At 50.6% G+C, this 144,179-nt stretch overlaps 1 protein-coding gene across 3 annotated transcripts; it reads left to right on the top strand.

Annotated features, from left to right (window-relative positions):
- The first annotated feature begins 82,396 nt into the window (after positions 1 to 82,396).
- LOC147673044 (duodenase-1-like) lies at positions 82,397 to 143,321 on the top strand. Of its 3 annotated transcripts, none has more exons than XR_015302593.1 (6): positions 82,397 to 82,513; positions 94,030 to 94,186; positions 120,005 to 120,155; positions 120,375 to 120,644; positions 140,270 to 142,095; positions 142,402 to 143,321. XR_015302593.1 is itself a non-coding variant. In XM_086946723.1 (6 exons), exons 1-5 carry the CDS (start codon positions 82,468 to 82,470, stop codon positions 131,705 to 131,707), a joined length of 672 nt encoding a protein of 223 aa, XP_086802849.1. In that variant the 5' UTR covers positions 82,418 to 82,467; the 3' UTR covers positions 131,708 to 131,742; positions 140,270 to 140,385. The 3 variants fall into 3 exon arrangements, 2 of the variants coding, with proteins under 2 accessions (XP_086802848.1, XP_086802849.1); XM_086946723.1 differs by lacking the exon at positions 142,402 to 143,321 and adding an exon at positions 131,660 to 131,742 and having other exon boundaries at positions 82,418 to 82,513; positions 140,270 to 140,385; XM_086946722.1 differs by having other exon boundaries at positions 140,270 to 143,314.
- The last annotated feature ends 858 nt before the right edge of the window (positions 143,322 to 144,179 follow it).

Genomic DNA, 144,179 nt, shown 5'->3' with positions numbered 1-144,179 from the left:
TTACAAAATAGGCGGCACAATTACAGCAGGAGCAGCAGCAATACAAACGTTCATCACACACCAAACTGGTACAGAACAGGCCGTGGTGTAAGCTTTCCTAACATAGTGAAGAGTTGCAGCAGAGGCAGCTGCAGAGCAAGCTTCTCTCGCATACGTATAAAGGTTACTACAAAGGCAGCACAATTACCACACAGTAGGCACCAGTACAAGCTTCCCATCCACAAAACAGGTACAGCACACGAAGATGTGCAAGCGTCACCGACATACAAAAATGGTACAGCCTAGTGTCAGTGACTGGACGCAGAAAAGTCTTGCTTGGTTCCCTCTTGAACGCATGAGGATAGGACAGCTCCTCCCAGGAGGCACGGAACCTCCTGCACTTAAATATACACATGAGAGGTGTCAAGAATCTCCTTAAAAGCGGCTTAGGTAGGGGTGGGGGGTGTATGGGGAGAGCAACATGGGTAGCAAAGCTCCTTATCATCCTCGTAGCTCTTGACTGAAGATTACGACTAATGCAAAAGCAGACACGCAGGCCCCAAACCCTCTCCGGCATCTGGGAAGAGGAAAAAGCCACACAAGAAATCTGGAATAAAACCCAAAGAAGCTCCACCGGCAAGAAGCAAAAATCAAGGACAAAAAAAGTTAACAAAAGTGTGATGAACGCGACAAGAAATAAGTGCAGGAACGCTTTGTCGAGAAACCATTGCTCGCAATTGACTCCTTCATATACGATATAAACAGGAACTGACAAAACAGGAAAAGTCTCAACTTCATCTTGCATTGGGAACCTCAGACACAATTGTCTGATCAGACCGCCATCTTGGAAAGGGCAATTCATAAGGCTTGCCGACGCCCCATGCCACTAACTCATGGCGCTGGCTTAGTACTTGAAGAAGCTTCGATCTGACACCATTTACCAAATGCAGACCTCTGCTTCCTGACCACTGCCCTTCCCGATGGACACTCCCTGCCAGTCTTGCAAAACCCCTCAGTGTGATCTCATGGCAGCACAGTACAGACCATGGAAACACCCAGCCACACACCGAGCAGGACGCACTACTAGATGTTGCGTGGTTCAGGGCCGGACTGGGAACCGAAACCGACACTGGCAAACTGCTCGTCCGCCCTTTGGGGGAGCAGGGGCAAGTGTTAGGGGTGCGGCCAAGCTGTTTGCTAGGGCCAGTTTCGGCTGATTTTGTTTTACAGGGGGGCGATATTGCCGGCCCCGGTAACAAAAACGGCCCCCCAGGGGCCCAAAACCGGCTCCCACCCTGGCAGCCCACCGGGAAAACGCCCAGTGCTTGCTATGGCCAGTCCGGCCCTGGCCTGGCTGCATAGTAAGCACAATGCCTTCCTCTCAGCACTCACAGCCTCTTCTAAGCCGTCCCATTTGCTGATGAAGATAGTGTCAGTTCTGTGTTTTTAGGCAAAAACCTAACTACTAGTTTGAGAAGCCGCCTTGAGCCCTGTGATAGACAAAGGTCCTGTTGCTACTACTGGGTCCCGGGGACAAGAATACTACTGCAATCCGAGTGCATGGCCATGTTACCCCCGTTAGGTACTTAAGGCTCTAGGTAGGAAGAGAGAGCAATCACGATTTATTCTAGAAGTTGGGAGAGAGGAGAGATTCAGCACAGGTTGACATAGTAAATAGCACTTGCTATGTTCACGGTCAGTGCTACAAATTCAAAGAAAAAGATGATTTTTTATTGACAGGTATCAAAAGAAAAGCAGTAAAAATATGGTTGTAGGAAAGTGGGGTATAATGTGGTGAGGCTGGTTAGGCTTCACTATGTAATAATCTCACAATACCCCAGATAGTGCCTTTGGATGCACACTGATAAATCCTAGCTCACCCGTGGTAGTGTCGGAGAGAGCAGTCAGGCGTTACTAGAGGAACATGCGTTACGCATTACAGAGTACCAACATGGACGATAAGTTATTGACAAAACTTGAAGGAAAGATGACACCAATTTATAAACATAAAGCAGATTGTTATATAAATGTAGACACCAAAATGAATGTAATCGGATGCGTTTAACCAGAGTTATAGATTTTATAAAAAGAAAAATAAATCAGTGCATTTCACTCCTGCACAACATTCATGTTGCGGTCAAGGAAAAAATGGACTAGTGACAAACGGTCACTTGCTGGTCCAGTTCTGTGGAACCCACTGAAGGGAGTTGGGGGGGGTAACGTGAAATGGGTCCCAGGACCAGGCAGGACAGTCATTTGTTTTTTACCTGGCTCGTATGGCTGGGTGCAGAGCAGTCCTGGCTGACTTTGTTGCAGAAGACGGGAGTTGTGGGTGCTGACTTTGCTGTTTAGACGGTGCTGGTGATGAAGGGGACGCAAACTCACAACAACAAGACCACGAGGTGTTGAGTTGTTGAGTAGAAGATGCTGCAGGAGTCCCTCAAGACAAAAGATTAAAGAAAAGTAGTGGTAGCCCTGCTGGGCACCAACAAGCTTTGGTAGCAGCAAATTCAGCCTTTGGTCGCTTCAACGTCCGGGAGTCTGGGGGGAAACTGTCCGGGGGAAAATGGTAGCCACCTTGAAACTTGCTGGAGGTCAGGACTAAGTTTTCCACAATGCACTAAGCTATTTACTCTTGGGTGATTCCCTGTGAGGGCCCGATGACCAGTGATTCTTTCGATCCAGGAGTAAAGTTCTTGCCTGCAGGCTACAGAGGACTAGTATCTCTAGTCCAAGGCAGTCTGGAGTTGCCTTTGGCTTGCAAAGGGGTTCCGCCCTCCATTGGACCCGGTCTCTATGCCAGGACGAGTCGCAGTCGTGCAGTTGCAGGGTAGTTGCTACAGGTGCAGTCTTTGGCACCTCTTCTTAGTGCAGGTTGTGACATTGCAGACTTAAGTCTCTTCTTTCTCCTTTGTTACAAGTCGATAAGATCTGAGATTCAGGTGGCAAGGGAGAACATTAAATCCTAGATTTAAGGGTTTTAAGAGTGTGTGGTCTAGTAGCCGATTGGCTACTAGCCCCAGGAGCTAATATGACCCTGAGGTGACCATTTTGGGGGAGTGTTTCGCCTTTTCTACCTAGAAGGCTCTATTCTGCCACTTTAAAAAATGGCAGAACCCTTCTTCTGCTGCACAGACCAGGTAGCCCACTCTAGGGGACTGGCTAGACTTCTGGGGGTGACTATCTAATTTTCTCACCTGCCCAGTTTGTAGATGTGCCTGGGGGTTGACTTTTTCTCCTCTGAGAGGAAGTCGACTTGCATATCAGAGGCGGGGAGAGCTTTGAAGCTCACCGCTCTGATGTGCCACTTCACTAACCATCTTGTCAGGGAGGGAGGTGACACCTCCCTCCCAGGCAGGCCTTTGTTTCTGACTCTTGGGAATGCTCACACCTCCTAGCAGAGTCTCAGATTACTGTCTTGGCATCAGCAGCTGCAGGCTGACAGCCTGGGCACAGGAAAGGCTGGGGCAACAAGGTGGGCAACCTCTAAGGTAGCCGCCTGGGTGCATGCCACATTAAATCCGCCTTTGGGAAAACATTGAGTTTGATGAGACAAGTTGTTTGATACCAAACATGACTATTGTCAGTTGGACCATGATGGAGCTGGCAACCTCTGGATACCCGGGCGCCAGCCCCTGTTATCCTATGGCCCCGGAGCACTTACATGGAAAGAGGCTACTATAGGGACATCAAAGTTTGCTCTTCTATGTCCACACCTTTTATATAGTGCACACTGCCCCTGGGCTCATGAGGCCTACCTTAGGGGTGACTGGCATATATCGCAGACAGTGCTGGGAACTTGCCGCTTATGGTGAGGGCAAAGTCGAGTTGGAGCAGTTTGTACCGCTCCTGCAGTCTGCAGGGGCAGGACTGCTGTTGTCTTTTTACTTGGGTCGCTCAGGGTGGCACAAACAGTGCTTCAGGCCCTGGTGACCCCATTAACTCCCATGCCCTGGGCACTACTGGTACCACTTACCAGGGACGCATAAGGGGGTTAAAGTCCTTGTCAATTGGGGTCACCAAATCACAGGCATCATATTTTATGGAGCGAGCCCTGGCACTGGAGCCTGGTTAGCAGGCTCCAGGGCAAAACCATCAGCAATCAATCAATCAATCAATCAATCAATCAATCAATCGGGGTTGGTAAAGCGCAACTGTTCTGCTCACCCGTGAGGGTCTCAAGGAGTGGGGGTGTTCCATTGAATGCTGGGGTCATCCAAAGAGCCAGGTCTTGAGGTCCTTTCTGAACTGGAGCAGTGTGGGGGCTTGCCGGAGGTGGAGGGGGAGGTCCTTCCAGGTTTTGGCTGCGAGGTAGGAGAAGGACTTTCCTCCCGTTCTGGTCTTGTAGATGCGTGGGACGGTGACCAGAGCGAGGTCTGCTAATCCGAGGTGTCTTTTGGGTGCATGGAAGGAGAGGCGGCTGTTCAGGTATGTTGGCTTAGTGTTGTGGAGGCTGACACAATGGCAAAAGGACAAGTCAGCCCTATTAATATATAAAGGAATACTGGTTACTGGCGAGGACTCGGTACTAGAGGGAAGTCCTAACTGGATTATCGAACCTGAGAATTCTGAAGACCTGCATCTTTGCGGGGACACCCCAGCTGACTCCCCCGACCGAGTACCTGGAATCGTGATAACACACCGTGTCCTTTGTTGCACGACGAGTTGATGCTTAGCCGTCCGTTGTAAGAAGTGGTGACTCCATCGATGCGAGTAAAGTTATTCTTCACCAAAGAATGTTATTAGGGAATCCAATTTGACGAGTACATGCTCCGGAGCCATCTTCCTTGGGCCAGTGATTGCGATCCTTGAGTCCTTTGAGAGTATTTTGGACTCTCCAACTCGTGACATAGATTGGTCACAGGTGTGGTTCAAATGTACTGTGTTTTCCCCACTCCCTCGGCGTGAGAGCCCTGATGAAGGTGTGGCCGTAGATCTGGGCCTAGCACCGAAATGCGCTGGCGTTACCTCTTGGGGTCCTGCTACAACGATCTGAACTCTCAGGCTAATTGCTGAGAAGTGTCCGCAGGATCCTATTCATGCGTCACTCTGGGGATTAAGCTGAGGACTGTATATATAGTGTCTTATGTTGAAGTGGATGCTTGAGTGTGATTGTGTGAGAAGATGAATGTGTATGATGAGAGGTTAATGTGAGGTTTTTATATAAAATGTATTTATTGATTTATGTACTGCTCTAATGATCTGACGAACCTCTGGGTCACGTTATTAAGTACCTTGGATTTAATGTATGTTTAAAAAAAATTGAGAAAAGAAAATAAAGATTTTGTACACTTATTATGTGGAATTGAATCTACCCTTTGGCCTACCCGTCGCATGTTGGTGAGCTAAATGTTGCGTATTTGAATCTGCGGACCCTCCATGGGCCATTCCTTTATATATTAATAGGGCTGACTTGTCCTCTTGCCATTGTGTCATTTTCCCCTCTAGTCTGCCCTACATTCTTTTCAGGGGGCCCCTTCTGTATTGGTCAGTGTTGTGGAGGGCCTTGTATGCGTGGGTGTGGAGGTTGAAGTTTATTCTTTCGATAGGGAGCCAGTGGAGATCGCAGAGGTGTTGGGTAATATGGCCATGATGGGGGATGTCACGGATCAGTCTGGCTGGGGCATTCTGGACAGTCTGGAGTTTGCGAAGTAGTTTCTTCTTGATTCCGGTGTAGAGAGCGTTGCCGTACTCCAGTCTGCTCCTGATGAGAGCGTGCGTGACAGTTTTAATGGATTTGGATGGGATCCATCTGAATGTCTTTCAGAGTAAGTGGAGGGTGTTCAAGCAGGCCAAGGAAACAGCGTTGATCTGGCGGTTCATTGTGAGAAGATGAGTCTAGTATGATGCTGAGCTTTCGTGCATGGTCCGTCAGGGTGGTGGGGGGTTCCGAGGCGGGGGCCATCAGGAATCGTTCCAAGCCAAGGGGGTGAAGCCGATATATGAGGATTCCTGTTTTCTCTGAGTTGAGTTTCATGCAGCTCTTCTTCATCGAGGTGGCGAGGTCTTTCATACCTTCTTGGAAGTTGTGCCTGGGGATATCGGGTTCCTTGGTGAGGGAGAGGATGAGCTGGGTGTCCTCAGCATTGGAGACAATGTTGAGCCCATGGTTTCTATTGATGGTTGCGAGGGGGCCATGTAGATTTGTAAGAGGGTGGGGTTAAGGGAGGATCCCTGGGGCACACCACATCTGGTCTTAGTTGGTTCTGAGAGGTAGGGTGGGAGTCCGACTCACTGTGTTCTGCCGGTGAGAAATGAGCATATCCAGTCAAGGGCCTTTCAGCGGGTGCTGACGTTGTGGAGTCTGGTGGCTAGTGTGCAGTGGGAGATGGTGTTGAAGGCAGCTGAGAAATCCAGGAGGATGAGGGTTGCCATTTGGCCCTGGTCAAGGAGGGAGCGTACATCATCGGTGGCGGTGGGTAGGTTGGTCTCGGTACTGTGGCTGCTGCAGATGCTGGATTGGGAGATGTCAAGGACGTTGTTAGCTTCGATGAAGTTTGCTAGCTGGGTGTTGACAGCCTTTTCCATGACTTTGGCTGCGAATGGAACCGGGGAGATTTGCCTGAAGTCTTTGAGGTCCGTCGGGTCTGCGGAAGGTTTCTTCAGGAGGGGGTTGACTTTGGGGTGTTTCCAGTCGTCTGGGAATGTGGAGGTCTAGAGGGAGCAGTTGATGGTCCGGCGTAGTTTGGGTGAGATGTCCGTGGAGGCTCTGTGGAAGATGAGAGGTGAGCAGGGGTCTGAGGGTGCTCCTGAGTGGATGCTCTTCGTGATCTTTAAGGTGTCTTCTGCCGTACGTGAGGTCCAATTGAGCAGAGTCTGTTGTGTGGCATTGCTAGGGGTGGGAGCTGGAGAGGTACAGAGGTCTTGGTTATCGAAGTTGTTGCAGATCATCTTAATCTTGATGCAGTGGTGGTCTGTCCAGAAGAGTTTCATGGTGTGGCTGTAGCAGGGTTTCCGTTCTCCCACAGAACTATGCACAGAGATCTAGAACCTGGGTGAGTTAGGGTGACCCAAAACTCACCTTAGTATCAGAAATCCCCTTACCAAGCTAGCTACAGTGTCTCATTGGTACTAACAACTTCCCAATGACTTAGACAATCCAGAACATGAACTTAGGGTACCTCAGGTATCGTGGAACACATGAACACTCTTTCGCTATATAATCATTTCAAACAAAAACTGGGAGTCAAAGAACACACGTGCAAGTTTGAAATATTTATTTTTCAATGCAAGGTTCTCAAACGCATAATATAATATCCACATACATATTATAAAAGTCAGAGTTAGCAGCATAGTCACTAGTCCATAGTAAGCGAACGTTGATAGCATATTATAATGCAAAATCTATATAAAGTTTGTATCACCTATTCTTTCGCGCACCGTATTTAGCATACTATATTATATCTAAGAAGGTCTCATTTGGGTTTTTAGCAGGGCGGGCCCATACCTCTAATGGTCAGTAGGAGCAGATCACATCAACAGCTACCAGCTCTCTGCATGCGAAGCATCAAGTGTGTTGATTCATTCCCTGTAACTCTATCTTAAACCCGCGTAGAGCCCAATGTTGGCAGCAACATTATTTGTGTTATGTCTAATGTGGTGCGAGGATCAGGCCTCCAGCAACCTTGTGTTAGGTTATTCTTAGAGGGTGCAGTTCTCAGTGTGCAGACAGTTGTACCAAGTGTACCAAGCACAACTGATATCAGAGCAAAAACATATTATTCTCAAATAAATCACATCTTTCGTCTAGGTTGAAAGCTACAATAACAATTAGGTGTCGTGTGCAAACTGAAGCCGAAGGAAAATATGTCGTTTAAACATTTAATAAACTCATGCTAACTTAACACAATATATAGAAACGCAGTAACCATATGACACCCCCCCAATGATCCGAGGACGGTTAAAAAAGGGAAAAAAAAACAAGCCAATACTATAAGAAAGGCAAAACATGAAAGCAGAGTTCAACAATATTGAGCCACGCTAAATGTATGTAAATGTATATAAGAATTAATAATACAAAATATGTATAAATGCCTATAGTGGCCACACAAAAATATAAAAAAACTTGAACTTGAGGCCATTTATAAAAATCATAGGCCCAGAACAAAAAGTCGAATGTTCGTAACAGAACAGGCACCATTCAGAATTACTAAAAAGTCACGTGCCATAATAGTGAAAGTCTCCAAAGCCACTCATGGGTGGATAGAATATGCAAAATAGGTAGCCACAGCTTCCAACATGAAATCACTGTCATCATCCGAAAACAGTTCAGCCATCCAATTAAGCAATGGGAAAGAACATACGTGCTCCTCCAGCACCGAATCCTCTAGCAACATCAGAGGACAACTCAGTGGGTTCTCGAGAACGCTATGTGCCAGAAAGTCATGCGCCGCTGCGGATATGTCCCACTGACCCATTAGTCCATGCATCGCTGCCACGGCCATAACCCTTTCGCCAGAACAAACCAACTCGTGAGCAACTACGGGGCTCATCAGCTGATCAAAATCGACGTCAGGAGAAGTCGTCAAGCAGAGACACAAATCAATGGCCCAGTCGAAATCACAGCTCAGGCAATGAAACACAGGCTGGACACATGTGAAATAGGAAAATCGAAACGACAATCCAAAAGCCGTGCTTAAAGTCGCAAGCGGCAAGGTTCCATAGCAATCAAGCATCCGGTTGCGAAACAGTGTTAGAAGGGGCTGAGCGGCTCCTTGCGCAGGATGGGCATCCATGTTTTATAAAGCAAAATATCACCAAAACGCCTGCAGCCAAAGCCAGCAAAACAGGGAATCCGCCAAACAAACTTGCGAATATAGAATGAAAGAACGCAGGGATAATACCAAATACTTTTTCAAACGTAGTCACGAGACCACTGCTAACCAATTTAAAAAAATGTGCGAGTCCAGACGTAGAGGAGGCATGAAAGATTTGATGAACCAGCTCGCAGAAATGAAACGGTAAGTCAGTATTTAAAAGTGCCTGCACCTCTGTGCGTGTGTTAGCTATGTGAAGGACATAAGTTTCACGGGCCGAGCTCAGGGCCACTTCCTTCTGAGACAAAAGGGCTCTTATTCGGCTCAAACCGTTGAACTCCGCTCTCAAGGTTGGGATTCGCGGCCAAGTGGAAACATCTGAATTCCCATGCGTGGGTGGATATAACACGTTCTTGCAACACACCACACGTTCTGATACAGTAACCACATAGGCGATACCGACCATTAACCAACAACACACCTCGTTATTCAAAAGTAAATAACTACCGTTAGACAATAAAGTGAATGTGGGAACTATTGCAGGACCCGGTGTGCCTTTTAAAACACAGGCTAAATTTGGCCTGTCCTGATTACAAGAACCATGCAATTGGATGTGCCTGCATATCAGTGAACGGTCAGGCGACTGTGTGCATTCTTCACCATTCAGATTCACTTCCTTCCCCTCCTTTAGACATCTGTATGTGTATGGTAAAGACCATGTCTCATGGAGGAAAGCACTGCCTAGTGGTTCATATCGCCCTATAGCAATATATCGCATACAATTTGTAAATTTATACAGAGCAAATGGTAAAGTAATAATACCATGAATAAGCCATGTAGCAGCAGCTGCCTCAGCCACAGAAAAGGGCAAAGATTCTAACTTTTCAATGTGTAACATAGAAAATTATGCATCTCGCATGGAAAGCATGCGCTGCTTGTCAGTCAAATTAAATGGGGCAAATAGTGATGAGACGTTCATATAACTCCAAGGCACTCAACCAGCCTTCAGAGTCTGTAGTGTCCAAGCAAACTACATGACAGAACGCAATTGATTTTGACCATGATATAATACGGACACTTCATCATGCACAATGTCAACAACAGAAGATCAATATTGTTGAATGTGTAAATCCGGGAAGAAAGCGTGTTAATACTGTTATCGACCACTGCAAGTACTTTTTCCAAATTCGCTTGGTCAATTGCCCTTAGGCGCTTAGCAGCCTCAATTTGAGACACTTTCCAAATTTCATTGTAAACAGCATAAATCCACCGTTTAGATCTACCCTTAGCCGGGCCTTTAATAAAATCCTTTAAATCCACATTTTCAGTTAACTGAGACAGATGGAGTTTAACTGCAGCTAACGTGGAATGTTGTAACCAATTCTGACACAGTTTCCCCACAGAGTAAGTGGTGACAGTATAATCAGTTTCAAAACGGGGGTCTGGTCGTACTTGTGTGAACCCTTCTGTCAACCCCAGAAATCGACGTTGGCAAGAATCAGAACTCTTTTGCCACAACAGCCAACCCTTTGGATCCAAACTGGATACATTAAAGGACGAATTGTGTATTAGAGACTGTATCTCACTAATAGACAATTCAGAAAAATTACCCCAACCTGAATATTCTTTTAATTCGGGGATAATGGGTGTATTTAATTTTTTAGAAGTAGCCAATCCAAAGCATGTTGTTTGGGAAATAGTAGAATTTAGAAACAACATGTGATTCGGGATGAGACATGCACGGTGCAAAGCCTCAGTGCCTTGTACCTGCCAATCTTTGGTACCCCAAACCGATTTAAGGTCACTTATTCCCTTCCAGAACTCGTAGCCATCTACAGCCAACTTGTCTAGAAAGGACTTCGAATACAGCAACTTTGTATCGGTAAGTCTAACTTTGGACATGGACTTTTGTGTCATTCTGAAGTAAAATGACTCAGGATTCGATTGATTAAAATCTGTAAAATAACTGTACTTTTTCAGAAATGTACTGGAGCTTCCTATTAATGGAGCTGGGCAGTGTTCCCACTGTGTGTAATTAACAGCAACCCTCCTGGAGTTTGTCTTATGTAAAAAATGATTACCATAATGTTGAAAACAAAACAAATCACCATAATTAATAGAATCTAAATACAGATCCTCAGCATCAAAGGCAGCATAATATTTCAAATCAGAGAACAATGTTTCTACGGCCTGAATATCCCAATCATCAGAACGTATATTTTGTTTAATCACATCCCCCATGTTTACTCTAAGCACATTCGGAACATTAATCACTTCAGTGGGGCCATGTATTTGAAATCTAACCGCATCCCACACAATACCATCAAGGACAGGCCAAGCAGTAATGTTGACTGTATTCAAGTTTCGTTTCAGTCTGTGTGCTGAATGTGAAGAGGAAAGAGGGGCCAATGTTCCATTAAGGTACCGAATTCCTGTTCTTTCTTTAACATAGTGACCATCGATCAGGCGGAAAAAAATAAAACACAAAACCAATTGACATAAAAAGGTAAAATGAAAATAGGATCAACCAAATGTATGTCCAAGGGGGAATAAAAAAATGTTTTTTAAATAAGGTAGCATATTTTGCAATAGTTGAGGGTTTCTTTGAAAGTTCCGAAACAGAGTCAAAAGAGAATCTGGACTGGTCGGCCAAACGAGTCTGCAAATCTGGCATAGATAAGTCAGCAGGATAGGTGTAGTTCAGCTCATCAATGTTAGTAACAGGAATAGTATTTAATAAAGGACTGGATATGGCAGGCATCTCGAGGGACACCTCCTGTTCTGCACCAGAAGTTATTGCCAGCACAGAATGCCTCACCATGGTAGGACAGGAAACAGCCGGTGTCATGCTATGAAGAATCGGCCACCCTGTGTGTCTTGACATTGTCAATAGAAATAAATCTGTTTTCCTTACGACCTGGAAGTGGTGGTAAAATTACTGTTCTTGTGCCCTTCACTCCAAGAACTCGAACCGGTGCACGATATGAGGGACCAAATTCTTTCTTGTTATCGATCTTCTCTCGAACCAGTTCTCCAACTTGGGGTAGCCAGCCAACTACCGGGATCTGCAACGCATCATCCGATGTGGAGGGCAAATGTTCCTTTGCTAGACTGTCTCTGGTCTTTTGTAGATCCTGTAAAACATTGCAATGTTCATCTACGTCAAAGGCCGAGGCCTGGGCCTTGCAGTCTAGACCGTCGAGGTCAGGGACGTACATCTTGATACCAAAGCATTTCGTACGGGGTCCGCCCACCCAGAGACCTTCTAGGGAGATTATTAAGCGCACGCTGCACGCCATTGAGGTGGGCTAACCAGTTTCTGCCAGTGCCTATAACTCGGGCTGTCAAAGATTGCTTTAAGTCACGGTTCATTCGTTCCACTACACTGTTACCCTCGGGTCTGTACGGACTCGAAAACTTGACTTGAACCCCCAACGAAACCATAGCATCCTTATACGCCTTAGAGGCGAAAGCCGGACCCTGATCCGAATGGAAGGTACCACAGGCAAAAATCCCTATAAAAACTCGCAAATCCTTGATGACAGTCCGTGAATCAGCGCTCCGATGTGGCCATATTCACACAAAGCGTGTGCATGAATCAACTGCTACTAAGATGTACTTGTATGCAGTATCAGAAGAAAATGGACCGCAGTGATCCAAATAAACGCATCCAAGCGGTTTATTAGAGATGTACAACTGTGTCTGAGGCGGACGCGCAGCAGTTGAAGGTTTAATCTGCTGGCAAATGTCACATTGAAGGACATAATCACGCGTCTGTTTGTATAGACCCCGCCACCAGAACCTTTGTTGTAGCTGAGTTACAGTGGCTGAGACGCCCGCATGCGCAGACGCCACACCTTCATGCGCCGCTGTAATCAAAGCAGCCCTGCGATCCGAGTTGGGAACCAGACGTTCGCCAACATCAGGAATTTTCACATAAGGAACCTTATCGGGACTTAAGTGGTATGTGTATTTAGAAGGGAACCCCGCAGGCTATTTACCTAACTTCTCGGTCGCAGCAACAGCTGCCAAGATGTCATCATCTATTTTGCTTTTGGACCTCGTGACTGCTGCAACTAAGTATTTCGATACCGCTGACTTCGCTGCTTCATCAGCAAGCGAATTACCAACAGCGTGGACCCCCACGCGCTGATGACCGAGAGTATGAATCACAAACACGAGTGGCAACTTCTCTTTAAGTTCCGCCACTCGGACCCAGATCATTTTATGTTTTATTGTGCTACCTTTGGAATCACGAAATTCATTCTGAATCCAAAAGAACAAGGTTTCATTGTAAGACTGGCCACAGTAGTAAGAGTCACTAACGATCAAAGTCGTCACACTAGGATCTGCGTACTCCAATGCAAGCAGCAGAGCACGAGGCTCTGCTAATTGTGCGGTGCAGTCTCCAAGCGTCTGCGTGTGCACGACACTGGACTTGAACTCATCGTTCACCATGGCACCGACCACAATGGCGCATGCGGAAACGTAGGCATGTTTAGAGCCATGCGCAACCTGCGCCGAACCATCAGTGTAAATGATGCAATGGAAATCCTCCAACGGCCGCATTGCTAAAGGAGCAGGATGAACAAATTCATACTGTAAATACTCCTGCGACCGTAAAGTGGCGTCAAAAATAAACGTGACATCCTGGGACGTCAAGGATGCAGCCCACTGAATCCACCTAGGGTGCAAAGCTTTGGAATTAGGTACACTGGCTTTCGTAACTGCCTCCAAGGCAGGACACGGGGTAACAACCAACATGCGTTTTCCTTGTGACAGGGCACGTTCCTTAAGAATTGCCATCTGTACAGCCGTTAAAACTTTCTCCACAGTGGAAAAACGCAGTTCAGCCGAAGTGTACAAGTGTGACTTGTAAGCAATAGGTACTGTATCTTCTTCATTAAAAGTCAAGCTACGTGAAACCCACCGCCCCAGGGATAATTCTTATCACCAGGTTGGGCTGGTTATCACAAGTCTGTAAATATTCAGAAGCGAGCAAATCAGCCTGCAAAGACTGCAGAACGGCTGAATGCTCAGGCAGCCAGCATGATTTGGAAAAAGATGGTTGTATCAAAGCATACAATGGCTTGATACGCTGGGCATATTCCGGAATGTAAGTCCTCCCGAAATTAAAAAAACCCAGCAAAGATTGTAATTTTTTCAGTGTTGTCGGAGAGCGCAACTGTGCGCATTTCTCCAGGAAGTGAGGTGCCAACCCCTTTCCCTCGTTGTTAAGCTCGTATCTGAGAAACAACACTGTATACTCTGCAATGTGCGACTTTGCATAGTTAAACTTGTAACCAATGTCTGCAAAGTTACAAATTATGCTATTTACTCAACACAGATGCTCCCAAAGATCGTCGTCTGTGAGATAAATGTCATCCACATACGAACAAGCAACTGGGTCGAAGCCCTCCAAAAGAGAGACTATGCGGGCGGAGAATACTCCAGGACTATTCTTATAGCCCATTGGGAGACGCCGAAACATTTTTTGCACACCGCCGCATGTAAAGCTGGTCCATTGGGAACTTAGACCGTCTAATCTATGGGCATAAAAACCATTGGAAATGTCAAGCGTGGTTTTGAACCTTTTACGCTCAAGACTATTCACTAAAGCAGAGCCATAAGTATTCTGTACTGCGCAGTTACGTCAATGCGAGTTTAAATGCCTATAATCCAAAACCAAACGATATGAGCCGTCCGGCTTGTTTACAGTAAAAAGGGGGTTATTCATCGGTGACACACACGTTTCAATTACACCTTGATATTCCAATTGTTCAAGGATAGCTGCGAATGAAGCTTTGGCTTCACGCCGTATGGGATATTGAGGTTGAGGCTGCGGCTGAGACCGTAACGGAATATCATGGCTTGGAGACAATTTATCCCAGCCACACTGATTGCGGTACACAGCCGGCGCAAGCGCCAGAGCCCACTCTTCTGCAAAATGCAGCGCCTCCACTCTCGATACAGTGTGCGCGAAACTGGGGAGGATCACCTCCTCCCCTAGCGGAGCTGCGAGAACAAAAGGTGGGGGCCAGTCAGCCTCCGAAAGCAAAATGTCATACGTAGACGAAAGATTTTCCCAAAATACCCCTTTTACAGTTCGCTGCATGTCACCTTCGATTAACAGGACAATTTCAAAAAGACGTTCAGGGGGAGCAACATGCGTATCAGCAGTTTCAATTACAACATAAGTGTCAGTCGCTGTCACCTTCAACAGTGGACGGGGGGCCTCTCTCACTATGGTAATCTCTGCCGCGCTGTCCACCAAGGTCAGAGCCCACGTCAGATTCCGAAGCCGCGTTCTCACTATCTGGGGCATATCGATGCGCTGTCAGGGCGGTGACTTTCTTCGTGGCAAACTGTGGTCTCTTGGGCGTAGCGCCTTCCTGCTGCTCTCCACAGTTACGCGGGCGGGGCTGACCACGTCCTTGCTGGCCACCCCGGCCCCTGCCGCCCCCTGCCGCCCCCTCCACCACCGGTTGACGGAGCCGATGAGTCCTGAAAGGAACGAGGAGAGCGTTGGTCAGAAGCCTGAAACCTTTCAGGTGATTTAATCATCACGCGGTCGCGCAAATCATAAACACGATCCGACTGCGCAGGCAACGGAGACGCAGGAGCAGAAACCTGTGTTTGTTGTTGTTGTTGCTTACCCTGATTCTGCTTTTTAGGCCAATTCTGTTTCCTGGACTTAGGTTGACCACTAGTTTCCGAAGACTGACCCTGGGGCTGCTTTTTCTCTTTATCAGGAAAAGCCTTAAGACCCTTTGCATTGCGGCCAACCGTATTATAAGCAGCCACAATTATCCTTGCCAACTGACGGGGTTTCTCGGCCTCGGGAATTAACGCTAAAGCGTTAGCAACCTGAAAGTTCACTGCATCCCCCTTGACATTTGCAAGGATCAGATCGCAAACTACATCAAAGGTGCCACACAGGCGCATACCCAATTCAACCGCCGATTCCGGTCCGTGGTCGTCTTGAAAACGTTTAAGGACCGCACCCAGATTGGTTACAGACGGGGTGCCATAGCACCTCGAATAGACCGCTGCAAAAGTCTTACCCCAGGTCTCACAGTCAACAAGTTCAGGGGCCAAATCTTTCTGTAAACTTAGCGTAAGAATCTGGTGTTTGTCACCAGGATTCGTATTAGGAAACACAGCTTCCAGCTGGCTGAATTTCTCGGCGAGCCAGAAAGGAAAATCATCCTTGTCCTGGGGCTTCTTGCCCATCACGGAATTCACCATGACAGGATTGATTTTCAAACCAGCCTGTTCTGCTCGAAGTTGCGCACCCCTAGGGGCCGCGTCTTGAACATTACGGCTTGTGTAATGAACAAGCGCTCTAATCACTGCCACTGCGACTTCATGAAGCTGCTGCAGATCAGCCACGTTACAAGTGGCGCGATTAGGGTGAGGAGTGAATCCAGCCAAAGCGGGCCAATTTGTGCCCGGAATGGACAAAGGACCTAACCTCGGAGCGGTTAAAGCGTGTGGTAGGGCGCCACCAAACCAAACTCCATGCTGCCAAGCATCAATAGGAACCTCCAGTGCCCTGTACAGAGCATACGCAGCCGGTACAGCTGAAGAGGTGTATGAATGGAACACTCCACAATTGGTGTCCACCGCCGGCAATGTCACCCACGAATAAAATAGTTCGTACGGGTAAGCATGTTCCGCACTCACCACCAGAACCACAGCCAAGCCTTCCACAGGGACATTAAAAGCCCGCAAATGGTCACGCACCGCAATGCGACTATGCTGCGGGATGTCCACGGCTTGTGCCATGGTAGCACAGGAACTCGAAAAAACAAAGAATACTTTGTAGCACAACTGGGTAGTAATTCAAAGAAACCGTTTTAGATAAATTCAAGCTTGAAAAAGACCTATGTCAAAAATAGGTAGGTTGTCCGACACCACCGTTTTCCGGAAACGGGAATGAAGGTGTTAAGGTTTGAATGATATACTACTCGAGTGTCATGATATAAGGCCAACAACGTATGGGCGCCATGTAGCAGGGTTTCCGTTCTCCCACACAACTGTGCACAGAGATCTAGAACCTGGGTGAGTTAGGGTGACCCAAAACTCACCTTAGTATCAGAAATCCCCTTACCAAGCTAGCTACAGTGTCTCATTGGTACTAACAACTTCCCAATGACTTAGACAATCCAGAACATGAACTTAGGGTACCTCAGGTATCGTGGAACACATGAACACTCTTTCGCTATATAATCATTTCAAACAAAAACTGGGAGTCAAAGAACACACGTGCAAGTTTGAAATATTTATTTTTCAATGCAAGGTTCTCAAAAGCAGTATCTTATATAATATCCACATACATATTATAAAAGTCAGAGTTAGCAGCATAGTCACTAGTCCATAGTAAGCGAACGGTGATAGCATATTATAATGCAAAATCTATATAAAGTTTGTATCACCTATTCTTTCGCGTACCCTATTTAGTATACTATATTATATCTAAGAAGGTCTCATTTGGGTTTTTAGCAGGGCGGGCCCATACCTCTAATGGTCAGTAGGAGCAGATCACATCAACAGCTACCAGCTCTCTGCATGCGAAGCATCAAGTGTGTTGATTCATTCCCTGTAACTCTATCTTAAACCCGCGTAGAGCCCAATGTTGGCAGCAACATTATTTGTGTTATGTCTAATGTGGTGCGAGGATCAGGCCTCCAGCAACCTTGTGTTAGGTTATTCTTAGAGGGTGCAGTTCTCAGTGTGCAGGCAGTTGTACCAAGTGTACCAAGCACAACTGATATCAGAGCAATAACATATTATTCTCAAATAAATCACATCTTTCGTCTAGGTTGAAAGCTACAATAACAATTAGGTGTCGTGTGCAAACTGAAGCCGAAGGAAAATATGTTGTTTAAACATTTAATAAACTCATGCTAACTTAACACAATATATAGAAACGCAGTAACCATATGACATTTGAGGTCCGTCGGGTCTGCGGAAGGTTTCTTCAGGAGGGGGTTGACTTTGGGGTGTTTCCAGTCGTCTGGGAATGTGGAGGTCTAGAGGGAGCAGTTGATGGTCCGGCGTAGTTTGGGTGAGATGTCCGTGGAGGCTCTGTGGAAGATGAGAGGTGAGCAGGGGTCTGAGGGTGCTCCTGAGTGGATGCTCTTCATGATCTTTAAGGTGTCTTCTGTCGTACGTGGGGTCCAATTGAGCAGAGTCTGTTGTGTGGCATTGCTAGGGGTGGGAGCTGGAGAGGTGCAGAGGTCTTGGTTATCGAAGTTGTCGCAGATCATCTTAATCTTGATGCAGTGGTGGTCTGTCCAGAAGAGTTTCATGGTGTGGCTGTAGCAGGGTTTCCGTTCTCCCACAGAACTGTGCACAGAGATCTAGAACCTGGGTGAGTTAGGGTGACCCAAAACTCACCTTAGTATCAGAAATCCCCTTACCAAGCTAGCTACAGTGTCTCATTGGTACTAACAACTTCCCAATGACTTAGACAATCCAGAACATGAACTTAGGGTACCTCAGGTATCGTGGAACACATGAACACTCTTTCGCTATATAATCATTTCAAACAAAAACTGGGAGTCAAAGAACACACGTGCAAGTTTGAAATATTTATTTTTCAATGCAAGGTTCTCAAACGCAGTATCTTATATAATATCCACATACATATTATAAAAGTCAGAGTTAGCAGCATAGTCACTAGTCCATAGTAAGCGAACGGTGATAGCATATTATAATGCAAAATCTATATAAAGTTTGTATCACCTATTCTTTTGTGCACCCTATTTAGCATACTATATTATATCTAAGAAGGTCTCATTTGGGTTTTTAACAGGGCGGGCCCATACCTCTAATGGTCAGTAGGAGCAGATCACATCAACAGCTACCAGCTCTCTGCATGCGAAGCATCAAGTGTGATGATTCATTCCCTGTAACTCTATCTTAAACCCGCGTAGAGCCCAATGTTGGCAGCAACATTATTTGTGTTATGTCTAATGCGGTGCGAGGATCAGGCCTCCAGCAACCTTGTGTTAGGTTATTCTTAGAGGGTGCAGTTCTCAGTGTGCAGACAGTTGTACCAAGTGTACCAAGCACAACTGATATCAGAGCAATAACATATTATTCTCAAATAAATCACATCTTTCGTCTAGGTTGAAAGCTACAATAACAATTAGGTGTCGTGTGCAAACTGAAGCCGAAGGAAAATATGTCGTTTAAACATTTAATAAACTCATGCTAACTTAACACAATATATAGAAACGCAGTAACCATATGACATTTGAGGTCCGTCGGGTCTGCGGAAGGTTTCTTCAGGAGGGGGTTGACTTTGGGGTGTTTCCAGTCGTCTGGGAATGTGGAGGTCTAGAGGGAGCAGTTGATGGTCCGGCGTAGTTTGGGTGAGATGTCCGTGGAGGCTCTGTGGAAGATGAGAGGTGAGCAGGGGTCTGAGGGTGCTCCTGAGTGGATGCTCTTCATGATCTTTAAGGTGTCTTCTGTCGTACGTGGGGTCCAATTGAGCAGAGTCTGTTGTGTGGCATTGCTAGGGGTGGGAGCTGGAGAGGTGCAGAGGTCTTGGTTATCGAAGTTGTCGCAGATCATCTTAATCTTGATGCAGTGGTGGTCTGTCCAGAAGAGTTTCATGGTGTGGCTGTAGGAGATGCTGTTTCCTTCTGCGAAGACAGGGTCGAGTGTGTGTCCCGTTGTGTGCGTGGGAGCAGTGACTAGTTGCTTCAGTCCTATGTTGGCGAGGTTCTCTAGGAGTGAGGTGGTGTTTGGGTCGTTATGGTAGTCCAGTTGGAAGTTTAGGTCTCCGAGTAGGTTGTAGTCTTTGGAGGTGAGGGCTTGGGGTGCGATGAGGTTGGTGATGGTGTCGGTGAAATGAGTGCATAGGTCGGGCAGCCTGTAGATGAGGGTTATGCAGAGAGTTGTTTGAGGGTTGTTCTGGATCTGTAAGTGAAGGTGCTCCATGAGGATCGTAGTGTTGTCCGGGCCGGTGGTCGTCATGCAGAGAATATTTTTGTGGATGATGGTGATGCCTTCTCCTGGGCCGATGGGGTGGCCTTTCTGCAGGATCTTGTATCTGTCGGGAATGGGGGTGGTCCAGGTTTCTGTGAGGAAGGCGATGTCGGATGCGTAGGTGTTGAGGAGGTCCCAGGTTTCTATTGCGTGTTTGTGTATGGAGTGTACGTTGAGGAGGATGCAGTTGAGTGGATTGTGAGCGGTGAAGTCTGTAAGGCTGGGGCTGAGTCTGGGGTGCCGAGGTGGGTGAAGGTGCAGCATCAGTGTAGACATAAGAGCGGGCCTTGGGTGTTGCTCTGCGTCAAAAGCTGGCAGTTGTTGCATTGGAGAAAAAAGTGTTGGGGTGACCATACAAAAAAATAATTTTCCTACAATGGTACACAAATAAAACTAGAAGGTGCCTATCACAGTCAGTGGCCGAGATACAACCACTAACTCTATTATAGCTCCTAACTGGTAAGCAATAGATTTTCTGTAAGATTGACCCTACAGACTATGTAAATTTATTGGGCATTGCTAATGAACAGAAACCAGTTCAGGGCTCAAATCTTGTTTTTTTTTTATCTGCTCATTGGAATCAGACCTACTGGTGGACCTGTGTCTACTACAAGGTTCCGGGTGTTTCTAAACTTCAGAGCCTCAGATCTTAAAATATAAGGGGGTCTGGTTTATGAAGCATTTGTATCTACACTAGATAAAGGAAGAGGTGAGAACACACCCTCAACCAGGGTCACAGATTTAGGGCACAGCCTGGGGAGGTAGGATACAGATGGGGTACCAGGTTATCATTGTCCAAATATTTCATATAAATATCATGTCCTGAGTCATTTACAAAAGTATCACCACATTGAGTTTAATAATAGAAAATGAGTAGTTTCTGTCCTGTAACTCCAGTTCTGTAGTAGGGGTATCTCTGTTATAGTCATAATCTAGTGAATAGTCCCGCCCATGTGCGTGGACCACGGCAATCAAAAATAATCTCTTAAGTTGTCAAATCATGCAGAACTGCAAAGACACTTAAGAGAGAATTTAAAGACAAATAATGCAGCCTATATCCACAGGCTACACTGTCCAGTACTTCAACTAGAAATTCCACCAAACAAAACCACACACAACACAGCCTGCCCAGTTTCTTCCATGGAAAAACGTGCCTCTACCAGTAAAAGACTCTGGAATGATAGAGAGGAAGGCATGGGCAGACAAGCCCCATAGGCTGCCATTATGTGGCTTAAATAGGATACTGTGCCTTTAAGAGAACTTTCCAGAACTTCTCCCAGTATCCCAGAATGCACAGCAGGTCCCTTTTACTTTCAGTTCTTTTTGAAGGCGTAACACACCAGACCTGTAGCATTCATTACATGAATATCTTTCTCCACCGGGGAGGAGGGCGGGCACTTATGGCTATAACAGTGATATCCTTACTACAGAACTGGAGTTACAGGACAGAAACTACTCCTTCTGTAGTAGGGGATCTCTGTGTATAGTCATAATCTAGTGAATAGAATGGCAAGCCGATCCCCACACCAAAGCGGCGGTGGAGAGAAGAAAATGAACACCACTAGTGTGCGAACAAATTCCGCAGCGAAGCCTGCCCAACCTGAGCATCTGCCCTGGCATCAGCGTCCAGACAGTAATGCTTAGCAAAGGTATGAACCAACTTCCAAGTGGCCGCCTTGCAGATTTCTGCAATCGGAACATTACGGAGCAAAGCTGTCGTGGCAGCTTTTCCCCTGGTGGAATGAGCCTTAGGTTTACCCCCTAAGGTCTTATTAGCTTTTTGGTAACACAGTTGTATGCAGGACACAATCCACCTAGAGATGGACTGCCTAGAGGTAGCAAGACCCGTCCTGACCGATCCATAATGGACAAATAATTGGTCTGACCTACGAATATCTTTGGTTTTATCCAGATAAAATGTCAACACCCACCAAACATCCAGGGAATGTAAGGACCTTTCCGCTGGAGATGAAGGATTCTGAAAAAACGTAGGCAACGTTATGATCTGGTTGACATGAAAATCAGAAATAACCTTGGGAAGAAATTTAGGGTGAGTACGCATAACAACCTTAGCAGCATGAAATACAGTATAAGGTTCTTGACAACACAACGCCTGCATTTCACTCACCCTGCGTGCCGATGTAATCGCCACGAGGAACGCCGCCTTCCAGGACAGGTGCTGCAACAAAGCCTTATGAATAGGTTCAAAAGGCTCCTTCATCAATCTGGACAGCTCCACATTCAATTCCCATGAAGGCGAAGGAAGCCGGACAGGAGGGAACACTTTCTTCAAGCCTTCCAAAAAATCTTTGATCACAGGGATCTGAAAGAAGGAAGTCTGTGAAGGGCATTTCCTGTAGGCAGTCAGTGCAGCGAGATGAACCTTAATGGAATGAACATTAAGTCCAGACTGCGCCAAATGTAGAAGGTAAGGAAGGATGACATCTTCCTTGCACGTCGTCGGGTCATAGTTCTTGGACTTGCACCAGATACAGAACCTCTTCCACTTGTAAGCATAGGAGGTCCGAGTGGAAGGTCTCTTAGACTCCTTCAGTATGTCCATACAATCTTCGGGCAGATTCAAAAGGCCATATTGCAGTATCTCAGGAGCCATGCCGCCAAACTCAAAGACGAGAGATTGGGGTGCAACATCTGCCCCCAGAACTTCGTGAGAAGGTCCGGCCTGCACGGCAGCCGTATGTGAGGAAGGAGAGACCGGTGAAGCAGGTCCGTGAACCACCACTGTCTGGGCCATTCCGGGGCAATGAGTATCATCCGAGCCCTGGACTGGGCCAGCTTGATGAGTACCGCCGGAATCAGAGGAATGGGTGGAAAAGCGTACAGAAAGCTGTTCGACCAGTTGATCCATAACGCATTCCCTAGCGTCCCCTGCTGGTAGTACCTGGAGGCGAAGTCTCGGCATTTGCTGTTTTCGGCGGTGGCGAACAGATCTACGTCTGGAGTCCCCCACCTTGCAAAGACTTCTCCTAGTACTTCGTCGTTTATGACCCATTCGTGGTTTTCCTGAATCAGTCTGCTCAGTGCGTCCGCCTGAACATTCTGCACACCTGGCAGATGGGTAGCCGTTATCGTCAGTCCTCTGGCCAGAAGCCAGTGCCAGATCGCCTGCGCCTCCTGCGACAGAGTGCGCTATCTCGAGCCCCCCTGCTTGTTGAGGTAATACATCGTGGTCGTATTGTCCGTCTGTACAAGCAGAGAGTTGGTCTGAAAGGACGGAAGAAAAGCCTTCAGTGCCAAGTGAACAGCTCTGAGTTCCAGGAAATTGATGTGATACGTGGCCTCCATCAGGGACCACGTTCCTTGAATCTGTACGTCTCTGGAGTGCACCCCCCAACCGTGGAGAGAAGCATCCGTCACAACAGTCTGCGTGGGAATGTCCTTGTGGAAGGGAACCCCTCTGAGGAGATTCTCCGCTGAACACCACCACTTCAGAGACTGAAGAGCATGCAGAGACAGTCGTATCGTGTCGTCCCAAGATCCTTTCCTCTGATCCCACTGGTCCTCCAAGCACTCTTGCAACGGTCTCATGTGCAGTCGTGCGTGTGGCGTTAGGAAGATACAAGAGGCCATCGATCCCAGTAGAGAAGACACCGTCCTCACTGTTGAAGATGGAGTGGTCATAAGAGCCTGAGCCTTCCGAAGGAGTGATAATCTTCGCTCCTCCAAAGGAGACACGCTTGCTGACAGCGTATTGATGGAGGCTCCCAAGTACTGTATGCATTGGACTGGAGTCGGGACAGACTTGGAAATGTTGATGTGCAACCCCAGCTTGTTCAAGAGAACGCATGTCTTCTGGAAGTGTGCTCGAGCTTCCGAGAAGGAGGAGGCCTTGATCAACCAATCATCCAGGTACGGGTAGACGAACGCCTTGTTCTTCCTCAGGTGTGCTGCTACCAACACCATGCACTTCAAGAATGTTCTTGGCGCAGGCTTTAGTCCGAATGGGAGTACTGTGTATTGATAATGATTGGTGCCGACTTGGAATCGCAGGAACTTCCTGTGTTTGTGTGCAATGGGCACATGGAAGTACGCATCCTGTAGGTCTATAGCACATAGCCAGTCTCCCTGTTGCAACTGAGGATAAATCTGATGCAACGACAGCATGCAAAACTTCTCCCTGCGAATCCACTTGTTTGCTTGTCGCAAGTCCAGAATGGGCCTGAACTCGTTCTTGTCCTTCTTGCGCACCAGAAAGAACCGTGAGTACAGACCTCTTCCTCTCTGAGACAGAGGTACGTCTTCTATCGGCCTTTTCCTTAACAGGATATCGGCCTACGCTTGAAGCTCGCGCAGCTGAAACTGCGAGCTGACCGGTGGAATCGCTGGAGGCGGGCTGGTGAACCGGAGACTGTATCCATTGCAAACAATACTTAGCACCCACTTGTCCTGAGTCATTTTTCTCCACTCTGCCACAAAAAATGTAATGCTTCCCCCTACCGGAGTGGGTAACGGATCCGGGGGAAGTAAGCGCTCAGGGCCTAGACCCGGCCGGGCCTTTGGTCGCTGGTGCCGACTGTTGGCCGCCTCTGTCGTTCGGGCGCTTCTGGAACGGCCTTCGGAACTGCTGTTGTTGCTGTTGCTGTCCCGAAGCTTGGCCACGCCCTCTGCCCTGTCCACCGAACCATCTTTGGAACGGGCGGTACGATTTCTTTGTCTCTTTGGGCTTTTCCAGACCCACAGCCGTGAGTGTTTCGGCCTCCGCCTTCATGCGGGCCATTTCGTCATCCGCATGGTTCCCAAATAGGGTTTCACCAGAGAATGGAAGATTGGCAACCGTTTGCTGTGCCTAAGGCTTCAGTTACGTAAGGCGGAGCCAGGCGTGTCATCGCTGGTTAATCCCATGGTAAAAGCCATGCGCCGCCAAGAGGGACGAATCGGCTGCAGCGCTGATGATCTGATTCGCCACCAGCATCCCCTCATTTAGCACCTCCTGGAAATCTTCCCTCTTGTCACGAGGCAGGTGTTCCACTAACTGCTGGAGGGAGTCCCAGAGGGCACGGTCATAGCGTCCCAACAAAGCTGTGGCACTCGCAGCCTTCATGGAGGTCGCCGACGTTCCACACACCTTCCTTCTAGCCGAATCCATCCATCTAGACTCTTTGTCTGGGGGGACTGTGGATGACGGGGTAGTAGCATGCTGCTTGCGAGCTGTCGTCACTATCACAGAATCTGGAGGAGGTTCCACCTTTAGAAAAGCCGGATCAGAATCGGGAGCCCGCTATTTTTTCTGTAGTCTCGAGGGGCCGCCTTAGTCACCGCCGGGGTGAGAAAAAGGTCCATGGCCAGTTCCTCCAGGCCCGGCACCAGTGGCAATAATGGACGAGACCGGTGTTTCTGGTGCAGCATCTCAAAAATTACCGATGTCTTGGGCGTGGGCACCGTCAACGAGATGCCCAATTTTGCTGCACCTCTTAACAGGACATCGTGAAAAGCCACCAGATCATCAACCGGTGACACCCTTGTGTCCGGTAACCCCGACAAAGTCGGAGAGTAGTTCCTGGTCCCTGATAACCTCGTATGGGAGCGAGACCTGTGCCTCCTGTGGCAGCGTCTCGACCGCGTGGATGACCTGTTACGTGACCGTTCCCTCCTCCTGGAGCGAGAGCGCGACCTCCCAGTTCGTGGGCACTCCACAGGTTTCCGTGGAGGTGTCTTCCGTGGCCTATCCTAGGGTCTTGGTCTAGGCGTCCCCTTAGGCGGTGTAGGAAGAGGAGGCAGTGACGCGGACCTTGGTGGAGGAACAGGAGGTATCTCTGACCGAGGGGCGGGCCCATGCGGCGGAAGCATTGGTGGTGGTTGTCCTGAGGGAGGAAGTGGTGGAAGCGGAGGGTTGACGGGAGGTTCCTCCTTAGGTACAGGGGGAGGGGGAGTTTCGGCCGAGGTGGTGTATATACCAACGAGCCCGGTGACTTCTTCGGAGGGGACTGCAAACCAGCACCTCCAGTAGGTGATCGCCGTCTCCGGCGCCCTCCACCAGACTCCGCGTGACTTCTGGCTCCAGAACTCCTTCTGCGCCGCTTAGGAGAGTAGGAACAACTGCGAGACGCCAATCTCTTCCTTCTCAACGCTGAGCATCGCTTTTCCGGCGTCGAATGTCGCCTCCGCGACTCCGGCGTCAAACGTCGCCATCGCGACATCGACCTCTTCTTCGTCGACGCCGAACGCCGCCTCCGCAACGACGACCGTTCCATTCTCGACGACGAGCGTCGACTCCTCCTTGACGCCGACCGCTTTCTCGAGGTCTTCGACGTCGAGGATCCCCTCAACGCCGACCGTCTTCTCGACGGCAACCGGCGGTGTCGCCTCGATGGCGAGCGCTGACGCCTGTCGCTCCTCCTACGACGCCGATAGCTCAACACTGACGTTAACGTCGACGACGAAGACACCGTCGACGGTGTTTTCGACGGCGGCCTACCTAGGGCCTTCAACGTCGAATCTTCACGCTGTCTCGACCCGGAGCCCCGGGGGGATGGGGAACACACCGCCGTCATCCCTCTCGACGTCGTCGTCGATGCAATCGACGCCGATGGAGACCGGGACCGTTTGCTGGTCTTCCTGCCTCTGGGGAGCCCCCCAGAGTCCTCAGCAGAGGCAGAGGGAACCTTCCCAGCCTGCCCAGACCCACCTGCAGCCTGCAGTCGTCTCTCCTCCAGGCCTTGAAGCCTAATCTTCAGCCTTTCCCTCAGGGTCCGTGCTGAAAAGTGCTGGCAGATGTCACATTCTTCAGGGACATGTGCTTCAGGGAGACATATAATGCAGACGTCGTGTGGATCAGTCTTCGACTTCTTCCTTCCACATGCTGGGCATTTGTCGAAAAGAGCAGGCATTTTAGAGCCCTAAAAAGCCTGAACAAACACACAGGAGTGAAGGGAAACACCAAGAAATATAAACTGCAAACACTTTTATCAAAAAAGCGAACAAAATCCACTAAACCCTTGAAAAAGGGAGAGCTCAATGCCAGGGTCCTGTTAGCAGAAGCCGTAAAAAAGATCTGAAAGTAAAAGGGAACTGCTGTGCATTCTGGGATACTGGGAGAAGTTCTGGAAAGTTCTCTTAAAGCCACAGTATCCTTTTTAAGCCACATAGTGGCAGCCTATGGGGCTTGTCTGTCCATGCTTTCCTCTCTATCATTCCAGAGTCTTTTACTGGTAGAGGCAAGTTTTTCCATGGAAGAAACTGGGCAGGCTGTGTTGTGTGTGGTTTTGTTTGGTGGAATTTCTAGTTGAAGTACTGGACAGTGTAGCCTGTGGATATAGGCTGCATTATTTGTCTTAAGTTCTCTCTTAAGTGTCTTTGCAGTTCTGCATGATTTGACAACTTAATAGATTATTTTTGATTGCCGGGGTCCACGCACATGGGCGGGACTATTCCACTAGATTATGACTATACACAGAGATCCCCTACTACAGAACCTACACCCAATAGGAGGATATTGTTTATTTATAACATGATATTCAGGTCAGATGATATTTCTGTCTGTGGTATTCTGACATATAACCTGGAACACAAAGGCTGTCATGTCCACTGTGATAATAAAAAGACAGCCCACCTGGAAACCCCTTAATGTAGGCAACCAAGAACACAGTGCCTCTAGGAACAGAGCACCAGCCAAGTCTCCCACAGCGAAGCTCACATATTTCCCCCCACAGGAGGATAGTCGAGAGAGACCATTTATTGAGACCCAGCGAGCCTATAACAGTGAGAGACGGTAGTCGGCCGCCCGCAGCACTTCAAGATGAAAGGCATGATGATATTTCCAGAGACTGCTGAGTGAGAGGTTAGAGCCTTAGTTTAGATGTGGGTCCCTCCTAGTGAGCTGTGGACGTCCTCAGGGCTCAGCCGCGTCACCCATTCAATGTCCAGAGTATTCCTCTTGTTCCCTGATCAGGGGTCTTGGACTTGGATACAATATTTGAGACAATGTCACTCAAACCATTGCATATTTACAGGAGAAGACATCAGATATACCAGAAACATGATTATGTTTGAAAAATATTTAACATTGGGTGTCGGACAGCCATTTAAGCTTGATTGCAAACAAAATATAAACCTTTGATAGAAAAACCTGAGAACCCTTTTGCCAGAAGTAGTTGGGGCTCCCCAGGAGCTGGTTCAAGCTGTAAGAAGCTTTGGGTTAATAGATTAGTTGCTTCCTTTTGGTAACACCTCATCTAGTAGAGACTCTATCTAGCAGCAATTCCTTCCCTTGGAATATTCCCCAGGTGTCACAACTTGATCTGGAAGCTTTTGAGCAGTACCCCTGCACTCCAGTAGTTGGCATTGTTCGGCTCTGCGTCATGCATGCCGAAAAAGACGTCCGCAGTAACTTTATAGGCACCACCCGGCATGCTGATATCAGTTACTATTGAATTGAATATAGTATTTATAGAGGCAACTTTCACTTCCTTAGGTGCATCTTGACGCTATGCGGGTGAGAGCAGGGTTACACGACACCAGGGGGGAGAAAGGATGCTGACCTTATCGAATAAATGCTACGCACATTACGTCAGTGGATAAAACTATCTACGTTTTAAGATTTTTCTTAAACAGAGGATCAGAGTCGATAAATCTCATCTGTGTATGGAGTTGATTCCAAGCCTGTGTTCCTAAGACTGCAAAGTATTTCCCGCCTTTGGTCTTACAGTGAAATGTAGAAGGTTTAAGAAGATTAACTGAGGAGGATCTCAGCGTGCGGGAGAGGATATGGAGAGTGTACTGAGGGCAGCTGAGGTGGAGGAGCAATGCAGTAGTTTCAGGACAAGCCTAGCGGGTGCACGTGGCACAACCTGCAGTTTTTGAAGAGTTGGTTGTGCCTGCATACAGACTGTTACAGCAGTCCTGTTTGGAAGTAATTAGTGCAACAGCTATTGTCTTTTTGGCTATGAGTAGGGGGTAATCAAGTAATTTTTTAATGATTTTATCAAGTTGAAACATGTGCTTACCACTTCAAGAGCTTGTGGGTTAAAGGGTAGAGCAGCATCAAATTTTACCCCTAGATTTCATTTTACTGTAACAGTGTTTGGCGGAGGGGTCTGGACACTGAGCACCATGTTATTGGGTCGAAGGCATTGGTCTTACCAAACAGCATGATCTCGGTTTTCTCCATGTTGCATTTGAGGTGGTTAGATTGCATCCACTGAATTACCTCAGTTGAGACTTTCTACACCAGGAGCGCCGAGCCACAGTAGGAACTGAGCACTGGTGTGAAATTCTAAGGCCCTGAGAAGGTTGACCCTCACACTGCAATCGGCTCGCAGAACGGGGAGGATCAGTAGGGAATCTGCATCTAGATAGAATCTCGACTAGATAAGGTGTTACAGAAGGCAAGTAACTTGTTTATCTGATAGAGACTTCAAGCCACAGATTTCTTACCTTAGAATAAATACCCAAACAACACCTCCCTGGAGGTGGGTCTGCAAAATAATTTTATATGAAAAAGTCCAGCAGACCTAAATGGGCAAAGTCCCGACAGACCTGACTATCCAGGTAGTAATTATTTCTGAACGTGTGCAAGAAAGCCCGATTTGCTGCCTGGCAGACGTCCAGGACAGGGACTCCATGTGCTAATGCAGTGGTCGCAGCCTTGGCTCTGGTGTAAAGAGCATGCCAAACCTCTTGGGGTTATGTTTTGGCCAATGCATACCAGATCTTGATGCAAATTTCGATCCACCTTGAGATGGTCCATTTCTGCACTGCCTTCCCTTTCTGGGCCCCAAAAGCTCAACCCCCACCGCGCTGGGTCTGGAGTCGGACACACCTCTCCTCAGGGGTCTGTAGGTGGCACAAACCTCTATAAACACATTATCCTTACATGGGACAACTCGGGCTCTGCCCTCGATAAGAAAAGGGAGTAACTTGGCGCCGCAGGGTAAACCCTCTAACAAAAGGCCGCCTCAGATTCCCCATATTCGGTAGTACCCCAGCGCCTACGACATCTGCACCAGGCACACCAATGACGGCTCTCTCATGGAGAGGAGGAAACTGGGCACCTACCTTTGGACGCGGGCGATGCTTCCATTCATAGAGCGGTCTCCTATGCCATGGCTCCCTATGAGAAGGCCTTACAATGGTTAGAGTAAAGCTGCCATGGACCCATCCCAACAAGGGAAGACTGGGATGGCCTGTCGGCCCCAGTACCTCGGGGGCAGCCAGGAGTTACACATGCAAAGGCTAAAGCCAAGAGCAAACATGAGCAGGCCATCCACCTGGATGCATTCCACTGGCTTAAAAAGGCTTTCCTTTTCTGCTGCGCCTCCTCTACTACTGCCACCTCCCTAACCCCTCTGGGGCCCCAAGACCTGGGTACACATGGCATCGACCCTACTAACTATCCTATCCTGGACACAAAACCAGATGATTCCCAAGGGGATTCAGACGGAGAACCCTAAAAGTCCTGGCGCCCCTATACCCAGGGTTCACTCATCCCCGCCCTGTCCAACCCCCTACTGAAGGTCCGACAGGGGACATGCTGGCTCTGGAGGCCTTACTCCACCCACGATCATCAGAGAGGCCGCTGGCCTCCAAAGTAGCCGCCTACTTGGTGGGCAGACTTAGAAACCCCCTGGATCAGGAAGTCCAGAACCGCCAGGGGGCGGTATGTCTCCACCCTTTACTAGAAGGCAAGGTTGCTCTCACCCCGGAGTTTGACTCCAAAATGGCTAAATCCCTGGCCAAGTATATGCACGATCCAAAGAGGGGCAAAGACCGCTCCTGGTGATCGTGATAGGACAAACTTCTGGATGTCACAGGACCCCAACAAATATATTGGATATGGTGGAGAAGGCAAAGGAATCAGGGTGCCTCCCTCCCCCTGACGTACTCTCTGGCTGGGCCCAACAGGCCATTATCCTACTGAGTAACGCCCAAGTACGCTCTGTCAACGAAGCACCGTAGACCCTCCCTCGTTAAGGTCTACCCCAAAATGGAGGCACCTGGCGACCTTGGAAGAAGGGGCGGTTGCACCAGGGGGGTTTTCAGAGACCTATTGATAAGAGAACTCAGGAAATGTGTAGCCCCCTTCAACTCCCTTGGCAAGGCTCAAGCAACGCTCAAAAGGATCTCTAACCCTGAGGCTTTTGCTGGGTCTGGTTGTGGCAGGGGGCGCTCGCCTGCCGCCTGGCGTTCCTGCCCCTCTCCCTTGAAGGCCAGGGCACCAGGAGGGGACAGTGGCAGAATGGGACATGCTTCGGTGGGTTCTTCACCTCCAGGAGATGGCGATGTTAGCGCAGATCCAGAGGCAACAACAGAGGGCAGAATGCCCAGAGACAAAACAAAGGTTGGGGGCAGGTTGGTGCATGTTTGAAGCAACTGGTGACAGATCGCATCCAATGCTTGGGAGCTACAGAGAAACCAGGGCTTTTTTTACGGCTTCCATTTTCAACGCAGCCGTCCTCAATCCATCGGCTTTTTACAACCCAACACTTCTATGATAGACTAAGATGTATCAGAACTCCTGGAGAAAAGGGCTATTTCTCCGACCGCTCTGCACCCCACCAGATTCTTCAGCAACTTATTTCTAGTGGAGTAGCGAGACATAGGTCAGCGCCCGGTCATCAACCTCTGGGATTTCAATGAGTGGATGCTGTTTCGCCTCTTCAAGATGGAGGGGATCCACCTCCTTGGGGGCCGGCTGCGTCCACAATACTGGATGACACGTCTGGACCTTAAGGACATGCATCTCTCAGCGGAGGGGCCAAGTGTTTGAATTCACGACTCTCCCCCTTGACCTGTGTGAGCCCTGGTGCTTCACCAAGGTGCTCAAACCGGCGATGGAATATCTGAGGGCCGGAGGCATCCGACTTAAAGTCTAACTCCACGACATCCTTTGATGGTCCAATGCCTCTCGGATATTGTCAGACCACCTACAACTTGCAGTCTCTCTCCTAGAATCCTTGGGGTTCGTCATCAACATGGAGAAATCCCATCTAGCACCGACTCTGAGAATGAAATTCCGAGGATTTTTCATGGATTCCAAGGAGACCACCTTGAGCCTCCCGCTCAGGAAGAGAGCGAAAACCTGGCAGACTTCACGCAAGACACTGTTGAAGCCAAACACATTACTCCACCAGATCAAAAGACTAGTTGGACTCCTTTCATCCTCCATCCAGGCCTTTTCCCTGGTTCCCTGTGTAAGAAAGTGCCCTCTGGCATGCAACCCCCTCACTATTTGACTGATTTCTGATACACTTTGACTGAATGTCAACTGGGTTTCCTGCTAATCAGGTTTACAGTGCATGTGTTCTTTCACAAAACAGTACCTTTGATCCCACAATTTGCGCCCGTCTGGCCCACACATAAGTCCCTTGTAAAAGTTACCAGTGGTACCAAGGGACTTGTGGCCAGAGAGGGTCTCTGAGGGCTGCAGCATATATTGTGCTACCCTGAGAGACCCCTCACCTAACACATACACACTGCCACTCAGCCTGCGTATTATGGTGCAGATAAAAGTGAAGAGTGGACCTGGCACACATCCCTGTGTGCCAGGCAAATCAGCACTGCAAGAGGCATAGGTAAGCCAACTCTACAGCAGGCCTTACAGCCCTAAGGCAGTGTGCACTATACCTCATGTGAGTGCATCATGAGTAGATACGCCCCATTAGTGTCTAAGCCCATTCTGAGACAATATAAGTGCACAGTGAATCCATACTGGGTACATGGGCTGGGAGCTTATACGAGTTCCATAGCTCCGTGATGGCTTCACTGAATTCCCAGATGTTTGGCACCAAACATCTCAGATTAATGAGCTCACACTGATGCCAGTGCTGGATTCATTAATAAATCCATGCAGAGGGCACCTCATAGGTGCCACCAGAAAACCTACAGACCTACTAATGTGTGCCTGACTGGTCCGCACCAGCCTGCCACTTCTAGACCTGTTTCTGACCCTCTCAGGTGGGAGCCGTGTGCTCTCGTGGGTCCCAAACAAAGCCTGCTCTGGGTGGAGGTGCTTCACACCCACCCCCCAGCAGAAACAGCATTGAAGGGGAACATCCTTTACAATGCAACTTTTACCACGCAGAGCCTTTACGACGCAACTATTACAACGCATGCCATTACAACGCATTGCGCTGGGGGGCGCTCTAGGATAGGGAATAGATTTAATTTACTATCCAACACCTTCCCTACTATCCACAGGGACTGGAGTTGGAATAGTAAATTAAACTATTCACTATCCAGCACCCCTCAACACTATGCGTTGTAAAGGCATGCGTTGTAAAACTTGCGATGTAAAGGCATGCGTGGTAAAAGCATGCGTTGTAATGTCATACATCCAGCATTGAAGGGCGGTGAGCCTCAAAGGCTTCCTGCCCTTTGTTATGCTAGCCATGGCCTCTCTAGCTAGTGGAGATGCCCGTTAAGTATGGGCGGAAAATCCGTTACGCTCGCGGGTTTTGCGGATTTTCGGTAAATTCGCAATCCGCGAGATTTGCGAATTTCCCGCAAAATCCGCAAATTCGCACGCAGCGGATTTTTTTTGCGGCGCGCGGCGTTGGTGATACAATTTTTGCGGCGCGCGGCGTTTATCATCGTTTGCCGAGTTGTTTTTCTCGATATTTTGCGAGTGCTGCGCCATTTTGGATCTTGCTGTGTGATCCCGCGGGAATTTGGCGAGCGCGATTACGTCATCGCGGCTTGCCAACTTGCACAGCGAGAGTTTGTCAACGCGAGTACGGCGAGATCACGTCTCGCGGTACTTCGCAATTGCGAGATTTGAGATGCGGCGAGCAGCAACAATCTCGCACAAGCGAAAATATAAAATTTGCAATTCTGCACAAGAAATCCACCAGCAAGCAGCATAAACCTTCTTGAAATGATGATTTTTATCTGAATAACTCCTTAGGTTGACATTTGCCTGCACTTTTTTAGCGAGGAGTCCATTTTGGGGAGGGGGGGAGGGGGGTGGGAGGAAGGAAGTGCCCCACAGTCTTCAACTTCCTGTTCCTGTCCAGCAGGCTCCTCCCAGTGCTTTGTCCATCTCCTGGTCACTTTTCATTTGGATCTGGAGCTGGAAGGATTACTTTTTGTGGATGCTGCTGGATATTTGGATTTGAGGCCTTTTTGACTTTCTTTGGATCACTGTTGGATTAGAAATTTTACAAGTAAGTTTGTTTGGGGCATTACAGTTGCTGCAACTAAAATTTTGGAATTTTCGATTTTTGGGCTGTTTTGGGGCCTTTTGCCCAGGGGTACTCAGTGGTGGGTGGACTGAGTCTTTCTGTGGGTTGTCTTGAACTTAAACATCATGGAGGGCATGGATGGATTGGGATTGTGCTGATTTTTCAGTGATTTTCGTTTTTGGGGCTGTACTTGTGGCCTTTTCACCAGGGGTATTTGAGTCTAGCATGGGCCTAGTCTTTCTGTGGGGTGTCTTGAACTTAAACATCATGGAGGGCATGGATGGAATGGGATTGTGCTGATTTTTCAGTGATTTTCGTTTTTTGGGGCTGTACTTGTGGCCTTTTCACCAGGGGTATTTGAGTCTAGCATGGGCATAGTCTTTCTGTGGGGTGTCTTGAACTTAAACATCATGGAGGGCATGGATGGAATGGGATTGTGCTGATTTTTCAGTGATTTTCGTTTTTTGGGACTGTACTTGTGGCCTTTTCACCAGGGGTATTTGAGTCTAGCATGGGCCTAGTCTTTCTGTGGGGTGTCTTGAACTTAAACATCATGGAGGGCATGGATGGAATGGGATTGTGCTGATTTTGCAGTGTTTTTCGATTTTTGGGGGTGTTCTTGGGGAGGGACAGGCCATGTGGCTGGGGGCCATTTTGAGTGCTGCTACAGGCCCTGGCCATGTGCTGGGAGGCAAGTGGCCATTTTGAATGCAGGCATTGTTGTTAGGCCTGCAACCATTTTGCCTACTTTTCAACCTTTATGCCCAGGGGTAGTGAGTCTTGCATGGGCCTAGTCTTTCTGTGGGTTGTCTTGAATTTAAATATCATGGAGGGCATGGATGGAATGGGATTGTGCTGATTTTTCAGTGATTTTCGTTTTTTGGGGCTGTACTTGTGGCCTTTTCACCAGGGGTATTTGAGTCTAGCATGGGCCTAGTCTTTCTGTGGGCTGTCTTGAACTTAAACATCATGGAGGGCATGGATGGAATGGGATTGTGCTGATTTTTCAGTGATTTTCGTTTTTTGGGGCTGTACTTGTGGCCTTTTCACCAGGGGTATTTGAGTCTAGCATGGGCCTAGTCTTTCTGTGGGGTGTCTTCAACTTAAACATCATGGAGGGCATGGATGGAATGGGATTGTGCTGATTTTGCAGTGTTTTTCGATTTTTGGGGGTGTTCATGGGGAGGGACAGGCCATGTGGCTGGGGGCCATTTTGAGTGCTGCTACAGGCCCTGGCCATGTGCTGGGAGGCAAGTGGCCATTTTGAATGCAGGCATTGTTGTTAGGCCTGCAACCATTTTGCCTACTTTTCAACCTTTATGCCCAGGGGTAGTGAGTCTTGCATGGGCCTAGTCTTTCTGTGGGTTGTCTTGAATTTAAACATCATGGAGGGCATGGATGGAATGGGATTGTGCTGATTTTTCTGTGATTTTCGTTTTTTTGGGGCTGTACTTGTGGCCTTTTCACCAGGGGTATTTGAGTCTAGCATGGGCCTAGTCTTTCTGTGGGCTGTCTTGAACTTAAACAATATGGAGGGCATGGATGGAATGGAATTGTGCTGATTTTTCAGTGATTTTCGTTTTTTGGGGCTGTACTTGTGGCCTTTTCACCAGGGGTATTTGAGTCTAGCATGGGCCTAGTCTTTCTGTGGGGTGTCTTGAACTTAAACATCATGGAGGGCATGGATGGAATGGGATTGTGCTGATTTTGCAGTGTTTTTCGATTTTTGGGGGTGTTCATGGGGAAGGACAGGCCATGTGGCTGGGGGCCATTTTGAGTGCTGCTACAGGCCCTGGCCATGTGCTGGGAGGCAAGTGGCCATTTTGAATGCAGGCATTGTTGTTAGGCCTGCAACCATTTTGCCTACTTTTCAACCTTTATGCCCAGGGGTAGTGAGTCTTGCATGGGCCTAGTCTTTCTGTGGGTTGTCTTGAATTTAAACATCATGGAGGGCATGGATGGAATGGGATTGTGCTGATTTTTCAGTGATTTTCGTTTTTTGGGGCTGTACTTGTGGCCTTTTCACCAGGGGTATTTGAGTCTAGCATGGGCCTAGTCTTTCTGTGGGCTGTCTTGAACTTAAACATCATGGAGGGCATGGATGGAATGGGATTGTGCTGATTTTTCAGTGATTTTCGTTTTTTGGGGCTGTACTTGTGGCCTTTTCACCAGGGGTATTTGAGTCTAGCATGGGCCTAGTCTTTCTGTGGGGTGTCTTGAACTTAAACATCATGGAGGGCATGGATGGAATGGGATTGTGCTGATTTTGCAGTGTTTTTCGATTTTTGGGGGTGTTCATGGGGAGGGACAGGCCATGTGGCTGGGGGCCATTTTGAGTGCTGCTACAGGCCCTGGCCATGTGCTGGGAGGCAAGTGGCCATTTTGAATGCAGGCATTGTTGTTAGGCCTGCAACCATTTTGCCTACTTTTCAACCTTTATGCCCAGGGGTAGTGAGTCTTGCATGGGCCTAGTCTTTCTGTGGGTTGTCTTGAATTTAAACACCATGGAGGGCATGGATGGAATGGGATTGTGCTGATTTTTAAGTGATTTTCGTTTTTTGGGGCTGTACTTGTGGCCTTTTCACCAGGGGTATTTGAGTCTAGCATGGGTCTAGTCTTTCTGTGGGCTGTCTTGAACTTAAACATCATGGAGGGCATGGATGGAATGGGATTGTGCTGATTTTTCAGTGATTTTCGTTTTTTGGGGCTGTACTTGTGGCCTTTTCACCAGGGGTATTTGAGTCTAGCATGGGCCTAGTCTTTCTGTGGGCTGTCTTGAACTTAAACATCATGGAGGGCATGGATGGAATGGGATTGTGCTGATTTTGCAGTGTTTTTTGATTTTTGGGGGTGTTCATGGGGAGGGACAGGCCATGTGGCTGGGGGCCATTTTGAGTGCTGCTACAGGCCCTGGCCATGTGCTGGGAGGCAAGTGGCCATTTTGAATGCAGGCATTGTTGTTAGGCCTGCAACCATTTTGCCTACTTTTCAACCTTTATGCCCAGGGGTAGTGAGTCTTGCATGGGCCTAGTCTTTCTGTGGGTTGTCTTGAATTTAAACATCATGGAGGGCATGGATGGAATGGGATTGTGCTGATTTTTCAGTGATTTTCGTTTTTTGGGGCTGTACTTGTGGCCTTTTCACCAGGGGTATTTGAGTCTAGCATGGGCCTAGTCTTTCTGTGGGCTGTCTTGAACTTAAACATCATGGAGGGCATGGATGGAATGGGATTGTGCTGATTTTTCAGTGATTTTCGTTTTTTGGGGCTGTACTTGTGGCCTTTTCACCAGGGGTATTTGAGTCTTGCATGGGCCTAGTCTTTCTGTGGGGTGTCTTGAACTTAAACATCATGGAGGGCATGGATGGAATGGGATTGTCCTGATTTTGTAGTGTTTTTCGATTTTTGGGGGTGTTCATGGGGAGGGACAGGCCATGTGGCTGGGGGCCATTTTGAGTGCTGCTACAGGCCCTGGCCATGTGCTGGGAGGCAAGTGGCCATTTTGAATGCAGGCATTGTTGTTAGGCCTGCAACCATTTTGCATACTTTTCAACCTTTATGCCCAGGGGTAGTGAGTCTTGCATGGGCCTAGTCTTTCTGTGGGTTGTCTTGAATTTAAACATCATGGAGGGCATGGATGGAATGGGATTGTGCTGATTTTTCAGTGATTTTCGTTTTTTGGGGCTGTACTTGTGGCCTTTTCACCAGGGGTATTTGAGTCTAGCATGGGCCTAGTCTTTCTGTGGGCTGTCTTGAACTTAAACATCATGGAGGGCATGGATGGAATGGGATTGTGCTGATTTTTCAGTGATTTTCGTTTTTTGGGGCTGTACTTGTGGCCTTTTCACCAGGGGTATTTGAGTCTAGCATGGGCCTAGTCTTTCTGTGGGGTGTCTTGAACTTAAACATCATGGAGGGCATGGATGGAATGGGATTGCGCTGATTTTGCAGTGTTTTTCGATTTTTGGGGGTGTTCATGGGGAGGGACAGGCCATGTGGCTGGGGGCCATTTTGAGTGCTGCTACAGGCCCTGGCCATGTGCTGGGAGGCAAGTGGCCATTTTGAATGCAGGCATTGTTGTTAGGCCTGCAACCATTTTGCATACTTTTCAACCTTTATGCCCAGGGGTAGTGAGTCTTGCATGGGCCTAGTTTTTCTGTGGGTTGTCTTGAATTTAAACATCATGGAGGGCATGGATGGAATTGGATTGTGCTGATTTTTCAGTGATTTTCGTTTTTTGGGGCTGTACTTGTGGCCTTTTCACCAGGGGTATTTGAGTCTAGCATGGGCCTAGTCTTTCTGTGGGCTGTCTTGAACTTAAACATCATGGAGGACATGGATGGAATGGGATGGGATTGTGCTGATTTTTCAGTGATTTTCGTTTTTTGGGGCTGTACTTGTGGCCTTTTCACCAGGGGTATTTGAGTCTAGCATGGGCCTAGTCTTTCTGTGGGGTGTCTTGAACTTAAACATCATGGAGGGCATGGATGGAATGGGATTGTGCTGATTTTGCAGTGTTTTTCGATTTTTGGGGGTGTTCATGGGGAGGGACAGGCCATGTGGCTGGGGGCCATTTTGAGTGCTGCTACAGGCCCTGGCCATGTGCTGGGAGGCAAGTGGCCATTTTGAATGCAGGCATTGTTGTTAGGCCTGCAACCATTTTGCCTACTTTTCAACCTTTATGCCCAGGGGTAGTGAGTCTTGCATGGGCCTAGTCTTTCTGTGGGTTGTCTTGAATTTAAACATCATGGAGGGCATGGATGGAATGGGATTGTGCTGATCTTTCAGTGATTTTCGTTTTTTGGGGCTGTACTTGTGGCCTTTTCACGAGGGGTATTTGAGTCTAGCATGGGCCTAGTCTTTCTGTGGGGTGTCTTGAACTTAAACATCATGGAGGGCATGGATGGAATGGGATTGTGCTGATTTTTCAGTGATTTTCGTTTTTTGGGGCTGTACTTGTGGCCTTTTCACCAGGGGTATTTGAGTCTAGCATGGGCCTAGTCTTTCTGTGGGCTGTCTTGAACTTAAACATCATGGAGGGCATAGATGGAATGGGATTGTGCTGATTTTTTAGTGATTTTCGTTTTTTGGGCTGTACTTGTGGCCTTTTCACCAGGGGTATTTGAGTCTAGCATGGGCCTAGTCTTTCTGTGGGGTGTCTTGAACTTAAACATCATGGAGGGCATGGATGGAATGGGATTGTGCTGATTTTGCAGTGTTTTTCGATTTTTGGGGGTGTTCATGGGGAGGGACAGGCCATGTGGCTGGGGGCCATTTTGAGTGCTGCTACAGGCCCTGGCCATGTGCTGGGAGGCAAGTGGCCATTTTGAATGCAGGCATTGTTGTTAGGCCTGCAACCATTTTGCCTACTTTTCAACCTTTATGCCCAGGGGTAGTGAGTCTTGCATGGGCCTAGTCTTTCTGTGGGTTGTCTTGAATTTAAACATCATGGAGGGCATGGATGGAATGGGATTGTGCTGATTTTTCAGTGATTTTCTCTTTTTGGGGCTGTACTTGTGGCCTTTTCACCAGGGGTATTGAGTCTTGCATGGGCCTAGTCTTTCTGTGGGGTGTCCTGAACTTAAACATCATGGAGGGCATGGATGGAATGGGATTGTGCTGATTTTTCTGGGGGGTTTTTCGATTTTTTTGGGGTGTATAACTGAACTGATGTTCCTCTGTCTTCCATTGTTTTTAGGTGCACAAGACTCAACAGAACCACCAGTGCCAGGAAGAAGTCCTGCAGCGGTGTGTGTGTGCAGCATAACGTCACGCAACGTCACGTCTGGCCTCAGACAACTCTACAATTCATGCAACTGCGGCCTGCTGTCTGACCAGCTCTGAAGAAGATGGCCCCAAAAAAAGGTGTCCGTAGCTCCGCTAGCAAGAAAGTTGCTAGTAAGGAGCAGAAGAAGCAAGTTACCAAGGAGGCTGGTGTGCCAACCGCCACGTTTTTTGGGAGCAAAAAAAAAAAGTACGCCTGCAGCAGCAGGATCTGCTGGGGACCAAGCTGGGAGCAGCACCCCCGCTCCATTGGGTTCAGTGCCTCCACCACCACGCCAACTTAAGTCAAAGCCCTTGAGTGCTTCAGAGGCAGTCAGTGTACTTCTCCAATCACCATTGACCAGTGATGTTGGCTCATCGCAAGAAAGTAGCAGCAATGTCCCTGAATCAACACAGGTTGTTTTAACTCATCTGACAAGTGTTGAACAACCACAGCCGCAACAACAACATGTGCAAGTACTACAAGCCCAAGTACATGTGGAAGGAGAGGCAGCGCAAGGAGATGCGCAAGTAGAGGTGCATGGAGGGTCACAACAAGTTCCCACAATAGTTGTCCCTCCCGAAGTAGGGGCACATCAGGAAATCGACAATCAAGCCGAGGTATCATTGGAAGCCACTCCTCCTGATGATTATTCATTGTCTTCCACATCCCTAGCAAGGAAAAGATCAAGGGGGGTGTCTACATCTTCTTCAAGCCCACCTCCTTCTGATGATCTGGATGAAACTTGGAAACCACCACGGCCGTCTGAGAGTGAGGCACACCATGATCTGACAAAGATACCTAAGCGTAAAAGGAAGGTCGTCGAAAAACTCATACCTATGGAGTGTGATGAGGCTCAACAAGAAGTGACGCATACTGCTGCTGATGAAGCCCTTCACGACGACGATCCAGTCATCATAAATGTCACTGCAGTCCCAGCGGGCATGCAGCAAAGAGACATTTTGACCCTATCCCGAGAAGCTGCTGAGCGTGATGATGATGTCGACGAGGAGGCAATGGAAATGGAAACACAACAATCATTAGTTAACTAGTACACCAACACCTACCGCTTCCATATTTCTTCCTCGCAAGAAGGGACCTCCATCCACCTCGACCTCAATTCGTGGTGGTGAAAGTGCAAAACGTACTGAAGTTCGGCAATCCACATCCTCCACTCCATCTGGCATTAGCAGCAGGACCACCACCACCAGTATCGCCGCCTCCTCCGGCCCCCAAAGACATTTCAAGTCTCCAGTTTGGGACTTCTTTAGTGTTTGCCCAAGAATGGAAAACGTAGCCATTTGTAGCATTTGTAAGCTTCGAGTTAGTCGTGGTAAGTTTGGTACCAACTATGGTACCGGAGGCCAGAGAGGTCATCTTAAGAGAGCGCACCCTGTCCAATGGTTTCCGCACCTAGAGGCGGTCAAGGAAGTCCGAATTGCACGTAATGAAAACGTTGATTTTTCATCTGATTATGACGAAATGGAAGAAGACGATTCAAACACTTCACTTACACCCAGTACCCCAGTCAGAAGCACACCCCATGTGAGGCACACTAAGAGTGTGGGAGAGAGTGAGACATCAATGCAGAAAAGTTCATCAGCGAGCGTAACTGGGTCGAAGATATCATCATCATCCCGTAAATCCTTGGTCCAGGGCAACATTAAAAAGATGTTGTTTACAGAAGCGCAATATGAACGCAACCACCCACTGACGCGTCTGTATAACACTAAGCTGGCTAAAATGCTAGCTCTGGACCTTCTCCCTTTTTCTTTTGTAGAAGGGGTTGGTTTTCTAGAATTAGTGGCAGCGCTCTGCCCTAAATGGAAGGTTCCTAGCCGGTTCTATTTTGCCCGAGTTGCGGTTCCAGCACTACATGAAGATGTTCTGAAGGTGATTGGGGCAGCTTTGCAGAAGAGTGCTGTTCACACTATACATATGACAACAGACATGTGGACCAGTGGCGCAGGCGCTGATTACATGTGCATCACTGCACACAGGGTCTCTTTTTCAGGGGCTAAAGCAAAGCTAAATACAGGTGTTGACACGGACATTGTTTTTAAGGCTGCTCGGAAACATGCAACACTAGCCATGTTTGGTTTGGAGAAACGTCACACAGCAGAAAACATTTTGGATGTCTTTAACACAAAGGTCCTTAACTGGCTGTCCCCACTAAAACGCCAGGTTGGTTATGTTTCCACGGACAATGGCGCCAATATAGTTAAGGCCATGAGGGAGGGTAACTATTTCAGAGTGCCGTGTTTGGCGCACTGTATAAACCTGGTTGTCCAAAAATTCTTGGGTAATAAAGGCAGTGCAGCGTACAGAGTATTGGACACCTGCCGAAAAATGTGCAACCATTTCAGCCATTCTTTTAAGGCCCGGAAGCAGCTGAGGAGCCTGCTATATCAACGTAAAATGCCAGTGAAAGCACTCATCCAGGATGTGGTAACACGTTGGAACTCAACCTTCTACATGCTTGAGCGTCTGTATGAGCAGTATACGGTACTCGATCAATATTTCCTTACAGAGGGTACAGAGGACCTGAGGATGGGTGCGGCGCAATGGAACATAGTTCAAAGCCTGACACGCATGCTTCGTCCTTTTGAGTTCTTCACGCGTGCAGTCAGCAAGGAGGACTGTAATTTGGGAAAAGCTATCCCATTGTTGTACATGCTGGAGGACCAACTGAAGGAGGTGTGTTCTGTGTTTGAAAAAGATGTAAAAAACCAAGACTCTTTTGTTCTGGCTGAGAAATTATTAGAGCTCCTACAAGGTGATGAACGTCTTAAAAAGATCCACTCAGAAGAGCATTACATTTGTGCTACTATTCTGGATCCACGCTACAAAAAGGCGCTGGCAGGCCAAGCATTCTTTCCTTTTGATGATGAACATGTTCCAAAGTACAAACATTGGCTAGCCTTGTCAGCCAAGAGGTTTGAAAGAGAACGGCTGAAAATTGAAGGAAATGGCAGTACATCAGCAGGCCATCCCCAGTCAAAACAATCCACTTCTGCACCAGTGGCTGTGGCACAAGTGACCTCTCAGCCGTTAAAGACACCGGCAACCGGATCATCTGCACCAGACACAACAGAAACATTGGAGGCTGAAGAGGATTGGCTAGCTCTGCGTGGGTTTGGTTCTCAAAAGGTCAGAGGCACAGCAAGAGCTAAGCAAAGTGGAGGAACCTTGGATGAGGACCTTGAGTCGATGGTGAAGGACTATCTGAATGACTCAACAGAGGTCTATGTTAATTCTGACCCATTGGCGTATTGGCATGGGAAAAAAGAATTGTGGCCACAGCTCACCAACCTGGCTTTAAACTACTTGTCTTGCCCACTCGCAAGCGTGTCTTCTGAACGTGTTTTCAGTGCTGCTGGTGGCATTGCAACTCCCAAACGGAGCCGCCTCTCGCCCAAAAATGTGGAGAGGTTAACAATGATCAAGATGAATCAGCACCTCATACCACCAGATTTCAGAGTACGAGAAAGCGCGCCGGATGAAGATGAGGTGGCCAGCAACATAGATGAGGGAATTTCTACTCTGTCAGGTGACACTGAGCTCACCCTGCCTGAATTCGCAGAGTATGATGACGAAGCCTTATTCTCATTCCTGGACCGTGATACCGAGCCCTGAAAATGAGACAACGAATCAATAAGTTTCTTTTTCGTCCTTATTCACTTTTATTCCTGTGTGTCTGTCTTTCTTTGTTGTGCAGAGTTAATATATTTCAAACTTTAATCAGATAATCACAAAAACAAGCCCATCAGCAGAACTGTCTTCACTGGTTTGCTAATTGATTTGAAGTTGCCGCAGTCTGCATTCCTCAGGTTCACAAGTTCAGAAGAACATGCTCCTCTATCCTCCTCCTTCAGACTCCTATTTCCATCAAACCAGAGGGCTGGTTTACGCCCAATGAAGAAAGACTCAGCACTTGTGGGGGTGTTGTTCTACCTCTTTGCAGGTGAGTTGACGGCTCTGGGACCATTGTTGGGAAGCTCTAATACCGGATAAAAGTGGTTTGGACCAAATCCGAGGCGCAAATTTTTTAGTGTTTTTGCTGACTTGCTTGCCTTTGAGGTGCTCTTAGGGGGGCTTCCTGGTGTTTGTGGGTGAGTTTCTGCGTCTGGGAGCACTGCTGGGACACTCTAATCTTGATTGCATTTGCTTTTCAGGAAATCCGTGGTGGCAACCCCGACTTATGGCCTAGCTACGCAGCGTGTTTGGACCGAAGGCCGAGAAATATTGCAAGTATGAGATTTTGCTTTTGGCCTGTTTGGGGGTGTTATGCTTCTTGGCGGGTGGGTTGGCGGGTCTTGGGGCATTCCTGGGAAGGTCTAATACCGGGTAGAAGTGGTTGGGACAAAATCCAGGCCGATTTTTTGTGTGCTATTTCTGACATTTTGCTCAATGTAGCGTTTTCGGGGGCCTGTTTGGGGGGCTTCCTGGTGTTTGTGGGTGAGTTTCGGGGTCTGGGAGCACTGCTGGGACACTCTAATCTTGATTGCATTTGCTTTTCAGGAAATCCGTGGTGGCATCCCCGACTTATGGCCTAGCTACGCAGCGCGTTTGGACCGAAGGCCGAATAATATTGCAAGTATGAGATTTTGCTTTTGGCCTGTTTGGGGGTGTTATGCTTCTTGACGGGTGGGTTGGCGGGTCTTGGGGCATTCCTGGAAAGGTCTAATACCGGGTAGAAGTGGTTGGGACAAAATCCAGGCCGATTTTTTTTGTGCTATTTCTGACATTTTGCTCAATGTAGCGTTTTCGGGGGCCTGTTTGGGGGGCTTCCTGGTGTTTGTGGGTGAGTTTCGGGGTCTGGGAGCACTGCTGGGACACTCTAATCTTGATTGCATTTGCTTTTCAGGAAATCCGTGGTGGCAACCCCGACTTATGGCCTAGCTACGCAGCGCGTTTGGACCGAAGGCCGAGAAATATTGCAAGTATGAGATTTTGCTTTTGGCCTGTTTGGGGGTGTTATGCTTCTTGGCGGGTGGGTTGGCGGGTCTTGGGGCATTCCTGGGAAGGTCTAATACCGGGTAGAAGTGGTTGGGACAAAATCCAGGCCGATTTTTTGTTGTTGCTATTTCTGACATTTTGCTCAATGTAGCGTTTTCGGGGGCCTGTTTGGGGGGCTTCCTGGTGTTTGTGGGTGAGTTTCGGGGTCTGGGAGCACTGCTGGGACACTCTAATCTTGATTGCATTTGCTTTTCAGGAAATCCGTGGTGGCAACCCCGACTTATGGCCTAGCTACGCAGCGCGTTTGGACCGAAGGCCGAGAAATATTGCAAGTATGAGATTTTGCTTTTGGCCTGTTTGGGGGTGTTATGCTTCTTGGCGGGTGGTTTGGCGGGTCTTGGGGCATTCCTGGGAAGGTCTAATACCGGGTAGAAGTGGTTGGGACAAAATCCAGGCCGATTTTTTTTGTTGCTATTTCTGACATTTTGCTCAATGTAGCGTTTTCGGGGGCCTGTTTGGGGGGCTTCCTGGTGCTTGTGGGTGAGTTTCGGGGTCTGGGAGCACTGCTGGGACACTCTAATCTTGATTGCATTTGCTTTTCAGGAAATCCGTGGTGGCAACCCCGACTTATGGCCTAGCTACGCAGCGCGTTTGGACCGAAGGCCGAGAAATATTGCAAGTATGAGATTTTGCTTTTGGCCTGTTTGGGGGTGTTATGCTTCTTGGCGGGTGGGTTGGCGGGTCTTGGGGCATTCCTGGGAAGGTCTAATACCAGGTAGAAGTGGTTGGGACAAAATCCAGGCCGATATTTTGTTGTTGCTATTTCTGACATTTTGCTCAATGTAGCGTTTTCGGGGGCCTGTTTGGGGGGCTTCCTGGTGTTTGTGGGTGGGTTTCGGGGTCTGGGCGCACTGCTGGCTATATATACTTTACTTTGCAAGAGATTTGAAGCAAATCCCTGGTGGCAGAGGGGAGTTATGGCCTAGCTGCAGAGCGCGCACGGAGTGATTTGGGAAATTTGGAAAAAAATGACAAAGTCCCCATTTTTGTACTTTTGCTCTTTGGCTGTTTGGGGGTCTTCTACTCGTTTTCTCCTGGGTTGACGGCTCTGGGGCCATTGCTGGGAAGCTCTAATACCGGATAAAAGTGGTTGGGACAAAATCCACGTCGATTTTTTGTTGTTGCTATTTCTGACATTTTGCTCAATGTAGCGTTTTCGGGGGCCTGTTTGTGGGGCTTCCTGGTGTTTGTGGGTGAGTTTCGGGGTCTGGGAGCACTGCTGGGACACTCTAATCTTGATTGCATTTGCTTTTCAGGAAATCCGTGGTGGCAACCCCGACTTATGGCCTAGCTACGCAGCGCGTTTGGACCGAAGGCCGAGAAATATTGCAAGTATGAGATTTTGCTTTTGGCCTGTTTGGGGGTGTTATGCTTCTTGGCGGGTGGGTTGGCGGGTCTTGGGCATTCCTGGGAAGGTCTAATACCGGGTAGAAGTGGTTGGGACAAAATCCTCGCGGAAAAGCCTTTTGGCACTTTTTGTAACTTAGGGTTTGTTAGGGTTAGCCCTAGCAGCAGGATTGCATGTGTTTCGGGGTGTTCTATATTTTTGCAACTGAGTTCTGGGGTCTTAGAGCACTCGTGAGAATGTGTAATTTTGGTTGCAAGTCATTTGAAGAAAATCCATGGTGGGAAAGGGGGGATTTGGCATAGTTAAAGAAAGCCTTTGCCACTATTCTTAACTTAGGGTTCGTTAGGGTTAGCAGTATTTCTATTGCATGTGTTTGGGTGGGGGGGTTTTCGAGTCTTGGAGCGATGCTGGCTATGGATACTTTTGCTTGGTTGCTTGCAAGTGGTTTGAATGCAATCCACGGTGGGTAAGGGGGTACTTGGGCCTACTTTTACTTTCAAAGTACGTTTTGTCACCAGTTTTCTGCTAGGCCTAGTTTTTTGAGATTTGATTGGGGGTCTTCTACATTTTTGCGACTGGCTTTAGTAAGGGTCTGGGTGGGAGCACTGCTGGGAAGATCTAATTTTGTTCTAAAACACAGTTTACAGGACACCTAGCTTGAGGGGAAAGATCCGCTACATTAATTTGCCAATACTTATTTATCCTTCAAAAGGTGACTCTGACAGAGTACGCACTTTCAAAAATATTGTACTGTCTACTAGGAAAATCAAAGTGTGACTTTTTGCACTCCACAGCCTACATACCTTATATTTATTTATCAGTGGTGTTGTAATATTATATCACTTCCTGTTTTTCGTTGAATAATTACAGGCCGGGTTTCAGTCTGTGCAATGGGGAAAAAAGGATGGAGTCAGGCTTCACATTAGCGAGCCACAATTCAGCATCAGGCAGGCAGTGGACAGGGTGTCTTCTGGTCACCAACATCGATGGACGAAGCGTCAGCTGCAATGGAGGAGTGCCGCTAATAAGAGGATTTTTTTTTCTGCAGGCAACTTACTTACCAAATTCAACAGGACAACTACAACAACATACAGATACAGTATCCTTTGTCTTTTTCTCTGACTGTGACTGCATTTCTTGGATCTCTCTCTGCTTCTAAATTGATCCCTTAACACATCACTTAGTCCACTCCACTATCACATCTGCACCACACTTTGGGCCCGATGTAGGTAAAAGGGATTTTCCGAATTCAAAATACCGAGGCGGGCCGAATCGGTATTCTGAAATCGGAAAACGAGATGTAGCAAACCAACAGCGAAATAATACCGAATCGGTCGGCATCGGTAATGTGAATCGCTACGTACCGAATCGGCACGGACCGATTCGGAAAGTACCGAATCGGCTACCACCGATTCGGAAATAGCCGAATCGGCTACCACCGAATCGGAAATAGCCGAGTCGGTAAAATCCGATTCGGCAATTACCGAATCGGAGGTATGAAAACACACCCATGGGCAAAAAGCCCATAGGAATGCATTGAAGAAACCGAATCGGTAAAATCCGAATCGGATTTTACCGATTCGTGAAAATCCGAATCGGTAAAATCCGATTCCGTAAAAGCCGATTCGGTAAAAGCCGATTCAGCCAATGAGGTGGATCCCCCCTCCCCCACCCAAACAGGGAGTGGCAACTCTGGCAGGTGCAGCTAATTAAGAACTTTCTGGAGAGCCAGCCTGAGCTGAACACTCACAGTTAGCAGCAGTGGGAGTAGGAGGTAGAGAACTGTTGAGAGCAAGATGGCAAACCAGAGTGAGAGCCAGAAGTCCAGCCAGAAGAGGAAGCCAAAGTTCAGCAGCATCGAGCTGCAGGTGTTGGTTGAGGAGGTGGTGAGGGTGCACAGGCAGCTATTCGGGAAGCTGTCCCTCAATGTGCCGGACAGCACCAAGAGGAGGCTCTGGAGTGAAATCGCCCAAAAGGTCAATGCTGTAGGTGTCACCCCCAGGTCCCTTGATGAGCTGAAGAAGCGCTTCTATGATATCCGCAGCCTGACCAAACGGAAGATGGCTGAGATCCAGAGGCAGGCTGGACTGACAGGTGGGGGCAGGAACCCGGCGCCACCCCTCACAGAGCTGGAGGAACTGGTCTCCAGCACCATTGAGAGGGAGAGCGTGACCGGAATTGGGACCCTGGACAGCTCAGCCAGAGCTACAGCTACAGGTAAGAAGCATGCGCATCATGACACACCCTACCAGACACCTCCCCATTAGACACAATGCACAGGCAAACCCCAGCACAGTACTGTCACCAACATACAAGAGACAAGCATCATGGTACATGTAGTCAGCAGAAGTTAGCAAAATATGGCAGTGCAGAATCACAAGACAGGAAACAGTGGAACACATTCTAAGGAGATGCAAGGACATGTGGAATGCTTTAATTGTACTGACTGTAATACATCGGCACACAATTTACAAATGCTTCTTTGTACCTAGGGGCACCATCAGGCGGAGAACCACAGACAACAGAGGCAGCAGCACCAACTACCAGTGCAGTCGCAGGGCTGAGCACGAGTCAGGCTGCCGAGGAGGAGGAGGAGAACACCATTGGGCTGGGTATTGAGGGAGACCTGGCAATTGACTATATTTACTTCACTCCCCACAAATGCCGAGCACACCCCCCTTGCTGTTCTCCCCAGAGAACTCCCCGACAAGGGACCTCCATTCACCTACACCAGCTCCTGCCACGATCATGGCTGTGGCTCCAGTAAACCCTGTCCTGGGAGCAGGGGCTCAGGCCCCGGCCAGCACCACACCCCTACCAGTGGCACCCCAGCCCACTCAGCAGGCCGGCAGCAGCAGTACCCGGCGCCGTGCCATTCCCAGCACTGCAGCGCCAGCACCGGAGGGCAGTGTCTTCCTGGGCCTTGAAGGGAATATGGTGAAAATCCAAAGGCAGCAGGCGAAGTCCATCATGGCCTGCCAACGCCAGCTCCTGCAGCACAACCTGCAGATGGGGGAGATGGTGAAAGGTTTCAAGGCCTTTGTAGATACCAACAAGGAGGTAGCAGCAGGTCTAGGCAGGCTAACCACTGCCATTACCCAGTTATGCGGCCGACTAGAGGAGCATGAGGTCACGCGCAGGCGGGATGCCCGCGCACAAAACCGCTCCATAAGCCGCCTTGCTGCTGCAACGGCGCAACTCTGTCAGCGCGGTGCCAACATGGAGTCAAGTCTCACCCAAAATACCGCCGAGATAACAAGGGGAATGGCCCGCATCACTACAGCAATGGAGGCCATGATTATCTCAAACACTGCCGCAAATCCTGCCCTGGACCTGGGGGATGCTGGGGACAGCAGCAGCCGCAGCAGCCCGGCCAGCGCTGCGTCAGAGCCACGCAGGAGCACCAGGCGCTCCGCAGAGGCCGCAGGACATTCTGAAGGGGGTGAGGGACACCCCAGTGGGGCTGCCAAGCGCTCAAAGAAGTAGGCTTGCAAGGGCGGGTGAGGCAACCTGGACCTTAGACTTTTGTTTTCTTAGCTTTTACACTTTTTTTTTGTTGCACATCAGTGCAGTAACTGTGTTGCAACAGTATTAAAAATTTGCTTTTCACCACAACCATTTACCTGTCTGTGCATCTGTACTCACTCAGAAATAGTTTTCTGTAATCTCCTCACGTCTGTATCTGCCATCACTTGGCATAGACACCCCAGCTGGCTGTGTTAGTGGCACAGCTTCGTCGTCGTCATGGTCCTCGTAGTCAGACAACTCCACCTCAGTGCCCTTCTTCACCGCAAGGTTGTGTAACATTGCACATACAGCTATGATCTGTCAGCAGGTGATGGGGGTATACTGCCTTGCAACTCCACTCTTGTGCAGGCATCTGAATCTACTTTTCCAGATGCCAAAGGTCCGTTCGACGACATTCCTTGTGCTTTTGTGGGCCCGGTTATACCTCCTTTGGCTGGGTGTGGAGGGGTTGAGGTAGGGGGTGAGTATGAATGAGCGGAGGGCATATGCACTGTCGCCTGGAAGGGAAATGGGTAACATTACACACATGCATACATGTATTACACCTAGCTACTTTGTGTTATGGGGGTCTGATGATGTGTCTCACCTAGGAGGTATCCTTCACCAAATTCGCCAGCCATAAGCCGTGCATAGATGCCGCTCTGTTGGAAAATATAGGAGTCGTGGGTACTCCCTGGGAATTTTGCTACCAGGTCTGTGATGGTGCACTTCGCATTGCAGATCACCTGCACGTTGATGGTGTGCGTAGACTTCCGATTGCGGTATATGTATTCTGTGTCCGCTGGTGGGCAAATCGGAATGTGCGTGCCATCTATGCAGCCAATGATTTGGGGAAATTGTGCCATCTGGTAGAAGTCAGCTTTAGTTTGTAGCAGTTCTGCGTTGGTTGCAGGGAAAGAGATGTATTGGTCCATCCTGTGTATCATGGCATCAAGGAATGTGTGGAAGAACCTTGACAGGCTGCTCTGGGTCACCCCTCCTGCCGCTGCAACTCCACTTTGATAGCTGCCAGACGCAAGCAGGTGTAGGCTGCATAGCACCTGGACGTGTGCTGGGATGGCGTGTGCCCTTGGGGTGTGGTGGTCCAACAATGGTTTGAGGTCCCTGATGAGCTCAAGAATGGTGTCAGAGTCCAGCCTGTATCTCTGTAGGATCTCTGCCTCTGTGAGCATGAACAGGGTTATCCTCTGTCTGTAGACCTGTTCATTTCTTTGCCATTCCCTCTGTCCTTCCTGCTGTAGCCGTAGCCGCCTCGCAATGACATAAAAAGCTGCCATCCTGCAAGTTGCAATGCATTTTGGGGCTGTTTTTATGGGTTGGAGTTGGTTACCACCTGATTGTAATCCATGGTAAATACCGAGTGAATTCTACCGATTTTGAGCCGAATTCGGTGTTTCTGTGCCTCCCTACATCTCCCCATCTGTCCGATTCGGGGAATTTCCCGATCGGTGATTCAAACGAATCGGTAGGTTCTCCGAATCGGCTCATGTCCGAATCGGTGTATCTACCGATTCGGTACATGGACCGAATCGGCTTTATTCCGATTCGGTGTATCTACCGATTCGGTACATGGACCGATTCGGATAATTTCCGATTCGGTGTCAGTACCGATTCGGTACATGGACCGAATCGTTTATTTTCCGAATCGGTGTCACTACCGATTCGGTACATGGACCGAATCAGTTATTTTCCGATTCGGTGTCACTACCGATTCGGTACATGGACCGATTCGGTGTTTGCATCCGATTCGGTGTGTTACCGATTCGTTACATATCCGATTTTCGGTATGTACGTATCGGATTCTTTTCCATTCGGTACTCATTCCGAATCTGTTTTCGCTCCGATTTTGACTTTTTTCTTTGCCCTACATCTCGATGGCTGTATACCGATCGGTAAGGGCACAAAATCGGTATTTTCGGCCGTTACCGATCGGTAACGGCCTACCTACATCTGGCCCCATAGTCATTTGTAAGTGCTCCTACGTAATTCGCAAGTGGCAGCACGCCCCAGCCCGTAGAGGACTGGGATGGCCCCAATGATGAAGCATGTCACCAAGGGGCAACCCTGGTGAGTGAGGGGACACCTAGAAAAAGAGCAATTTCTCCTTTTCTATCTACTATACCTTCCAGACCAACCCCATTGAGTGTTGTGAATGGATTTATAGAGACCAGCAAGGCTCTCAGGTATCTGGCAACAGAGACCTTATGTTGAAGATAGTTATCAATAATTCCACACACGCCCTGTACTGTCGCATTCTTTCTTCCACAGTTGTCGAAAGCACTACTTACTTTTCACTGACATACATCCAGTAGTGCATGCACTTTCAAAGATTGATGGATAGGTTTGTACCCAAAGATTTCTTTATGTTCACAATTGTTTGTCCATGCTGTGCTATTTTTTCTTGTCTCCCAAAACCTTTCCCAAAAACCCCCGTACCCATCCATTTTTCAAACCCTAACCCTCTTCCCCCGGGCTGTGTGGTTTTCATTGATGTGTGACTAAATTACAGCAATAAATCCACACACTTGCTGGGGAGGATAAGGTGATAGCAACAGGCTGGTGAAGAAATCCGAGGATATATTCTTACTCTGATTGACAAAGACCCATGGCTAATGTCAAAGAACTTCAACCGAATTAGTTATACTTTAACATTTGTTAGGCTACAATGTGGCACTGTTCTAGTGTACTTCTGTCACCTGCTATATTCTCTATTGTACCGTTGTATTGCTCAGGAGGACAAACCAGATTTCATTTTCTTTTTTTTCATAGGCATGCAACTGCCACTGTGTCACACCACTAGTACCACCGCTATGAGGAAATTTTATCCGCCCAGGATTGCCAACCTTATTCGCTGTTTCCCGTGGAGCCAGCCCGGGGCCTAGCCCTACTTGCAAACAGAAATTACAGGTAAGATAGGCGTTTGGTTGGAGGTAGTATAATGGAGTATTAGGAGAGACGAGAGATTGGATTGACGGTAGTACTACTAAAGTCCTAGGACTATTCAGGAAAACAAACTTACTGTTAAACCCCCACCCACCAGACTCAAAAGCAGTAAAAAACAGGTATGGTCAGATAAAGTTTCAAAAAGTATATTTTTATAGCCCTAACAAAAGAATCTCCCGCAAGACCCTCCTTAACCCCAGCGATTGTCCTTCAAAAGTCTCCAAAAATCCCAACTCCCAATTCCCACCCCCCAAAAGTCTCTAAAAAAGGGGCAAGGGACACTATGGCAGGGTGCTGTTGGAATTAGCAGCCAGGGCATCATGCTCCTTGCGGAGGGTGGCAAGTTCGAAGCGGAGGCCCTCCACCACGTTCTTATAGTTATGGACCTCCTGCTCCAGGTAGGACAGTCTGAGGGATAAGCGGCGCCGGTGTGCCTTGCAAATCCTGTGAGGGGCAGCTGCTTTCTTTGCTGCTCGGCGGTGGCGTTTGGCTTTGGTAGCCCGGCTCCGTACCACTGGAGCACTGCGCTGGCTGGCAGCCGCACGGAGGAGGATGCAGCTGTCCCAGTGGACGTTGTTGTTGTACCAGACTGCGTCTCCTCCTCCTCCAGGGCCACCAGCCGCCGATATTCAGCGACAGTGGCATCCAGCCTCCGTTGCCGGGCCATTCGAGCCAGCTCCTTCCTCCTTGATGGTCTCTTGGATTTGGAAGGAGCAACTACATGAAAAAAGAAAAAGACATAGTCTGTAACCAATGCTCCTTAAGATTAACACAAAATGATTGAGCAGAAAGTTGTCACAGTACAAGTAGCAAATTGAAAGCACAGTACATAACTATTGAGGACAGTATCTATGTAACCTCCGACTTCTTCATCCTTGCTCTAACATTAGTGGGAGTTTCAGGAACAAATTCTACGAGCACTATGGACTTCCATTACAGTCGACTATGACAGTACACCACTCTTATTCTTCTTCTTCTCTCTTGTTTAGGAAAATTGGTACGTTATCTTATGCAAACCGGCATAATGCCAGCGCAGTGAACTTGCACCCGAGAAAAACAGACGCACACCATGGTGAGTGAGACAGACTTGCGTTACTGTACCGGTCCAGTACATGCAGGTGGTGAAGCTCTTACTTTTCTATTACGGGTGGCACTGAGAATACTCTGTTAAAAGGGCTACTGCTTAATTAATTTAGCTTTCACCCTACAGTGCAAATGAGTATTAGAAAAGGAAAATGAAGAAGCTAAATTATCTGATTATCTATCACTTCACATGGGGTGTATTTGATGACATATGGGATGATTTTAGGTGCTTTGCTTATTATTGAGTGAACAGTGATACCCCCACACATGAATGACGTACTACTACTAAACTAAAGTTATTAAGAGAGGTAGGGAGTGTCAACCGTAATAACCGGATATATGCTGTGCTTGCAGTTGCAATACAAACTACTGCTACTATTCATGGTAGTATTTGGACAACGTTACAACTTCTTTTCCTTGCCTTTCCTACACTGGAACGGACGTGCGGGTGCGGTGTTACATGCTCTTCAAAGTAACACTTAGTTCATCCAGTGACCGTCTACTCTCTCTAGATACACATATGCTATCTAAGAGTCAGATAGTACCATGAATGATCCAGGCATCCATCCATTCAAAGTATATGCACACATACAGTTTCTGTCCCACCCACCCAGGCTGTTCTCCTTCCACCCATCCTTGCTTCATAATTCACCCAGCCATGCACCATACCATTTTCTTACCTTCCCAGCCACCTCGGGGACCAAGCAAACACATATCATTCTTCTTTGCCAGTCATCATTACATTTCTCGTGCAGCAACACACTTACTTACACCCTTCTTTCGCTTTTGGTTCATCCCATCCATCAAGTTCACCTCAGATCTGATTGGGATTCTTCTCGCCAAAAACTTCACAGCTAAGTCGAAGTACATTTAGAGGAGGCTACTACCTGTTTTTTTTATAATACACCCGTGCAGAAAGCACACTCTGCAGTCTTCAATCTCAATGACTAAGGAATGTATAGCTTACCTCTGCCCGCCACCACCGTGTGAACCCTCACAGGCATGTCCTTGTCCGGCACTTGCACCGCCTCCTCCCCAGAGTTGTCCTCCTCGTCCAATGCCACCACTACCTCTGCGCTGGCCCCGTCTCCAGATGTTCCACCTACAAAGTGCATTTAATAATGTTAGAATACACCACTCACTACTATATAATATTTGGTCTAGGAGGAAGAAAGAAATGTGAAAAAAACAGTATACAATTTAATAATTTATGACTGTGTACTCTAGAGTAAAAATGTCCCTTTTTCCAGGGAAGGCTCTGTCTTGCTGCACTTTTTGGCACAACTGATGAATGTTTGCTTTTTACTTTTTAACACGCACCACTTTTTCTCCTAACAGACAGAAGCTTGACTTCTAAGAACACGAGCAGGATCAAGTTCAAACCAGGTGAGAGCTCGGCTCGACCACAAGAAATGTGTCCAATTAATCGTCAGCACTAAGCACTTTTCCATTTTCAGTTACACGTTCACTTTTATGACAAACTTGAATTTAATAAATGTGTTTACTTTTAATAAAGCTTATAAACTTAAATAGACTCTGTGGTTTTTGGTCCTCCAGACTAGAGTGGATGAGCTAAAGGTTTTCGAATTTTTGCAAGCATGAGTCCGTGCCTCTGCCATCGGTGACTTTGGGAGCTAAATGACTCTGCCACACTATCTAGTCAGTAAGGAGATTGGGGGTTCAACTACAAAGTCTGTTATCACTGAGGTATGTGGAAAGTCTAACAGTTACAGCACCTATTATAATTGATAAGCTAAGAAGCGATGCATTATTTAGTGTCCATAGTTCTGTTTGTGCAGATTTGTCCCTGCAACAGTAGTAGAATGGATTGTCCTCCTATCCAAACCAAAAGTAAAGTAGTATCTTATTCTTTCTTGGTGGTCATTCACCTTTTTATTGTTGGCAATGGTCAAAGCATAAACATTTAGAATACTTGAAAAGACATTATGGACAATCCCAGAGGACTGCACTCAGTGCATAGAGCTATTGCTGACTAGAATGGGAGTCCAATGGAAATGCCAAATGTGCAATCTTAGTTAGCTACACAGACAGACTAATAAGAATAATCTAGTAATACCACACGGAGTCATAGTCGAGGCAGGATAAGAATTTAGATCCTGTCTACAAGAAGATCAAAGACGATTTTGAAAAAATCGAATGAGGAACGCTAGGAAAAAATAAGTACTCTATATTAAAATTAAAACTTACTGGGGCCAGCAAAGGAGCCCTCGCCTGCCCGGTCCTGGCCTGCATCGTCAACAGCACCCTCCTCCTCCTCCTCCTGTGTCCTCCTCTTGCCCCTGGGGGAAGCTGATGTACAACATGAAAGAAAGAAAAACAGAAAACATGGATGATATTTCTCAACCAAATCAAACATTTCAAAAGAACTAACAAAGTAACAAAATATTTTTGCGAAATAGCAAATAGGGAACGACTCCACTGGATTTATTATTGACCAATCTCATGTGGTCGACTACGTCATTACTTTAGTATTGCTTGATTTGCGGACCGTCGAATTGGAAACTACCCTATGTAACTCACTAAACAAAGTACTAAAAAGGTTTGCCTAGGATTGGCAGGCAGCAGTCCGCAGCACGCAAAGTGACAGCCAAAGTCCATCGTGATTGAAGATCAGCGACAACACTAAAGTTTCCTACTACATTAATCAGTCATTAAAATACTCAAACTATTAATCCACCACCACTATTTCTTCTTATCGCCATGTGTACAAAGGAAGGACTGGACTTGAGTCTGTAGGGGCTGATTTAGAAGGCCTTTGCGGCTCTTTTGCTCCATTGTTGTGTGACTTTTGTGACGCAGCGACAGCACAAAAGAGGCGCAATGGTGCGGCGTATATTAACAACGTGACGCATATGGGGGATGCATCACGTTGTAAAGCCCTGCGCCAATAGGGGGCGTTCCGGCGCAAGGGAGGGCGTTCCTGCGCAGGAACGCATCCTAAAAGTGGCTGAGGGAAATCTACAAGATTTCAATCAGTCACTTTGAGGACAATGATGCGTGACTCAAACCCTGCGCCTGCTTGAAGCACACGCACGGCTTGACGCAGCATTGGGGAGATAGGGCACCCCAGAGCATTGATGGAGCTGCACCATCGTTGCGACGCAACTCCAGCAATGCGCCGCCTTTACGGCACAGATGCGTAACGCTTTGGTGACGTTTTGGGCCCATAGTGCGCCGCATTGTAAATACGGCGCACCATGGGTGATGGTGGCGTGACGCACAATTACTGGCGCATCCCTGCTACTTTGCAGGGATGCGCCGGTAATTAAAAATCTGAACCTTAGTGTGTAGCATTACGCAGTTCTTTAAACTACACTCATACATAATTTCACAGGCCAATGAAATGAACACAAAATCTAAAACAAATAAGCATAGTAGCAACACTACTGAGAAGAAGGAGAGCAGTGTACCTGAAATGCACAGAAGATTTTTAAATATAATTTACCTACAATGTAATGAGCAGCATTATTGCTCTTGGTAAAAAACAAAAATTTGCAATATAATAACACAGCAGGAGAAAACATAGTAGTAAAGACATAGCTACTACTACTCACCAAGCCCGGGGATCTCAAGGCCAAGGAGGTCGAGCAGATCTCGCTCACAGGTCAGGACATCCGTCCAGCGGTGGGTGGCCTGGTTGTAGGTGCGCCAGACCCGAGAGTGGTGGTAAATGGCCTGGCACACCTTCTCCCACCGCTTCCGGCGTTCCCGGGCCCCGTACCCGGCACTGATCTTGCCGCCTCCCATGATGGTCCTGGGGAAGCGGCGCTGAACATAAAAAACGAGTTGGCCCACCTCCTCCGGGGTAAAGATCTCCCGTGGCATCACTAGCTCCCCCCTCAAACGCCCGCACGGGAGCCGGACACGGGGTGCGGGACCCTTCCCCTTCTCGGGATGCTTCCCGGCTCCCTTCACCATGGTCTGGGCGGAAAGGAATAAAGAAAATAGAATAGGGAAGAGAAGAAAAGAAAAGAGTTTACAAAAGTAGTTTAAAATTAACCAAAAGTAGCAGTAAACACAAAAATATAGGGCTAGAAAAATAGAGGGATAGATAATAAGTAAAATAGATCAAAAAAAACTTCAAACAAGCAAAGGATGGCAGAGATTGACAGAGGATACAAAGACCATGCCCAGAACCATAGCAATGAATGAGAAACAAGATGGCCGCGCCCTTTCACGACCGCGCGGGTAAGTTCGCGCGAGATTTTCCTTGCGAACACGCGCGAAACTGTACTGGCAAGCTGCAGACTTTGCGAGTTTACACTTCGCGCCCGGAAACGGAAATACGTCAGGCAAACAAGATGGCTGCGCCCTTGAACGACCGCGAGGGTAACTTCGCGCCTTGCGCTACGAGCGGCTCGCAAAAATGCACAAAACCTTGCCAACTAACACGCCACAAAAAAAACAAATTGCTTATTCGCACGAATTTGCGGCTTCCGAATCCGATCTCGCGCGTGTTCGCGCCCCGCGAACCCCGCGAAATTGCAGAAAAACGAGTTTTTCAAAACTGAAAGCACTCGGCAGGGGCAAGAGTTCAAACTCATCATTAGTAACAATTCCCTGTAGTGCTTCCTGACTGGGGCCCCTCCAGAATTCAGTTGCTAGTTGCAACAATTGTATGACCCTGCTCTGACCCTCACAGCAGGCTCATAGAATAGCTACAAGTAGGCCACAAAGGTCCTGGGGAAAAAAAATGCACTGCAACAGAAAGCAAAATTACAGCTAAGGAAGCAGGTGCAAGACTGGAATTTTAAAACAGTGACACATTAATAAACTAACCCCAAATTAATTCATCTCAGTTGAAGCAGGGCTGGTGTGCTTGCTTTCCCCCCCCCCCATAATCTACAGTAATGATGAACCAGAGGGTGGCATTGATGTAACAGAGGGTTGCAGTGGTGAAACAGAGGGTGCTGGGAACCTGTGATGATGAACCAGACGTAGAAACAACATAATCGCGACCGTTGCGCGCCGAATGTAAGTTCGCAATTGCGAACTGGTACGAAACCCTCGCGAACTGGCAGAAATCCTTGCGAACACAAAAAAAAAAGCCGCAAATTCGCAATAATTCGCGGATTTTGCGGATTGCGAGTTCGCAAATCCGCAAAATTCCCGAACGCGAGATTCGCAAAATTCGCCCATACTTAATGCCCGTCCCCCCTGACCAAGCCCCACGTTTAGCAGCAAGGTCGGAGGGAAAATTAGTAAGCAGAGGTGCGTCCCCTCCCAGCCAGGATCACCCCTAATGTGTCCTAAGCTGAAGGGACCCCCTCCTTTGAAACTATTTTTGTTTGGAGGATTTTTAGCCAATAGGATTAGGGGTCTGCCCCCTCCCAAGAGGGAGTGGATATACAAGCGGTGTAGTCACCCTGAATGTAAGTAGCCCATTGGCTAACACCTTCTGACTCCTGTAACACCCCCAAAACTAGTATTTAGGGACACTTCTAAATCCTAATCCTTAGTTCCTGCCGGCTTAAGAAGAGCTAGGCCAAGGAAGTGCTGGCTGGTCTGTGCTGGCTGGTCTGTGCTGGCTGGTCTGTGGTGCTGGTCTGTGGTGATGGTCTGTGGTTCTGGTCTGTGGTGCTGGTCTGTGGTGGCTGATCAGTGGTGCTGGTCTGTAGTGCTGGTCTGTGGTGGCTGGTCTGTGGTGCTGGTCTGTGGTGGCTGGTCTGTGGTGGCTGGTCTGTGGTACTGGTCTGTGCTGGCTGGTCTGTGGTGCTGGTCTGTGGTGCTGGTCTGTGCTGGCTGGTCTGTGGTGCTGATCTGTGGTGGTGGTCTGTGCTGGCTGGCGGTCTGTGGTGCTGGTCTGTGCTGGCTGGTCTGTAGTGCTGGTCTGTGGTGCTAGTCTGTGCTGGCTGGCGGTCTGTGGTGCTGGTCTGTGGTGCTGGTCTGTGGTGGCTGGTCTGTGGTGCTGGTCTGTGGTGCTGGTCTGTGCTGGCTGGTCTGTGGTGCTGGTCTGTGCTGGCTGGTCTGTGCTGGCTGGTCTGTCCTGGCTGGTCTGTGCTGGCTGGTCTGTGCTGGCTTGTCTGTGGTGCTGGTCTGTAGTGCTGGTCTGTGCTGGCTGGTCTGAGCTGCTGGTCTGTGGTGCTGGTATGTGCTGGCTGGACTGTGGTGCTGGTCTGTACTGGGTGGTCTATGGTGCTGGTCTGTGGTGCTGGTCTGTGGTGCTGGTCTGTACTGAGTGGTCTATGGTGCTGGTCTGTGGTGGCTGGCTTGTGGTGCTGGTCTGTGGTGCTGGTCTGTGGTGCTGGTCTGTGCTGGCTGGTCTGTGGTGCTGGTCTGTGGTGCTGGTCTGTGCTGGCTAGTCTATGGTGCTGGTCTGTGGTGCTGGTCTGTGGTGCTGGTCTGTGGTGCTGGTCTGAGCTGCTGGTCTGTGGTGCTGGTCTGTGGTGCTGGTCTGTGGTGCTGGTCTGTGGTGGCCTGTCTGTGGTGCTGGTCTGTGGTGCTGGTCTGTGGTGGCTGGTCTGTGGAGCTGGTCTGTGGAGCTGGTCTGTGGTGCTGGTCTGTGGTGCTGGTCTGTACTGAGTGGTCTATGGTGCTGTCTGTGGTGCTGGTCTGTGCTGGTTGGTCTGTGGTGCTGGTCTGTGGTGCTGGTCTGTACTGAGTGGTCTATGGTGCTGGTCTGTGGTGCTGGTCTGTGGTGCTGGTCTGTGCTGGCTGGTCTGTGGTGCTGGTCTGTGGTGCTGGTCTGTGGTGGCTTGTCTGTGGTGCTGGTCTGTGGTGCTGGTCTGTGCTGGCTGGTCTGTGGTGCTGGTTTGTGGTACTGGTCTGTACTGAGAGGTTTAAGGTGCTGGTCTGTGGTGGCTGGTCTGTGGTGCTGGTCTGTGGTGCTGGACTGTGGTGCTGGACTGTGCTGTCTGGAACTAAACCACACCTGCAAGACTGGTGCCCTTGGAAGGACTGGCTCTCTCCAAAGGCCTGGGGACCAGTGTAACATTGAGCAGCGGGGGAGTGAGGACACCCCGGGGGCTGTGGATGTTTCCGGCCCCCACAGAGGGCTCCGTAGGCCTGGGATGGGCCGGACCCATCACCTAGGGATGGAGACCCACTGCCTCCCTCCATGCCCGGTGGGAGAAGGCGGCACATGTCACCTTGAGTAAGACCACACCAGCCCTCGAGGGTGGACCCTTGGCCTGGAAGTTTTTTTGTCTCCTAGATTCTGCTTTTGTGGGTAAAGACATCGTGTTTCCTATCAGTGGCCAGAGATCGCCTGCCCATGAATGCACTCTCAGCAGCGGGCCCCGGAGGGCCTGCCTCGAGGGGGTGCCCCTACCCTCTGCCCCCTCTAGATACCAGCGCTATCTCCACTCGGTTCCCCTCCTGTTCCCAGAAGCGCCCAGATTGCTGACGAGGCGCCTGATTAGGGTGCCGGTGTATCTGACAACTGTATCTGTTGCCATGGAAACGGAATCTCGGCTTCCACCCCAAAGCATCCGGAGCTCTGCAGATTTAGAAAGAGTCCACGCACCATCTTAAGAAAGAACCCAGAATGGCCGCGTCTCTCCTCCGAAAGTATGAGTCCCCGCCTCACCCCTGGGGAGAACCCAATACTGACAGCATCGCCATGCTGGGGGTCACGCGCCTGCGGTGCGAGCGGGATCATACGGAGCACATGCCATGCTGCCTGTATCCATTGCACGTGAGGGGGTCCACTCCTGCACCACGGTGATCATACAGAGCACATGCCATGGCCGCCTGTATCCATTGCACATGAGGGGGTCCACTCCTGCACCAGGGCGATCATACAGAGCACATGCCATGCTGCCTGTATCCATTGCACATGAGGGGGTCCTCTCCTGCACCAAGGCGATCATACAGAACACATGCCATGCTGCCTGTATCCATTGCACGTGAGGGAGTCACTCGCCTGCACCAGGGCGATCATACAGAGCACATGCCAGGCTACCTGTAACCATTGCACGTGAGGGGGTCACTCACCTCCTGCACCAGGGCGATCATACAGAGCACATGCCATGCTGCTGTATCCATTGCACGTGAGGGGGTCATCTCCTGCACCACGGTGATCATACAGAGCACATGCCAGGCTACCTGTAACCATTGCACGTGAGGGGGTCACTCACCTCCTGCACCAGGGCGATCATACCGAGCACATGCCACGGCTGCCTGTATCCATTGCACATGAGGGGGTCCTCTCCTGCACCAGTGCGATCATACAGAGCACATGCCAGGCTACCTGTAACCATTGCACGTGAGGGGGTCACTCACCTCCTGCACCAGGGCGATCATACCGAGCACATGCCACGGCTGCCTGTATCCATTGCACATGAGGGGTCCACTCCTGCACCAGGGCGATCATACGGAGCACATGCCACTGCTGCCTGCATCCATTGCACGTGAGGGGGTCATCTCCTGCACCAGGGCGATCATACAGAACACATGCCATGCTGCCTGCATCCATTGCACGTGAGGGGGTCATCTCCTGCACCAGGGCGATCATACAGAGCACATGCCATGCTGCCTGCATCCATTGCATGTGAGGGGGTCATCTCCTGCACCAGGGCGATCATACAGAACACATGCCATGCTGCCTGCATCCATTGCACGTGAGGGGGTCATCTCCTGCACCAGGGCGATCATACAGAACACATGCCATGGCCGCCTGTATCCATTGCACGTGAGGGGTCCACTCCTGCACCAGGGCGATCATACAGAGCACATGCCATGCTGCCTGCATCCATTGCACGTGAGGGGGTCCTCTCCTGCACCAGGGCGATCATACACAGCACATGCCACTGCTGTCTGTATCCATTGCACGTGAGGGGGTCACTCACCTCCTGCACCAGGGCGATCATACAGAACACATGCCATGCTGCCTGTATCCATTGCACGTGAGGGGTCCACTCCTGCACCAGGGCGATCATACAGAGCACATGCCATGCTGCCTGCATCCATTGCACGTGAGGGGGTCCTCTCCTGCACCAGGGCGATCATACAGAACACATGCCATGCTGCCTGTATCCATTGCACGTGAGGTGGTCAACTCCTGCACCAGGGCGATCATACAGAGCACATGCCACAGCTGCCTGTATCCATTGCACATGAGGGGGGTCACTCACCTGCACCAGGGTGATCATACAGAACACATGCCATGCTGCCTGTATCCATTGCACATGAGGGGGGTCACTCACCTGCACCAGGGTGATCATACAGAACACATGCCATGCTGCCTGCATCCATTGCACGTGAGGGGGTCACTCACCTGCTACACCAGGGCGATCATACAGAACACATGCCATGCTGCCTGTATCCATTGCACGTGAGGGGGTCACTCACCTCCTGCACCAGGGCGATCATACAGAACACATGCCATGGCCGCCTGTATCCATTGCACATGAGGGGTCCACTCCTGCACCAGGGTGATCATACAGAGCACATGTCATGCTGCCTGTATTCATTGCACGTGATGGGGTCCTCTCCTGCACCAGGGCGATCATACCGAGCATATGCCATGCTGCCTGTATCCATTGCACGTGAGGGGGTCCTCTCCTGCACCAGGGCGATCAAACAGAGCACATGCCATGCTGCCTGTATCCATTGCACATGAGGGGGTCACTCACCTGTTACACCACGGTGATCATACGGAGCACATGCCATGCTGCCTGTATCCATTGCCCGTGAGGGGGTCCTCTCCTGCACCAGGGCGATCATACAGAACACATGCCATGCTGCCTGTATTCATTGCACGTGAGGGGGTCATCTCCTGCACCACAGTGATCATACAGAGCACATGCCACGGCCGCCTGTATCCATTGCACATGAGGGGTCCACTCCTGCACCAGGGCGATCATACAGAGCACATGCCATGCTGCCTGTATCCATTGCACGTGAGGGGGTAATCTCCTGCACCACGGTGATCATACAGAGCACATGCCATGCTGCCTGTATCCATTGCACGTGAGGGGGTCACTCACCTCCTGCACCAGGGCGATCATACAGAGCACATGCCATGCTGCTGTATCCATTGCACGTGAGGGGGTCATCTCCTGCACCACGGTGATCATACAGAGCACATGCCAGGCTACCTGTAACCATTGCACGTGAGGGGGTCACTCACCTCCTGCACCGGGTCGATCATACAGAGCACATGCCACGGCCGCCTGTATCCATTGCACATGAGGGGGTCACTCGCCTCCTGCACCAGGGCGATCATACAGAGCACATGCCATGCTGCTGTATCCATTGCACGTGAGGGGGTCATCTCCTGCACCACGGTGATCATACAGAGCACATGCCAGGCTACCTGTAACCATTGCACGTGAGGGGGTCACTCACCTCCTGCACCGGGTCGATCATACAGAGCACATGCCACGGCTGCCTGTATCCATTGCACATGAGGGGGTCCTCTCCTGCACCAGGGCGATCATACAGAACACATGCAGGCTACCTGTAACCATTGCACATGAGGAGGTCACTCACCTGCTACACCACAGTGATCATACAGAGCACATGCCACGGCCGCCTGTATCCATTGCACATGAGGGGGCCCTCTCCTGCACCAGGGCGATCATACAGAACACATGCCATGCTGCCTGTATCCATTGCATGTGAGGGGGTCATCTCCTGCACCAGGGCGATCATACGGAGCACATGCCACTGCTGCCTGCATCCATTGCACGTGAGGGGGTCCTCTCCTGCACCAGGGCGATCATACAGAACACATGCCATGGCCGCCTGTATCCATTGCACGTGAGGGGTCCACTCCTGCACCAGGGCGATCATACAGAGCACATGCCATGCTGCCTGCATCCATTGCACGTGAGGGGGTCCTCTCCTGCACCAGGGCGATCATACAGAACACATGCCATGCTGCCTGTATCCATTGCACGTGAGGTGGTCAACTCCTGCACCAGGGCGATCATACAGAGCACATGCCATGGCTGCCTGTATCCATTGCACGTGAGGTGGTCCACTCCTGCACCAGGACGATCATACAGAGCACATGCCATGCTGCCTGCATCCATTGCACGTGAGGGGGTCCTCTCCTGCACCAGGGCGATCATACAGAGCACATGCCACGGCTGCCTGTATCTATTGCACATGAGGGGGGTCACTCACCTGCACCAGGGTGATCATACAGAACACATGCCATGCTGCCTGTATCCATTGCACATGAGGGGGTCACTCACCTGCTACACCAGGGTGATCATACAGAACACATGCCATGCTGCCTGTATCCATTGCACGTGAGGGGGTCACTCACCTCCTGCACCAGGGCGATCATACAGAACACATGCCATGGCCGCCTGTATCCATTGCACATGAGGGGTCCACTCCTGCACCAGGGTGATCATACAGAGCACATGCCATGCTGCCTGTATTCATTGCACGTGATGGGGTCCTCTCCTGCACCAGGGCGATCATACCGAGCACATGCCATGCTGCCTGTATCCATTGCACGTGAGGGGGTCCTCTCCTGCACCAGGGCGATCAAACAGAGCACATGCCATGCTGCCTGTATCCATTGCACATGAGGGGGTCACTCACCTGTTACACCACGGTGATCATACGGAGCACATGCCATGCTGCCTGTATCCATTGCCCGTGAGGGGGTCCTCTCCTGCACCAGGGCGATCATACAGAACACATGCCATGCTGCCTGTATCCATTGCACGTGAGGGGGTCATCTCCTGCACCACAGTGATCATACAGAGCACATGCCATGCTGCCTGTATCCATTGCACATGAGGGGTCCACTCCTGCACCAGGGCGATCATACAGAGCACATGCCATGCTGCCTGTATCCATTGCACGTGAGGGGGTAATCTCCTGCACCACGGTGATCATACAGAGCACATGCCATGCTGCCTGTATCCATTGCACGTGAGGGGGTCACTCACCTCCTGCACCAGGGCGATCATACAGAACACATGCCATGCTGCCTGTATCCATTGCATATGAGGGGGTACTCTCCTGCGCCAGGGCGATCATACAGAGCACATGCCACTGCTGTCTGTATCCATTGCATGTGAGGGAGTCACTCATCTCCTGCACCAGGGCGACCATACAGAGCACATGCCATGCTGCCTGTATCCATTGCACGTGAGGGGGTCACTCACCTCCTGCACCAGGGCGATCATACAGAGCACATGCCATGCTGCCTGTATCTATTGCACATGAGGGGGGTCACTCACCTGCACCAGGGTGATCATACAGAACACATGCCGTGCTGCCTGTATCCATTGCACGTGAGGGGGTCACTCACCTCCTGCACCAGGGCGATCATACAGAACACATGCCATGCTGCCTGTATCCATTGCACGTGAGGTGGTCACTCACCACCAGCACCAGGGCAATCATACAGAACACATGCCATGCTGCCTGTATCCATTGCATGTGAGGGAGTCACTCACCTCCTGCACCAGGGCGATCATACAGAGCACACGCCACGGCTGCCTGTATCCATTGCACGTGAGGGAGTCACTCACCTCCTGCACCAGGTCGATCATACAGAGCACACGCCACGGCTGCCTGTATCCATTACACGTGAGGGGGTCACTCACCTCCTGCACCAGGGCGATCATACAGAGCACATGCCATGCTGCCTGTATCCATTGCATGTGAGGGGGTCACTCACCTCCTGCACCAGGGTGATCATACAGAGCACATGCCACTGCTGCCTGTATCCATTGCACGTGAGGGGGTCCTCTCCTGCACCAGGGCGATCATACAGAGCACATGCCATGGCCGCCTGTATCCATTGCATGTGAGGGGGTCACTCACCTCCTGCACCAGGGCGATCATACAGAGCACATGCCATGGCCGCCTGTATCCATTGCATGTGAGGGGGTCACTCACCTCCTACACCAGGGCGATCATACAGAGCACATGCCATGGCCGCCTATATCCATTGCATGTGAGGGGGTCACTCACCTCCTGCACCAGGGCAATCATACAGAGCACATGCCATGCTGCCTGTATCCATTGCACATGAGGGGGTCCTCTCCTGCACCAGGGCGATCATACAGAACACATGCCATGGCCGCCTGTATCCATTGCATGTGAGGGAGTCACTCACCTCCTGCACCAAGGCGATCATACAGAGCACATGCCATGGCCGCCTGTATCCATTGCACGTGAGGGAGTCACTCACCTCCTGCACCAGGGCGATCATACAGAGCACATGCAATGCTGCCTGTATCCATTGCATGTGAGGGAGTCACTCACCTCCTGCACCAGGGCGACCATACAGAGCACATGCAATGCTGCCTGTATCCATTGCACGTGAGGGGATCATCTCCTACACCAGGACGATCATACAGAGCACATGCCACTGCTGCCTGTATCCATTGCATGTGAGGGAGTCACTCACCTCCTGCACCAGGGCAATCATACAGAGCACACGCCACGGCTGCCTGTATCCATTGCATGTGAGGGAGTCACTCACCTCCTGCACCAGGGCGATCATACAGAGCACACGCCACGGCTGCCTGTATCCATTGCACGTGAGGGGGTCACTCACCTCCTGCACCAGTGCGACCATACAGAGCACATGCAATGCTGCCTGTATCCATTGCATGTGAGGGAGTCACTCACCTCCTGCACCAGGGCGACCATACAGAGCACATGCCATGCAGCCTGTATCCATTGCACGTGAGGGGTCACTCACCTGCTACACCAGGGCCATCATACAGAGCACATGCCACGGCTGCCTGTATCCATTGCACGTGAGGGGGTCACTCACCTCCTGCACCAGGGCGACCATACAGAGCACATGCCACTGCTGCCTGTATCCATTGGATGTGAGGGAGTCACTCACCTCCTGCACCAGGGCGATCATACAGAGCACATGCCATGCTGCCTGTATCCATTGCACATGAGGGGGGTCACTCACCTGCACCAGGGCGATCATACAGAACACATGCCATGCTGCCTGTATCCATTGCACATGAGGGGGTCACTCACCTGCTACACCAGGGCGATCATACAGAACACATGCCATGCTGCCTGTATCCATTGCACGTGAGGGAGTCACTCACCTGCTGCACCAGGGTGATCATACAGAGCACATGCCATGCTGCCTGTATCCATTGCACGTGAGGGGGTCTTCTCCTGCACCAGGGTGATCATACAGAGCACATGCCATGCTGCCTGTATCCATTGCACGTGAGGGGGTCCTCTCCTGCACCAGGGCGATCATACAGAGCACATGCCATGCTGCCTGTATCCATTGCATGTGAGGGTGTCACTCATCTCCTGCACTAGGGCGATCATACAGAGCACATGCCAGGGTCGCCTGTATCCATTGCACGTGAGGGGGTCACTCACCTCCTGCACCATAGCGACCATACAGAGCACATACCACTGCTGTCTGTATCCATTGCATGTGAGGGTGTCACTCACCTCCTGCACCAGGGCGACCATACAGAGCACATGCCATGGCCGCCGTATCCATTGCATGTGAGGGGGTCACTCACCTCCTGCACCAGGGCGATCATACAGAGCACATGCCATGCTGCCTGTATCCATTGCATGTGAGGGAGTCACTCACCTCCTGCACCAGGGCGATCATACAGAGCACATGCCATGGCCGCCTGTATCCATTGCATGTGAGGGAGTCACTCACCTCCTGCACCAGGGCGATCATACAGAACACATGCCATGGCCGCCTGTATCCATTGCATGTGAGGGAGTCACTCACCTCGTGCACCAGGGCGATCATACAGAACACATGCCATGGCCGCCTGTATCCATTGCACGTGAGGGAGTCACTCACCTCCTGCACCAGGGCGATCATACAGAGCACATGCCATGCTGCCTGTATCCATTGCACATGAGGGGGTCCTCTCCTGCACCAGGGCGATCATACAGAACACATGCCATGGCCGCCTGTATCCATTGTATGTGAGGGAGTCACTCACCTCGTGCACCAGGGCGATCATACAGAACACATGCCATGGCCGCCTGTATCCATTGCACATCAGGGAGTCACTCACCTCCTGCACCAGGGCGATCATACAGAGCACATGCCATGCTGCCTGTATCCATTGCACATGAGGGGGTCCTCTCCTGCACCAAGGCGATCATACAGAACACATGCCATTGCCGCCTGTATCCATTGCATGTGAGGGAGTCACTCACCTCCTGCACCAGGGCGATCATACAGAACACATGCCATGGCCGCCTGTATCCATTGCACGTGAGGGAGTCACTCACCTCCTGCACCAGGGCGATCATACAGAGCACATGCCATGCTGCCTGTATCCATTGCATGTGAGGGAGTCACTCACCTCCTGCACCAGGGCGATCATACAGAGCTCATGCCACTGCTGCCTGTATCCATTGCACGTGAGGGGGTCACTCACCTCCTGCACCAGGGCGATCATACAGAACACATGCCACTGCTGCCTGTATCCATTGCACATGAGGGGGGTCACTCACCTGCACCAGGGCGATCATACAGAACACATGCCATGGCCGCCTGTATCCATTGCATGTGAGGGAGTCACTCACCTCCTGCACCAGGGCGATCATACAGAACACATGCCATGGCCGCCTGTATCCATTGCATGTGAGGGAGTCACTCACCTCGTGCACCAGGGCGATCATACAGAACACATGCCATGGCCGCCTGTATCCATTGCACGTGAGGGAGTCACTCACCTCCTGCACCAGGGCGATCATACAGAGCACATGCCATGCTTCCTGTATCCATTGCACATGAGGGGGTCCTCTCCTGCACCAGGGCGATCATACAGAACACATGCCATGGCCGCCTGTATCTATTGCATGTGAGGGAGTCACTCACCTCGTGCACCAGGGCGATCATACAGAACACATGCCATGGCCGCCTGTATCCATTGCACGTGAGGGAGTCACTCACCTCCTGCACCAGGGCGATCATACAGAGCACATGCCATGCTGCCTGTATCCATTGCACATGAGGGGGTCCTCTCCTGCACCAAGGCGATCATACAGAACACATGCCATGGCCGCCTGTATCCATTGCATGTGAGGGAGTCACTCACCTCCTGCACCAGGGCGATCATACAGAACACATGCCATGGCCACCTGTATCCATTGCACGTGAGGGAGTCACTCACCTCCTGCACCAGGGCGATCATACAGAGCCCATGCCATGCTGCCTGTATCCATTGCATGTGAGGGAGTCACTCACCTCCTGCACCAGGGCGATCATACAGAGCTCATGCCACTACTGCCTGTATCCATTGCACGTGAGGGGGTCACTCACCTCCTGCACCAGGGCGATCATACAGAACACATGCCACTGCTGCCTGTATCCATTGCACATGAGGGGGGGTCACTCACCTGCACCAGGGCGATCATACAGAACACATGCCATGGCTGCCTGTATCCATTGCACGTGAGGGGGTCCTCTCCTGCACCAGGGCGATCATACAGAGCACATGCCATGCTGCCTGTATCCATTGCACATGAGGGGGTCCACTCCTGCACCAGGGCAATCATACAGAGCACATGCCATGCTGCCTGTATCCAGTGCATGTGAGGGGGTCATCTCTTGCACCACGGTGATCATACAGAGCACATGCCATGCTGCCTGTATCCATTGCATGTGAGGGAGTCACTCACCTCCTGCACCAGGGCGATCATACAGAGCACATGCCATGCTGCCTGTATCCATTGCACGTGAGGGTGTCCACTCCTGCACCAGGGCGATCATACAGAGCACATGCCATGCTGCCTGTATCCATTGCACGTGAGGGGGTCACTCACCTCCTGCACCAGGGCGATCATACAGAACACATGCCACTGCTGCCTGTATCCATTGCACATGAGGGGGGTCACTCACCTGCACCAGGGCGATCATACAGAACACATGCCATGGCCGCCTGTATCCATTGCATGTGAGGGAGTCACTCACCTCCTGCACCAGGGCGATCATACAGAACACATGCCATGGCCGCCTGTATCCATTGCATGTGAGGGAGTCACTCACCTCGTGCACCAGGGCGATCATACAGAACACATGCCATGGCCGCCTGTATCCATTGCACGTGAGGGAGTCACTCACCTCCTGCACCAGGGCGATCATACAGAGCACATGCCATGCTTCCTGTATCCATTGCACATGAGGGGGTCCTCTCCTGCACCAGGGCGATCATACAGAACACATGCCATGGCCGCCTGTATCTATTGCATGTGAGGGAGTCACTCACCTCGTGCACCAGGGCGATCATACAGAACACATGCCATGGCCGCCTGTATCCATTGCACGTGAGGGAGTCACTCACCTCCTGCACCAGGGCGATCATACAGAGCACATGCCATGCTGCCTGTATCCATTGCACATGAGGGGGTCCTCTCCTGCACCAAGGCGATCATACAGAACACATGCCATGGCCGCCTGTATCCATTGCATGTGAGGGAGTCACTCACCTCCTGCACCAGGGCGATCATACAGAACACATGCCATGGCCACCTGTATCCATTGCACGTGAGGGAGTCACTCACCTCCTGCACCAGGGCGATCATACAGAGCACATGCCATGCTGCCTGTATCCATTGCATGTGAGGGAGTCACTCACCTCCTGCACCAGGGCGATCATACAGAACACATGCCACTGCTGCCTGTATCCATTGCACATGAGGGGGGGTCACTCACCTGCACCAGGGCGATCATACAGAACACATGCCATGCTGCCTGTATCCATTGCACGTGAGGGGGTCCTCTCCTGCACCAGGGCGATCATACAGAGCACATGCCATGCTGCCTGTATCCATTGCACATGAGGGGGTCCACTCCTGCACCAGGGCAATCATACAGAGCACATGCCATGCTGCCTGTATCCAGTGCATGTGAGGGGGTCATCTCTTGCACCACGGTGATCATACAGAGCACATGCCATGCTGCCTGTATCCATTGCATGTGAGGGAGTCACTCACCTCCTGCACCAGGGCGATCATACAGAGCACATGCCATGCTGCCTGTATCCATTGCACGTGAGGGTGTCCACTCCTGCACCAGGGCGATCATACAGAGCACATGCCATGCTGCCTGTATCCATTGCATGTGAGGGAGTCACTCACCTCCTGCACCAGGGCGATCATACAGAGCACACGCCACGGCTGCCTGTATCCATTGCACGTGAAGGGGTCACTCACCTCCTGCACCGGGTCGATCATACAGAGCACATGCCATGCTGCCTGTATCCATTGCACATGAGGGGGTCCTCTCCTGCACCAGGGCGATCATACAGAACACATGCCATGGCCGCCTGTATCCATTGCACGCGAGGGGGTCATCTCCTTCACCAGGGCGATCATACAGAGCACATACAATGCTGCCTGTATCCATTGCACGTGAGGGGGTCCTCTCCTGCACCAGGGCAATCATACAGAGCACATGCCATGCTGCCTGCATCCATTGCACGTGAGGAGGTAATCTCCTACACCAGGGCGATCATACAGAGCACATGCCATGGCCGCCTGTATCCATTGCACGTGAGGGGGTCCTCTCCTGCACCAGGGCGATCATACAGAACACATGCCATGGCCGCCTGTATCCATTGCACGTGAGGGGGTCCTCTCCTGCACCAGGGCGATCATACAGAGCACATGCCATGCTGCCTGTATCCATTGCACGTGAGGGGGTCCTCTCCTGCACCAGGGCGATCATACAGAGCACATGCCACTGCTGTCTGTATCCATTGCATGTGAGGGAGTCACTCATCTCCTGCACCAGTGGAAGCTGGGTTTGCATCGGCGCCTGTGTGTGGTCTACAGCAGTGGCTGCCACTAAGCCATTGGGCGGTGGGTATAATTATGTATGTGCCAGTCACCGCCCATGTTTGGATGGGATAATACAAAAAAGTGATGATGGAATGAATGAATGCATTAACCTCAGGCACTGGTGATTACTCAGAGTCGCGTCCCAGTCCATCTCACCTTCGCTTGCAACACAAGACCCGGGCAAGATAACGATAGACTGGGGTACGGGCCAAGGTATGACTAGGGGCCGAGATTAATGGAAGCACCCCCCCCCCCCCATCATCTGTTGTATACTTCAGTGTGATGCCATGAGTGGGACGGGTGTGCCCAGACATGTGTGCACTCTTCCACTGGATGCGAGCTGTATCCGACCTAGGAAGGATGAAACTGGCCCTGAGTTCCTTCAGCTCCAGTTCAGGGCGCACCTGGTGGCATTCATGTTATGTTATGTTATGTTAATTTCGATTTATATAGCGCCAAATCACCGACAGGTCTCTTAGCGCTTGCTTTGGGAACCCGTCCTGGCTTTCCCTGCAAGATAACCCCTACTGGGCATCCCCAAGGTGAAGACCAGGCATCCCATTGCGGTGGGCCGTAGTGGAGATTAAGCAAGCTATTGCCCAGAGTTGCAGAGTGTGAACCCACGATTTGAGTAGGCATAGAGGTGAGAATTATCGAGTCTGTGGACATTTTTGAGCTCAAGGCCCTGCCGCGTCGGGAATTGAACCCTGGTCCCGGCCAGACCTCTGCATCAGGGTCTGCCGCTCTAACCAGTGAGCCACACTTCTCCACAGAGAATGAACTGTTCCTTGGCCGAGCCGAGTTACCTTTCATCGGAGTAAAACACACCCGCAAGGAAATAATGGCGCCCGCCGTCAGATTTTAATAAAAGGGGGATTAATCAATGCACGTTCTTTAGTCAAACATTCACTTGATATCAGAGAGCTAATTATAGAACTGGTATTGGATTTCCTATATATTACAGCAACCTGGGTAAAGGAAGGCTGCAATCCAGATATTGTGATTGCACTGCCCCCCCACTACTCGATCTGCAGGACAGACAGAGAAGGTATTAGAGGAGGAGGGTTGACCAGTATTAATAGGGATTCACTACAATGGAAAGATTTCGACCTGCATACCCTTAAGGGGGCAGAAAGCCTCGGCTGCTGCTGAGGGATACATGGCTCCCTCTCATTCTCCGGAGCACTGACCTATCATCACCTTTCTTAACTCCTTAGGTGAAACACTTAGTCACGCCCTGCTAAGATACGCCAATCTCACCATGCTTGGCGATATTAGTCTCCATCTAGACTGTAGCAACGACCCAGGGGTGGCCACCTTTCTGGAAATAACTAAGGGCCAGATGTAGGTGGCCGTTTCAGGCCATTTACCGATCGGTAACGGCCGATTTTGGCCGTTACCGATCGGTAAATGGGTGACAAGTATGTAGGGGGCATTTTTTTACCGAATCAGTAAAATAAAAATTCGGTAAATTTACCGAATCTAAGGCTCCCAGATGTAGGTGGGACTCTTCTGAGTCCCAGAGGCCTTACAGAATCGGTATTTTACCATCAAATCCAATTTGATGGTAAAATACCGATTCCGGTGTGCATGCACATGTGTGCATGCACACCTATGCCATGTGACAGGCAGACCTGCCCTTAGGGCATGTATGCCTGCCACATGGCACCCGAGCCTGTTTTGAGGTTGCCAGAGGGTGTCAAATTGACACCCCCTGCACCCTTGTGGAAATCGGTATTTACCGATTCGGTAAATACCGAATCGGTAGTGCCCATTCATTCCTATGGGCTTCAAAGCCCATAGGAATGAATGGGCATTACCGATTCGGTATTTACCGAATCGGTAAATACCGAATACTTCCGAATCGGTATTCCAGCACATCTGGAATACCTACATGTCCACAGCTTGGATTTACCGATTTTTAATTACCGAATCGGTAAAATTCGGTAATTAAAAATCGGTAAATCTATTTTACCTACATCTCGCCCTAATTCCCTTGGCCTCAGTCAACTAGTTAGGGCGCCGACACACCGGGCAGGGCATATGTTGGATGGAGTCTGCTCCAACTTTTCTCTACTCCTCGCAGACACTCCCACTCCCCAGGCCTGGTCAGATCATAGCTTTAGCCCCCTGACCATTCAGTGCCTAATACTGCATTCGCAGCTAAGAAATCCACTATAGCGCTGCCTAGACGCAAGTGGCATCTGGTAGCCTCCAACCCGGGGTTTCCCAAACTTGCCCAAGAAAGTAAGCCAGTCTTAACTGGTGACCCTACAGAGGACTCCTCTCGTTTTCACACATGGATGACGGTTATAAGTGAGGAACTAATTAATTTCCGTCTAAACATTCCGTGAGTAGTAGTAAAGCAAAATGGCATAATGACCCTTGGCTTACAAAAGATCTAGCAAAGCAACACCTACGTTGTTAACAACTAGAACGTAGGTGGAGAAGGGGCTATGATTTAGCAGATCTGCAAGCTTTAAAACATAAAGGAAAGAATATCATACTGCTATTAAATTGGCAAAAAAAGACTATTTTTCAAACAAAATATCCCTTGCCAAGCACGACCAAAAAGAGAAATTCTCAATCGTAAAATCCTTCACTGACCCCAAAGCGCTACATTCTGAAATTCCCCCCTCCCAGGCACTTTGCAATGATATAGCGATATTCTTTGAGGACAAGGTTAGGAACATCCAAAAGGATTTCGTAACACCTATTCAACAAGATCCTGGTAATGATCAGGAAGTGGATGATACAATCAATCAAAGCATTTGTATAGCGCGCTACTCACCCGTAGGGTCTCAAGGCGCTAAGATAGGTCCTCCCTGCATACCTTCCAACCTGTCACACTCTCTGCCTCACAAGCCGCAATCACAGCCTGTAAATCAGGCTCCCCACTGGATGCGTACCCCCCTGTGATATTACACCAAATTATGGATATGGTTAATCCAGTGATTAACCATATTGTGAACTCCTCTCTCGACTCCGGTAAGGTGCCTGATGAGTGGAAGTTCACTGTGGTAAAACCACTAAAGAAAAAACAGAATGTGGATTCATCCAACCTCTCTAACCTTCGCCCGATATCCTTGTAGCCAATTCTGGGCAAAATCCCTGGAAGAATGGTCTATGAGGAGCTCTTAAACTTGTTTGAAAACTCTCAGACCTTTCACCCACACTAGGCAGGTTTCCGCACCAAACACTCTACAGAATCCGCTCTACTTGAGATAACAGACACTCTAAAATGTATTACAGATAGCGGCAGGAAGGCAGTACTGATTTTGCTTGATTTGTCTGCCGCCTTTGATACCATCTCTCACGACATACTTTTGGCTAGACTAATATCTTGCAGAATATCCAACACTGTCCTGGCCTGGTCAAGCCACAGGGCTCCTCCCTTAGCCCACTACTGCTCAATATATATATTTATGTATGTCCCCGCGCATTTCCCTCATTTCATCATTTGGGATCGAGATTACATCCTATGCAGACGACACGCAGTGATCCTGTCCCTGGATAACAATTACACATGTGTAGAAGAAAATTTCAAACTCTGCCTTAAGGAGGTCATTCTATGGATGAAAATAAACCACCTACGCTGCAATACAGATAAGACAGAGATCCTACTGATGGGAAAAAACAATCCCTTCCAACCAAAGCCCTGGTGGCCAGAGGAGGCAGCAGCCCCCTCCCACACTGTGGAAGTGGCAAGAAATTTGGGAGTTTTATTTGAGACCCCCCTTTCGTTTAAGCGCGATGTACTCAAAGTAGCTGGGACCTGCTTTGGTTTAATTACAACTCAAAAGAAAATTCTTCGATCTTATCCCCCTCTTGGCCAGGAAAACAGTCACGCTGGCATTGATACTCTCACATCTGGACTATTGCAATAGCCTCCTGGCAGGTACCAACAAATCTACCCTGAAGAGGCTACAGGTAGGTCAGCACGCAGCAGCCCGCCTGGTACTAAATCTTTCTCGTAGGGCCTCCGCCTCGGCTGCTTTGAAATCTCTTCATTGGCTTCCGCTACATAAGAGAATTTTATTTAAGCTTCTTGTCGCCACCTTCAGAGCAGCTCGCCAACTGGGTCCAGTATATCTCTCAGGAAGATTTAGAGCATATTCTACAAAAAGGACACTAAGATCCTCATCGGCAAACCTCCTCAAATTGCCTGGTTTCCGACTTAAAATGCGGGGAGGGAAATCTGCAGCAGTGTTAGGAGCTAGAGCTCGGAATCTTATGAAAAGCAAATTGAGATTACTAGAGATAGAAATGCAGTTTAGGAAGGCCCTAAAAACCTGGGGGCTTATTATCAAGGGCATTATCGCCGCTTTAGTGGGACTTTTTCCCGCGAACGTGGCGATAATTTTATCACCCTATTAGCAAGCTGTCGCTAACAGCATTTAGCGACACCTTGTAGGCGATAGCGACCAGTTTGGGGCCCACTTTGCATGTCAGCGATATTTATCGCTAATGACATGCAAAGTGGGCATACCCAAACTGTTAGCGACTGAAAGCAGTCGCTAACATCGCTATCGCCTGCTATCAACGCAGGAATGAAGAGATTTCAAAGCAGCCGAGGCGGAGGCCCTACGAGGAAGATTTAGTACCAGGCGGGCTGCTGCGTGCTGACCTACCTGTAGCCTCTTCAGGGTAGATTTGTTGGTACCTGCCAGGAGGCTATTGCAATAGTCCATATTATAACAGTTCCATGGCTGGGTCTAAGAGGCCAGGTACTAGCGGCAATAGAGGCCATGAAGTTGTCCGCTGAAGCAGGGTCTCAGATATTACAGATGTGGAGGGTGTGGGAACCGACATCAGAATATTAATCTTGAAAGCTCCACGTACTAGGACCTCCTGGAATGAAGTGACATTGTCCACCGAAGAGGTGCAAGGCGGTGGAGAGTCTGATAATGTTGGAGAATAACCTCTCGTGGAGGTGGAGGTGGCATCTCTAGATCTATGATCTGATCTTGTGTAACATCTAGATCTTGATCTTGGCCTGTGGGAACCATGCTGTCTATGATAGTGAGAGCGATGACGCATTCTGGAGCGTGATCTAGGTTGTGGTAAAGGAGCCTCCATAGGGGGTAAAATTGGCAACGTTGGGAGAGGCGCTATCTGTGGAGATGGTGGAGGATCAGTTGGAAGTGGTGGTGGCGGCTGATATGACGCTGGAGTTGGGGAACTTGGTTCAACTCTTGGAGCAGGAGAAAATGTTCTGTAATAATCTAAACCTGTAGTGTCGACATGGAATGACTTATCGACGTTGACCACTTTCGATGTCTTAATTTCTACTTTTTTAGGGTGATGTTCGACGTTGCCTCAACATTGATGTGGCTCTTGATGGTGATCTTCGATCTGGACCTTAAAAGTGACCAATGTTGGTGCCTCGTAGGCAACAGACTCCTCAATGTCGAATTAGTTCTTTGTGTCAATTTCGTGTGCATCTTCAATGTTGAACCAACTGGTCTTCCCGATAATCTTTTGTGCTTCCCCAATGATGAACCAACTGTTGACAGCCAGAATATAGGCGCCATACCAGGCCTCAACGTCAATCCTCTCGTCATTGACTGGGACCATATGGCGTTTTTGTGCCATTTTCTTTCTTGCACTCCATCCAGAGACAGACGACAGAGCTCTGGTAGAGCACTGATCCTCTCCTTGCTCTGAGGTCTCACCGTCAGCCAGCGCCTGTGGTTTGCAACTCCTCAGTGCCAGGGAGGTGAATTTTCTCCCTGTCCTTCAGGGTATGCTCTGAAATGTTCCTGCAGTGGTGACTAGACTCGGGAACATGAGTTTCTGGAAAGCAGATGATGCACACCTGATGAGGGACTGTTTGAGTCTTCTTTCTCCCACAGGCTGGGCATTTGGTAAATAAAGAAGGCATTTTTGTATGAGAAATACCTAAATTTTATGTCAGGAAAAAGCCAGGAAGAGCCAAAAAATGTCATCTGAAATGGTTATGTAGGAGTTTTTGAGCATTCTGAGGAAAAAAAGCCAAGAGGCCCAGCTCAGTGCTCCAGGATCCTGTCGGCAGGAGATGGAAAAAAGAACTGAAGCAACTGCCTTCTGCTGAGCATGATGGGATACTGGTGGTCTCTTTTTAACTCTTATGACAGCCTATGGTGATACACTGTCCTGTTTCCCCTTCATCTCTCTGCTGTTTCAAAAAAGGGGTATGTGAAAGATATTTATGCTGTTTTGAAAAAAGATCATCAAATGATATACCTATATAATTCTCCTGGTCCCTTTTTTAAGTACAAGATGGAGACGTGGGCCATTGTAGCCTTTTCCTATCGGCTGCATAATATTTGTCTCTCTTTAGAGACTCTGCAGGCCTTCCCGAAGAAAGACGACCATCCACACTTAGGAAGATATAGTATGAAAAAGTGCTCCGGGGTCCCCGCACATGGGCGGGACTATTCAGTGATTATGACTATACACAGAGATCCCCCGACGAGAAAACTCTGGGCTCCGGAGCAGAGTGCTGCTTGGCATACAGCGCTTCAACGGATCTGTTGTAGTAGCAAGCGCTATATAAATGAAATTACGATACAGTGCTTTATTTTTAGGTCTTGCGACCTATCGATGTGCGCAAGCGCATCGAGCGGAGCGAGAATTCAAGTGGCGAAAACATCGTCAAACCAAAGGGCTTTCAGCCCCGCGGTTTTCATGCAGTTCACGTGTACATGCACGCGCATCGCATGCAAGCCCAGCCTCTCGCAAGCCCAGCCTCTCGCATTCCCAGGCTCTCCCGCCCCCATCCGGCATCAGGCTTCTCCTCCCCTAGCAGCACTCCTCCCACAGCAGCAACTCCCCCCTCCAGGCTTCTCCTCCCCTAGCAGCACTCCTCCCACACCAGCAACTCCCCCCTCCCACACCAGCACCTCCCCTCTCTCTCCCCGCAAACACAGCCTTGCCCTCTCCCACACCAGCACCTCCCCCCTCCCACACCAGCACCTCCCCTCTCTCTCCACGCAATCACAGCCTTTCCCTAGCAGCACTCCTCCCACACCAGCACCTCCCCCACCAGCACCTCCCCCCTCCCACACCAGCACCTCCCCTCTCTCTCCACGCAATCACAGCCTTGCCGCACTGCCGAGCCTGTCCCAACAACACAACCCAGCTCCGTCACATGGCTTCTGCTTTGCTCTTCTTCCACCACCTCTCCTAACCACTGCTTTTTGGCGCTCGATACATCTCGCCACCCGACCCCCTCTCCTACCATTCCTAGCTACCCCACTTTCGCTCTCCTCGCACACCCCACCACTTCTCCAACCCCTGCCACAAAACCACCGCTCCCACTTTCCACTAACCCCGCACTCTAAAAATGAGAAAGCCTGCTCCCCGCTTGAAACGGAGTATCGAACGCAATAAGTAAAATGTCAGCTCGGCTTAGCAAAACCACCGCTCCCACTTTCCACTAACCCCGCACTCTAAAAATGAGAAAGCCTGCTCCCCGCTTGAAACGGAGTATCGAACGCAATAAGTAAAATGTCAGCTCGGCTTAGCGAAATGCCTCGGCCAAAAAAAACAAGCAAGCACCGTCTTCCGAGGTCATTTGCGGCCGCAACGGTAACAGCTGTACAACAAGCGTCCTAGGTTGTTTTTAATTGTCTCCCCTTTCTCCAACAGCAGTAATTCTTGTTTATATTAGGAGGACTCTTTCCGCCCAGCAGAAGCGCGCCATACTTCGGGGTCACGTGCTTAACCCCGGCGCATGGTTACAATGCAGGAGTCCCTCTTTGTTTTCATTAATGTGTAGCGCTCCTAACCACTGCTTCTTGGCGCTCGATACATCTCGCCACCCGACCCCCTCTCCTACCATTCCTAGCTACCCCACTTTCGCTCTCCTCGCACACCCCACCACTTCTCCAACCCCTGCCCCAAAACCACCGCTCCCACTTTCCACTAACCCCGCACTCTAAAAATGAGAAAGCCTGCTCCCCGCTTGAAACGGAGTATCGAACGCAATAAGTAAAATGTCAGCTCGGCTTAGCGAAATGCCTCGGCCAAAAAAAACAAGCAAGCACCGTCTTCCGAGGTCATTTGGAGCTGCAAAGGTAACAGCTGTACAACAAGCGTCCTAGGTTGTTTTTAATTGTCTCCCCTTTCTCCAACAGCAGTAATTCTTGTTTATATTAGAAGGACGCTTTCCGCGCAGCAGAAGCGCGCCATACTTTGGGGTCACGTGCTTAACCCCGGCACATGGTTACAATGCAGGAGTCCCTCTTTGTTTTCATTAATGTGTAGTGAAGTGCTAGAGAGGGAGGGCGCCAGACAGCGGCGCTCACAAGGCTTAAATAACTTATTGTAGGGGGTGTCACAAGGACACCATATTTTTTTTTGGTCTCCCTACCACAATTGTTTAGCATTCGCCCGGCGCAGCCGACCGCAAACAAGTGTGTTCATTTGTCCACGAAGCGCATTTGTTTGTACCTTTTTGTTCCTCTGACCTGCCGTACTCTTTGGTGACCTTCCGCATTGACGAGAGGAAGGACAATCTGTTCTCCCCTTTGACTGCTCATTTGTTCAGGAGAGTGCAGTGGCACAGCGTGAGCTTTTAGAGAGCTACACATTCCGGGTTACAAGGAGACACCTGTCGCTTTGGTGAACCTGAACATTACAAGGGTTGCAGTACTTTCCCTGAGTGATTCCAAAGTGCTCCGTGCTGTTTTATAGTCATACTGCTACTCTGAAGCTCTAATCAAAAATTTGTTCGGGCAAAGACCGCTATTTTATCTCTGATGAGGTTTTGCCAACTTTAAAAATTTGATTTAATATTGAAAAAAGAAGGTATGCCTGGTCACAAGGCATGTTTGTGCAAGCAGCCGATTTTTTTTGTTTGTTTTTGTTGATGTTGTTCTGCATCAGCAAACACGCATTGTTCCTTTTCACTAAGGGAAGAGCATTGGTAAAAAAGCATAGGACAAGCTAAAACAGACAAGAGAAATTGGTAGATACAGCCTGGGCCAGGACAGCTACAACATGAAGGCAGGCCACTGTAAGCAGCTGGCTCGTTACACCTGACACCACCACAAGCGGCCAGAAGAGGGCGCCAGAGTGTAGGAAATGGCTGGAGAAAGAGTTTTGTTTAATTTGGTTTTGGATCCACTATAAAGTAGTGCAGAGGGTTAATGTGCCTGTTGCAGAAAACAAGTACAGAGCAGATTACAAAGTGCATACAATGTAAATAGGTCAGTGGGTTACTCGTTTTAAAAGAGACATCGTTTTGTTACTTGCAATTTATAGGTTAAAATCCTAATATAGGATTTGAATGTATAAATTGCAAGAAAGAAAATGATGTCCCCTTTAAAAGCAGAAGCCCACTGACCTATTTACATTCGATGCACTTTGTAATTGTACTTAACTATTAGCTTTTATTAAAGGACTGCATGCACCCTGCAAAGTATAGCTTTGAGCAAAGGTTAATGTTGCAAAAAGGATTAATTTAGGCAGAAATCTATTCTCATTATTAAAGAGAACCCCCAGCTATGGTGTTTCTTTTTAAATTCCGAGTTTGTGCTTCTCTAGACGGAGCACTCCGAAACTATACTGCCCACCACCAGTACGGATGACGTGTGACTCCTACACCTTGTAGTCCTCTGAAGAATGTAACAATTCCTATACGTTGAGTTACACACGTATGACTGATTGTCTTTGTGTAATGTGTGTGTGATGCAAACTGCTCTGACACCCTACACTGGTATGAGTGGCGCTATATATGCATCTGAGAGAGAGTGGTCATGGAGACTTGGGCGCTGTTAAAGGGTGGTGCTGAGGGAATCCTTGGTGGAGGTGGGCATTGGGGGGCGCCAACAGACATTGTCGCACTGGGCGCCCCCAGAACTTTTGTCTAAGGAGTAAGATGACCATTGAGCAGAACACACAGGAAAAGTGGGGGGCCTGGATAGGAGACCCCAAGTAGCCGAGCAACACATACTGCTGTGGTCGAGGCCAGCAGCAAACCATGCAAAGGACCCACAAAAAAAAAAAAAATGTTTTAAAGTAATGAGTCAGCTGAAAGGTTTCCGAGCACCAGGCCCGCCTTCTCAGATCTGCCCTCTCAGAGCTGTATAAAAGTGAGAGAGGGCTGGGGCAGGGGCAGCACCCCCAGAGGGAGGGAAGATCGGCTGGAGGGGGGAGACCGGCAGCAGAAGAGCGACATGCCGACACTACTCCTGTTGGCCCTGCTGGTGGGCGTGCGGGCCGGTGAGTACACCTAGGGGGGAGGGGGGAAGGGGGGGGGGAGGCACCTGTGGGGGGGGACCACCCCCCTCCACATCTCACTGATACTCACAAACAGCTTCTTTTAATTATATCTGAATATCCATGTAGTGCCCACAAGACTCCGGAGAGCCACAAGGCGCCTCCCAGTAATATTTACAACTGTTATTGCAAAATCTAAGGCAGGATTTGAGACAGTGTCACCTTATACAGTATTGGGAAAGACCTATGGTCAGGCCCCTTGTTTGGAACAAGCTTGAATATTTATTATCCAATTTCTGCTAATTCAAGCCTGCATAATATAGAATTACACACACATGTTTCAAGAAATGTGTCACACAAACAGCTGGAATAGGTCTTGCCCAGGGCGCCAAAAAAGACTTAGGGGTGACAGTGGGTACAGACTGACAGACAGAGCGATAGATGGAGGTAACCAGAGAAAGGGGAAGAGGTTAAGATACTCACATAGACAGAGGTGAGAAAGACAGAGAGACAGAGTGACAGGTAACCAGAGAGGGGAGAGCTTAAGATACTCACACAGACAGAGGAGAGACAGACAGAGGGACAGTGTGACAGGTAACCAGAGAGGGGAGAGCTTAAGATACTCACATAGACAGGTGAGACAGAGACAGAGTGACAGGTAACCAGAGAGGGGAGAGCTTAAGATACTCACATAGACAGTGGTGAGACAGACAGAGAGACAGTGTGACAGGTAACCAGAGAGGGGAGAGCTTAAGATACGCACATAGACAGAGGTGAGACAGACAGAGAGACAGTGTGACAGGTAACCAGAGAGGGGAGAGCTTAAGATCCTCACATAGACAGAGGTGAGACAGACAGAGAGACAGTGTGACAGGTAACCAGAGAGGGGAGAGCTTAAGATACGCACATAGACAGAGGTGAGACAGACAGAGAGACAGTGTGACAGGTAACCAGAGAGAGGAGAGCTTAAGATACGCACATAGACAGAGGTGAGACAGACAGAGAGACAGTGAGACAGGTAACCAGAGAGGGGAGAGCTTAAGATACTCACATAGACAGAGGTGAGACAGACAGAGAGACAGTGTGACAGGTAACCAGAGAGGGGAGAGCTTAAGATACTCACATAGACAGAGGTGAGACAGACAGAGAGACAGAGTGAGAGGTAAACAGGGAGCGGTTAAGATACACAGATAGACAGAGTGACAGGTAACCAGAGAGGGGAGAGCTTAAGATACTCACATAGACAGAGGAGAGACAGACAGAGAGACAGTGTGACAGGTAACCAGAGAGGGGAGAGCTTAAGATCCTCACATAGACAGCGGTGAGACAGACAGAGAGACAGTGTGACAGGTAACCAGAGAGGGGAGAGCTTAACATACGCACATAGACAGAGGTGAGACAGACAGAGAGACAGTGTGACAGGTAACCAGAGAGGGGAGAGCTTAAGATACGCACATAGACAGAGGTGAGACAGACAGAGAGACAGTGAGACAGGTAACCAGAGAGGGGAGAGCTTAAGATACTCACATAGACAGAGGTGAGACAGACAGAGAGACAGTGTGACAGGTAACCAGAGAGGGGAGAGCTTAAGATACTCACATAGACAGAGGTGAGACAGACAGAGAGACAGTATGACAGGTAACCAGAGAGGGGAGAGCTTAAGATACTCACATAGACAGAGGTGAGACAGACAGAGAGACAGAGTGTAAGGTAAACAGGGAGAGGTTAAGATACACAGATAGACAGAGTGACAGGTAACCAGAGAGAGGGGGTGAGGTCAAGATGCACACATAGACAGAGGTGAGACAAAGTAACAGGTAACCAGAGAAGGGAGAAGTTAAGATAGACACATAGACAGAGTTGAGACAGACAGAAAGATCAATTTCCAAGGGCTCTTGGAAAGTGGGAGCCCTGTTCCTTGTGAAGATTGATAGAGGGTTTGTGGGTTCATTGCATCATGCATCATCAATTTTATTCAGAACAAAGTCCTGGGGCATATTTACAAGGACTTAACACCACCAGAATGTCGCTTTTAGTGACTCGTAGCTTTAACCCCTTTGACTTTTTGTGGCTTAACGCCGCCTTGTAAATAATGCCCATATTCACGCACTACTTCGCGTGAAAGGGGCATACAATGGGTGTTGCAGTGGGCCTTCCGCCACAACACCCACTGTTTTTTGACGCTGCCCCATATTTGCAAGGTATGGGGCAGTGCAAAAAAATAAGACCAGGACATACCTGATCTTAAACAGGAGATATGAGGAGAAATGCTGTATTTCTCCGCGTAAATTCATCTTTCCACATGTTTTGCATTCTTCAGCACACACCGAAACAGCAAATCGCCTGTTAAGATTGTTTATGTGCAGGGAAGATGTCCATTCCGGCACATAAACAACCCCCCCTGCAGCGCAGGCGCCAGAGCAAAATGGCGCTAGGGTGCTTGCGCTGGCGCTAGGGTGCTTGCGATGGTGCTAGGGTGCTTGCGTTGGCGCTAGGGTGCTTGCGATGGCGCTAGGGTGCTTGCGTTGGCGCTTGGGTGCTTGCGATGGCGCGAGGGTGCTTGCGTTGGCGCTAGGGTGCTTTCGCTGGGGTGCTTGCGTTGGCGCAAGGGTGCTTGCGCTGGCGCTAGGGTGCTTGCGATGGTGCTAGGGTGCTTGCGTTGGCGCTAGGGTGCTTGCGATGGCGCTAGGGTGCTTGCGTTGGCGCTAGGGTGCTTTCGCTGGGGTGCTTGCGTTGGCGCTAGGGTGCTTGCGCTGGCGCTAGGGTGCCTGCGTTGGCGCTAGGGTGCTTGCGTTGGCGCTAGGGTGCTTTCGCTGGGGTGCCTGCGTTGGCGCTAGGGTGCTTGCGCTGGTGCTAGGGTGCTTGCGTTGGTGCTAGGGTGCCTGCGTTGGCGCTAGGGTGCTTGCGTTGGCGCTAGGGTGCTTGCGTTGATTCTAGGGTGCTTGCGCTGGCGCTAGGGTGCTTGCGCTGGCGCTAGGGTGCCTGCGTTGGCGCTAGGGTGCTTTCGCTGGGGTGCCTGCGTTGGCGCTAGGGTGCTTGCGCTGGTGCTAGGGTGCTTGCGCTGGTGCTAGGGTGCTTGCGTTGGCTCTAGGGTGCTTGCGTTGGCGCTAGGGTGCTTGCGTTGGCGCTAGGGTGCTTGCGCTGGCGTTAGGGTGCTTGCGTTGGCGCTAGGGTGCCTGCGTTGGCGCTAGGGTGCTTGCGTTGGTTCTAGGGTGCTTGCGCTGGCGCTAGGGTGCTTGCGTTGGCGCTAGGGTGCTTGCGTTGGCTCTAGGGTGCTTGCGTTGGCGCTAGGGTGCTTGCGCTGGCGCCAGGGTGCTTGCGCTGGTGCTAGGGTGCTTGCGCTGGCGCTAGGGTGCTTGTGTTGGCGCTAGGGTGCTTGCGCTGGCGCTAGGGTGCTTGCGTTGGCTCTAGGGTGCTTGCGTTGGCGCTAGGGTGCTTGCGTTGGCGCTAGGGTGCTTGCGCTGGCGCTAGGGTGCTTGCGTTGGCGCTAGGGTGCTTGCGTTGGCACTAGGGTGCTTGCGTTGGCACTAGGGTGCTTGCGTTGGCGCTAGGGTGCTTGCGCTGGCGCTAGGGTGCTTGCGTTGGCGCTAGGGTGCTTTCGCTGGGGTGCCTGCGTTGGCGCTAGGGTGCCTGCGTTGGCGCTAGGGTGCTTGCGCTGGTGCTAGGGTGCTTGCGTTGGTGCTAGGGTGCCTGCGTTGGCGCTAGGGTGCTTGCGTTGGCGCTAGGGTGCTTGCGTTGGTTCTAGGGTGCTTGCGCTGGCGCTAGGGTGCTTGCGCTGGCGCTAGGGTGCCTGCGTTGGCGCTAGGGTGCTTTCGCTGGGGTGTCTGCGTTGGCGCTAGGGTGCTTGCGCTGGTGCTAGGGTGCTTGCGCTGGTGCTAGGGTGCTTGCGTTGGCGCTAGGGTGCTTGCGTTGGCGCTAGGGTGCTTGCGTTGGCGCTAGGGTGCCTGCGTTGGCGCTAGGGTGCTTGCGTTGGTTCTAGGGTGCTTGCGCTGGCGCTAGGGTGCTTGCGTTGGCGCTAGGGTGCTTGCGTTGGCTCTAGGGTGCTTGCGTTGGCACTAGGGTGCTTGCGCTGGCGCTGGTGCTAGGGTGCTTGCGCTGGCGCTAGGGTGCTTGTGTTGGCGCTAGGGTGCTTGCGCTGGCGCTAGGGTGCTTGCGTTGGCTCTAGGGTGCTTGCGTTGGCGCTAGGGTGCTTGCGCTGGCGCTAGGGTGCTTGCGTTGGCGCTAGGGTGCTTGCGTTGGCACTAGGGTGCTTGCGTTGGCACTAGGGTGCTTGCGTTGGCGCTAGGGTGCTTGCGCTGGCGCTAGGGTGCTTGCGTTGGCGCTAGGGTGCTTTCGCTGGGGTGCCTGCGTTGGCGCTAGGGTGCTTGCGTTGACGCTAGGGTGCTTGCGTTGGCGCTAGGGTGCTTGCGTTGGCACTAGGGTGCTTGCGCTGGCGCTAGGGTGCTTGCGCTGGTGCTAGGGTGCTTGCGTTGGTGCTAGGGTGCTTGCGTTGGCGCTAGGGTGCTTGCGCTGGCGCTAGGGTGCTTGCGTTGGCGCTGGGGTGCTTGCGTTGGCGCTATGGTGCTTGCGTTGGCACTAGGGTGCTTGCGTTGGCGCTAGGGTGCTTGTGTTGGCGCTAGGGTGCTTGCGTGGCGCTAGGGTGCTTGCGCTGGCGCTAGGGTGCTTGTGTTGGCGCTAGGGTGCTTGCGTTGGCGCTAGGGTGCTTGCGCTGGCGCTAGGGTGCTTGCACTGGCGCTAGGGTGCTTGCACTGGCGCTAGGGTGCTTGCGTTGGCGCTAGGGTGCTTGCGCTGGCGCTGGGGTGCTTGCGTTGGCGCTGGGGTGCTTGCGTTGGCGCTATGGTGCTTGCGTTGGCGCTAGGGTGCTTGCGCTGGCGCTAGGGTGCTTGCGCTGGCGCTAGGGTGCTTGCATTGGCGCTAGGGTGCTTGCGTTGGCGCTGGGGTGCTTGCGTTGGCGCTATGGTGCTTGTGTTGGCGCTAGGGTGCTTGCGTTGGCGCTAGGGTGCTTGCGTTGGCGCTAGGGTGCTTGCGTGGCGCTAGGGTGCTTGCGCTGGCGCTAGGGTGCTTGTGTTGGCCCTAGGGTGCTTGCGTTGGCGCTAGGGTGCTTGCGCTGGCGCTAGGGTGCTTGCGTTGGCGCTGGGGTGCTTGCGTTGGCGCTGGGGTGCTTGCGTTGACGCTATGGTGCTTGCGTTGGCGCTAGGGTGCTTGCGTTGGCGCTAGGGTGCTTGCGATGGCGCTGGGGTGCTTGCGCTGGCGCTAGGGTGCTTGCGTTGGCGCTAGGGTGCTTTCGCTGGGGTGCCTGCGTTGGCGCTAGGGTGCTTGCGTTGGCGCTAGGGTGCCTGCGTTGGCGCTAGGGTGCTTGCGTTGGTTCTAGGGTGCTTGCGCTGGCGCTAGGGTGCTTGCGTTGGCGCTAGGGTGCTTGCGTTGGCTCTAGGGTGCTTGCGTTGGCACTAGGGTGCTTGCGCTGGCGCCAGGGTGCTTGCGCTGGTGCTAGGGTGCTTGCGCTGGCGCTAGGGTGCTTGTGTTGGCGCTAGGGTGCTTGCGCTGGCGCTAGGGTGCTTGCGTTGGCTCTAGGGTGCTTGCGTTGGCGCTAGGGTGCTTGCGTTGGCGCTAGGGTGCTTGCGCTGGCGCTAGGGTGCTTGCGTTGGCGCTAGGGTGCTTGCGTTGGCACTAGGGTGCTTGCGTTGGCACTAGGGTGCTTGCGTTGGCGCTAGGGTGCTTGCGCTGGCGCTAGGGTGCTTGCGTTGGCGCTAGGGTGCTTTCGCTGGGGTGCCTGCGTTGGCGCTAGGGTGCTTGCGTTGACGCTAGGGTGCTTGCGTTGGCGCTAGGGTGCTTGCGTTGGCACTAGGGTGCTTGCGCTGGCGCTAGGGTGCTTGCGCTGGTGCTAGGGTGCTTGCGTTGGCGCTAGGGTGCTTGCGTTGGCGCTAGGGTGCTTGCGCTGGTGCTAGGGTGCTTGCGTTGGTGCTAGGGTGCTTGCGTTGGCGCTGGGGTGCTTGCGTTGGCGCTATGGTGCTTGCGTTGGCGCTAGGGTGCTTGCGTTGGCGCTAGGGTGCTTGCGTTGGCGCTAGGGTGCTTGCGTGGCGCTAGGGTGCTTGCGCTGGCGCTAGGGTGCTTGTGTTGGCGCTAGGGTGCTTGCGTTGGCGCTAGGGTGCTTGCGCTGGCGCTAGGGTGCTTGCGCTGGCGCTAGGGTGCTTGCACTGGCGCTAGGGTGCTTGCGTTGGCGCTAGGGTGCTTGCGCTGGCGCTGGGGTGCTTGCGATGGCGCTGGGGTGCTTGCGTTGGCGCTATGGTGCTTGCGTTGGCGCTAGGGTGCTTGCGCTGGCGCTAGGGTGCTTGCGCTGGCGCTAGGGTGCTTGCGCTGGCGCTAGGGTGCTTGCATTGGCGCTAGGGTGCTTGCACTGGCGCTAGGGTGCTTGCGTTGGCGCTGGGGTGCTTGCGTTGGCGCTATGGTGCTTGTGTTGGCGCTAGGGTGCTTGCGTTGGCGCTAGGGTGCTTGCGTTGGCGCTAGGGTGCTTGCGTGGCGCTAGGGTGCTTGCGCTGGCGCTAGGGTGCTTGCGTTGGCCCTAGGGTGCTTGCGTTGGCGCTAGGGTGCTTGCGCTGGCGCTAGGGTGCTTGCGTTGGCGCTGGGGTGCTTGCGTTGGCGCTGGGGTGCTTGCGTTGGCGCTATGGTGCTTGCGTTGGCGCTAGGGTGCTTGCGTTGGCGCTAGGGTGCTTGCGATGGCGCTGGGGTGCTTGCGCTGGCGCTGGGGTGCTTGCGCTGGCGCTAGGGTGCTTGCGCTGGTGCTAGGGTGCTTGCGCTGACGCTGGGGTGCTTGCGTTGGCGCTGGGGTGCTTGCGCTGGCGCTAGGGTGCTTGCGCTGGTGCTAGGGTGCTTGCGCTGGCGCTAGGGTGCTTGCGCTGGTGCTAGGGTGCTTGCGATGGCGCTAGGGTGCTTGCGTTGGCGCTAGGGTGCTTGCGTTGGCGCTGGGGTGCTTGCGCTGGCACTAGGGTGCTTGCGCTGGCGCTAGGGTGCTTGCGCTGGCGCTAGGGTGCTTGCGTTGGCGCTAGGGTGCTTGCGTTGGCGCTGGGGTGCTTGCGCTGGCACTAGGGTGCTTGCGTTGGCGCTAGGGTGCTTGCGATGGCACTAGGGTGCTTGCGCTGGCGCTGGGGTGCTTGCGCTGGCGCTAGGGTGCTTGCGCTGGCGCTAGGGTGCTTGCGCTGGCGCTAGGGTGCTTGCGCTGGTGCTAGGGTGCTTGCGCTGACGCTGGGGTGCTTGCGTTGGCGCTGGGGTGCTTGCGCTGGTGCTAGGGTGCTTGCGCTGGTGCTAGGGTGCTTGCGATGGCGCTAGGGTGCTTGCGTTGGCGCTAGGGTGCTTGCGCTGGCGCTAGGGTGCTTGCGCTGGTGCTATGCAGCTTCATTAGCGTCCGCACTCCCGGAAACGCAGGGGTAGGCGCATCCCTGCGTATTGAAACCGACGGAGGGGACAAGGTCATTTTGCAATGGGGGGGCAGAGAGGTCTGTGAGCCGGAGGTTACAGAGAGCTCCACAGCAGGTGCATTAACCTAAAAGCTGTGTCACAGCAGCTTGGTTTGGTACCGTCAGTACACTGGACATGAGCATTCAAGGTAATTCCGCACAACGGTGACACTGCTTATGGGGGTAACGCTGCTTAACAGGTCAATGCACCTGCCGCAGACTTTTCAGAACCTGTATCTCGCAACCCCCCACCATCACCCTCTGGAAGCGCCAAACCCAATGAGCCCTACACCTCCGGGTCTAGGCAGCGCTATATAAAACTCAAATAAATAAATAACTGACAGCGCTTAGAAGCATGTGTGACACAGTAAGAGAGATATACCAGAAGGACTTCTCAGCAGGTTAATGCACCCGCGCAGGAGTCTGTCTGCAGCAGCCAGGTCAGAAATCCGAGCTACGCTGGGCCCCTTGAGCCTGGTCGAGAAAAGATCTATACAAGAAAGAAAAGGATATTTCTGTCCTGCAAAACGAATGAATCTAACGAGGCATGAGACGGGTGTGACATAAAAAAAAGGCCTGTTAATAATGGTACCATGTTTTCCAGCTCTACTAAACTAAAACAAACACTGTAATTCGAAAAAAATCATAGGATTTGCCCGAGAGAAATCAACTGTTCCACTGTATTAAATCAAACGTTTGTTTCCGACCCCTACTGAATTGTCATTTGAAAGGGGCATGTTTCGGGTGTTGCGTCCAAACTGGGAATCAGTCATTGCATTTGCGATTCCAGTCACAAACCATTGAAGAGTTTCCAACTCAAAAGTTAAGGTAAATAATTCGCCAAGGGGTAGGGGTCCTCTTTGGGCCTTTTCTGCTTTGAGAATCATGGTGCCAGCCTCGAGAAGCAGGCAGCTCCCGCTAAAGGGGTTCTAAAGGGCACATTTTAAAAAGAAAGAAGCAGGTCTGTTTGCTTTAAAGGAAGCAGCCTTTAAAAAAATAATTGGTTTCCATTTTGAAATGCAATTTCAAGGATGCGGCTCTATTGTTCCTTGTGGGCCACCATCCCTGTGCTATAGCCAAATTGCAAAGGGTCACAAACTCCAACCTGCCTAAAGGTTGTCCTGCAACTCGCCCCGATTTAATAATTCGAGCCGCCCCATTAGAACATAGGCCGGTTTGCAAAATTTGATTGAATTTGCCAAAAGCTGTAGCACAATTTGAGAATCCAATCTTAGAAGCTCTGGCTTTCGGGGCTGCTGAAACAGGTCCAGTCCAGACTGAACTGCCTGGCGAGGGGAAACAACATTTACAACGCAAATTTTACATCGCACTACCATTACAACACAGTCATTACATCGCAATATCCTTTACATTGTATGCCATTACAACGCAACCATTACAACGCATGTTACTACAACGCATGTCACTACAACGCATGTCATTACAACGCATGTCATTACAACGCATACCATTACAACACAGTCATTACAGCGCAACATCCTTTACAACACAACCATTACATCGCATGTCATTACATCGCATGTCACTACAACGCATGTCACTACAACGCATGTCACTACAACGCATGTCATTACAACGCATGTCATTACAACGCATACCATTACAACACAGTCATTACATCGCAACATCCTTCACATTGTATGCCATTACAACGCAACCATTACATCGCATGTCACTACAACGCATGTCACTACAACGCATGTCATTACAACGCAGTCATTACAACGCATACCATTACAACGCATACCAATACAATGTATAGTACAATTGCACTATCCAACACTAACCCTACTGTTGCACCCCCTGGAGTTAGAATAGTAACTTTTACCCCTACACTATCCAATACTTACCATAAAGTATGTAATGGTATGCGTTGTAATGGTATACGTTGTAAAGGTAGTATACGATGTAATGGAATGCGTTGTAAAGGTAGTTTCTTAAAATGCGATGTAATGGAATGCATTGTAAAGGATGTTGCGATGTGAAAAATGCGTTGTAACGTCATACAACCCTGGCGAGGCGCCCTCCAGAGGGGAAGAAATGCAGCCCCGGACCGGCGTCGCATCCTGGCCTCATCTGTGGCACAGTAGTCCAGTGGCTAGTATGGCATTTGTATCGGCAAGTGATTCATTCCAACAGTTTTGCATCTTGAGTCAGGAACCAGTTGGGTGTAGGCAATCTGAAGCCAGGGTAACTTATCTGGAGTTACTCTGTCGAAATCCCCCAACTCGGCCGCACTGCCCCACCGTTCTTACCTGCACGGGCCGCGGCCGTCCAGATATTAGCAGAGGTAAAGATTAGATACACTGCAATTAAATGTGTTGCCCCTAAGCCAAGGGAATTTTCGAATCGAGGTTGGACCCGGGACCACAGATCCAGGGTTGGGGTCTCTTGGAGAGTTAATACGAGGGTTGATTTCGGAATATCTGGAAGAGTCTACGGCGTGGACCTGAAATGTGGGTACACATTCGTAAGGCACTGCTTAAGGTAAACTGGCATGACATGCACTTGCTGTGCCTCTCCCGTGACTAGCGCCGGGAAGCCCCTTTGGGGGCAGTCCTGAGCTTTAGAAATCATTTTAAGATAATATAATGTAATAAGATAACATAACCTAAACTCTTTTCTGGTGATGGGGCTGCTTGCTGCAAACCTGAGCATGTTCACAGGGCAGCGGGTGAATGGTTGCAGGGGGGATGATATTGGTGAAGGATATTTCTACAGGTGCAAGCAGGCGAACATCAACTATGGATCAGCGAATAGGTCAAACAGGAGCTGTGCAAACTGTGTGATGTTTATTGATTCTATAAGTTGAGTGTTGGAAAGTGGGTTATTAGTTGTTGCAAAAATGCATCGGCCGCAGGCAATACAGACACTAGCATAGTCTGGGGCTCAGAATAGGGCTCAGAAAAAGATTCCCATGCTCAACCCTTGGTAGCTTGGCTGCGAGCAGGCAGGCTTAACTTCAGAGACATATATGTAAAGCATTTAACCCCTTCGCTGCGGGGTGTTTTGCCCCCGATGTGCGGGGGGGGGGGGGCGTGCGCGGCACCGCCGTGCTGGCGACGAGTTGAGCTCGTCACGGCCACACCATTTTTAGAACGTTCAGCACAGCGGGGTAATTACCGCTGCGTGCGAACGTTCCAACGGCCGTGACGAGCTCAGCTCGTCATGCGTCAGCAGCACCCATGTGGTTAAAAGCACCAATTCAGTAAATAATGAAGACAACACACAATAAAAATCCAACACCAATTTATAAAAATAGGATTTTTTTATCTTTAAAATGACACCAAAACGAAAATAATCCACTGTAGGGAACCAGAGATATGAATTTTTAAAGATTAGAAACTTTCTAGTGCTTAGAAACCAATAGTGTCACTTCTGGACATTTGGCCACCTCTGACTGGGACAAAGTCAAAGTTTGAGGCCGACCACAATGGAGCCCTGGTCAGCCATGCGAAGCGGGAGGCCCCTGGCCAAGGTGGCTTCAATGTCATCCATGCAAGACCACATCTCCCCAGGAGGGTCATGGCTACTTTCAAGCATGCGTGGCTCGGGTCAGGTTCGCTCCTGGGAGATCCTGACGTCACTTTTTGGTTTCCACTGAGCTCAAATGTGTAGATGACACCAAATGAGGGAGATTTGTGGTAAGCTGCAAGTTTTCAGAGATTTATGGGAGGAATTTTGTAATTTCTTGGAGATTTGATGACAAGTGCACCTTTTATTGGGTGGTCTGGTTCAGTATTTCAGGATGCTGGTCCATGTGCCAGTCGGGGTCACTTGTTTGAGGGCGTCAGTGTCGAAAATTCAATTCTGATACCAAATGTTATCACTGGTCAGTTTCAGGTTCATAGAAATTCAATGTTCTCTTATTTGTTTCTGGGTAATATGGGGCCCAAGTAAAACTCTTGGGGGCATCTGCCAGAGAGTGTTGGGGGTGCGTATCACTTTGAGGGACCTGGCTGGTGGACGTCACTTGCCTCTACATGCTTAGAGCAGGACTGTAACCATAGCCTTAATGCTGTCTCACACCTCTCTTTTTTTCTTCAGGGAACCAGAACGGAGGTATTATTGGGGGGGAAATTGCGACGCCTCACAGCAAGCCCTGGATGGCCTGTCTGTTCCTCAGCACACCAAAAGCTCATATCTGCGGAGGAGCCCTCATATCAAGAAAGTTTGTGCTGACAGCTGCACACTGCAGCAAAGAGTAAGAATTGTTTTCTTTCAGGTCCGTTAGTTCTGTGCCCTGTTGCATTCTGGGAAGTTTACGAACTCTTTCCGGGTGGCGCATGCACGGTGTGGGGGTGAGTGTGCCAGTCAAGTCAAGTCAAGTCAGAAATTTGTATAGCGCGCTACTCACCCAGAGGGTCTCAAGGCGCTTAAGGGAAAGGGGTTCGTTATTGATCGAATAACCAGGTCTTGAGTTGCTTCCTGAAGGAGAGGTGGTTCTGGGTATAACAGAGGTGAGAGGGAAGGGAGTTCCAGGTCTTGGCCGCCAGGTATGAGAAGGATCTTCCTCCCATGGTGGCTTTTCGGATGCATGGGATCACGGTGAGGGCTAGGTTGGACGAACGTAGTTGGCGGGTGGGGGTGTAAAAGGATAGGCGATTGTTGAGGTAGCTGGGTCCTAGGTTGTGGAGGGCTTTGTGTGTGTGAGTGAGGAGACGGAACGTGATTCTCTTGTTGACAGGGAGCCAGTGCAGGTCTCTCAGTTGTTCTGATATGTGGTTGTGTCGAGGTATGTCCAGGATGAGTCGGGCAGAGGCGTTCTGAATGCGTTGTTGCTACCTTAAGGCTGGATTATAAACATCATTTCCACCCATAAAAAATTGAAAAAACATTTTCACAGTTCGGCCGCAGTCTTCCAAGGGGAGGCTGGCACCTGTGGGGCCGGTAAGAGACAGCCATTTTGTTTGTCAAGAAGACAGGTGAAGTGCCCCCAGGCCACCTTAGTTATGATCATCATCCTTTTCGATCAGTAGCACAATGAGATGTCTTCCATCAAACTCAAACATGGGTGGAGTTTGCATAATGTGACAAGCTGCGACCCACCTTTCGGTAGCATACGGAGGCGACTTACATCAAACTCAAACATGGACGAGGTTTACATAATGTGATCCGTGGTAACCCACCTTCCTGTAGCATATGGAGGCGTCTTCCATCATACTCAAACATGGGTGGAGTTTGCATAATGTGACAAGCATGACCTACCTTTCGGTAGCGTATAGAGGCGACTTACATCAAACTCAAACATGGACGAGGTTTACATAATGTGATCCGTGGTAACCCACCTTTGTGTAGCATATGCAGGCGTCTTCCATCATACTCAAACATGGGTGTGGCTTGCATAATGTGAAAAGCAGTGACCATCCATCCTGTGGCGTATGGAGGAATCTTCCATCAACGTAATCATGGCGGGGCTTAGATGATCATGGTTTATGCTTAGGTATGAGCACGAATTGTGGTCCCTACCTACAGCTGCCGTATTTCTTGTGTTTAAGTCTATCTTAAGGAGGACGTATGGCTGCTCACCTCCTCCTCTCTCTGTTGGGTTTGACGGGATTTAGGCGATGTCACGCCTGGTGACAATCCTTTCTGTAGCATATGGAGGCGTCGTTCACAAACTCAAACCTAGGGTGGGGTTTGCATAATGGGACCAGGGGCTATGCTCCTCTTCACAGTGCACTAAGGTATTCTCCATCAAACTCAACCTGAGACGGGTTTTACATTAATTAGCCACCGTGAAACCCCTCTCGGTAGGACACTCAGGTGTCTTCCCGTGAACTCCAGGGTTTGCATAACATGGCCAAAGGCAATGCTACTCCCTGAATGGCATTGAGGTGCCTTCCATCAAACTCAAACCTAAGGTGGGGCTGACATGACGTAACAAGGGGCAACACTCCTCTCCTGGGTTACGCCATGCTCTCATCAACCCTCACCTGGAAGTCCAGTTCCGGAAGGGGCACCGGGCATCATCCTTAAAGAACCCATTCCCACTGCCACAAGACCTACACTGGGAATGACATGACATGATAGGAAGTTACATAGAAGGAAGTGACCTAGCAGGAAGTGGCATCGCTAGGGAGTCCACAGACCACACCCGATAGGGTCAATAACACCACGCTTTGAAGACACAAATCATGCAAGCCCCAGGAAGGTACGCTGTGGCATCTAGGGCAGGGCCTACTGGGCATGGTACATGAGGCCAAGTGATTTCGAGAAAAGGCATGGAGCATACTTCCTAAAAACCCCTCCCACTTTTGAGTTTGATGGAAGGTATCCTAGAATACTAGCTTCATGATCTCAGTGCCCACTGAGTGTCAGTGACAGCCATCTCTGCCTCGCCCGGGATCTTAGTCGCCACAATAATCTTTCCAGCACAGAGGAACAAGTTACTTACCTTCAGTAACGATATATCTGTAAGAAACAGTAGTTAGTTTTAGATTCCTTACCTTAGAATATTCCCAGGCGTCAGACTGGATCCGGAAACTTTTGCGTAACAGTACCCTAGCGCGTCGGTAGGTGCCGTCTGCGGCTCCGCGTCCGTTGTCAGCATCGTTGGCGCCGGGATGACGTCGCCGGAGTATATAGACGCCGCCCTCGCGCGCTGACGTCAGTTCTTAGACACAGCTTTTCTGCTCCAGAAACGCAGAGCCATGATAAAAACGAACACTGGTGCCATTGAAACTAGGGCCCTGAAAGGGGATGACCTTAACCCTAGATATCGGTTCGCAGAACGGGGAGGATGGGTGGGTCGGTAAGGAATCTAATACTAACTACTGTTTCTTACAGACATATCGTTACCGAAGGTAAGTAACTTGTTCATCTGAAAGAAACAGGTTAGTATTAGATTCCTTACCTTAGAATAGATACCCCAACAATACCAACCCCGGTGGTTGGTCTGCGAACCAATCACACCAGCAAGTCCTGGAGGACGGAACGGTCAAAGAAGCCATCCCTCCGGACTTGGCTGTCCAGGCAGTAGTGTCTTGCGAACGTGTGCAGAGAGGCCCACGGAGCTGCCTGACAGATGCCCTGCAAGGGTACTCCCCAGCCCAGGGCAGTAGTAGCCGCCGTGGCCCGAGTTGAATGGGCCCTCAGCCCAGCAGGAGGTTCCTTTTTATTTTAATATTTATTTAGATCTTTATTTCGGCAAGATAGCCATAAAAGACACATATATATACATACATAAAACAAAGGATCAATCAATTACATACATCAATTCATATAAAATAATTTTTTAAAAAGTAAAGAGCAACATCAAATTTCATCAGTCTCCTTATAGCATGGTTCATTTAACATAATTCATTTAGCAGCAGGAGTGGGATATAAAGTGGGCCTCCTCAAAGCGTCTGACCCAATTTCTTTCGAATAATAAACACTGAATGAAGGAACCTACTGATACTGAATACAATAAACTGGGCAGTATTAGTTTTTACAATCCTGTATGCTATAAGGCAAGATCTAGTTCCTAGGAGAGCACACATGGGTCTTAACAATTTTTTCCGAGCTTTCAAATACGCTTTGCATATGAACAACATGTGAACTTCGTTCTCCATACAGGAAGCTGAACACATAGGACATCTTCCACTAATGCCATTTATACATGCCCGGTTGTTCTTTGACCAGCGTTCTATATTAGAGTTCAACATGAGATTCCCATACCTGAATTTCAGGTAGAGAGTCTTAGCAGCAGGGGGCTCTATTTCATCCAGAAAGGATTCAAAACAGGGTTCACCTTTAAACAATAGAAAGTCTTGAGTTAAGGTCCCAATTCTGCTCTCATGTGCAAACCTATTGTTCATATAGGACCAAAAAGCTCTCTTCACCATGGTTTTAGCAAAGGGTGGTAAGTTCTCTGGGTTTTCCCATAATGAATGCAGACCCAACGTTGTGAACCATTTTTGAATATGCCCAAACCATAGGATAGAGTTAAAAGAGTCAAGATTTAATACCTCACAAAGGCTGTTCCTGTAGTCTAACAATTCCGGAGTGGCCCAAATCCTAATCCAGAACATTAATGGTCTTATAATTGTAAGATAATCAGTTCGTTTAAAATTCTAATCAAATTGGAGGGGAGTTAAAGGTGTACTAGTGGGGACCCTTACAATTGATCTCATAAATTTATTATCCAATCCTTGGAAGCTCTCCCTGGCCCATGGACCCCATATTTCGGCCCCGTATAGGGCGGCAGATTGGATTTTAAATTTAAAGAGTTCAAGAACAGGTGTTACACTCTTGCTAGTACTAGCATTCAATTTGTTCATTATTGGTTTAACATTTTGAGCATGTGACACCTTGCTTTTCTCAATTTGGGCCTTCCATGTTAACTTTGAATCAAGTACCACCCCCAAATAAGAAAAATTATCAACAGTTCCAAGAGTTTGTCCATTCAGGGTCAATTTCCCTCTGTCCGGTCTGCTAGGGTTCAGTGCCATACATTTAGTTTTGTCAATGTTAATTTCTAAGCCTTTATTCTCACAGTAGCTACTAAAGGAGTTTAAGAGTGCCTGGAGGCCCATCTTGGTTTGGGATATTAAGATGGTATCATCCGCGAAGAGCAACGCAGGCACTCTCTCTCCGTTGAGCTGAGGTGAATCGTTGTTACAGGCATTCAGATATTCTGGGACGTCATTGACAAATATAGAAAATAAGGTGGGGGCCAAGACACATCCTTGCCGGACGCCACGCTCGATTGGAATATCGCGCGTCAATTCACCATTTGGACCCCATCTAATGTTGGCATGATTTCTAGCATGTAGCTCAATTACCTGTATCAAAAGACTCCCTGGCATGCCGGCTTTGTTTAAAGATCTCCAGAGCAAATTTCGAGGAACAAGATCAAATGCCGCTCTAAGGTCAACGAACGCTACATACAAATGACCTTTCCTGATGTGTACATACTTCCAGTAAATACAACAAAATCTGAAGACCTGATCCAAAGTGCTGGTCTTGGACCTACAGCCTGCCTGAAATTTAGAAAGTATTGCTGACTCCTCCAGCCAATCATTTATCCGGTATAGCAAATGCTTGGCAAAGAGTTTTTGCAGGGTGTCCATTAAACTAATGGGTCTATAATTTGAGGGGACAGATCTATTACCTTTTTTAAAAATTAAGACAACTTCTGCTGCACGCCAGCTTTCGGGGAATTTACAATTTTTGGACAGAACATTAAATAAACGATTTATGTAAGGAGCCCAGACTTCAATTGCATGCTTATAAAGGTCACCCGGTATTTTGTCAGGGCCGGGGGCTTTACTGTTTTTTAGTTCACTGATTGCCTTTTTTGTTTCATCCAGGGTAAAATCAAGGCATTCAGGAGATGGAAGTAACCATGGGACCTCTCCAGCACCACTATCATATTGTTTGTACAGAGATGTAAAGTGTGTCACCCATGTTGATTCGTCCAGAAACGTGTCCTTCACGACCCTTCCTGCATGCCCCCCATTTGCAACCAACCTCCAAAAACCAACATTGTCATTTGTTTTTGCAGCAGTCAACATATCTGCCCAGATCAACTCTTCCCATTGTTTTTTAGAATCTTTTAGGACGTGCTTGTATTCTTCCCTTGCAAGTTTAACATCTATCTTGGAACCATCTTTGATAGCAGTTAGGAGCTTCTTCTTGGCCATCCTACATGAGCGGTTATACCAGAGCTTCCCATGGCATCCCACTCTTGCATTTTGTTGGTTTTTCCTTGGCATTTTAGTCATGTAGGTTCTAAGTTCGTTAAAAAAGACTTTATGTAGTTCTACAAAATGTTCATAGTTCTCAGTTGGGAAGGGTTGGCCGGCTATAGGTCCAAAGATCGTGCCAAAAAGAGAGTAAACTGATGCTAGGGTTTTGCCGTCAGATAGCAGATGCGGCCATTTTAAAGCACGTCTATTGTTATTAATGTGTACCAGTTCACACGGTTCGCCAGTAACTACCTCACTCGGTATAGGGACAGAGATATCGCTGAACATATGTGCATCAATGTGGAGTTCCAGGGGGTAATGATCACTCTCATCCCTGGCTACTACTCTAAAATCCATCATAAAGTGCCAAATGCTTAGTGAGACAAGAATAAAGTCAAGCCTACTTTTTGATTTCGCAAAGGTTGGCTGTTTGGTTAAGTCAGACGGAAGGCGGCCGTTACAAGCTCTCAGACCATGGTCAACTGTTAGCCTCAATAGTTGGACCCCCATGGTGGTGCACTTCACGTAATTCGAGGTTTCTAGCTGGGGAATGTTATAGGCTTGATCCTCATCCTCGAGAACATCAGTAATCCCAAGGATCGGTTCGAAGTTACAGTTCAAGTCGCCTCCCAGAATTACAGGGACTTCACCGACCATCCTCTTCAGGAAAGAATCCAGAATATCCAAGGTAGGTGAGACCCTGGAGCGACTTATAGGTCTATTATAGATGTTAATAATGTAGTATTCGCACCCCTTTGCAGTAACAATTTTTAGGGCCAAGATGTCAGGGGTTCCTGTATCTATGGATTCAACCCTTATAGCTAATGTAATTTTGATCCATATGATCAATCCCCCGGATGGCCTTCCCCTCTCAGACTGGGCAGCCTCATTACCAAAAGTTTTAAAACCCATCCTATGCGGAATGTCCATAGCCCATGTTTCTTGCAGTAGGCAGAAATCACTGGAGTCGACATAGTCTGCCCAATCAGGGTCCTTCAGATTTTTGCCTACTCCAGCAATATTCCAGGATAAAAAGTGCAACTTTGGGATTTGCCCATTGCCAGAAAAGTCACAGTTAACAGTAGGCAGTACTGAGGCCGACAGGGGAACTACACTATCTAGCTGTGGATCGTCTATTTGGTTCCCTACATTAGTTGTCAAGACCCCTGCTACACTATTAAGATTTCCACCAGGGCAATCCTCATGCATGTCGAGGCATACTGTATTACCTACAGGATAGCTTTTCTTGTTCTGAGTGCTATTTCCTCGACTAGAGTGAATACGCCCCACGCCCAATGTACAATAAAGATCATTTAGCTTGGGGATGCAGTTTGGTATGGTCTCAAGTCAGTCAACTGCATCTAGGCAGCTGAACCTATTAAAAGTGGGGATTCCAGTCCACATATTTAGTTCAGTCTGTCTGGCCAGATTTGGCGCATAGCCAAGGTGTAGATTAGGAGTGTTCCAGCCAAAACCATAATTGGGAAGCCTTGGGGGAGGATAAAAGAACGAAAGGGGTCTAGCTATAATGGGAGATGTATCTCTGTATGATTTCCATGCGCAAATCTGGTCAGCACTATGGGGTTCTTCAAATGAGATGACTATACAGTCGCCCAGAATTGACTTTGTCATTTGTCCAACCCATGGTACACTACGGACCATCAGAATTTTACTTTTCATGTGATTTGGAATTGGTTTGTTTGAGTTTAACCAATAAATCACCTTATTTTTTAGGGATGCAAAATTCTCTTCATATTGGTTTTGCAGTTCAGGTACACCAGTGAACACAATGACAAATGGACTAGCATCAGGGGGCAGATCGATGTATCCTCCCTTAAAATTGTTATAGGCATGAGCTGGTTGATGATTATATGAATCTATTCTATTGGCATGGGATCTATCAACCAAGGATTTATTAGGGCCCTGGGTAGTATTGCTGTTAGAGGGTCTAGTTGTTGATGAAAACTTCTGCGGGACAGGAGTCTTGGAAGCAGAAGAATTAGTGGCAGCCACATTTGCTAACTGCGATTTTTTACATTGAGCAGGAACGTTCGGCTGAGGTTTATTAGTTATGTTAGTCGGTGGCACGTTCAGGGGTGTGATAATGGATTTTGTTTGGGTGTTAACTATCAAATTTGAATTTTTGTTTTTGCCTACCCCTTCTTTTTGTTGCTGCACACTAGATAGATTGGTGTTTGAAGATACCACAGGGGCCAAAATTGGAGCATGTGTAGAGGTATCATTGCCATTAAGGCTTAGGCTTGCTAACGTTATGACCCTTTTTTCTACCTTAAGTAATTTATTTTCAATACCAGCTAGCCTAACTTCTAAAGGCCTGAGAAGAGCTTTAAGCGTTTCCCAAACTATTTTCAAGAACTCTTCCCTGTCCCCTTGTGAGGAGTGCCTAGATGTGGAGATATTCTCACCCTCTTCTACTGATTGATCTACTCTTGGGTCCGGGTTAAATAGCTCTATATTGTCATTATTACATTGGGCATTAGAGGGCATTTGATCAGGCCCATTGGTAGGGATGACAATAGATTGTTGGGGGACCCCCCCTAAAAGACATTGACTTGATGCTACCTTAGCCTTCTTTCTAGCGTACACGGATACATTTTTGCGTTTTCGTTTCTGTTTGGGTGGTGACTTAGCGGCTTCCCGGGTCTCACTCGGACCAGCTTCCCCCAGCACCTTATCCCCCACATTAGCCTCAGTCAATAACTCAGAAGATGAAATATTTTCTGATGCAACACTATCGGGTAATCCTGGGCTGTCTACTTCTAAGTTGACAGTGGAAGCTAACTCCTCATGTATAGAATGCACCTCAGCCAGGGTGATGATTGGTACAGGGCCAGTAGAACGCTCAGGAGTTTTGGAAGTTGCAATATTACCTAATGAGGATTTCTTTCTCAGTGCCAATTCAATTGACAACTTTCTTGCAGACTCTAACTCTAGGGAGACTCTGTGCTGAAGCTTCGTGATCTCATTATCAATGGATAGGCTAGTCCTTGTAATAAAATCGTCCAGGGTCCCTGTAGCCTTTTACCCATTTTTTGTGGTCTTGCTTCGTGTAGCACGAACAGACATATTTTAAGATGATGAGTGTAGACTTTACCAAATAGGAATATTACTGAAGTATTGGAGAAGGTACAGCCAAGGGGGATGGCCCGGTCCGGTCTTGCTCGGTCTGTAACGGCCTGAAACGGCCCTGTCTTTGCCCAGTCTTCGCCCGGGCTGCGTCCCGCGCTGCGGGAGTTAGAGGTTATGATATAGGGGGCGTGAAGGGCGGGGGGCGGGCCGGCAGGGAGAGCGGACCGGAAGCTGGTCGTCGGTCTTGCAGGGACTTCTGGGTATTGAAGTCCCCGCACGCTCGCAGCCCCGCCGATGCCTCAGACCCGGTGTTGCCTTGCCGCCTTACTCACTGCTCCTTGGACGTAGAACCCCTTAGCCTGCACGACGATGCGGCACCCGCGGAGCGTGTGCGGCGAGGAGTTGGTTGGCGTGCTGATGCGCTGGAAACGATGCCGGTCTGCCTCTGTGCTGAAAGCAAGAACCTCCGTGCTGTGCAAACAAGTGAGTGTCCCACGAGTTGTTGGTCAGGGGAGGCTTTTCAAACTCCTCAGTAGGGCGAGGGGCGGGCCGGCAGGGAGAGCGGACCGGAAGCTGGTCGTCGGTCTTGCAGGGACTTCTGGGTATTAAAGTCCCCGCACGCTCGCAGCCCCGCCGATGCTCAGACCCAGTGTTGCCTTGCCGCCTTACTCACTGCTCCTTGGACGTAGAACCCCTTAGCCTGCACGACGATGCGGCACCCGCGGAGAGGGTGCGGCGAGGAGTTGGTTGGCGCGCTGATGCGCTGGAAACGATGCCGGTCTGCCTCTGTGCTGAAAGCAAGAACCTCCGTGCTGTGCAAACAAGTGAGTGTCCCACAAGTTGTTGGTCAGGGGAGGCTTTTCAAACTCCTCAGTAGGGCGGGCCGGCAGGGAGAGCGGACCGGAAGCTGGTCGTCGGTCTTGCAGGGACTTCTGGGTATTGAAGTCCCCGCACGCTCGCAGCCCCGCCGATGCTCAGACCCAGTGTTGCCTTGCCGCCTTACTCACTGCTCCTTGGACGTAGAACCCCTTAGCCTGCACGACGATGCGGCACCCGCAGAGAGGGTGCGGCGAGGAGTTGGTTGGCGCGCTGATGCGCTGGAAACGATGCCGGTCTGCCTCTGTGCTGAAAGCAAGAACCTCCGTGCTGTGCAAACAAGTGAGTGTCCCACAAGTTGTTGGTCAGGGGAGGCTTTTCAAACTCCTCAGTAGGGCGGGGGGCGGGCCGGCAGGGAGAGCGGACCGGAAGCTGTTCGTCGGTCTTGCAGGGACTTCTGGGTATTGAAGTCCCCGCACGCTCGCAGCCCCGCCGATGCCTCAGACCCGGTGTTGCCTTGCCGCCTTACTCACTGCTCCTTGGACGTAGAACCCCTTAGCCTGCACGACGATGCGGCACCCGCGGAGCGGGTGCGGCGAGGAGTTGGTTGGCGCGCTGATGCGCTGGAAACTATGCCGGTCTGCCTCTGTGCTGAAAGCAAGAACCTCCGTGCTGTGCAAACAAGTGAGTGTCCCCAAGCCACAAGTGGTTCCTTTTTAGCCAAAGAGTAGCATACCTTGATGCACAAAACAACCCACCGAGAGATGGTTTGCTTTTGCACCGCCCGTCCCTTCTTAGCACCCAAGTAACCAACAAAGAGTTGGTCATCCACCCAGAACTGGTGAGTGCGATCCAGATAGAAGGAAAGCGCACGTTTTGGGTCCAGACGGTGGAGCCTCTCTTCCTCTTTTGAGGGATGAGGAGGCGGAAAGAAGGTGGGCAAGGTGATGCACTGCCCGATGTGGAAGGCTGTGACTACCTTGGGCAGGAAAGAGGGTCTAGTCCGCAACACAACCTTATCCGGATGGGCAGAAAGGAAAGGAGGTTTGGAAGAAAGAGCATGGAGCTCACTCACTCTCCTGGCAGAGGGGATGGCAACTAGGAAAGCAGTCTTAAGAGTAAGAAGACGGAGAGGACAGTTATGAAGTGGCTCAAAGGGAGGGCACATCAGATAAGTTAGCACAAGGTTCAAGTCCCACTGAGGCATCACGAAAGGAACAGGGGGGAACATATGAGTGATGCCCTTCAAGAACCTATTTACAACTGGGGACTTGAACAAAGATGGCTGATCAGGTAGCCTTAAAAAGGCGGAAAGGGCAGAAAGGTAGCCCTTGATAGTGCCCAGAACAGAGCCCTGCTGATCAAGAGAAAGAAGGAAGAGGAGAACCTCAGAAAGAGGGGCAGAGAAAGGATCCACAGCCTTTGCTGTGCACCATGCCACAAATCTGTTCCACCTGCAGGCGTATACCGACTTTGTGGAGGGACACCTGGCTGCCAGAATGATATTACAGACTTCAGGAGGCAAGTCAAATGGCCTCAACTGTCGCCGTTCAATCTCCAAGCATGGAGGTGGAGACTGGACAGGTTTGGGTGGAGGACCGTCCCCTGCTGCTGCAACAGAAGGTCCTCTTGAAGAGGCAGACGAACCAGGGGATCAACAGAAATACTGAGTAGCTCGGGATACCAGTACCTTCGTGCCCAGTCCGGAGCCAAAAGGATGACTTGGGCCCGGTCGCGCTTGATCTTTTTCAGCACTCTGGGCAGAAGTGGTATAGGCGGAAAGGCGTACAACAGACCGCAGCTCCACTCGCAATGAAAAGCGTCTCAGAGAGAGTGCCACCTTGGAAATTCCGGTACAAAAGGGGGTGGTGATGGACGGAGCATCTGAATCAATCAAACACTCAGTCAAAAGATCTGGGTTTAATCCATCACCGTTCTTTAGCCCACTCTGCCACCCCAGTTCAGACATGGCTATATGCAAATCAGTCTGACCCTGTGCCTCATGGGAACAGTCCAGCCCAAACTGCCAAGCCATGTCTTCCCTGGACCGGACACAAGCTTCAGAGGACCGGTTTCTGGCATTCCAGCCGTCTTGCTTGAATCCAGTGGCAAAGTGAGCAAGGGCTGAGCATACCCTGCCACACTTATGGCGGCCAAAAGTGGTACAAAAGGGGGTGGTGATGGACGGAGCATCTGAATCAATCAAACACTCACACCCAGTCAAAAGATCTGGGTTTAATCCATTACCGTGGGAACAGTCCAGCCCAAACTGCCAAGCCATGTCTTCTGAAGCTTGTTTCCGGTCCAGTGTTTGTTTGATTCAGTTCGGGCTGGACTGTTCCCATGAAGCACAGGGTCAGACTGATTTGCATATAGCCATGTCTGAACTGGGGTGGTAGAGTGGGCTAAAGATTAAACCCAGATCTTTTGACTGGGTGTGAGTGTTTGATTGATTCAGATGCTCCGTCCATCACCACCCCCTTTTGTAACGCCTTGGAAATTCCAGCGCGCAGAACTGATGACATTGCGCGTTCTCTTCGGTGGCGAATAGATCTAACCAGGCTCTTCCCACTGCAGAAAGAGGCCTTGCACCACGTCCGATTTCAGACGCCATTCGTGATCCATCATGCACCGTCGGCTGAGTTGGTCCACTCTGGTGTTCAGAGAACCCGCCAGGTGTTGAACCACCAAGGTCACGCCCTGATGTTCCAGCCACTGCCAGAGGCGCAGAGCCTCCTGGCAGAGGGTCCACGACCCCACACCGCCCTGTTTGTTGGAGTACCACATGGCGGTGGTGTTGTCCGTGAACACCTGCACTACACTCCCCCGGACAGAGGGGAGGAACGCCTTCAGTGCTAGACGAATCGCCCGCAGCTCCAGAAGGTTGATATGGAGCCGGGACTCCCCCGGAGACCAGAGGCATCTGATCTCCGCCTCTCCCATGAGGCCTCCCCAACCTAGGAGGGACGCGTCCGTCACAACTACGTTTTCCGGTTGGGGTCGGGAGAGGGATCTGCCGCTGACCCAATCACGGTTTGTGAGCCACCACTGCAGCTGTCTCGCAGTGCCCTCCGAGATCAGGACATGGTTGGACAGTTTGCCCTGATGCTGGGCCCACTGAAACTTCAGGTCGCACTGCAGAGCCCGCATCCGCCACCGGGCATGATGCACCAGAAGGATGCAGGAGGCCATCAGCCCCAGAAGCCGCAGCGTCAACCTGACCGAGACCCGGGATAAAGGCTGAAAGATGGGAATCGGAGCCTGAATATCCCGAACCCACTGTTCAGGAGGATAAACCCGAAGCTGTGCCGAGTCGAGAACTGCTCCGATGAAGAGGAGCTTCTGAGAGGGGCACAGGTGTGACTTCGGCACATTGATGGAAAATCCCAGCCGGTGCAGGAGGTCTGCCGTTGTCTGCAGGTGGCTGACGACTGTTTGGGGCGAGCCCGCCTTCAACAACCAGTCGTCGAGGTAGGGGAAGACTGAAACCCCTAAGCTGCGCAGATGAGCTGCGACCACCGTCATCACCTTTGTGAACACCCATGGGGCGCTGGTAAGGCCAAAGGGGAGCACCGTAAACTGAAAGTGCTCGTGGACTACCGTGAACCGCAGTTAGCGCCGGTGGGCCGGCAGGACGGGGATGTGGAAATAAGCGTCCTGCAAGTCCAACGCTACCATCCAGTCTCCTGGGTCCAGGGCAGCTAGGACCTGAGCCAGTGTCAGCATCTTGAACTTCTCCTTCCGGAGGAAGCCGTTGACGTTCCGTAGGTCCAAGATAGGGCATAGGCCCCCTTTGCCCTTCTTGGGTACCAGAAAGTAGTGGGAGTGACAACCACACCATACTTCCGGCCCAGGAACGCGCTCGATGGCCACCTTCAGAAGTTGCAAGTGATCCCCCGACACGCAGTGGTATTGCGATGGCATGGCTGCAGGGGTTGCCTCGAAGGGGAGGGAGTAGCCCCTTCGGATGATTTGCAGCACCCACCTGTCCGAAGTGACAGTGCGCCAGTGGAAGTGGTGATGGCAAACCCTGCCCCCTACTGGCATCAGATAGGCCTGAAAGCACGGACTAGGAGGGCTTGGAGGCGGATGCTGCAGGGGTAGGTGTGGACTGGCCTCGCCGTTGTCCCCGACCGCCGCCACAGCAGTTTCCACGGCCGCCCCCACGCTGGATGTTAGTCTGCGGTCCGTGCCTGGCGGCATGTGTGGGAGCGCCCCTTCCTTGCCCACGAAAGGAGCGAAAGGCACCCGTTTGCTGGCGCGGGGCAGAGAGGCCCAAGGACTTGGCCGTAGCCCTGGAGTCGTTAAAGCGCTCAAGCGCATGGTCTGCCTTGTCGCCAAAGAGGCGACAGCCATCAAACATTATGTCCATAAGGGTATTTTGGACATCAGCCGAAAAGTTGGCGGACCTCAACCAGGCGTGGCGACGAATCGCCACCGTCGTTGCCATCGCTCTGCCCAGTGAGTCCGTGGTATCCAGCCCACACCGGATGGATTACCGTGCCGCATCTCGACCCTCCGCAAGGGCTTGGGCGAGTTTAGTCCGGGCCCCCTCCGGACATTGTGGCAGCACGTCCGCGACCGTGTCCCACAGAGAGTGGGTGTAGTGGCCCAAGAGGCATGCAGTGTGGACTGACCGCAGTCCCAAACTCAGGGAGGAGAATACCTTCTTACCGTATTGCTCATACCTCTTGGATTCCCGATCGGGTGGAGCCGTCCGGAATGCGGTCTGGGAGTTAGAGGCCTGGATGACCAGGCTCTCGGGGGTGGGGTGGGTGGACAGGAAGCAAGGGTCGCCCGGAGCCGGGCGGTGACGTCTGGCCACGTTCTTATCTACAGGCCGACCTGTAGCGGACTTGGACCAGGTGCCCAAAAGAACGTCTGACAAGGCCTCATTAAACGGCAGCAGGTTTAAGGACCTCAGTGAGGAGGTTAGTCCTCACAGCCACGATGGGGAGCTCCAGGCCCAAGGCCTTGGCCGCCCGCATAAGCACCACACTGTGGGCAGCCCCCTCCTCCGAAGCCACGGTAGGAGGGGAGACAAAACCAGTGTCAGGCGAAGTGTCCAGCCCACGGGCATCCCCTAGCTCACCTGTCCAGTCCTGTTGAGACTGACACTCCTGTGCCAGAGGGTCCTCAGACCCCTCCAAATCCCCCTCGTCACCCATCACCTGAAATTCAGGTTCAAAGGATGGGGCCGTGTTGGACTTGGCCCTTCTGGCAGGTTCACCCCTAAACTTTTTGCTTTGTGTTTGTGACCCAGTGGTAGTGATTTTTGGTTTCTGCGCACTTTCACTGTGTCCCAGTGGAAAGTGTGTGCGCACTCTGAGTGCGTGGAGTGAGGTTGGCCTGCCCTCCCATAGGAATGCATGGGGAATGTCTGTGTCCCTGGTAGTTCCTGATGCGTGAGGCGTGCATGCTCTAGTTTGGTATGGTTGAACTCGTGAGATTGAATGCTTCGCAATGATGTATGTGGCATGATTGTGTCTTGTGCGGAAGTGCCACTTCTAGGAGTTGGTATATTAGTGTAAAATATGCTGGCGTGTGATTGGCTGGAGCTGGCTGGGATGCCAGGCTCCATGAGTCATGATGGGTCTGCAAGGTGGTGAGTGTGGATATTAGCATGCTGATGGCTGGGGAGGAGTGCACCTGGTTCCTGAATGGGCTGGGCTTTCCCCACACAATGCTGGCTCCGCCCCCTGTGGTGCGACTAATGACCCTAGTCCTGCTAGTGAATAAAAAGGGTGATTGAGCACATCAAGGGTGCTCCAAAACCAGCTGCGACTGGTTTCTCCCCCACCCTGCACCTACACACAAAGGATTTAACTGTATAAAAAGGGGCTGTGTCCCCAGAAAGGTTGTTCTCTTCCAGGATCCTGAGGGGGCTGCTGCTGTTGCTGGGCAGAAGGACTGCCACTTGGATTGTCTCCCTGCCTGGAGACCCAGTGAGCTGGCTCTGGGCCCAGCCTTGCCCCCTGCCTACCTAAGGACTCTGCTGGACCTTTATTTAACCTATAGCGCCTGGGAGCGCTTTATTTGGGCCTCTAGCGCTTGAAAGCGCTTTATTTTCTCCTAGCGCTCTGAGCGATGAATTTTGTCCCCACAAGCGCCTGTGAGCGCTTTATCTGGGCAATAGCACTCAGGAGCGCTTTATTTCCGATTATAGCGCTTTGTTTATCTTAACCGCCGGTGCCCACCCGGCATTGCCCGGCGAAATTGTCCCCGTTGCCGCCCTGCCGCGACCAGGAAGTCAGGCAGGCCGGGGGCGGGACTGTGGGACACCCCGTGACATCGTTCCCCGGGCCGCGCTCTGATTGGCTGCCGGCCCGGGACCTGACTGGAGAGAGAGGAAGCCGGAAGCTGCCTGCCGGGGCTCCCATGTGAAGGGAGAGCACCGGGATAAAGCAGCAGAGGCGCGGCTGCCGGCGAGGCCCCGGAGGAGGGGAGCTCCGCCCGTGGCACCTGAGGAGCACCCGGTGAGTGCGGGTGCTGTCAAAGAGGAGAGGGGGGCGTCAGGACACATTGCCGGTGTCCGCCCCCCTCCCCCTCTCAGTAGCGCGACCTCCGGGGGCATTGCATTGTCGCTTGAGCCCCGAGAGGCTCCACCCGGGCTATATTGTTTGGAGCCACGAGGCTCCTGGGGGCATTTGCATATTCCGAGTTCCCCAGAGAGGAACTCCAACAACGGCCGCATTTGGTGCTCGAGCCTGAAAGGCTCAAGGGGGCAATATTGCTGAAGTCCCAAGGCCCCAGTGGGCCGTTTGCGATCCCGAGTCCCCAGAGGTGGGACTCCAACGTCCAGGGGGCATTGTGTTCGAGCCGCGAAGGCTCCCCGGGGGCACCATTGTTCTAGGTGTGTTTTGAGAGCCCAGAGAGGCTCGTGGGGCCATTTGTTTACTCAGAGCCCAGCGAGGCTCCAAAAAGGGGACAAGTATATGTCCAGAGCCTGCGAGGCTCCCAAGTTGGTCCCCCCATCCTCCTTGCTACAGCTGCCCAGCACTTCGTGGGCAGCTGCCACGTTTAGGCCCCTGACTTTGGGACACAGGGCGTCCTAGCCCCAACAAGGCCAGTTGGCCTAGGGACAGTCACAGGTGGTGACTAATGTGAATTCTGCGCAATTGTTCTTTTTCTACACCTCTGAATGTTTTTAGGCATCATGTGTTTTCCTTCCCTGCATCTCTGAATGTGTTGTTAATGCATCATGTGCCTTGTTCCTTACACCCCTGAATGTATGTTACGCATCATGTGTTATGTGCTTATACCCCTACAGGTATTGTGATACTTGGTTTTTCTCCTAGTACAGGTGGTACTAGTGAGGTCCTGGTTACCAGTGGTTACTGGTTGTGTGCTATTTTGTGCTACAGTGATTTATATTCTATGTTCTAAGTGCTAATTCTACCCTAGTGCTAAGTTCTAAAAGTGCCTATTCCTGACAGTGGTCCATGTGGCCCTGTCTTGGCCCTGTAATTTCTGCCCGTGCCTGTTGGCACATTGTAAAGTGTGTGTTTTATCTGATGTGTTTTGGTATAATACAAAGGCTATTTTTATATATAACCTTGTGTGGAGTTTCCTTTGTGGTGGGCATTTGGGTGTTGTTGCTGGGGTGCGTGCGCAAATACTTAACTCACATCGCCTCCAAGTTTAGCCTTGCTGCTCGCGCCATGTTACCTAGAGGGTGAGCAGGGGTTATCTTGGCGTGTAACTCCTTTGCCCTGACTTAGGAGTGGTGGTCTCTGACTGACTTTGGCTTAAGCCCTGGCCAGCCAGGGATCCCATTTCTAACAGGCCGGTTCATTGAAGTAAAAATCTCCAAGCAACGTCGCTGTGTGCCGCTCCGTTGCCGTAACCGAATCGAGGGTAGGATCGGGGATGGCGGCACCGGGGGTGACACCCTAGGGGTCAGCGCCGGTGAGGTCGACCGGCAATGACCCGGATCCGGAACCGGATCCAGTGGGGGCCTGCGGCGGTGGGACGGAAGTCGGCAGCGGCACCGGGCCGAAGCACCCTACGGCGTCGGGGCCGAAGCACCGACCCGCTAGGCCCCCCAGCCGGGGCTGCTGGGCCCGAAGGCGCCGCGGAACCCGACGTAGGAGGGAGCGACCTCATGGCTATTAGGAAGCGCTCGATCTCCTCCGGCGTCGCGTCATGTCCAGGGACCGGCGGGTATAGAGCAGGCCGTGACGCCCGCGACTCCGTCGGAGCCGCGTGGGCGGTGTCTCCCGAACCCCCGGCCGCGTTGCGCGAGCGTCGGGAGGGTCGGAAGAGCGATGACGCCTTCCCGACTTCTCATGCCTCTTACCTGAGGATCTTGAGCCCGAAGACCGATGCCGACTCCCGGAGCTATGATGGCTCCAACCCCGCGACCTCCTTCGGGACCAGGACCTCGAACGGCGCGGGCCGACTGCCGGAGCTCAAGTTGCTTGCGGGACTGCTCCCGTCTAGCCTTGGACGTCAGGGCCCGGCAGTCGGAGCAGGCTCGGTCGTCGTGGTCGGGTCCAGACAATGAAGACACCGGCGATGGGGGTCGGTAATCGACATCAGTCGGCTGAAATCGACGCAGGGTTTGAACCCGGGCATCCCTATCGGCACCGTCGGAGTTGAACGACTCGAAAAAACAGATCAAAAAGATTTAATCAAAAAGTGACTAAAGGGTACTACTTCTCCGAATCTGCGCTAGCTGGCGCGGAAAAAAGAAGAACTGATGTCAGCGCGCGAGGGCGGCGTCTAAGTACTCCGGTGACGTCATCCCGGCGCCAACGACGCTGACGATGGACGCACAGCCGCAGACGACGCCTATCGACGTGCAAGGGTACTGCTACCCAAAAGTTTCCGGATCCAGTCGGACGCCTGGGGATATTCTAAGGTAAGGAATCTAATACTAACCTGTTTCTTTCAGATTATCTATTTTCTGTTCAAGATCTCAGCCAGCGCCATACTGTGACAGGACCCTGCACCACTGGTGTGTTTATAACCCACTTTTTAAAAAAAAACAGGGGGCCACTACTAATATTGCATTTGCTACATGTAGGGAGTAACATTAGTTTTGAGAAAAAGGAGAACTGTAGCAAATAAATTATAGCTAATATGCCATATCCTATGGGGTGGACTTTTGTATCAATACATTACATATAATAACATGAAGACAACGATAATCATAAAATTTTGTAAAAATTTATATTCTGTTTATTTATATTTTTCTTATTTTGTTTTCATTTGATTGTATTAATTTTCAAAATTTCATATTAGATCAAGTCAAAACAGGTCAACATTAAATGACAAACACTACAAAAACAAATGACAAGTTTGTATGAGGGACTAGAGAGGTTGGCAATGCGGTGGGTTGGAGAACTACGCGCGTTTCGGCCACTGCCTTCATCAGGAGACCGTCATTTGCAACAAAACAATAAAGAACGACTGCACCAGTCTCAATGAACTTACCAATGCCGTGCACTGAACCATGGTTGCCATGCTGCATCAGTCTCAATGACCTTACCCGTGCTGTGAACCATGGGTGCCACGTTGCACCAGTCTCAGTAACCTTACCCGTGACGTGCTCTGAACCATGGGTGCCACGCTGCACCAGTCTCAATGACCTTACCCGTGCCGTGCTCTGAACCACGGATTCCATGCTGCACCAGGCTCAATGACCTTACCAGTGCCGTGCTCTGAACTATGGGTGCCATGCTGCATCAGTCTCAATGACCTTACCCGTGCTGTGAACCAAGGGTGCCACGTTGCACCAGTCTCAGTAACCTTACCCGTGCCATGCTCTGAACCATGGGTGCCACGCTGCACCAGTCTCAGTGACCTTACCCGTGCTGTGCTCTGACCCATGGGTGCCACGCTGCACCAGTCTCAATGACCTTACTCCTGCCGTGCTCTGAACCATAGGTGCTACGCTGCACCAGTCTCAATGACCATAACCGTGCTGTGCTCTGAACCACGGGTGCCACACTGCACCAGTCTCAATGACCTTACTTGTGCCGTGCTCTGAACCATGGGTGCCACGCTGCACCAGTCTCAATGACTTTACTCCTGCCGTGCTCTGAACCACGGGTGCCACGCTGCACCAGTCTCAGTGACCTTACCCATGCTGTGAACCATCGGTGCCACGCTGCACCAGTCTCAATGACCTTACTCATGCCGTGCTCTGAATCATGGATGCCATGCTGCACCAGTCTCAGTGACCTTACCAGTGCTGTGCTGTGAACCACGGGTGCCACGCTGCACCAGTCTCAGTGACCTTACCCGTGCTGTGCTCTAAACCACGGGTGCCACGCTGTATCAGTCACAGTGACCTTACCCGCGCCGTGCTTTGAACCATGGGTGCCACGCTGCACCGGGCTCCGTGACCTTAGCCGTGCCGTGCTCTGAACCATGGGTGCCACGCTGCACCGGGCTCCGTGACCTTAGCCGTGCCGTGCTCTGAACCATGGGTGCCACGCTGCACCAGTCTCAATGACCTTACCCGTGCCATGCTCTGAACCACGGATGCCACGCTGCACCAGGCTCAATGACCTCACCAGTGCCGTGCTCTGAACTATTGGTGCCACGCTGCACCAGTCTCAATGAACTTACCAGTGCCGTGTACTGAACCAGTGCCACGCTGCATCAGTCTCGATGACCTTACCCGTGCTGTGAACCATGGGTGCCACGTTGCACCAGTCTCAGTAACCTTCCCCGTGCCGTGCTCTGAACCATGGGTGCCACGCTGGACCAGTCTCAGTGACCTTACCCATGCTGTGCTCTGACCCATGGGTGCCACGCTGCACCAGTCTCAATGACCTTACTCCTGGCGTGCTCTGAACAATAGGTGCTACGCTGCACCAGTCTCAATGACCTTACTCCTGCCGTGCTCTGAACCATGGTGCCACGCTGCAGCAGTCTCAGTGACCATAACCGTGCTGTGCTCTGAACCACGGGTGCCACGCTGCACCAGTCTCAATGACTTTATTTGTGCCGTGCTCTGAACCATGGGTGCCACGCTGCACCAGTCTCAATGACTTTACTCCTGCCGTGCTCTGAACCACGGGTGCCACGCTGCACCAGTCTCAGTGACCTTACCCGTGCTGTGAACCATCGGTGCCACGCTGCACCAGTCTCAATTACCTTACTCATGATGTGCTCTGAATCATGGATGCCACGCTGCACCAGTCTCAGTGACCTTACCAGTGCAGTGCTGTGAACCACGGGTGCCACGCTGCACCAGTCTCAGTGACCTTACCCGCGCCGTGCTCTGAACCACGGGTGCCACGCTGCAGCAGACTCAGTGACCTTACCCGTGCTGTGCTCTGAACCACGGGTGCCATGCTGCATCAGTCTCAGTGACCTTACGCGTGCCGTGCTCTGAACCATGAGTGCCACGCTGCACCAGTCTGTGACTTACCCGCGCCGTGCTTTGAACCATGGGTGCCACGCTGCACCGGGCCCCGTGACCTTACCCGTCCAGTGCTCTGAACCATGGGTGCCACGCTGCATCAGTCTCAGTGACCTTACCTGTGCCGTGCTCTGAACCATGGGTGCCACGCTGCACCAGTCTCAATTACCTTACTCGTGTTGTGAACCATGGGTGCCACGTTGCACCAGTCTCCGTGACCTTACCAGTGCCGTGCTCTGAACCACAGGTGCCACACTGCACCAGTCTCAGTGACCTTACCCGTACTGTGTTCTGACCCATGGGTGCCACGCTGCACCAGTCTCAGTGACCTTATCCGTGCTCTGAACCATGGGTGCCACGCTGCACCAGTCTCAGTGACCTTACCCGTGCCGTGCTCTGAACCACGGGTGCCATGCTGCACCAGTCTCAGTGACCTTAACCGTGCTCTGAACCATGGGTGCCACGCTGCACCAGTCTCAGTGACCTTACCCGTCCAGTGCTCTGAACCATGGGTGCCACGCTGCATCAGTCTCAGTGACCTTACCCGTCCAGTGCTCTGAACCATGGGTGCCACGCTGTACCAGTCTCAGTGACCTTACCCGTGCTCTGAACCATGGGTGCCACGTTGCACCAGTCTCAGTGACCTTACCAGTGCCGTGCTCTGAACCACGGGTGCCACCCTGAACCTGTCTCAGTGACATTACCCGTGCTGTGCTCTGACCCATGGGTGCCACACTGCACCAGCCTCCGTGACCATACCCGTGCTGTGTTCTGACCCATGGGTGTCCCACTGCACCACTCTCAGTGACCTTACCCGTACTGTGCTCTGACCCATGGGTGCCACGCTGCACCAGTCTCAATGACCTTACCCGTGCTGTGCTCTGACCCATGGGTGCCACGCTGCAACAGTCTCAGTGACCGTCCCCGTGCCGTGCTCTGAACCACGGGTGCCATGCTGCACCAGTCTCAGTGACCTTAACCGTGCTCTGAACCATGGGTGCCACACTGCACCAGTCTCGGTGATCTTATTTGTGCCGTGCTCTGAACCACGGGTGCCACGCTGCACCAGTCTCAGTGACCTTACCCGTGCTGTGCTCTGACCCATGGGTGTCACACTGCACCACTCTCAGTGACCTTACCCGTACTGTGCTCTGACCCATGGGTGCCACGCTGCACCAGTTTCAGTGACCTTACCCGTGCTCTGAATCACGGGTGATTCAGAAAAGGGGGTGGTGATGGACAGAGTTTCTGAATTAAGCAGAATACTGCTACCCAGTCAACAGATCAGGGCTTTAATCCATCACCGTTTTTTAGCTCACAGCACCATCCCAGCTCAGAACCTGGCTATATGCAAATTAGTCTATTCCTGTCCCAGTGCATCATGGGAACAGGGCAAACCAAACTACCAAGCCAATTCTTATACTGGGAAGGAAACAAGCTTCCGGGGACCGGTTTCTGGCATTTCAGCTGTCGTTGGCCCGGCTTGCTTGAATCCTGATGGTGCAATGAGCAAGGGACTCACATCTGAGTATACCCTTCCACGCTTATGGTGGACAAAATGATTCAGAAAAGGGGGTGGTGATGGACAGAGTTTCTGAATTAAGCAGAATACTCCTACCCAGTCAACAGATCTGGGCTTTAATCCATCACCGTTTTTTAGCTCACTGCACCATCCCAGCTCAGAACCTGGCTATATGCAAATTAGTCTGTTCCTGTCCCAGTGCATCATGGGAACACGGGTGCCACGCTGCATCAGTCTCAGTGACCTTACCCGTCCAGTGCTCTGAACCGTGGGTGCCACGCTGTACCAGTCTCAGTGACCTTACCCGTGCTCTGAACCATGGGTGCCACGTTGCACCAGTCTCAGTGACCTTACCAGTGCCGTGCTCTGAACCACGGGTGCCACCCTGAACCAGTCTCAGTGACATTACCCGTGCCGTGCTCTGACCCACTGGTGCCACGCTGCACCAGTCTCAGTGACCTTACCCGCGCTGTGCTCTGACCCATGGGTGTCACACTGCACCACTCTCAGTGACCTTACCCGTACTGTGCTCTGACCCATGGGTGTCACACTGCACCACTCTCAGTGACCTTACCCGTACTGTGCTCTGACCCATGGGTGCCACGCTGCGCCAGTCTCAGTGACCTTACCTGTGCCGTGCTCTGATCAGAGTGTGCCACGCTGCACCAGTCTCAGTGACCTTACCAATGTCTGTCTGTTCCCTATGAGGGTTTCTCGCTCCAACCCCTGTGTGTGTCACTGCACCAGTGTCTGTCTGTTCCCTACGAGGGTTTCTCACTCCAACCCCTGGGTGTCTCACTGCACCGGTGTCTGTCTGTTCCCTACGAGGGTTTCTCGCTCCGACCCATGTCTGTTCCCTACGAGGGTTTCACGCTCCGACCCCTGTGTGTCTCACTGCACCAGTGTCTGTCTGTTCTCTACAAGGGTTTCTCGCTCCGACCCCTGGGTGTCTCACTGGACTGCTGTCCGTCTGTTCTCTACGGGGGATTTTAGCTCCGACCCCTGGGTGTCTCACTGCACCGGTGTCTGTCTGTTCCCTACAGGGGTTTCTCGCTCAGACCCCTTGGTGTCTCACTGCATCAGTGTCCGTCTGTTCCCTACGAGGGTTTCTCGCTCCGACCCGTGTCTGTTCCCTACGAGGGTTTCTCGCTCCGACCCCTGTGTGTCTCACTGCAGCAGTGTCTGTCTGTTCTCTACATGGGTTTCTCGCTCCGACCCCTGGGTGTCTCACTGGACTGCTGTCCGTCTGTTCTCTACGGGGGATTTTAGCTCCGACCCCTGGGTGTCTCACTGCACCGGTGTCGGTCTGTTCCCTACAGGGGTTTCTCGCTCCGACCCCTTGGTGTCTCACTGCATCAGTGTCCGTCTGTTCTCTACGAGGGTTTCTCGTTCCAATCCCTGGGTGTCTCACTGCACCGGTGTCTGTCTGTTCCCTATGAGGGTTTCTCGCTCCAACCCCTGTGTGTGTCACTGCACCGGTGTCTGTCTGTTCCCTATGAGGGTTTCTCACTCCGACCCCTGGGTGTCTCACTGCACCGGTGTCTGTCGGTTCCCTACCAGGGTTTCTCGCTCCGACCCTTGTCTGTTCCCTACGAGGGTTTCTCGCTCAGACCCCTGTGTTTCTCACTGCACCGGTGTCTGTCTGTTCTCTGGGGGGTTTCTCGCTCCGACACCTGGGTGTCTCACTGCACCGGTGTCTGTCTGTTCTCTGTGAGGGTTTCTCGCTCCGACCCCTGGGTGTCTCACTGCACCGGTGTCTGTCTGTTCCCTACGAGGGTTTCTTGCTCTGACCGCTGGGTGTCTCACTGCACCGGTGTCTGTCTGTTCCCTACAGGGGTTGCTCGCTCCGAGCCCTGGGTGTCTCACTGCACCGGTGTCTGTCTGTTCCCTACAGGGGTTGCTCGCTCCGAGCCCTGGGTGTCTCACTACACCGGTGTCTGTCTCTCCCTATTTGCTCCGACCCCTGGGTGTCTCACTGCACCAGTGTCTGTCTGTTCTCTACGAGGGCTTCTTGCTCTGACCCCTGGGTGTCTCACTGCACCGGTGTCTGTCTGTTACATACGGGAGTTTCTCGCTCCGACCCCTGGGTGTCTCTGACCCCTGGGTGTCTCACTGCACCGGTGTCTGTCTGTTCTCTACGAGGGTTTCTTGCTCTGACCTCTTTCTGTCTCACTGCACCGGTGTCTGTTCTCTAAAGGGGTTGCTCGCTCCGAGCCCTGGGTGTCTCACTGCGCCGGTGTCCGTCTGTTCTCTATAGGGGTTGCTCGCTCCGAGCCCTGTCTCACTGCACCGGTGTCTGTCTGTTCCATACGGGTGTTTCTCGCTCCGACCCCTGGGTGTCTCACTGCACCGATGTCTGTTCTCTGCAGGGGTTGCTCGCTCCGAGCCCTGGGTGTCTCACTGCACCGGTGTCTGTCTGTTCCATATGGGGGTTTCTCGCTCCGACCCCTGGGTGTCCCACTGCACCGATGTCTGTTCTCTACAGGGGTTGCTCGCTCCGACCCCTGGGTGTCTCACTGCACCGGTGTCTGTCTGTTCCATACGGGGGTTTCTCGCTCCGACCCCTGGGTGTCGCACTGCATCAATGTCTGTTCTCTATGGGGTTTCTCGCTCCAACCCTTGGGTGTCTCACTGCACCAGTGTCTGTTCTCTATGGGGTTTCACTCTCCAACCCCTGGGTGTCTCACTGCACTGGTGTCTGTCTGTTCTATACGGAGTTTCTCTCTCCAACCCCTGGGTGTCTCACTGCGCCGGTGTCGGTCTGTTCTCTACAGGGGTTGCTCGCTCCGAGCCCTGGGTGTCTCACTGCACCGGTGTCTGTCTGTTCCATACGAGGGTTTCTCGCTCCGACCCCTGGGTGTCTCACTGCACCGATGTCTGTTCTCTACAGGGGTTGCTCACTCCGACCCCTGGGTGACTCACTGCACCGGTGTCTGTCTGTTCCATACGGGGGTTTCTCGCTCCGACCCCTGGGTGTCTCACTGCACCGATGTCTGTTCTCTACAGGGGTTTCTCGCTCCGAGCCCTGGGTGTCTCACTGCACCGGTGTCTGTTCTCTATGGGGTTTCACTCTCCAACCCCAGGGTGTCTCACTGCACCGGTGTCTGTCTGTTCTATACAGAGTTTCTGTCTCCAACCCCTGGGTGTCTCACTGCACCGGTGTCTGTCTGTTCTCTACAGGGGTTGCTCGCTCCGAGCCCTGGGTGTCTCACTGCACCGATGTCTGTTCTCTACAGGGGTTGCTCGCTCCGAGCCCTGGGTGTCTCACTGCACCGGTGTCGGTCTGTTCCATACGGGGGTTTCTCGCTCCGACCCCTGGGTGTCTCACTGCACCGATGTCTGTTCCCTACAGGGGTTTCTCGCTACGACCCCTGGGTGTCTCACTGCGCCGGTGTCTGTCTGTTCTCTACAGGGGTTGCTCGCTCCGAGCCCTGGGTGTCTCACTGCGCCGGTGTCTGTCTGTTCACGTGTCTGTCACGGGCCTCGCGGCGCTGCATTCGGAGGGCTCTGCTGCTCACTTGTCACTGTGCTTGTGTTTTCCAGTAAGTTCAGAGACGTCAAGGTGGTCCTCGGAGTCCACAACAAGGCGAAGCCGGACGAGACCTGGGAGACATTCGAGAATGTCACAGCTCACTTCCACACCCCGGACCCCTACAACTCTGTGACCAGGAGGAACGACATTGTGTTGCTGAAGGTAAGTGACCCGCTCTCGTGCAAGGCGTGAGCACAGGTGCTGTGCGGGGGCAGAGAGGGCAGCCTGGTCTATACACAAGAGAGACGAAGGAGCCCTGTGCCCGGGGGCAGTGCTGGGTGGCAGGGGCGGGCTGGCCTGGGGCCGGGTGTGCTGGGCACTGGCCTGGGGTGATTGATGGAGGAAAGCTTGGGGTCACCAGGCCTTTCTTTCTCTTCCTAGCTGCCCCACGCAGCCACGCTAAACGACGAGGTGCAGCTCCTCCCACTTCCGGCCGGAGGGGGAGACATTGCCCCGGGCACGGTGTGTAACGTGGCCGGCTGGGGGGGGACCACCACAGACCCCAACGGGCCCATGTCGGACGAGCTGAGGGAAGCCAACGTGACCGTCCAGGACAACAGGGACTGCGACACAGACCTGGGCCTGAAGCAGCACATGCAGCCCACCATGCTGTGCGCCGGGGAGCGGGGCCCCGGCAGGGACGCCAGGCCGGTAAGACTGCTTCCTGCATGGCTGGGGCTGAGGGCGCTGCACCCCGCCTAGCATCCACGTCATCAGAGTGAGAGTTGATGTTGAGTCCGTGGGTCTGGCTGATGCTTGCTAGAGGAGTCATGTATACGTTGGAGAGAGTGGGGAGAAGTGAAGAGCCTCGCTGCACTCCACAGATGAGGTCCTCGGGTTCGAAGGTGAATGGAGGAAGCTTGGGATTTCTTTCCCTTCGTTCTCACTCACTTCGCACCAGAGCCCTTGTGGTAAACAATAAATGAGGATTCAATCGGGTAGAGACTTGTTAAGTACAAGTTTATTCGCAGCACAGAGTAAAACAGCAGATCTCCATCTGGCCAGCCATCAACTGTCCAAGCAGGAATTCTTAGTTAGAATCATAACATTAGGAACATACTAAAGTTCCGAGAAGGAAACATTGAAAACAGACTGAACACAAAAGAGCTATTTACAACATATCTCCCTCCCCTAACCCCTTCCATGCTCATGACGGAACGGTTCCGTCATGAGCGTCGGTTGAGCTGTGCTCATGACGGAACCGTTCCGTCATGAGCCGATAGGCTCATTAGAACCTTCAGCACAGCGCGATTCTGTAAACCTTTGTCCCGCTGCGCCGTTGATCCTCTGGCCAGATACTAGTCCTTGTCGCCAAAATGTGGTAAACAATAAATGAGGATTCAATCAGGTAGAGACTTGTTAAGTACAAGTTTATTCGCAGCACAGAGTAAAACAGCAGATCACCATCTGGCCAGCCACCAACTGTCCAAGCAGGAATTCTTAGTTAGAATCATAACATTAGGAACATACTAAAGTTCCACGTAGGAAACAGTGAAAACAGACTGAACACAAAAGAGCTATTTACAACAGCCCTCTCCTTTGCACGTTCCCTTTGAGCAGCCCTCTCCATCCTTCTTGAAAAGACCATAGTGGAGCCAAATAATCGCTGTATCTTGGTTCAATTTTGTGATTCATAAATACATGCTTTTTGGAAACCTATGCTTGTTGCACATCTGCGGACTTGAATTAATTCGGATGTATGTTACCGGGAGCAAGCATTGTTATATGCTTGGAGTTTTTATTATATAACAACTGTCTCTAGAAGGAATCTATACTAAAGAAAGGTCCAGGACCACTGTTTTCTGTACCATTCGGCACCCAGGTCTAAGGACTTGTGTAATGGCAAGTGCCTGTGGAAGCAGACGCTGCATCTCTGCTTCAGTGCGCTTTGTATGTTTAGGAGTATGACAACACAAATGGCGTCTTTGTTTTGCGACCAGTCTTACCTGAAGTTGGGTGATCTTTGATGAAGGGCTCTTTGATTTCGCAGGGTCAAAGGGGCTAAGCAAATGTTTCTGTAGCCTTGCTGCAGCGGGGCCTGTGCCCGGGTCGGTATAAACACACGTAGGTGAGGTCTCTAGTCATTGTGTGAAAGTGGTGAGGATTATTGTACCACCCGTTTCTTTGCGATACCTGTCCATGCTGTCGGACACGGAGCCCTTAGGAATTAAACCGTGTCAGTGTACAGATCTCTGAATGGGAATCTTTTTAGTAGGCACCAGAGGAGTCCGTTCCACAGAGGAGGAGGGTGGGTTGGTGAGGAATCTGCAGTTATATAGATTATCCACCAGAAGAAAACAAGTTACTTACCTGTAACTTTGGTTCCCCAGTATTGGTAACTTTCATAGATTCCCATGCTTTGTATCATTCCCCGTCGTCGGAATGGGAGCCTCGGTAAATAGAAAAAACCATAGTAGTAAGCACAAAGTGAAAAAATAGGCCTAGGCCTCATCTCATTTTGTAGCTTATCCACCTCTTTTTGTAAAAGAGACCAAAATTCTGCAGTAGCCAATCAGAGCAGCCTCACCCCATAGAACCTTCCTGAGAGAAGCTCAGAGCCTCAGATTTTCGTAGCCGTTGTATACAGCTATCCACCAAGACCCGAAGAGTGAGCTTTCCCAGGGGAGGTGGGTGGGCGCATGGGAATCTATGAAAGTTACCAATACTGGGGAACCAAAGTTACAGGTAAGAAACTTGTTTTCTTGCCCCAGTATTGGAACTTTCATAGATTCCCATGCTTTGTATCAGAGTAACCAGCAGTAAAGAAAAAGCATATTTTGCCATACATGAATCTGAAAATGTGACACATCTCTGAAAAGAACAGCAGAACACATAGGATCATAAAATATGACAATAATGCAGTATACAAAATATGCAATAGGAAGGCGGGATAGAAAGGAAAAGCTCACCGACTTATTGGAAAAGATTCCTCAGGACTGCTTGGCCCACTGCTGCATCTTCCTTCACAGAAGAATCCAGACAGTAGTGGCGGGTGAAGGTGTGGACACTGCTCCACGTTGCCGCCCTGCAAATGTCCTTGATAGGGACTCCTGCGAATAACGCCGCAGAGGAAGCCATGGATCTGGTAGAGTGAGCACGAACTGCTCGCTGCAGAGGTTTCCCAGCCGCCTGGTGACAAAATTGTATAGCACTGGAAATCCAACGGGAAATACAAGCTTTAGAAACTGGACAACCTTTGCGTGGAGCACTGAAGGAAACAAAGAGCTGTGAAGATTTCCTGAAATGCTTCGTTCGCTCCAGGTAGAATTTCAGGCATCTGTGAATGTCCAGAGAGTGCAAAGTTCTTTCCGCAGGTGAAGAAGGCTTTGGAAAAAATGGTTTCAAGACCACGGGCTCATTCAGGTGGAATTCCGAAGGTACCTTCGGGATAAACTTAGGATTCGTCCGTAGAATCAGCACATTATTCTTAAACTGGAGAAATGGTTCCTCAATCGTGAAAGCCTGGATCTCACTTACTCTGCGAGCCGATGTCAGGGCCAAGAGAAGAGCCACTTTCCAGGAAAGAAACTTAAGGTCAGACTTATGCACAGGTTCAAAAGGGGCTTTCATGAGAGATGACAAAACTAGATTCAAATGCCAGGCCGGAGGTGGCGGCCGGACTGGAGGAAAGACCCTGAATAAACCCTTCAGGAATTGCTTGACAATCCTTGCCGACCATAGGGAAGGACCTGAAGATGAACGTCGGAATCTAGACATGGCTGCCAGATGGACCTTTATCGAAGATGGAGCCAATCCAGATTTCGCCAGTGAAAGTATGTAAGGCAAGAGTTTGTGCGGAGAAGAAGTATATGGGTGTAAACCTTCCTTCTGGCACCAAACACAGAATCTCTTCCATTTGGCACGATAGGTCTTGTTGGTACTAGGGGCTCGAGCCTGAGCCAGAATGTCTCTACATTCCCTTGAGAGATCTAAACCCTGGAACTCTCTGAACTCAGGAGCCACGCTGTTAATCGCAGTGACTTCAAGTCCGGATGTAGAACCTGACCGTGAGACATTGTTAGCAAAGTTGGAACAGGATGCAGGAGAACTGGCTGGTCCTGGGAGAGGAGAAGAAGTTCCGAGTACCAAACTTGTCTGGGCCATGCTGGAGCGATCAGAATCATCCTGCACGGTTCCACCTTGAGTTTGCTGATCAACTTCGGAATCAGTGGAATGGGCGGAAAGGCGTAAACAAAGGCGCCTGACCAGGCAATCAAAAGCGCATTCCCCAGGGATTCCCGATGGTGAACCCTGCTTGCGAAGGACAGGCATTTGGCGTTCTGGGGAGTCGCAAACAGGTCGATGGATGGTGTCCCCCATCGAGGAAAGAGTTCCTCCAGAACAGACTGATCCAGTTCCCACTCGTGAGAGACTGTCCTCTGACGACTCAAAGCGTCCGCCCTGATATTGAGTGTCCCCGCTAGATGTTCCGCTGAGAGGGAGACATTGTTCTGTATTAACCAATTCCATAGCGTTTGGGCTTCCTTGGAGAGGGTGGAGGATCTTGTCCCACCCTGTTTGTTTACGTAGTGCATGGCTGTAGTGTTGTCCGTACGAACCAGCACTACACTGTTTTGAATCCTCGGAAGAAAAGCTTGAAGAGCCAAACGGATAGCGAGAAGTTCCAGGAGGTTGATATGGAACTTTCGTTGCACTGGACTCCAGTGACCGCTGACCTTTAGCTCCTGGAGGACCGCTCCCCATCCTTCCATGGAAGCATCCGTTGTTACAATAAGGGGAGATGGTGGAAGAAGGAACGATAGACCCTTGGAAAGATTGTCTTTTTGCCGCCACCAGCTGCCTGCTTTTCTCATCTCCTTGGTAACGACAACCTTGTCGTGGAAGGATCCTGTGACTTGCCGCCACTGTCTGTCCAGCTGCTCTTGTAGTGGACGCATCCTGAGCCTGCAGTGCGGAACTAAAGGAATGCAAGATGAAATCGATCCGAGAAGCGATTTGTACCTGCGAACTGTCAGTGTCTTTCGAGATTGGAGAAGACGAGCTGAACACATTAGTTTGGTCTGGCGTTCCTCCGACGGGAGGGCTAAGCAACTGTCCGTGTTCAGGATGGCCCCTAGGAACCTTGCTGACTTGGATGGGCATAGAACCGATTTTTCCCTGTTGAGTCGAAGACCTAGTCGCTCGAACAGATCTTTGCATGTCCGGACTGCACTGGACGCTTCTTGAACAGATGGAGCTTTCAGCAGCCAATCGTCCAGGTATGGAAACACTTGAATAGCTTGCTTCCTGAGAAAAGCTGCCACCGGAGCCAGAATCTTTGTGAAGATCCGCGGGGCGGACCGGAGACCAAATGGCAGTACCTTGAATTGAAAGTGACTCTTGCCCACTGTAAATCGAAGATATTGCCTGTGAGCTGGATGAATAGGAACGTGGAAGTAGGCGTCCTCCAAATCTAGGGTCGCCATATAATCCCCTGGATTGAGTAGACGAAGGATGTCCTGAAGAGTGACCATCCTGAAGGACAACTTCACGAGATAAGTGTTGAGCTGCCGTAGATCTAAAATTGGACGCCACTTGTCCTTTGTCTTCCGAACCAGGAAGAACCTGGAATAGAACCCTTTCCCCTTCTGCGAAAGGGGTACAGGCTCTACCGCCCCCTTGGTGAAAAGTTGGTGGGCTTCGAGATGAAGGAGCCTGAGATGTTTGGGAGGGAAGGCATCCGGCGCTCTTGTTGGAGGAAGGTCTTGAAACTCCAATGTGTGTCCTTCTCTGACAATCTGGAGGACCCACTGATCCGATGTAATAATCATCCAGTTGTTTAGGCAATGGGTAATCCTGCCCCCCACTGATGTGAATGAGGGAACAGGAACAGTGGAAAGAGCCACCTGGCCGCTATTGTTTCCTGGTGTTGTCTCTCCTTTGCTGCCCCTGACGTCCTTTAGGCTGCTGGCGAGAGAAAGAACCCCTTTGAGAGTATTGTGGCTTATACGTCTGGCTGGACTGAGATCCAGAAGAGTAGCGATTTTGATTTCCTCCACGATAAGACGAAAAACCTCTACCTCTAGCTCCCCTGAAAGGTACTTTACGATACTGCAATGTACCCAAGGACTTAGCTGTATCCGTGTCCTTTTTGATGCCTTGCAGGGCCTCATCGACGTGCTTGCCAAACAGCATCTCACCGTCATATGGTAGATCCAAGATCTTATTCTGCACCTCCTGCCTGAACCATGTGGCCTTTAACCACCCTTGGCGTCGCAGAACCACCGAGCCGGCCAGTGCTCGGAATGCGGTGGTCGCAATATCCATTGCCACATCAATGACCTCCGAAGAGGCCCGTTCCCCTTCGAGCAAAATCTTCCTCACCTCCTCTTTAGAAGAATCTTGCAGTTCGTCTACAAATGGAGCAAGGTCGCACCACATTTGCCGATCATAGCGTCCCAGAATCGCTAAAGCATTGGCTGCTCTAACCAGGAGACTGGCCATAGCTGAAAACCTCTTGCCTACATTGTCTAGGCGCCTGCCCTCCTTATCCGGCGGTGTAGTCATCGGCGTAGAAGGATTCTTGGATTTGCTCTGGGCAGCCTGCGAAATGACCGAATCCGGTTTCGGTTGGCCAAGCAAACATGCCGGACTGCCATCAGGTGCCTTGTACTTCTTTTCCAGTCTCGGAAGTACCGGGAGGACTGTGGCCGGATTATGCATAGCCTTCAAGCCCTCAGACCAGACATGCTCAATGATCGGAATGGACCTCACTGACTTTCTGAATGGTTCTTTAAAGTCATATAAAAAGCAATCCGATTGAACTGTGGTCACTGGGAGACCAAATCTTTTGGATGCCCTGTCCATTAGGTTGTGAAACCCTCCAACGTCCGCTGGAGGCGAAGTAATGTTATCCGGATCGGTGTTGTCCGGATCTATAGGGTCAGCAGTATTCCATTGCGCCTGTTGATCTTGATCAGGATCCGCTTGCTGGTCTGCATCTGAAGACGCAGCGTCATCATCATCAGTATCCTGCACCTGTACCACCTCCTGTGGGCGCACTTCCGGCGCAGTGGCACGCTCTCTTGGGGGCAAAGAATGGTCTGCCACAGGTCGTAATGTCTGAGGCGGAGGTGTCGGGGGGCGCACTTGTTGGGCTTCCGGAGGCGCAGGGAAACGTTGCTTGTAGTCCTGCAACATAAGTTGTAAATCCGCCACTAAAGTAGATGGTATTGCCACCATACCTTCAGGTAATTGTGGCATAGGCTGCTGTGGAGGTATGTGCCGGGTAGTAGTGCGCTCCTCCTCATAATAATGCTCTGGAGCATAGTGCTGTCGTTCCATGTGCTCCTCCTCAGAGCTAAATTCCTGAACTTTAACCTGGAGGTCAGAAGGGCTATAGGCCTGCCCAAATTCACTGAAAGTCTCTTCCTCAGAGTCATCTTCCAATAGTAGGCTAGGTGGTAATTTCTGAACCTGGCGAGGAGACGTCATCTCTGGCGTGATTTGCTTCCTTTTCCTCGAAAAAACATGTTTTTCCGAAATTTCCGTCGTCGACGAGGTCGTCGTCGACGGGAAGGTCTTCTGGGTCTGTGTCGACAGTGGAAGTGCAGATGTAGATACTGTCTTCGTCGCCGAGGATAGCGTCGTCGACGAGGTGAAACTCATCGTCGACGATGGTGGTATCGTCGACGGGACCGTCGACGAGCTCGTCGTCAGCAACATGGTAACCAGCGTCGTCGACATCGTCGTCGAAGTCGTTCTCGTCGTCGACACCGCCGTCGACGCCAGCCTTGCAGACATTGTCGTCGACGTGGAGATGGTCACCCTCGTCGACGACGAGCAGGATTCCGGAGCCTTGAAAACCGTCGACGGTGTAGGCGTCGTCGACACAGCCGTCGTCGACGAGCCCGTCGACGAGGCAACCTTGGCAGAGCTGTCCTTTTTAACACTCGTCGACGACGTACCTGGGAGTTTAGTCGTCGACGACTTCTGCTTCTTGTCTGAAGCGACCTCTTGAGCAGGGGTTGAAGGCTTTTTGACCCCACGATCTTTTTCTGAGGGAGGTGAAGAGACTGTAGAAGCCTTTCTCACCTTTTTTGAGGGCTGTTGTTCCTCAGGCTTACCCTGCCTCTCCTTTTCACCTCGGTGAGGAGATTTTTGGGCAGCCGGCCTGTCAGACCTGTCAGAGGTCCCTGGTAAGGCCTTGTGACGGGACTCGTCTGAAGTAGAAAGGGGGGACCTACCCCTTTTCAGAGACTTTCTGGATGACACCATCGACGAGGAGCCCTCACTGTCCGAAGAGATAATGTCTTTCCGGTCCTTCATCTTCTGAAGCCATGTGAGGAGACGTCCTTCCCTGTCCCTCAAGGTCTTGGCTGAGAAGGATCTGCAAATCGGACAGCCTGTTGGTTTATGGTCCGGATACAAACAGTAGATACAATCCTCATGTTTGTCCTCGACAAACAACCTCTTTTTGGAGCAGGTGGCACAGGCTCTAAAAAGGGCTTTCCTCTCCGACATGATGAGAAAATATCCAAGTAGTTGAAGAAATAACAAGAAAAAACTGAAGAAAACTGAGCAGAGCTCAATGGAGACTCCCTTGCACAACGTGCGGTAGAAAATCTGAGGCTCTGAGCTTCTCTCAGGAAGGTTCTATGGGGTGAGGCTGCTCTGATTGGCTACTGCAGAATTTTGGTCTCTTTTACAAAAAGAGGTGGATAAGCTACAAAATGAGATGAGGCCTAGGCCTATTTTTTCACTTTGTGCTTACTACTATGGTTTTTAGGTCTCGGCTAAAAGACTCGCGTAAGCGCGTCTCCGCCGAGATCTTATGTCAGGGACTATGCTTCCCAGGAGACAGCCTTGGTCACGCGCATTGCCTCTTCAAGGAGGCGATTTCCGCTGGCCACGCGCTCGCGAACGCGCTCAGCTGCTGTCTCCTGGGAAGCAGCTACACCACACGCGCATGCGCATGCGCAGAAACAGCGACAGACACACACGAGCGCTCATGCACGCACGCACCCACACATACAGCGAACCCACCCCCCGGCGTCGCATGCATACACACACACACACACACACACACACGTGCACCGAGCATCCCCCCCCACCCCTCCGTTGTCGCACCCCTCCCCTCCGCCGTCGCACCCCGCCCCCCACCCCTCCGCCGTCGCGCACACACACACGCAGACATACAGGCATTCTCTCTCTCCCCCCCCCGCCCCGCCCCGCTCACCGGTCAAAGGCCCTCCAGACACGCAGACATACAGGCATTCTCTCCCCCCCCCGCCCGCTCCGCTCACCGGTCAAAGGCCCTCCGACCGCGGGGCTCTCCCTCGGTGCTCCTCCAGGCACTCCGTGGGCGCGGGCTTCACAAAACGGAAGTCCCGCCCCACGATAGGTTTCGTTTTCTCAGTCCCGCCCCACGTTAGGTTTCGCTTGCAACTCGTTGGGTATAAAAGCTTGTCGATCCAAGTGTGTGTGTATTGCAGATGTTATCCCTTTTTACAACCAACCTTGACCTCACCAGAGATTCGTAATTGTCCAAACATTCCTCTATCTTGGTTAGTTTTTGTGTAATAGGAGATAGCAAGGTAGTTAAAATACTCTCAAATGTCTTCCACTGTTCTAAATCACAGTTCGAGTTAATACCATTTCCCGCTGCATAATTGGTATCACCATCAACCAAATCGGCATTAATTATAGGACTGCCCTCCTCGGGTGAGACACTGTCACGGGTTTTGTTCGACCTTGCCACTTTTGCTCTACAAGGCTCTACAAGGCCTTTGTGGTCCTCCTCCCCGCTTCCTTTTTACTGCCGGTTCCAGAGTTAATCATTTGGTAGAGGTTTTTTTATTTGGGGATGTGGCAGATGCACGTGTAGAGACGCTGGCTGTAATGTTACTTTGGGTCAGTGGCGATTTTGGGGAATCCTCTAGTGTTCCAAGGGGATATGGAACTTCAACGCCAACCTCAATATTAGTCGATGGTATAATAATGATTACATCTTGATGAGCTGGCGAGCGAGCTGTAGCTATAGTCCCTAGGGAAGATCTCCTATTTAATAACTGGACCAGAGACAACAGATGCTCGGTACAGAGGTCCCCTAAGAATAAACTGATCAAGCGTCCCCACCACGCTGCCACCATGAGAAGTACCTAGGTATTTCCTTTCCTGTTTGCTCATCTTTAATAACTTAAGTGAACTTAAGCCAACTGGTAATGCAGAGTAGTGAGTAGTGAGTGCAGAGTGGTAATGCAGAGTAGTGAGTGCAGAGTAGTGAGTGCAGAGCAGTGAGTGCAGAGCAGTGAGACCAGAGCAGTGAGTGCAGAGCAGTGAGTGTAGAGTAGTGAGTGCAGAGTAGTGAGTGCAGAGTGGTGAGTGCAGAGTGGTGAGTGCAGAGTAGTGAGTGCAGAGTAGTGAGTGCAGAGTAGTGAGTGCAGAGTGCAGAGTAGTGAGTGCAGAGTGCAGAGTAGTGAGTGCAGAGTAGTGAGTGCAGAGTGCAGAGTAGTGAGTGCAGAGTGCAGAGTAGTGAGTGCAGAGTGCAGAGTAGTGAGTGCAGAGTGCAGAGTAGTGAGTGCAGAGTAGTGAGTGCAGAGTAGTGAGTGCAGAGTAGTGAGTGCAGAGTAGTGAGTGCAGAGTGCAGAGTAGTGAGTGCAGAGTGCAGAGTAGTGAGTGCAGAGTAGTGAGTGCAGAGTAGTGAGTGCAGAGTAGTGAGTGCAGAGTAGTGAGTGCAGAGTAGTGCGTGCAGAGTGCAGAGTAGTGCGTGCAGAGTAGTGAGTAGTGAGTGCAGAGTAGTGAGTGCAGAGTAGTGAGTGCAGAGTGCAGAGTAGTGAGTGCAGAGTGCAGAGTAGTGAGTGCAGAGTGCAGAGTAGTGAGTGCAGAGTAGTGAGTGCAGAGTAGTGAGTGCAGAGTAGTGAGTGCAGAGTAGTGAGTGCAGAGTAGTGAGTGCAGAGTAGTGAGTGCAGAGTAGTGAGTGCAGAGTGCAGAGTAGTGAGTGCAGAGTAGTGAGTGCAGAGTGCAGAGTAGTGAGTGCAGAGTGCAGAGTAGTGAGTGCAGAGTGCAGAGTAGTGAGTGCAGAGTAGTGAGTGCAGAGTAGTGAGTGCAGAGTAGTGAGTGCAGAGTAGTGAGTGCAGAGTGCAGAGTAGTGAGTGCAGAGTGCAGAGTAGTGAGTGCAGAGTGCAGAGTAGTGAGTGCAGAGTGCAGAGTAGTGAGTGCAGAGTAGTGAGTGCAGAGTAGTGAGTGCAGAGTAGTGAGTGCAGAGTAGTGAGTGCAGAGTAGTGAGTGCAGAGTAGTGAGTGCAGAATAGTGAGTGCAGAGTGCAGAGTAGTGAGTGCAGAGTGCAGAGTAGTGAGTGCAGAGTGCAGAGTAGTGAGTGCAGAGTGCAGAGTAGTGAGTGCAGAGTGCAGAGTAGTGAGTGCAGAGTAGTGAGTGCAGAGTAGTGAGTGCAGAGTAGTGAGTGCAGAGTAGTGAGTGCAGCGTAGTGAGTGTGCAGAGTAGTGAGTGTGCAGAGTAGTGAGTGTGCAGAGTAGTGAGTGTGCAGAGTAGTGAGTGTGCAGAGCAGTGAGTGCAGGTGCAGAGTGGTGTGTATTGGCAATGTAAATGACAATGCCATTTATTTATGATTTAAAGAAAAAAAAGAAATGTCATGAGCAATGCCAATTGCTCTACCTTTAATGATGCCGAGACCATTGCATTGCAAATGCTTGTTTCTATTTACCGAGGCTCCCATTCCGACGACGGGGAATGATACAAAGCATGGGAATCTATGAAAGTTCCAATACTGGGGCAATGAGCGTTACCAAAGGTAAGTGACGTGTTCTTCTAATGGATACTCCTAACTGGCGTTTCCTCACCTTGCAAATAGATACCAAAGAAGTAATTACCCGGGTGGTGGGTCTGAAGAATGTCTCAGACCAGAAAGTCCTGCGTGAACAAACAGGAACAATGTCCCTCCTGTCAGACCTGCTATCCGGGCAGTAGCACTCGGTGAATGTGTGGACTGATGCCCACGTCACAGCCTAGCAGATGTCCGAAACATGCACTCCAAGTGCCAGTGCGGTGACAGCTGTTTTGATCTCGGCGGAATGCGTCCGAAGGCATTCCGGAGGCCGTTTCTTAGCCAGTACATGGCAGCTCCTTATACAAGGTACAATCCATCTGGGGATGGTCCATGTCTGCACTGCTCTTCCTTCTCCTCCCCATAAAAGCCCATCAAGAACGTGTTATCCACTCAGTGACTTGTGTTGCCACTGATGTCGAATCTCCGAGCTACTAGGGACTAGGTGATGAAGTCTCTCTTCCTCCATGGACGGATGAGGAGTGAAGGACATAGGCAGGGTAATGGACTGCCAATGTGGAAAGCTGAAACAATATTTCGGAGGAATGCTGTCCTGGTCCTTTGCACCAACTTGTCTGGGAAGGAGGTGGTGTACGGTTGGTGGAGAGAAAGTGCTTACAGCTCACTCATACTCGAAGCTGGTGCGATTGCAATGAGAAACACTGTTTTCAATGTGAGCAATCTTAAGGAGCAGCTGGGCATAGGCTCGAATGGAAAGCATATTTGGAATGTAAGAACCAGACGAAGGTCCCCCTGGGGCATTATTCAGGGTTTTGTTAGGAAAATATGGACCAGCCCTTCCAAAAATTGCATCATAACAGGCGGCTTAAACAACGATGGTTGCTCAGGTAACCACAGAAAAGCAGGGATTGCTATAATCTTTAACTGCTGCACAACAAGATGATGGACAGAGTTCTGAAACTTTTCAACCACTCAACCCCAGTCACAGATCTGGGGTTAATCCATTGTTCTTTTGATCACCACGCCACCCCAGTTTGGACCGAGCCATATACAAATCAGTCTTGACCCTCTTCCTATGGGAACAGTCCAGCTTGAACTGCCAAGTCAAGTCCTCCCTGGATGGGAAACAAGCATTTTGGGACCGGTTCTTTAACTGCTGCCACACCAAGGCCTTGCTGAGCTAAAGGCATAGAAAAAAGAACATTCAAAACTGGGCTTGTAAGGGTTGGGTATGCCTAGAAGTACAGCAATCTTCTCCCAGTATCCTGCCTAGATGGTTTGGGCAGAGGGGTGTCTGGATGCCAGAATTACATTTACTAACCCAGGAGGAAGTTCAAAAATAGTCAACTACTGTCCCTCAGTCTTCAAGTACAGGTGTAAGTTGTTCACATTAGAAGACGGGACCCTGCCCTGCTGCTCTTACTTTCAAACACAAACAGGCAACGGGATCAGAAGACCGATGCTCAATGTTAAATGTTCTTGGTAGAACGCTTTCCTGGCCCAATCCGGTTCCACTAAAATGACTTGGACCCGGTCGTTTTTGATCTTCTTCAAAACTTTGGGTATTAGAGTAGACAGGAAGGCGTGCAGCCGTCCCAAGCTCCAGTCCAACGGAAAGGTCTCCAAGGGGAGAATTGCCTTGGGAACCACCATGCAAATAGCTTGGACACAACGGATTCTCACCAATAGCGAAAATATCGATACAAGGTTCTACTCCTTTGCTGGAATGCGCCATGTGCCACCTCTGAGTGTACCGGCCAATTTGTGATTTGCTAGGCCACCTGGGATGAGTTTGTTCTTGCTGTTTAAAGATCCTGCCAGGTGGTGTACAGCCAGGGAGATGGCCTGCAAACTCAGCCAGGTCCAGAGGCGTAGAGCCTCTTGACATAGGACCCATGACTGTGTCCTCCTTGTTGCAGTACCACAATGCAATGGTGTTGCATGTAAAAACCTGCACCCATTCCCTCATGATGGACGGGAGGAAAGCAAATCGGGCACAACTCCAACAGGTTGATGTGGAGGTGGGTTTCTGTCAGAGACGAGAGTCTCTCCCAGCTTTCTTTGGCCTCCAGCAACAATGCCCCAGCTATAACTGTTTGATCTGGGTCGGGTAGGGAGAGAGGTGAAGCACTGGATGAACTGCAGGACAGCAACCACCACTGCACATCTTCCGGTCTTCCATGACACCTGGATGGAATCTGAGAGATTCACTTGGTGCTAAGCCCAATGAGACTTCAGAGGCCGCATGTGCCACCTGGCGTGGTCCTCTGTCAGGATGCAAGAGGCCAAAAAGCCTGAAAGTCGTTCTCACTCAAAGGTTTAAACATCAGATCATAAGACAAATATCCTGGACTTGGAGAGGCGGAGGGAAGGCTCGAAACAGGGAGGTGACGATGAAAGGGAATCTCCATGAATGAGCCGGATGTGACTTTGGCACACAGACGGCAAATCCAAGGGATATCATCGAGTTGGTCACAACTGTTTGAGGTGAGCCTGCCTTATTTTATCCACACTAAGTGTGGGAGGGTATACTCAGACGTGAGTCCCTAGCTCATTGCACCATCAGGATTCAAGCAAGCCGGGCCGATGACGGCTGAAATGCCAGAAACCGGTCCCCGGTAGCTTGTCTCCTTTCTGGTGAAGAATTGGCTTGGTAGTTTGGTCTGCCCTGTTCCCATCATGCACTGGGACAGGAACAGACTAATTTGCATGTAGCCAGGTTCTGAGCTGGGATGGTGCAGTGAGCTAAAAAACGGTGATGGATCAAGCCCTGATCTCTTGACTGGGTAGGAGTATTCTGCATCATTCAGAAACTCTGTCCATCACCTTTTCCAAAATTGATTTTATCCACACTAAGTGTGGGAGGGTATACTCAGACGTGAGTCCCTAGCTCATTGCACCATCAGGATTCAAGCAAGCCGGGACGATGACGGCTGAAATGCCAGAAACCGGTCCCCGGTAGCTTGTCTCCTTTCTGGTGAAGAATTGGCTTGGTAGTTTGGTCTGCCCTGTTCCCATCATGCACTGGGACAGGAACAGACTAATTTGCATGTAGCCAGGTTCTGAGCTGGGATGGTGCAGTGAGCTAAAAAACGGTGATGGATCAAGCCCTGATCTCTTGACTGGGTAGGAGTATTCTGCATCATTCAGAAACTCTGTCCATCACCTTTTCCAAAATTGATTTTATCCACACTAAGTGTGGGAAGGTATACTCAGACGTGAGTCCCTCGCTCATTGCACCATCAGGATTCAAGTAAGCCGGGCCGATGACGGCTGAAATGCCAGAAACCGGTCCCCGGTAGCGTGTCTCCTTTCTGGTGAAGAATTGGCTTGGTACTTTGGTCTGCCCTGTTCCCATCATGCACTGGGACAGGAACAGACTAATTTGCATGTAGCCAGGTTCTGAGCTGGGATGGTGCAGTGAGCTAAAAAACGGTGATGGATCAAGCCCTGATCTCTTGACTGGGTAGGAGTATTCTGCATCATTCAGAAACTCTGTCCATCACCTTTTCCAAAATTGAGCCTGCCTTAGCAACCAGTCATCGAGAGGTATGGGAAGACTGGTATTCCCAAATTACTCATATGGACAGCTACCACTAACATCGTATTTGTGAAAACTCGAGGGACACTAGTAAGGCCTAAGGGGAGCAACAAGAACCGAGGGCTTTTGATGAAACCGGAAGTAAAGTCTGTGGGACTGCAGGAGAGGTGTATGGAAATAGGTACCCTACAAATCCAATTGCACCCTCCTGTCACCTGGATCAGGGCAGACAGGACTTGGGTCAAGGTGAGCACCTTGAAAGTGTCCTTCTTGAGGAAGAAGTTCAGGAGGAGGTCTAGACAAAGACAAAGTCCTCCGTCCTTCTGTGGCACCAGAAAGTAACAGGAGTAGCAGCTAGTCTTGATCTCTGATAGCAGTACCCTCTCTATGGCTCCTTTCGCCAAGAGAGCATGAAGCTCCTGCCTGAGAATGGACAGGTGGTCTCGGAGAGCAGTTGTGGTGTAGGCAGAATGTCTGGAGGGGTGGCAAGGAAGGGCAGGGCATTATCACATTGGACGATTTGAAGCACTTGTCTGATGTGATGCTTTGCCTCCAACTGGACTGGACTGGACAGACTGTAGGTGTTTTGCAGTGGTGGTGATGGTGAAGGGAGCAGAGGATTGGGCAGTTCATTGCCACTGGTGTCCTTGATACTGGTGGCCGGATCTCTGCCCTCAACCTCAAAATAACTTAGAGTTTTGTTGTTCCAGAGCCAAAGTTTGTCTTAGCCTCTGCTGCAACTCTCTCCCGATGACCTGATAGGGTAAATATAGTTGGGGAACATGCCAAATGGGCAGTGCAAGGCCAAGAGAGCCCTCTGTCACTTTGTTTTCTTTGAAGGGCTCTAGTGCTGAACCTGCCTTGTCTCCAAAGAGACGTGTGCCATCAAATGGCATGTTCCTGAGGGACTGTTGGACATCGCAGGAGGAGCCCATTGATCATTTCCACACACGACACCAAAGCACCGCGCTAGTTCCAACTGCCCTACCCAGACAGTCAGTGGCCAGGCCAGATCTTATGACAGAATTTCCCGCATCTTGAAGGTCCTGAATTATTTATTGGAGGTTGGTGCAAAAGTCATCTGGGACTGCGGTCAACATCTCGCTAACCATGTCTGACGATGCGTGTAATGTCCCAGGAGGCAGCTCTGGTTGACCGACTGAGGGTGAAGGCGGGCAGAGAAGAACATTTTTTTTCCCCAATGCCTCAATACGTCTGGTGGAATGGTTGGGAATGCATTTCGGTTGAGTCAGCTGTTAGATGCCTGAACCACAAGGCTCACTGTCATTGGGTGCTGCAGAAGGAAAAAGTGGTCCTCTGAGCTGGTCTGTGCGGTCGGGCTACTTCTCTATTGACTGGGGGCAAGATCCTGACACCACCCAAGTGGGGGTCTGCGAGAGTTTAACTTAAGAGAGCAGTGGTTCTGAAGGCCTGCCATGGCTGCGGGACCACAGTAAGCACATTTGTTTTAACCTCCACTGACAAAAGCTGGAGATCACGGTCTTTTGCTGCTCTTCTAACCACTATGAAGAAAGAAGATATTTTCCTCCGTAGAGCTGCCTGGTAGGGATTTATGGGCCAGATGTACGACCCGTTTTTGCATGCGCAAACAGTTTTGCAATCCGTTTGCATATGCAAAAACATATTGAGCCATGTACACAGTCTATTTAGCGAGTCACAATTTTTTTGTGACTCGCCAAATAGGTTTTGCGACTCGCTATTTGAAAGGGGCGTTCCCTTCCAAATAGCGATTCACAAAACAATGTACTAATGTTTTGCGACCACAGTTGCGGTCACAAAACACTCACATTTTCCACCTACTTCAAGTAGGTGGTAATGCATCTGCAAATGGGAAGGGGTCCCCAGGAGACCTCTTCTCCTTTGCAAATGCACGCAAAATAATTTGTACGGGCAGGCTGTGGTTCCAGGGACCCCTGCCTGCCCTTAAAAAATGAAACTAAAACGTTTTTTGTTTTTTGTAAATGCATCCCGCTTGCATTTTTTTTAAAAGTGCTTTATTAAAAAGCAGTCCCAGAGATGGTGGTCTGCTGAGCCCAGCAGACCACCATCCCGGGGAGGCCTGGCATTCACAATGTGCTCGCAAATTGCAAGAGGTTCATTAATATTAATGAGCCTCACAATTTGCGACCCCATTGGGAATCGCAAGACAGTGTAAACACACTGTTGTACATTTCATTTAGCGCCTCGCAATTTGAAACTCGCAATGTGTTGCAAATTGAGATGCGCTAATTGAAAGGGTCGTACATCGGGCCCCAAGTTCAGTATTTGGAGATGTGTCAGGACCACTTGCCTCCTGAAAGTCCAGAAATAGATTCTCATTATCATATAGTTGCGATTAATCATTGTCATCGTCGCTGTCCTTTGACTCCGGGTCTGAAAATCTATGCTGCAAAGGCGGTGTGTCAGAAACAGGATGCTGTGGAATAGTTCGTGGCGAGCATGACTTCAACTGAGGTCATGGTGGATTACCTTGTGACTACCAACGGACTAATGGTCCACCTTTCGGCATCAGCAGTGTCGCTGCCGGGCATCAGCAGTGTCGCTCCTGGCATTGGCATCAGCAGTGTCGCTGCCGGCATCGGCATCATCAGTGTCGCTGCCGGCATCGGCATCAGCAGTGTCACTGCCGGCATCGGCATCAACAGTGTCGCTCCTGGCATCGGCATTAGCAGTGTCGCTGCCGGCATTGGCATCAGCAGTGTCACTGCCGGCATTGGCATCAGCAGTGTCGCTCCTGGCATTGGCATCAACAATGTTGCTTCCGGCATCGGCATCAGCAGTGTCACTGCCGGCATTGGCATCAGCAGTGTCGCTCCTGGCATTGGCATCAACAATGTCGCTTCCGGCATCGGCATCAGCAGTGTCGCTGCTGGCATCGGCATCAGCAGTGTCACTGCCGGCATTGGCATCAGCAGTGTTGCTGCCGGCATCAGCAGTGTCGCTGCCGGCATCAGCATCAGCAGTGTCACTGCCGGCATCGGCAACAGCAGTGTCGCTCCTGGCATCGGTATCAGCAGTGTCGCTGCCGGCATCAGCAGTGTCGCTGCCGGCATCAGCATCAGCAGTGTCGCTGACGGCATCAGCAGTGTTGTTGCCAGCATCGGCATCAGCAGTGTCGCTGCCGGCATCAGCAGTGTCGTTGCCGGCATCAGCAGTGTCGCTGCCGGCATCGGCATCAGCAGTGTCGCTGACGGCATCAGCAGTGTCGCTGCCGGTATCAGCATCGGCAGTGTCGCTGAAGGCATCGACACACATGGACCTGGCTTAGTAGTTGGTACTTGGGTAGGAGTCGGAGTAGGTGTCGGTCCTGAAGTCAGGACAGACCCTTGAGCTAAGTTGAGAGGCACAGTCCGCGTCAGGGACAGATCTGCTGCCAGTCACTCGACTGGGACACCAAATGTTAGTTCCAAACCTCCAAGCCGGAGGCACATTTTCTAAGGTTGAGTATGTGTGCAGATGCATGATGGGGTTTGGATTTGTGACCCACAGTCATCCCTGAAATAAAAAGTTGTGTTCTTGACGTAAAGTACGTGTAATATTCCCAGTTCAACACCAGAAGTCAGCATTGTGCAAAGGATGTGAACTGCAACAACACATGCTGCAAAAACAAGGTTGCATTTTCACTGTCAGTCAACAGATGTGAAAACAAGCATCCGCCGCCAGAGCCAACCTACACGAAGGGATGAAAGAGGTAGCCGACTGGATGACGACGAGCCGCCTGAAACTGAACTCAGATAAGACGGAGGTCCTCATCCTGGGCTCCACGCCCTCCGCCTGGGACGACTCCTGGTGGCCCCCCGCCCTGGGCACCGCACCCAAACCAACGGACCACGCACGCAACCTGGGCTTCATCCTGGACTCCTCCCTCTCCATGACCAGGCAAGTCAACGCCGTCTCCTCGTCGTGCTTCAACATCCTGCGCATGCTGCGGAAGATCTTCTGGTGGATCCCCACAGAGACCAGGAAGACCGTCACCCAGGCCCTCGTCACCAGCCGACTGGACTACGGCAATGCACTCTACGCCGGAACCACCACCAAGATCCAGAAGAGGCTCCAGCGCATCCAGAACGCCTCGGCCAGACTCATCCTCGACATCCCACGACACAGCCACGTCTCCGGACACCTAAGAGACCTAAAGTGGCTCCCGGTCAACAAGAGAATCACCTTCCGCCTCCTTACCCATGCACACAAAGCTCTCCACGATCAAGGCCCGAGCTACCTCAACAACCGCATCAACTTCTACGCTCCCAAACGCCACCTCCGATCTGCCAGCCACGCCCTCGCCGCCGTCCCACGCATCCGCAGAGCCACCACAGGAGGAAGGTCCTTCTCCTACCTGGCCGCCAAGACCTGGAACTCCCTCCCGGCCGGCCTGCGCCTGACCCAAGACCACCTCTCCTTCAGGAAGAAGCTCAAGACCTGGCTGTTCGAGCTTTAGCGGCACCCCCCCTCCCAAGCGCCTCGAGACCCTACGGGTAGGTAGTGCGCTCTATAAATGTCTTTGATTGATTGATTGATTGTTTGCAACACCAATGATGTCACGGATAATGAGATAAGTAACTTCACCAGTGTCTTCATCCATAGTGTTATTTCTGAGGTTACATCTTTATCTAGATAATAAAGTCTACTGCATTTCACTCACAAGTAAGAAGGTTGCAGTTCTACAACTCTGGTCCGCATAGTACTTTGAACACCACACGATGTGAGAAATCAGGGTTCAGCGGCTTCCCTACACCCCCTGAGCAGTTAAGATATGTATATAGGCACCAGCAGAAGGGGGCGGAGGGTAAGAAACGCATTAACTGTACCTCTATAGCCTCCCAGGCCGAAGACGATAAGCAAGTTCAGACATAGTCTGTGGTTTACAAAGTTCGCTTCACAGTCTGATGATAAAGTAAAATGAGCGAAGAACATTTCATTTTCTTGTGAAAAGAAACACTGTGTGGATAACTAATCGTGTTTCTGTTTCAGAACGACTCCGGCGGTCCCCTGGTGTGTGAGGGGAGAGTGGAAGGCATCGTCAGCCATGGGACACCCAAATCGCCTCCAGGGATTTACACACGGGTCTCCAAGTATTTGAAGTGGATCAGGAAAACCATTGGTAATTCCGGTTGAGTTCCAGCTCCGACTGTCCGGCTCAGCTCCTTCTCTGGCAGCTTCAACGATGAGAGGTCCCCCTGCTCTGACTCTGGCACATCCCCCTCTCCGCTGATGGCTCCTGCACTCTGACTGAGCTCTCTCTGCTGCAGCTCTGAAACTGCACCTTAGCTCCCTCGACTATATCTGAGCTCCCTCTGCCACTCCAGACGAGCGTCCTGTACCCTGGCTGGGGTCCTGCAGTCTAGCTCCAACACTCTGGCTGAGCTCCTGGTCTCAGTGCTTCAAACATCAAACAATCAATCAGAACATTTGTAAAGCGCACTATTCACCCGTGAGGGTCTCAAGGCTCTGCAGTCTGTCATGGACAACTCTGAACTGTTTCAAAGGTCTTTACTGGCCTACTGAAGGGCTAGCGCTGCGACGACATGCTAATGGCAGACTGTGAGCTGTGTAGAGGTGATTAACAGTAACATACCAGGCCAGTTTCCAGTACCACAGCTTGAGACAGATCCGTCATTCCCTAATACGCATGACAAGCCACACACCCCCACACCACAGGTCACAATTCCTGAGCTAGAGCGGAGCTCACCTTCCCTGACCACATCCAAGACCGCCTTCTCTGCATCTCACTTCAGGTCACACTCTCCATGTCAGTCATCAGGTCACATTCTCTGCACCATGCCTCGGATCGTAGACTCTGTAGCAAGCATCACATGATATCGCGTGTGCCACGTCACAAGTCACCTTCCCTGTACCACACTCCAGGTCAGACTCTCCATGCCTCAGGCCACACAGTCTGTAGCACATCAGATGACATTCCCTCTACCACGTCACAAGCCATATTCTCTGCGCCGTGGCACAAGTCCCAGAGTGAACACCATATCCAAGTCCAAATTACAGACCTTTGGTCAGCTTCAGGTGCCACAGTCCAGCTCAGATTCCCTGAGCCTTTCTTCAGGTCACGATCCCTCGCGATGGCTTTGGTGGCTCCCCATTCCACAGCACATGTTGACTCAGGCAGCCACACCTCAGATCACACTCTCCACACCACACATTAGGCCACATTTCTATGTCCCACCTGGGGTGACTCGAAATAAACTACTGCCCATACCACCTAACTCCTCACGCTTCCTGCTTCAAGCTGCATTTTACTCGTCGGGTCACATTTGCTATGCACTGCTCGGATCAATTTGCCCGTAACACAGCTCTTATCGCATTACCTGCACCACAACTTCGGTCATATTTATGATATCAAACCGAAGGACGGAATGCATGCACGGCTCAGATCAGAGTCATTCTTACACATGTTATAGCCTTATAGCCCGCCGTAGCAGGCTATACCAGCTATTAAAGGCCCGCTCCAGCGTTAAAGTCCTGAGCCGAACGCGAGGGACTTTAACAAGGGAGCTGGACTTTAATAGGCCGTGTAGCCCTGCTACGAAGGGCTATAAGGATATTAGAACATTATGCCACTTGAGGACAGAATGTTCCAACAAATAAAACAAAGGCTTCTCGGAGTTCAAGGGGTTAAATTCCCTCATGCTCCGAGAGGCCTTAGAAAAACATTGGAATGTTGCTCTGCGGGCCTTAACCGGCCCGTAGAAGCTCGGAGCACTCCATTGTCTGAAATGGAGCTCCCAACATTCCAATGTTCTAATAAGAAACGCTCTTTCTTCCTGGATTTAAATGATCAAACTGTAATATAGAAGAAAAGCGTTCACAACAGTTACAATGAAGTTGTTTGATGTCTAATATATGCACTTCTTGTATTCTTGTTGATATACTCCCAGTACCCTATTTATGATTTACAATACGTATGAAATACAACTTTTTTAAATACACCCGTGTTCTCTTCTTTTCTTATGTTTGGATCACATAGTGTGACTATATCAAATTAATTTTTTATCAAAAATTGTTGAATTCATTTACAGACTGACATTCATGTGGGTCTTAGATTAAAATCATTTAAAATATCCAAATTCTGTAATCAAAATCCCTTGAAGGTATCTTTACCCTTTCACACTTGGGGAGAGGCTCCCCATACCATCAGTCATGTCTGAGTTCCATAATCACACCTCAGTCTACCATTATTTTCTGTCCTGTCTCCACCAGATCTTCCGCCCAATACAATGCTGTGCATTCGTTGCAGCACCGCCCGCCCGACTCACCACCTCAAGCTTACCACTTCCACTGGGGCACCAAAGCATGCTCACAGCCCTAATCTCTTGTCAACAACAGACAAGGGATATGGCACATGTTGTTACATATGGGGCTGTCTGAGACTAGACCTGCACACATAGTAACAAAGTGTAGGCACCATCCAGGCGTAGAGGAGAGCCAATCAATCAGGGTTTGTAGAGCGCACTACTCACCCGGGCGGGTCTCAAGATGCAGGGCAGAGTAAATGGCAGGGACAGACGCAGGGCCAAGGGCGCAAGAACACAAACCTTCACATCTATAATACTAACCCACAATCGGCAGCAGCACAAAGGGATAAGGACAGAGACAAAATCTTACAGCTTCTTACACGTTACTAGAGGCTCAGCCCATACACACACTTAGGGTGGAGTGGATATGAATCACACACATGTGTTTTCACATTTGTTTTGAGGATTAACAGATGCAACACCCTAGTCCCTGATTCAGGGCAAATCCAATACTGCAACAATCAAGCAATGGAGCAAAATACAAAAACTGTAAAGAAAGCACATATTCCCATGCCAAAATTCTCATTAAACAAGCCCCGGTATCACCATCCTTTAGCCCCTAAATACCCTCCATTCTTCTCATGAGCACCAGGTAGCTTTGCTTCAGAACCATAACAGGCTAGCTTCACTCCAGGTCTGTGCATTTTCACTGTTTACCTGTGTTCCTGTGCCTGCTTTTACATTGCTGTACAATAAAGCATCAAGCATCAACCTGAGTAGTTTGTGTGAAGTGTTATTTGATATAAAACTCACATTTCCAAGTCTGCACTCTACCGGTGCTCTCTTTGTTTATTTCCCTTACTCACTGGAGCCACTGAGGCAGGTGCTCGGTAGCCATCAGTAGTGGAATGCACCGCTGCACAAATCTATTCAACATGCATTCATATGAAAAGGAATATGTTACTTACCCTATAAGCACCTGTTCATAGCATGTACTGCTGTAGATTCACATGCCCTGCACACTCCTGCCATCTAGTGTTGGTCTTGGACATTTGCAACTTGTTTTTCTTGAAAGAAGTCTTCCCAGTTGCGAGCTATAGTGACTCCTCTCTAAGTTGGCAACGCACATGGGCACCGGCTCCACTGTTAGATTGGTTTCTGCACAGCGGATAAGCTTAGAGAGAAAAGACTAGATATGCAAGTTGAGTGACCATGCAGGAAGTTATACAAAAAGAGTTTAAGCAAGTGAACTAGAGAACATAAGCAACAACCCAAGGCTTCTGGGGTGGAGGGTGGATGCATGTGAATTACACGTGTGATTACACGCTATGAACAGATGCTTGGAGTTTAAGTAACATATTCTGTCGTAGCGTGTGTTGCTGTAGATACACATGCTCTGCGTGGACTGTAAAGCAGTACTCCTATCAGTGGTGGTCAGCCGGCACATGTTGTAGAAGATGGAAACAAAGTTCTTGGAGCAGCTTGACCAACTCTAGCTTGCTGTTTTGCCAAGGTATCCATATTGCTTGGTAAAAGTGTGTGGAGTGGACCATGTAGCTATTGTACCAAGATCAGCTATGGGGATATTTCCTAAGAAAGCCAGAGAAACCACTTTTATTGTATGTAGTGGAATC

Source organism: Lissotriton vulgaris, chromosome 12 (genome assembly GCF_964263255.1).
Source record: "Lissotriton vulgaris chromosome 12, aLisVul1.2, whole genome shotgun sequence".
NCBI lineage: Eukaryota > Metazoa > Chordata > Amphibia > Caudata > Salamandridae > Lissotriton > Lissotriton vulgaris.
Note: the sequence above shows the minus strand (reverse complement) of the source record. Positions and strands in the feature narration are given on the sequence as shown.

Bases quoted from the DNA above. Each gene is read 5' to 3' on its own strand.
- LOC147673044 (XM_086946722.1), top strand. From the start codon at position 82,468: ATGCCGACACTACTCCTGTTGGCCCTGCTGGTGGGCGTGCGGGCCG. The intron at 94,187-120,004 runs GTAAGAATTGTT...TGTGTTTTCCAG, and splicing joins GCTGCACACTGCAGCAAAGA to TAAGTTCAGAGACGTCAAGG. The intron at 120,645-140,269 runs GTAAGACTGCTT...TTTCTGTTTCAG, and splicing joins CCGGCAGGGACGCCAGGCCG to AACGACTCCGGCGGTCCCCT.